General features: G+C 40.4%; 2 protein-coding genes across 5 annotated transcripts; one reads left to right on the plus strand and one right to left on the minus strand.

Annotated features, from left to right (window-relative positions):
* Nucleotides 1-1,425: 1,425 nt before the first annotated feature.
* On the plus strand, nt 1,426-42,516 carry ZC3H12C (zinc finger CCCH-type containing 12C). 4 transcript variants are annotated; one of them, XM_075082661.1, is made up of 9 exons: nt 7,509-7,662; nt 8,017-8,297; nt 10,851-11,188; nt 14,094-14,208; nt 21,887-22,653; nt 34,691-34,830; nt 38,163-38,397; nt 39,288-39,394; nt 40,060-42,516. In XM_075082661.1, exons 4-9 carry the CDS (start codon nt 14,161-14,163, stop codon nt 41,454-41,456), a joined length of 2,694 nt encoding a protein of 897 aa, XP_074938762.1. In that variant the 5' UTR covers nt 7,509-7,662; nt 8,017-8,297; nt 10,851-11,188; nt 14,094-14,160; the 3' UTR covers nt 41,457-42,516. The 4 variants fall into 4 exon arrangements, with proteins under 4 accessions (XP_074938769.1, XP_074938777.1, XP_074938753.1 ...); XM_075082668.1 differs by lacking the exons at nt 7,509-7,662; nt 8,017-8,297; nt 10,851-11,188 and adding an exon at nt 1,426-1,513; XM_075082652.1 differs by lacking the exons at nt 7,509-7,662; nt 8,017-8,297; nt 10,851-11,188 and adding an exon at nt 2,042-2,131.
* Nucleotides 42,517-61,113: 18,597 nt separating this feature from the next.
* RDX (radixin) lies at nt 61,114-103,893 on the minus strand. Its single transcript, XM_075082689.1, has 14 exons — nt 103,593-103,893; nt 95,707-95,775; nt 85,014-85,097; nt 80,396-80,491; nt 76,553-76,827; nt 72,658-72,741; nt 72,036-72,182; nt 70,472-70,568; nt 69,667-69,830; nt 68,904-69,034; nt 66,592-66,752; nt 65,553-65,645; nt 64,479-64,724; nt 61,114-63,497 (listed from the first exon to the last, which is right to left on the minus strand). Exons 2-14 carry the CDS (start codon nt 95,716-95,718, stop codon nt 63,333-63,335), a joined length of 1,755 nt encoding a protein of 584 aa, XP_074938790.1. The 5' UTR covers nt 95,719-95,775; nt 103,593-103,893; the 3' UTR covers nt 61,114-63,332.
* Between the last annotated feature and the right edge of the window lie 17,322 nt (nt 103,894-121,215).

The raw sequence follows: 121,215 nt of genomic DNA on the forward strand, positions 1-121,215 counted from the left end.
AGCAGCAAAGTACCACTGCAAGTGCCTAATTCTTTAGTCTTGCTTTCACCGATTTCCTCTACTAAATTAATATTCATAGTTGCATTTGGACACCACCCTGATATTTCGAAAACAGCATCAGCATGTCTGGGACTGAGGGGACAACCATTTTAATTTTTTTCAGTAGAGGTCTCAAACTCCTTCTGCACGGCTAAGTAACTAAGCAGAGGAGAGCACCAGCCTCCTGCACCATGAGCTGAGCCCCCCAAATTCATGCCTAAGGTGGGGATGAGATACACTGAGAAATTCAACTGACCTCATACTGAAGGAGTTCAACAGGCAAAAATCATGCCATTGCACTTACAGACTGCATCAGCTTTAAGAAAGAGGATTTATTGAAACATATGTAGGAAAGCCACATAGCCCTGTTCCTCTACAATCTTTTGTCCAAGAAAATCTGTCACATTTTATTGGAAAAATAAACCCTGCAGAGTGGCCCTTCAGGTTCATGTTTCTGTATTTCTCTAGATTAGACGCAGATGCAAAATTTTAAAAATTTAGCCCCTTTTCTGCTGGGTACCGAAAGAGTACTTCAAGAGTACTTTATACTTTTATTAAGGTCAATAGTAGAGGAGGACCGAATAACAATCATATACACGCATTTCCAGGCTGTGAGTAGCAATAGCTGTATGCCGTATCTTGTACACGATACGCTCAGTCAGCTCACAAGCCGTAATCACACCACCAGAGTTTCATTCACATCTTCTAAGCAGCCTCCTGGCGCTCAGCCGCCTCGGCAGGAGCGCCGAAGGCAGGGCGGGGTGGTGAGAGGTAGATTACTTCATCTGCATAAAGTAACGGCGGGATGGGAGGAAACACCTCGTAACTAGAACACGGGGTGGAAATTAAGGTTTCTACCAACTCCGCCACAGACTGAGTTTGTGATCTTTGGCAAAAAGCTCTCCGCCGAGCTCCATCTGCAAGGACAGGGAGTAAAGCGTGGGGAGACTCCCAACAGCAAACTCCCCCGAGCCCCTGGGATGGTCCCGGATGGCAGCAGACCGTCGCCAGGCCGGGCGGACCCGTCGCCCAGGCCGTGCCTCCCCTCTATCCCCAGCCGCAGACGGTGATGCCTCGGTATTTCGTGAGGGCGTTACTACGGCGGCCTTCGCCCCCGGGCCGGGAATCCCGGTGGCTCCCGCCCTCCCGCTGCCCAGCACCGAAGGCCGCTGCCAGGCCGCGCGGTTCCCTGCCAGGTTTCGCCGCGCCCCGGCAGCAGGTGCCGCCCGCCCGGCCCAGCCCGGCGCGGCCTCCCGCGGGAGGCGGAGAGGGGGGCCCGGCGGCGAGGGGGGCCGGTTGCAGGGCCCCGCGGAGCGCCTCTCGCAGCGCCGCGGAGCAGGAGGCGGGCGGCAGGAGGCAGCACGGCGGCGGGAGAGGTGAGGACGACCTTGCCGCTGCTCCTCCCGCCCGCAGCGGCGGGGCGGGCCGGGCTGGGCCGCCCTCCGGAGGGCATGCGGCTGCCGGCAGCCTGCAGGTGGGTGGGTAGGGGGAGGACGCGGGCGGAGCGGGCGGCCGCCGGCAGCGATGGCGGCGAGGGGAGCGCCGTGCCGTGCCGAGGCCGGCGGCGGCTGCCCCGCTCCATGCCCCCGCCCCGGCGCCGCCCATCGCCGGGGCCGAGCCGGCGCGTGTGTGTCAACACGGGGCCGTGGCGCCGGCCCTGCCCCCGGCGCCTCCCCGAGGTCGCCCGGCGGAGATTGCCCGGGCGGCGGAGGCCGCGGCGCGGCGGGGAGGAGCCGCCGCTGCCGCCGCCGCTCGGTGTATCCCGGGGAGGTAGGAAACAGCGCCGACACTCCACCCCGCAAGGCGTGGGTCTGGCGCCGGCCGGCCCGCGCCTCGGCAGGCCCCGCGGCCGGCCCCGTCCCTGCGGAAAGTTTTCCTCCACGTCGTCGCTGTCGACCCCGGCGGGAGCCACGGGCCGAGGCGGGGGGAGCGGCCGTCCCTCCCCGCAGCGCCGGGCCGCCCCCCGCCCCCCGGGCTGCCCCGGGGCCGCCCGGTCCTGCGGCGGCTCCGGCGCTGGAGCTGCGGCCGCCGCGGGGGACGCACGTACCCGCCAGCGCCGGGAGGCCGGGGAGGAATTTAAAAGTTATTCCAGGTATTCTGCCCACCCTGCCGTCCCCCTGCTTCTAACTCCTGCTTTTGCGGTTTTTTGATTTTTTTTTTTAATTTTATTTTATTTTTTTTTTTTGTAATTCCGTGAGAACAGCGGAGATGCATTCTGTGCACTTCGGGTGAGAGAACCGGCTGCGTAACTTGCCTTGCTCGGTGTAACTAAACCGTATTAGGCAGAAACCTCTAAAAGCATTGGCTGAACTGTTCTCAGATCCAACTGTGGCTTTTAAGTTGCAATTGCTCTTAAAAATTAATTTTCATTCACCTGCGTGTTTTGGACCTAATTCTGCAGGCTTGTCTGAGTAACACCGGGCATGTACGGTTGTATTTGTGGAGCGGTGACGTTATTTTATAATGTCCCCAGGGGAGGAAACTGCTGTGCTGTGCTTGTACAGCACCTTCTGCAGCCGGTCCTGGTCCTGTCTGGCTCTCCCGTGTCTGACTCTGCTTGGGTAGCCTTGGCAGGGCCAAACAGCCCTTGTGGGACTGCGTTGCTGAAAGTTGCATTAAGTAAACCCATCCCGCTGAACAGTAGACCACGCTTCGTTAACAGCAGATGAAGTGGCTCCTTCATTGTGTCTTGTCCTCTTGGTCTGTGTTTGCAAAGCAGAGACATAATTCATAATTACATCTTAGGGTTATGCAATTAACAACATATTTAAGATAGCAGTAGCATAGTCCTCTGATCTGGAAAGTAAACCATTCTAGTATGTCTGAGTTTTCAAAGTGGCGGGGTACTTCCTCTTCCACTGTCTCCTTACCACTTAGCATTTGCCCATAGAGCGAGCCAGTGAATTTATGACATCGCTTCTTCCAGTACTGTACTAGATAAATCTTTATGAACTAAATTTTCTATCTGGTGACGCTCCAGAGTGCGATTGCACTTCACATTTGCAGCTGTTTTAGGGAAACAGGGAAAGGTTTTTGTGTTTTCTCTCTCCCCCTCTTCTTTTTTTTGTTAACTAGACCAAATTAGTCTTCAGAATTCAAAACCTTCCTTTTTTTTTTTTTTCCTGATGGAGGTAGTTGAACTAATTCGAGGTTTTTAATCTCTCCACAAACCATGCCATATTCATGTTTTTAGTCCAACATGGTAATTACATGTCTGTTACTACAGTAGACTTCCACAGGGCAGCAGTCCCTCAGTGGTCTTAAAATTACCATTGCCGTTTGTGATCCTTTTAAAAAGGCAGTGATTTATGAGGTCTGATAGACAGCTCCACTAACATTGTTTTCAGGCATCTGTAAATCAAAACACTTAAAGAAAAGGTCATAATGTAAACGCAAAGAGAAGTGGAATTTATTGAAGGCATGCAACTGAAAAACAAACCCCATGCTCTCAACCTGACAGAGCATAAAGGGATTATCCAGACTTGACTCATCTGTGTAGATTGTGCATTTCAGGCTGACTGTTGAGCTGAGCAGCAGTCCACTGGAGTGATTTCACTGCCTGCTTCTCTGGATTGTACCAGCCTTAAAAACATTATTGGTGTTCCAGAGCTGGTGTTTATTTTTTTATTTATTTGAAGAAAACTAGCCTTGCAGTTGATGAGACTTGGAAAGATTGGAGAGTCAGCTTGAAATGTGTTTACTGTTCAGTTCTACATAGGTAAGTTGAAAACAGATTTTCTTCTGTGAAATCTTATACATTCTAAGTGCAGTTGAAAATACTCTTTAAGCAAGCTGGAAAAAAAGACAATTTAAAGGCAGCGTGAAGTGAAACAAGGAACTTGCTTGGCTCAGGTCAGCTTTTGTTGTAATCAGAAATGGCTATGGCTGAGCAACTCTGTCCGTCTTCAGTAGAAAGGAGATGTGTGATTTGGTTTGACTTCTTTCATTACAGAAGTCATAAAATCGTATTTGGTGTTTTCTGCATCATATCCATAACTTCTGGCTTGAACCAGTAATTAAAAAAAAAATCTGCCCTTGAACACTTAAAAGTCTGTGTAGTTTTTTCACTGGTTGCACTTTATTTTTAATTAACACACATCCCAGTCTGAATTTTCCTAGCCTCAGCTTCCAATCATGGATCTCTTCGTAGTCTGTATTTTAAATAATTCTTAAAAACTGAAATGCTTGAAAGAGAGTGACAATAGTAAGAAAAGGGGAGAGAGGGTAATAGTAACTAAGAGGAAGGTTAAGAAACGTGTGATGTGTGAGGTTGTGGTGTAAAACTCTTTTTCCTCTTCTGTAAATATTATTCTGCTGCTTTTGCTGTTCTGTGAAGTGGTGTCCCACATGTAGCTGGGAAGTCATGGATAAGGTTTTTTTTTAAGTTATTCAAGAGAGATTTCATTGTTCACTCATTTCCGTAGTGTTTGTTGCCATGGCAGCTAGCCAGCGGCCTTATTAGTGATTAAGATGGTTACACTTTGGTTTTTGTTTTGTGGTACTGGAAACTATATCTGAGTACCTTAAAGAAACAGATGTTGTACAAAGACTGCAGTGAGTTTTTTCTATGAAGAGACTGAAATGTCAGACTGAAGTTACTGTATAGTGATGCTTTTTATCTCTTGTTATGTATAGTTATGTTTAAAATGCCTCCTGTCTCCAAGCTTGCTAAATATTTACAATAAATATACTACTTCTACCATATGCTTGAGACAAGAAACCCATTAATTGAACAAGCCTGTATTTTTATGCTTGAAAGAATTGACACTTAATTTTAGCTACTAAATTCTGTGTTAAATTGCATATTACAATTATATTGTAGAATATAACAAAAACAGAGGTGAGACAGTGTAACAAGAAGCAGAGCAATTTGTGTTACCTCCTGGTCTCAAACTGTAGTCATTTCCAGTTAGCACATAGATAGAAAATCAATTGTAATCTGCTCATAATTGCCTTCCTGGTAGAGTTATGAGGCATTTCTCTTGCCCTATCTCCCACCTCCCTTTCCTCCTTCTTTTTTTAAATCTGCCCCCCCCCACCCCCTCCTCCTTTTTCCTCTGCATGCCTTGTGGAATGGGCAGCTCTACAGGTTTAGAGGAGAAAAAAACTGTATGGATATTTTTCATTGTAAAGCTCTGCATCTTTAAATGTTTTTGTGTAACAGCTTGAGGCTCTGTCAAAAACCATGTTCCTCATCACGTTGTTTAGTGATGAGCAGAAATCGAGGAAGGTTTTCATAACCTTGGGGCTTTCTGCTTAGGTGAACTAGGCATTTCTCTTACCTATCAGGATTGATTACTTCAGGTTAGATCACGTTTCCTGTGTAAAAGGCTGAGCTTGCACTACCAAAAATCCAAATTGTATTTTGCTTAGTATGAAGTGCTGGGCTTGACACTTGACGCTGACTTTCTCATATGCAAGGATATTGTATTCCCCAGTTAAGGAATTAAACTCAAGCTCTGTTCATTCTTGAATCATTGCTGCAGAATGAGAACGTTTTGAAAAGGTACTTTAATTTTAAGACTTGTACTTCTGCTGTCCCGACTGGAAAGGTCTGGACAAGACCTTTTCAAAGTTTGCCCTGGGGACTAACGAAGCTCACCCTCTGTGGCTGTGAGATCCATCGTTGTTCCAGGCTTACCTCACAGCATGTGCCAGACTATCTCTCCTGGCTGCCTGGCTGTTTTAAGGTTGTATTTGCTTGGTTTATGATACCAGTGTAACATTTTAAAATTTGGCATACATCATCCTCCTCCTTAGGAGGGGAAATGTCTATTTATGTTTCTGTGAGTGTGTATATGGGTAAATAGGTAGATATGGAATAGAATGCTAGACCATCCCAGGGCCTGCTGACCTTTAAATGTAGAAAGCTCCTGTGTGCTCACAAATATAGCTCCCAATACCTCTGTTTTAGTCCAAAGTGATTTGATTCCGAGTTCTTTCAGGATAAATATGTCCTTTGCATAAAACTTCGGCAAGATTATACAAAGTATTTAAAATTTATTCTGTGTTAAAATTATAGTTTTCTTGAGGGTGGATAATGAGGAAACTAAAGCTATGTTCAGGAGAAATGGGAATCTGATCAACTTGCTATTAAGCAAAATCCCATTTCTCAAAATAGGAATTTTGAGAAAAGAGCGGGGAGAGAGAAAGGAGAGACGAAGCAAGATATTCAGTGGTTGGGAGTTTAATGGACGTTAATAATCCTCCCAATGGAAGAAATAAAGTAATTTCTTTTGGTATGAAAGGAATGTCTTGGGAGGTGGTTGAAAGTTGCAGAGGAGTGCCAGAGATCAGGGAGGTCAGTGAAGTTGGAGGTGTTCAACAGTAGATGTGACACAGGTTATTGCAAATACCTGAAAAGTGGTCTGCTTGCTGCAGGTAGGTTAAGCTCAGGGGCTGGAAAGACTCTTAAATCCTTGTCCTTTACTAATTGACAAAAACTGTCATGGTAATACCTAAATGACCGTTTGTGTGAGCCATCCTCCCGTATGAACTGTAAAAAGTAATATGTTAAGTTGCAAAATCAATGAATCAGTCCCATCAAACTTCAAAGTTTTGCGATGAGCTGAAAATTTCTGTTGTGCTGTGACTTAGACTTTTTATCTTAGGAGTAATGAAATTTGGTGGTTTGGCAGAGGTAGGCTGGAAAAGGGACAGATTGCATTTCCTTTAACAGAAGCTACTTTCCTAGTCTCCTTTTGTTCTGCAAACTGTAAGTAGCTGGTATCTATAAATCCTCATCTCTCTGCTTTCCTAGTCACCATTGTAGTTGGTGCTCTGACTCTCAACAGGTCTCTTCTGTAAAGCTAATGTTTGAATCACTGAGTTATCTAATCTTTTCAGCATCAATGCATGGCCTCATCCTTGATGGGAGGCATTTCTCTTGTAAAAAGTACCAACAACGCTTTCATGGAGATCTCTACTTTTAACTAAGTGCAGGGTCTGAGAGCCTCATAGTTTGCAGCAACATCCCCGAAGGCCTTTCTGCCTTAAAACATTCAACTGATTTGAAAACCTCAGATGATTTCTCCTCAGCAATAATTCCAATACATACTATTTGTAATGCCAGATACATCTCTGGGAATGGTTTGTTCTGGCTAGGGAAGGGCTATGATGTACAAGTGCCCAGGGCTGTGCACCTGGGTTTACGAGTCTCCGTAGCAGCTGCTTCTGGGATTGCTGCTGCCATTCTCGCTGGGCTGCCAACTGGGCTTTTGCTGCTCTTGCCGAGCTGTGGGTTGGACTCATTAGAGTTTCTGGAGCTGTCACTGTTAGGATTACAGTCTGGATTTCTTCAAGTTGTTGCTGAGCTACAGCCCATGCTTACTGCTGAAAGATTAAAATCAGAGTTTTCTGCTTCAGCTGTTTCCCCAGCCACTTGTTTGCTTCTCTGTTAATAGCTGTTTATTGTAGCTGTTATGTGACCATAACATCTGGTATGATGCATAATTTGATGCGACTTTCATCTGGTTCCAGCAAAAGACTGTGTGGCTCATGAATGTGTTTTAGGTGGTGCCCACTATCTGGAGTTTGACCTTATTACCAAGACTCATTCAAAGTTGCAACTTTCTTTCTTGTGAGCTCTCTGCCTTCTTCTCTGAATTGGCCATCATTTATGTTGTAAGTGAAACTTTTTAAACCATCCTTGCCTGATAAATTAGGAGAAATTAAATTACAGATCTTCACAGATATTTAGCATGTGTTTGCATAGTGAAATTATGCAGCCAGTCTTTTTTAAGAATGAAAATAAGTGTTCTTTGGCTTTGGTAAGTTTAACTGTGTTGATACCATGCATGGTATCTCCATAAGGTTTTGTTCAGTATTTGATGATGATCTTCCACCTGATTTGTTTCATAAAACTGGCAGCTCCAAAGTTTCATGAGGCTGTGGTAGCAGTCTGTAGTTCACACAGAATGCCTTGCTAAATTTCAGAAGTTAGTATGTTACAAATCGGTTATCTTTTGATTTATACAGCTGTCTCGAGAGACCTCAGATTAGCAAACTCATTAGTATGAAAACAAGCATCATCATCTTAAGACTGATTTTTCTTGCTGTGCTCTACGTACTTCTGTGAGCAGTTTGAGTTGTTCATCTGCAGCTTGGACACACTCATCGGTATGCCTGTGGGAGCTCTGGAGAGAAAACATTTGTAGCAGGCAGACTGAAAACAGGTGCCTCCAGTGGACATTGTAAAAGAGTTTTAGTTCATCTGCTGACATGGAATGCTTTTGTGGAAAGTAAAGCCTGATCCCTTGGTAAGTGCAAGATGATGTTGCAAAAATAGGTAATAAGGCCAAATAGGCTGTATTAGCACGAGTGTAGCCAGCAGATCAAGTGGAGTGATCATTTGCTTCTTTTTGGCACTGATGAGATTGCGTTTAGAGGACTGTGTCCGGTTCTGGTCTCTGAAGGACAGGAGAAGACACTGACTTACTGGACCAAGTCCAGTGGATGGCTACCAGGGTGATAGGGGGCTGAAGTATAAGGAGAGGCTTATGTATAAGGAGAGACTGGGAGAGCTGAATTTGTTCAGCCTTAGTAATAGAAAACTAAGGGGGATCTTATTGCTGTCTTCAGCTGCATAATGTGAGGGTATAGAGAAGACAAAGTACTCTATTTGGAGGCACGCAACAAAAGGACAAGAGACAGCAGTTGCAGTTACAGTGAAGAAATTCTGCCTGGAGATGAAGAAAAATGTCACTGTGAGGATACTTAAACACTGGGATGGGTGCCTGGGCAGGTTTTGGAATCTCGAGGCTTGGAGGTGCTCAGAGGTTGTCTTAGAAAAGGCACTGAGTAAGCTGCTGTAGTTGACCCTGTGTTGAGTGGGGGTTGGTTGGACTAGCTGACCTCCGGACATCTCTTCCAAACTAAATTATTTAATTCTAAATGTTAATAGCATCACCAGTTCTGAATGAAGTCTTCCTATTTGCATCTGTCATTGTCAGATCTAACTTAATGACAAGGTGGGACTCTGAAAAGCAAGATGTGAGCCCTGGGGGCCAAAAAGGGCTCAGAACATTAACTTTAATGAAGGAATCTGTGCAGGTATTCACAGGACTAAAAATCTAGTTGGCTTTCCAACTTTAAAAAAAATTCATGAAGTGGTGATTAAACGTAAGGAAATTTGGTCTGCAATATTAACTTATAATTTAAAAGTTGTAAACTTCTGAGCTCAGAATGAAATGATTCTGAGACTCTGAAGACCTACAAAGATTATGTGAAAACACTAACAGATGGTTTGTCTCTTTTTGATATATTCGGTTACTAAACAAAAGTGAGCCAGCTGTTTTATTAACGTATAAAATACTAGGATTTCAAAGCCTGGCACAGGTAGTTCAGTGTGGGGATTTCCTGGTAGTGTCTCTTGAGTTCAGGGATACAGTAAATCTGAAGAAAAGCCATACCTAAATGGCAGGTAGTAAGATAGACTTCTGTGTAGCTATTTTCTTTCTGTTTATTTTTGAACTTGGATTTGCAGCTACAGCAACCCACTTTCTGTAAGATCTGGCTATTGTTGCTACTTGTCAGGTCTATTAAAAGCTTCCCCAGCAAGTAAGAAATAATTACATACTAAGTGTGTCTCAACAAACCGCATGACCATCTCTGTCTTCCCTGATTCTTAACTTACTAAATCTGGGTAAAAAAATTGGTCCTTAACGTACTCTCTGGCTCTTTCATCCTGGTAGAGAGTAAATGGCAAGGCTGAAAGTCTTGCAAAAAAATCTGCTGCTGGCAGCTTTCTCACACAAGGCTTCAGTCCAAAATGACAACTGCAGCCGTGTGGTACAGGCACAGGAATTGTCTCTCAAATAAGCGTAACCCTGTGAAGCCATTTAGGGTGACGCAGAGTCCGACCAACACCTTGAACTCTGTCCAGGAACCCTGGAGATTATGGAGCTCAGTTGCCAGCAGCACGACCTGAAACACAACCTGGCCATGTCGCTAGATAGTTTGAGAGGCCTATTTTCCTCTGACAAGCCTTTCAAACTCTTAATAATAGACTGTGGCACAGATAAAAGATGTTAGGTTGACTAGCTAAGTCTCTTAAATTTGTATTTAAATGAAGAGAATACTTTTTTTTTCACATAACCATGTTAGTTTTGTTAGAGGATTTTCTTCTGACAGAACAAATTTGAATAAAAGTACTGTGCTAAGCATGACGGCATACACTTTGTACAGTTGTAGGCATTGTCTGGCTGCCCAATATTGTCGCAGGGAAAGTTAATTAGTTCAAATTTTCGTGCTCAGAAAACATCCAGACAGGGTGAGTTAATCTAGAAGTGGGAAGAGATCAAATCTAACATGTATCACTGGAAACTTTTTTTTTTTTTTTTCCCTAGAGTGCTTTGTATCTCAGTGTCTCTGTGTCAATTCAGAATGAGAGCTGTTGCTTGACAGCCATCCTAGTGCATAGCAGGGGTTTTCAACGTTTTCTGTCTTGCAACCCCCTGAAAACTTTCTGGTAGAGCTGGAAGGCCCAGCACTGAAGTAGCTAAACTGCAGGATGGATTTTCTTGGGTTTCTTTGAAGTGTGTAAAAACAGGATAGACCCTTTGGTGCCTGTAGACTGGACTTTGAAAAGCAGTGGCAGGTGATTTCCCCTCCCCCCTGTCCTTTAAGGATTTTAAATTTGGGTAATTTTCTTAATAACTGAAGATGTTTTAGGCTCTTGCATCCCCAAAAAGGGCAGAAACAAATACAAGATATTGTATTAAGTGCAGTTTTAAAGAAAGCTAAAAAGACTAGTAGACCTACCTCTCAGTGCTAGTGGGAACTGTTGTATTTTTTCCCTTATTTTTTTTCAGGCAGGAGATGGTAACTGAGGCTTTGGTCCTGAAGGAAGACTCACAGAATGGGGTGGGTCTCACACATGGCTGTATCAGAGCAGGGAGTGAAGGGATCTCCCTCTACGAACACAGGCATAGTTGCGAAATTGAACCTTAACCAGCCAAACTGTGGAAGTGATCGCATTTTTTATGTGCCTAGTGAAGGAAAAAGTATCCCTGACACATTTGGTGGAGTTCTCATGGGTGTCTATTCCCTAAAAACCCAAGAATTTCTGGCCATGTGACATACTGCCCTTGGAAACAAGACTTCTGTGATCGTGCCGTCTGTGTGCGCAGGCCCTGGTGTACTTGTGCAGGTATGATTATAGTGACTCGTATTGTTTGTGTCAGGTTTTAACCACACTTGGGTTGGAGCATCCACTTAAAGATGGGAAAATCCTTGAGCCTGTGTCCCTGTGGCTGAGAAGGCCAGCAGTGTCCTGGGCTGCATTAGGAGGGGTGGTGCAGCAGGTCAAGGGACATGATCCTTCCCCTCTGCTCAGCACTGGTGAGACACACCTGGAGAACTGTGTCCAGTGCTGGGCTGCCCAGTACAAGAGAGACGTGGACATACCAGATTGATCCAAACAAAGGGCCACGAAGATGATTAAGGGACTGGAGCATCTCTCCTATGAGGAAAGGCTGAGAGAGCTGGGACTGTTCAGCCTGGAGAAGAGAAGGCTCAGTGGGATTTTATCAATGTGTAAAAATACTTGAAGAGAGGGTTCAAAGAAGGCAGAGCTAGGCTGTTTTCAGTGGTGCCCAGGGACAGGACCAGAGGAGTGGGCACAGACTGAAACACAGGAGGTTTCCCCTGAATGTCAGGAAATACTGTTTGACTGTGAGGGTGACCAAGCACTGGCACAGGTTTCCCAGGGAGGTTGTGGAGTCTCCATCCTTGGAGATATTCAGATGCTGACTGGACAGGGTCCTGGGCAACAGGCTCTAGGTGGTCCTGCTTGAGCAGGGGGCTTGGACCAGATGATGTCTCTTACAACCTTAATGGTTCTGTGATACTGTGGAAGGAGCATTGCTTAGCGATCCATGCCTACAGTAGATATCTGAAGTTACGGTGCTGAGGCAACTACTTTTTCATTATCCTCTTAGGTAAACATAGTGGGTTTTTATTTTGTGGTATGATCAAAACTATTTACTTTCAAAATGAAAGTCTTTGAGAAAACGTATCTCATTTCAGGAGCTGCTTCTCAGTGTGGTACTGACAGGTGATGACAGTGTTTTTGCTGTTGCAGAATGCTGCTTTATGCTTTTTGTGTGGTTGGCTGGTGTGGCTCAGGCCTGTTGGGCAGCTAATGTAGGCAGACTGTGCAGTTAGGTGCAGGTGCAGCTGCAGACAGGCACCTTGTCATCTCATGATGAACAGCTCATGGTCACGGTCTTTGTCTACTCACAGACAAGGAAAGACTGGATCTGTTTATACCCGTGTTTAGCAAAAAAGTGATCAGTACTTATGGTAAAACTCAGGGTTTTCTTCTCTTCAAAACATATTAGAAGGTGTCATGATAAATGTTGCAACAGTTTGCTCAAGTCTTGCATGTACTGATGACCTAATGGGATTGTACTAGACACTGTAGGCCTTCTAACCTTCTTTTAGGATGTGGCCTGTTGGAAAATGCATTTCTGCTTTTTTAAATTTTAAATATAACTACAGACAGCTGAGTCTTCCTTCAAAGAGTGAAAGAGCTCTGCTGCTTTCTTCTAATGCATTTGAAAGTGCTTATTTTTCTACAGAGAAATTATACTCCATTTGAAAATGCAGTTGATCCTTCTCAGATTTTTTTAAGGCTAGTTATTCTCTAGGCAAAATATTACTCATCTTTATCATAATATCAGTTGTTTTTCTGAATTCTGGGCACTTTTACTGGTCACCTAGTTCATTCCTCTGTATGGCTGTAGAGTGGTGGTGGGTTTTGTTTATTTTTATGACTCTGTATAGATACAGTCTAGAGCACCACTTACTATCTATTCCTCACTCAAAACTAAGTAAACTTCTTTCAAAGTGTTCTACTTGAGATAGTTTGCATCTCTTAACATACTAACTGGAAATGAAGAATTTCTGTTGTATTGCCATCTCATCATTTTAAAGATAAACATTTCCCTTGCAGCTTCCAAGTCCAACAGTAAACATAGGATATTTTGCAATGACACAGCAGTGAGTTTTGTTGGTAGCATACAACCTTCATTTCCATTTCATAAATGCAATGGTATGTGATTGATTTAACTTGTGCAGTGTATTCTTGTAAATGCATCATTTATTACTGAAGGCTTAGCATAAAGTTCTACAGTAAAAGGTAATGAAATACTTTAATGGGACAAGTTGTCTTTCTAATTGCTGCAATAATACCACTCAAGTTACGGAATGACTGTTTTGTATGCTTGCATAAAATAAGTACTTTTTTAAAAAGGCTTTGTTTTCAATGTGTTTGAAACAACACAAGTTGTCTGGAACTAGTAGCTTTTTTTTTTTAGGGTGTTTTTTTTCCTCTTACAGTAGTGCTTCCCTAATATCTTCAGTCTGTGCTGTCTGAATTGCCCAGCTGCTCCAGTTCTCCCTCCTCTATCTTTTTGATCTTCTCATGTATGCTTTTCCTACCAAACTGCGCAGCAGAGGGGAGGGGACTCTCTCCTTCCCACCCCTCACCCAGCTGAGAGGTTCATCCTGGTCCATGTCTCTCTGCAGCATCTCATCACCTTGCTGTGTGCTGTTCGGAAATCTGTTTCCCCTGTGGAATCCCCGAGCCCATCACCTCCAGCCAGTTCAGGATTTTGTGCTGGCCTGCTGTTTAATCAAGTGGCGTTAGGGACCTGATGAGCGCTGTAGACAACGTCCAATCTCTAGGAGACACAAAAATAGGTGTTTATAGATCACTGATCTTGTAAGACCAGAAATTTGAAAAAGCTGCTACATTTGCTGTATTTTGGTGACTGGATTTAACTTACTGACTCTTTGTATTTTAGATATGGTAATAGGAGATAGCTGAACTAGTCAGGTTATTGGATTTGGAGATTTTAGCACAAGAAGTAGAACTTGCTTTGTCCATTTGTGCTGTGTACCTTCTAGTGATGCTGTTACAGCCTCTCACAGATGCGATGGGAGAGCCACAGTGTTTCTTACTAAACGTTTCTTTGTTGAGCTCACCGTTCCCAGAAAGAGGCTTCGTATACTGATTAAACCTTAATACAAATGCTTTTCTGTCATCACAGGCATGATTTCATAGGACACCTTGTGACCCTTGGACAGTGTGACTTCTTTTAGGGAAGAGCTGAGAAGATGCTTTCAGAACAGGCAGCTGTTCGAGGAACTGACACTGTGCACAAGGTAGATTAGAAAATGTCATCTTAATTAATGCAACTACAGCTTCCTAGAATATTTTCTGTAAATTAAACACTATAATATAGTCTTCAGATTATATCAGTTTTGACTTCAGTCATAGTTCTGCAGCATGGTGTTAGCATGAACTTTAATCTGCAACTAAAGTTTAGACCTGGTTCCGTGAAGACATCCACTTGGAGTAAGAAGAGTTGTTTGGGGAGGGTGGTATTCTTATTGTTGCTGGAGAAGACATTGAGGGGGGCAGGTCTTTGCAACTAAACTTCTTACAACCTTATTTTTAAGGCAGATTTTTTTAAGCCAGATCATACACTTGCCCTAGTTGTGCTTGTAGAGCCTGATGTATGCGACTTCTGTGCTACCAAGTTCTCAATTTATTACAGATGTACATAAAGGGTATCATACATGTCCTCTGCAAAACAAGCATTTCTGGTATTGCAGAAGAAGTGCCTGGCTCTAATCAGGGAGATATTCAACTAATGACTAGCCAAGTGATCCTACTTGCATTTAAGGGCAGTTCTTGGACATAGGCAAACTGGACTAGCTTCCTGTTTTGCCTACAGGAGTTTTAATATGCTTAACATTATCCAATACCGGCAACTGAGGTAGTCTAAATACCACAGCGGGACTGATTAGCTTTTTCAGATCACTGCTTTTATTCACTGTTTGCAAAGAGGCTTAAGCCAGTGCTGGAGATCAGGCGTCCCACTGTGCTCGTGGGTAGCTTTCTCTTACTCTTTGTGTTCGCAGTGGCAGAAATTAGTGAGGAGTCTCCTCCTGCCTCCAACTTAAAAGCTCCAAAATAGTGGTGTTAGTAGTTGTTCTTAGGAGTGTTTAATGGACAGTGCAGAGAAACCATAGCTGGCATTTCTGCTTTGCAGCTTAGTATCTGGACATGTGATAAATGCATCAGTGTAATAGCATGATGGTATGGGATTTCATTTACTTTGTTGAATTGCTTTAATATCCACATAAAGCTTGGGAAATCACTCAAAACAGTTCTAACAAACCTATTCTCATTCTTTTCTTCTGTTAAATCACAGTAGATGTTTCCCAGCAGATTGCCTGTCCTCCAGAAGAGAGGAGGACAGCTGCCTGTGTGGTTCTCAGTATTGCCTTTATTCGTGTAATGGATGCTGAAGTTCAGTAAATACACTTTCCTAGTAATCATTCAGATGAACGTTTGCAAATGTAGAATGCTGTCCCTCTTGGTTCTGAGCTGTCTTCACTGAAGTTACCAGCAGCAGCAGCTTTTTATGTGAAAGTCCATGTTGATCTAGCTTTTTTTTTTTTTTAAATCAAGCATCAAACCTTGCTACTGTTACATCGCTAAATGGGTGTGTTGCAGGGCTTGGTGGTATTGGAAATGTTGGGCGGGGAGGGGAGGTGTGGACTGGGATTTGTGTTTCCATGTGGATTACTTGAATAAAAACAAAAATAATAAAAAGCTGGCTATGGCTTAGCTCATGACTTTTGTTCAAATATTTCGTCATTGCAAAGAGACAGGAAGATGTTGGCATCTAGAATGGATCTGTGAAATAAAAAGGTAAAGTTCTGTTGCAAACAAATATGAGTGATTCCAGAACAAAAGAGTGGTTTATAGTTCCTTTCCATTAGGTGCCCTAATTTTTCAGTGCCACTCCTTAAAAATATCCATTATTCCGCATATTAATATTATTTGGGTTTAATCAGTTTCACCTTCCATTGAAATTACCCCCAAGTACTCTGTTACAGTTGTGTGTAAATGAAAGTTCATTATGTTTCTTGACTGATGTACAAAAGTGTCAGAAAATTCAGAAAGCTGTTTCTGAATACATTTCAGTGTTTAGTGTGAGCTCCTTTCATACCTCCTTGCACTTTATACCAATATGATTAATTTTGCTAACAAGAAAAGGGGACTACAATAGCTACCGATAGATTTATTTCTCTTTAATATTTTTCCTTACAAAGAACTTTTTGTTTCCATAATAGAAGGGATTATATTCCTTAAGACTGATGTATTTTAATAGGAACTCACAACTTTTACTACTTAAAAATAATTCCTTTCTTTGTTTCATGAATTAGAAACAATGAGGAGAAGCTGAAGTCTGCCCAAGCCAGGTGTTTCTTGTTGGCAGCCTGCTCCCTAATGACTCTGGCTCTCATACAGCAGCTGCCTGCTAGTCTCTTTTGTATGGCCTATTGTTGCTGCACACCCCTCGTTAATACACATGCTGCCCGGGGCAGACCCTGAGAATGACATCAACTTGCTTATCTTAGAAACCCCCGAACCTGATGCAGGGTGGGGAGGTTGCCTTGCATCTGCCCGGCCAACTAATTGTGAGCTCTGCGGGTCGTGATTGGCTCCGCGTCCGCTCAGTAATAGGTTAAGCAAAGACATCGCGGGTCCATCTGTTCATCCATTCATTGTTCTGCTTGCTTGCCTGAAGTCTGCAGCTGAAATCGTGTTAAGGAGTTGCTTCTGGAACAGCTACAAGAAACCAATGTCTGTGTGCTTTCCAGCAAACGTAAGTATACGGGCTTCTCTCTGCAGAAATGGGACGTTTCACCTTGCTGGTGTTCCAGCGTATCAGTTTGCATTTGGACAACATAGCTAGCATGTGTGTTGGCTGAGATTTGCCCAGTTTGGGTGTCTCTTGGAAAAAGCAGGAAAGGAAAATGGTTATGTCTGAAGATTAAGTATGTTAAAGAGCAGTGATCTCACTCAGTGCATTCTATTAAGGAACTTTCAGAAGCATTGGTAATGGTTCCAAGAATTTGAAAGTGGTCATCACTTGCAATAGCCATCAACAGAAAAAATTTGCCTCGAGCCCCTGATGGGGAAGGGGAGTTTTCAACTTTTAGTTACAGGTATTTACCCTTTTTTTGGCAAAAAAAAGCTATTTTTTACTTTAATTTGTGACTGGTAGAACAAGCTTTTAAGAAAAAGAAAACCAAAATAGAACAACTTTTCCATTATGCCACACAATGGGTGAAATTTCCTGTGTTTGTGAAAATAGGAGCTCTGCTGTGGGCTATCTGAAGATACTGCAGTGTGAGATAGAGCATTAGGATGCTCTTAGGTGGGAACATGTTCCAGTCAAAGGTTTTGTGCTTGGAAAGCTATTCATAAGTGTGTCAGATCTAGCCTGGATATTTTTAAAAATTTTCTAATCTGTTTTGTTTTATGTTTTGAGTTCAGATGTTAGGCTGAAGAACAAACACTGTATATTCCATGAGCCTGTGTTCCAAGGATCCTGTAAAGAAAAAAACAAAACAAAGACCTTCATATATCAGCTGGGAGGGAAAGACAGCATATAAAAGGGTTAAAAAGAGGTTTGCCTTTCTACCACATGCCCCATTGTGTGAACATATGCATGAGTCTATTGAAAGTTTTCAGAAGATGGGCAGGCCACCAGTTGCTGGTCTCCTGCAGTTCCAGTAGACATCTGTTGCCCCAGAGCATTAACCAATCTGTTCAATGGGACATCCTTCCTTTGTTGGATAGAATGATGCAGACAACAGCACTCGCTGAAATACAATGGTAATTAAATACATAGAAACTACAGCAGTAGGTATTTATTACATATTCATTATTTTATTTGCATTGTTGCAGTATCTTTATCAATTGGATAACATACATTCAGGGTTTTTCTGATCAGCTCTGCACTTCTGTTTGTGACAAGTAATGCAGCATTTCAAAAACTGTGACTTCAGTATTTTCCTTTTTAAGTTTAGAAGACTTAGAAAAAGTCTGCCTATATGCAAACATGCTGAACTATTTCACTATAGAGTGTATCTTCAGAAACTTTTGGCGGTCCTTTGAGAATGCGCGATTTCTATTACACTGTGCCATATGATGCACTATTTTATTCCTTGTTATTTTCCTCTGTGAACTAAATTTGCATTAAACTACTTTTCTGTGTTCAGTTGTAAGTGGAAAATATTCTGAATGCGCATTAAAAAATTCAGTGATCTACTTGCCTGCATCTCTTTGAGAAATAGAAATATTTTTTGTGAAGGTGAATTAATGAGGTGGTTATTTTTAGTGGAAAATAGTGGTGACTTTTAAGAAATGGGGGAAGAATACAGTTCTACAATGTAGTAGCACAGTGCTCATCCAGAGTATTACCCCTATACTTGATAAATGTCTTTGACTTGGTAATACAGTATTTTAGGCCTTTAACAGCAAACTTAGTGTGAGATACTGTAGTTTTAAACAGGCTGCAGTTTAAAACTTGTGTTGCCCTAAGTGGGTCTAAGTTGTGAGTTACTTTTTCAAAAGCACAAATTCTGTTACTCAGCTCTGATGAGCATAACCAAAAGTTGAAAACTTTCTTGACAATAATTTTTTTGCTGATTTTGTTTGTTTGGCTCTCAGTTGAGTCAGAATTCATAGCAGATATTTTTCTTAGCTGTATTGCATTTTATTAGTAAGCATACTTTAAAAGAATATGTGCATAATGAGAGCTCCTTGTAAGTGAAGAGTGCAAGGAGTTCTTCTTATCTGATGTTACTTCTTGGATAAACATGACCTTTTCTGGTTTTCATAAGCTTTCCTATATATAGGTACATTAGTGTTTATTTGGAATACAAATTCATTCAAATAGGCTGGCTAGCATGTTGCTCTTCACTAACCAAATCAAGATAAAATAATTCCAGCAGTGTTCAACAGTGACATCTGGTTTTCATGGTTCTAATCAATGAATCTCATCAAGGACATCATGATGGGAGCTCCAAAGTCTAGCATTTCTAAGAGATGCTGCTGACCACAAATATGGTGTACAAAGTTCACAGATGTAAAAATTTGTCAGAAAATAAATTCAGTTTGCATGCAGGGTTTAGGCATCATTTTAACTACCCTTTTAAAGCAGTAGTATGGTGACTATATACTATCTGTGGCAGGTTTTAAAGTTGCTGCTCTTGTTACTCTCATTCTTTAGATAGTTTATGGAAAACAGTAGAGTTCTGTGCAAAAGAAGCCATTTTATATTGGAGCAAGATGGAGATTGACAGGAGACTTAAAGGAGGTAGATGTAAGGCTGATAATGTATACATTCCCAACAATGAACTAAGTTCAGTTTGTGGTCACTTTTCATATGCAGTTGATGTACAAGTCATCTGAAGTATGTTTCATATAGTGCCTGATCTTCGGACACATTCATATGCTAGTGACTTCTTTGAATCCTGCTGGAGGGTATTATGATCATAGTTGCTGTAAAACACTTAAACTTCAAGGAAGAAGTGATTGGAGAATGACTTAAGTATTATTTCAACTACCACTAAAAAAAAAAAAAAATCCTCTTTCTGATCTGTGCACTTCAAGCTTTGTTTATTCCATGCTGTTAATATGCAACCTCCTCCTCCCCCCTTCCAAAAACTCCTCTCCCTCTACTTATAGTTCAATGGTAAAATGACATTTCACAGTACACGGATTTAGGCAGTGACCCATTATCTCCCCGTATTCTGCGGCGGTGGTACATGAGCCAGCTCAACTTTTCAGTCCAGCTTAAAAGTGTTGCCTATTAACTAGACTTCCTAGAGTCAGAGCAGATTGTGGCGTTGGTGGAACAATGATGTCGGGGCTTCCAGATCGGTTTGGCAGCTGCATTGTTCTCTGAGGGGAAACCAGACGCACTTAAGTCCCGCTCTCTTTCATAGGCTTTTGTTCATACCAAATTATTCTTTCGCTGTGCTAGTATTCATGATGGTATGTTAAAGGAGCGCATCCTAGCAACTAAAGGCTGGTTGCTAAGCAGCCTCGCTTCCAATAGGGGTTTCTTGTTTGAGATTTTTTTAATTTTTTTTTGGGGGGTGTCAGTTCTGTGAAGGCCACAGTGTTGGGTTTAACTGTATCCTTTTATTCGGATATTGTTGTGATTTGTTACTAGTGCTGTGCTATCGAGTGCATTACATTAGTTAATAAATCACTGTATGAAAAGGTTCATTTCCTAAATTCTCATTGTGTTTTATCTATGGTGTTGCTTGAAATCCTAAAGCTTTGAGCGAAGAGAAAGTAATATTCCTTGATACACTGCTTGAGAGTATTACAACCCTACTGCCTTCTAGCAAGATCAGATCTAAATAAAACTTCAGAGGTGAAAATGCTAATGATAGATTTATTTATTTACTTGTTTATTTACTTTAACTAGAAATGCTTAGCTAAAGTAAGTGTTTGTTCCTCATACCCAAAAAGCTCCAGCACAAGCCTGGATGAATTCCTCTTGTGTGCACTCTCAGATCTTTTATCCCAAGAAGAGGAAAGTCCACTGTATTTTGAAAGTACTGGGTCATTCTTAAATGCTAACCTGTAAGGGGATGGGAGAGTTAATGTATTTGCTGACAGAAATTTTGGCTGTTGGTGAGACATACCTGTAACTTGTATTATTAGTATAAATCAAGAGAATCTGTTTGACATAATGTTTTTTCTCGGTATATCATCCTTGATGAAATTTGTGTTTGTGATATACCTGTCAAGTTCAAGTGAAGTCCTTTACCTCTACATTTTGCTTTTATATTCTGCTTTGTGAGATGGAAGTGTGAAAGAACTCTTTGTTTCATAGTCTTCCCATAATGTAAATTATTCTTTTTCATGGTAACCTTGCAGTACAATTGGTCCATATGGTCCATTTTTATCTGTGAGAGATAATTTATCTTTTACTTTATTGAAGCAGTTAGCAAAGATTCCTGTGTAAAAGAGCAAAATAAGGGAAAGACGTAACAATCTGCCTTTAAATGTAGATTGTGGAAGTAACCCTTGTAATGAAATGGGTAGCTAACTTCTATGTAACTACTGTTATGCAAAATTTCTCCAGAAAAACTGATGTGGCAAGTGTATGAAGTCCAGAAAACTGCAACTTTTCTTCTTCTGTTCTTCCTACGTGATGTCTATATATTTAGTTTTGATTCAGCAAAAGGCTTGCACAAGTCTAGTCCAAGAGTTGAAATCAGCTTTTAATTTTGTTGCCTTGTTGGCTTGATGAATGGTTTGTTGCGATCAGTACAAAGACTTCCATGGGCTTTATTGGCCATTAGATCAATCCATGTCTCTAAATGCTGTATGTGTTAGTAATACAGCACTCTGTTGAGAGCAATTAGTCTTTCTTTACTTAATTATCACTATAAAGTGAATTCAGGGAATTCAGAAATAGTTTGAGTGTATTCAGTTGAACTGATAGTGTCTTTTAGGGCCAATAAGTTTTTATTTAATCATGTTTTCTGTTACTAATTTTTATGTGTTACGATGTCTTGTATTTGCCTAATAAGCCAGATAATCTAGTACCATGCTAATTTCTTCCTGTTCAACAGAGAGTTTAAGGTATTTAGTTTAAAAAGCTTTTCTAGTACCTGTAGAGTTGCATTTTTTTGTTGTTGTTACAAAGCTAGAAGAAATACCAGTGTTACAGTAGGTAAACTTGCAGTGTTTGTTTTCCTGTTCTTTCATAAACCCATTTCTATAAATGTTTAAGTGAAAGCATTGGATACAATGGATACAATACAGATGATCAGTTGTTTATCCACTTAGCTATGTATGTTCCTTAGGAAAAGTTCCACCCCCCAACCCCCCCCAAAAAAAAAGTCATATTTCCCTGCTGGGAGAGAATAAATGCAGTTCTGAGGAAGCAGCAAGACAATACAAAACAAGTAATATGTATAACCAATTGCAACGTTTCTGTTCTCTCTTTAGGAATACGGAACACTTTATATTCAGGAATACAAGAAAAACAGCAAAGTGGAGTCAAGTACATGCAGCAGCTTCATGGGCTTGAAGGATCATCTGGGGCATGACTTAGGTCATCTTTATGTGGGGACCACTGGCACACAAATAAATGCAATTGTACCCTGGTCAATGGCGGAGAAGCCAACAATGGATAAGGTTAATTCTAGGAAAGAAGATGTAGACAAGGAGGCATCTGAAGAGACTTCTGGAAGCTCCAGCTGTGACTCTGAAGAAAGCACAAATTCTGATAATGATTCAGAGAGACTGAACAATTCTGCATCAGAATCACATTTATTGTCTAAGACTCACCGACAGCTGTGCCGATCTCCTTGCTTAGAGCCTCATATACTAAAAAGAAATGAAATCTTGCAAGACTTTAGGATAGAAGAAGCTCAGATAGCACCTAAGGAAGTCAAAAAGTCCCCTGATGTGGTGAAAGAATATCAAACCAAACTGGAGTTTGCACTTAAGTTGGGTTACTCTGAAGAGCAGGTTCAACTTGTACTAAATAAACTTGGTACTGATGCTTTAATAAATGATATTTTGGGAGAACTTGTCAAACTTGGGAATAAAACTGAGACTGATCAGACTGTAACTAGCGCTAACACTAGTGTAATGCGTGAAGTGTCTTCCATAGAGTCTCAGAGGTCAGAGTCTCCACTGCAGGAGGATGTGACAGAGGATGGTGACAACCTGAGGCCTATAGTTATTGATGGCAGCAATGTTGCAATGAGGTATGTGACCATGAAGCTTTTGCTTTTATATTGAAATGGAAACAGAACAACCGTGTCCCTTTCAAGCACTGTTGTTCAGTATAATTGCCTAAAACTGTGTGCTGGTTCTCTTGCAAGCATCTTCATCGACCACACAGTATACCAGTCGTGTAATCAGGCTAGAGATCTGTAACAGTTAGTGGTTTGTACGCACTGTTAGAACAACCACAGGTTAATGTCAGTCTCCCTTTGTAGGCAGCTATCAAATCTCTCCTTACCACTGCCATTCTAGTCCTTCATTAATTTTTGGTAGGCAGCATTGCTATGGGCAACTGCTGTATCCAATTACATACAGAAGGTTAAAGCAAATGTAAGATTCCTTAAGATTATAAAATAGTGATTTAGAGTTAAGTGGCTTAAGAGATGCTTCTCCTTGGTACTATTCTGTGATAAATGGTTCAGATTTGGAGTTGGTTTTTATTGCGATTAATTCCTGAGATTACTACACTTTAGACATTCACTTTCATGCCTACAGATATCACATCTATCTACAGCATTCACCCATCCTGACCCCAGTCATCTGGGTGCATAGCAAGAAACTTGTCAGTGGGGAGGCTTCACTGGTGATTAGAGAGAGAAGGAAATGGCAGCGAGATGTGCTGAGAGATGAGGGGTTTTATGGCTATATAAATGATTGACAGATTGATTAGTAACTAAGTGGGTAACTCATAAGGATTATCTGATTACTAGAACCACGGTTTAGAAGGTCAATTTTAGTCTTCTGATGACTTGATTTGATTTTCGTTAGCTTACTAATAAAAGTTTGTGCAAGACATTTCTGGGCTAAAGGCCCAGGGTTTTTATAGCTCCTAATCAAGTCAATTACCTTTAAATGAGGCTTTTTAAAATGAAATTTAAATACAGCTCTTATTCACGCCAATATGATAGGTTTTGTTTATTTAAGTAGATGTGTTAGCCCATAAAGGTAGGTTATTACTGCTTTGTAAATGTGGTATTCCTGAGAGTTCTGTCTACCTGATGTGTCATTCCTAAATGTTTTGTTCAGACTGAGCTGTAAGGAAGTATGTCTAGTTGAACAAACACTGTTCTGGTATTCAGCCAAGAAGTTATCCAGAGGCTTCTAAAAAGGGTTGGGATTGTATTTCACATAAATCCAAAACAGTTGTGTAAGTGTTAGCTAGTTAGCACAGCTCAGACTTAGTGGGTGGACCTAGGTTTAACTTCTCCCACAAACTTCACTGAACACATTCCAGAAGTAGCTCCAGATCAGTCACTTTTTCCTTAATGTTTATTCAGCTATTAGCATAAATACTTAGGTCCTGCCTTCCTATGATCAGTTTAATTTCTCGACCATCTACATAAAATGAGCCAAATGTGCATGCATGCTATGCATGCTACAGTGCTTAAACAGATTATATCTATTAATATAACAGTCTTCCTAGTTCCAAGAATCATATTAACAGGTCTTTACTTGCTTTCTATCAAATTTAATCACAGAAACATTCAGATTGGAAGGGGCCTCTGGAGATCATCTAGTCCAATTCCCTACACAAAGCAGTGTCAATTCAAGGCCATCTCAAGCTGTGTTTCGAGTGTCTCCAAGGATGGAGACTCAACGTATTCTCTGGGCCAGTGTTTGAATGCTCTCACTGTAAGAAAGTTTTCTTTTTTTAATGTTTAAACAACATTTCCTTTGTCTTGTCACTGGACAACCAGTGAGAAGTCAATTTCAGTTCTCTTTATTCCCATCCATCAGGTATTTATACACATGGATAAGTTCCTCCTGAGCCTTCTCTTCTCCAGTCCCAGCTCTCTTGGCCTCTCCTCATATGACAGGTGCTCCAGTCCCTTGATTAACTTTTTGTCCTTCACTGGACTCTCTCCAGTATTGTCCACTTCTGTTTTATACTGGGGAGCCCAGAACTGAACCCAGCACTCCAGATGCCTCACCAAGGCTGAGCAGAGGGGAAGGATCACCTTCCTTGACCTGCTGGTAACATTTTTCCTAATGCAGCCCAGGAGGCTGTTGGCCGCCTGTGCTGCAAATGCACATTGCTGGCTCATGGTCAGCTTGGTGTTCACCAGAACTCCAAGGTCCTTCTTTTCAGAGTTGCTTTCCAGTTGGTTGGCCCTCAACCTGTACTGATGCCTTGTGTTAATCCTTCCCATGTGCAGGATTGGCATTTCCTGCTGTTGAACTTGCTGAGGTACCTCTTGTCCCATTTCTCCACCCTGCCTGAGTACCTCTGAATGGCCGTACACCTCTCTGGTGTACTCCTCCTAGTTATGCATCCTCTGCAAACTTGGAGAGGGTGCACTCTGTCCCATTATCTAGGTCATTAATGAAGTTATTAAGCAATGCTTGCCCCTGTATCAATCCCTCACGTCCACCAATACCGATTAGCCTCCAGCTGGACTTGATGCCACTAATCATAATCCTTTGAGTGCAGCAGTTCACCCAGATTTTAGTCCACCTCACTGTCCCCTTATTTTGCCCATACTTGATTAGTTTGTCTGTGAGGATGTTCTAAGGGGCAGTGTCAAAAGCTTTGTTAAAGCCACAATAAACAGCATCCACTGCTCTCCTAATCCACTAAGCCAGTCATCTCATCTCACCGTAGAAGGATATAAGGTTGGTCAAGCATATTTCCCCTTCATAAATCCATGCTGACTGTTCCCAGTCACCTTCACCCAATCTACATAATTTATTAGGACAGGTCTTCCAGGAGGATTTGCTCCATCACCTTAGTAGGGAACAAGGTGAGGCTGACCAGCCTGTAGTTCCCTGAATTATCCTTGCCTGCCTTGAAGACAGAAGGGATATTTGCTCTTTTCTAGTCCTTAAGAACTTGCCCAGTCATCACAACCTTTCAAAGATTACCAAAGAGTGGCCTTGCAATGTCATCAGCCAGCTCCTTCAATACTCTAGAGCGCATCCCATCAAGGCCCCTTGGGAATGCCCCATTTCAGTGTTCCCTAACCTCTGCTGAGGGAAAGTCTCGTCCTGTCACCTTTGCCCAACTTCCTGCACATCAGGGTGGACCAGTCTTGAGCTTGGCAGAGGTAATCCTTGAAAATCAACCAGCTTGCCTGTGCCCCTCTTCTCTCCAGGGTCATATCGCATGGGATTCCCCTGAACAGGCCAAAGTATGCTCTCCTTGTAGCCTGGGGTTGTGATCCTGCTTTTTGCCTTGCTCTTCACAGGATCATGAATTCCACCACTCAGGGTCACTACAGCCAAGTCTGCCCCTGACCTTCACATCTCTGACCAGTTCTTCCTTGTTTGTAAGTATGAGGTCCAGCAGTTTCCCTTGTTGGGTCCTCAGTTACCCATTTTAAGAAGTTATCATCAATGTACTCCAGAAACTTCCTGGATTGCTCATGCCTTGCTCTGTTGGCCAGCCTACTGGCAAAGGCACTTTTGCTCTGTTTTTGGTCAGCCAGTTGGCAAAGATGCTTTTGTTCTGCTTGGCCAAGAGGATCCCACCTGTTCCTAGAAATCAGTCCTTGGTTATAAAGCTGGTCCCATGTTTGTAAAAGATGAGTCTCTGTTGCTGACACCAGCTGTGCATCCAGTTTTTCACTGGGAGGATCTGTCCTTTCCCCTTCAAGAAAATAGGTAATAGTAAATAAGAACTTTAAATACTTAAAGGGAAAGATTTCAGCTTTTACGTGTAAAAGAACAATGTTGAAAGCAATGGGGGAGATACAGGAATTCACCTGCAGTTCAGACAATCATGTTCACATTTTTGTGTCTAAATGTCCAGGGTCCTGTTACGAGCAACTAATCTGTAAATTGGCACAGTCTATTCTTTTCTTTTCTCTTTGCTTTTCCAAGCTGTGGCCAATGAGTTTGCTGTGGAGTTGCTAAAGCGGAATGGGCCTGTACCCTAAGCAAGACTGCAGTTAGTCTTTCGAGCAATATTCTTGGGAGCTCTCTTATATGTTCTCACAAAAATGGGTAGACTCTGATCTATATTCTTACTCCCATATTGTAGTAATACATGTACTTGATGATACCATTTACTATTAGAATTGTTCTACATAAGAACTGGTAATTTTCCTTTAAAGGATGTATTTGATGGGGGTGAAAGGGAGTGGAGATGAAGTTTTGTGGAGAAGGTTGAGGTGAGTAATATCCAGTAATACAAGTAGCATGAGATAGCTATCCTCTTGGGAAGGATCAAACATTGTATGCTGCCCTGTCTCTCCATTGCATGACTAATTAAGGATGCGGTTTCACAAAACATTCGATGTGTGACACAGAGTGACTTACTTTCAGCCTTGCCTCTATCTCACTGCAAGGGATGCTTTCCTATCTGCATCTCATATAGTAACTAAGCAGCTGCAAAATGAGTTGATTCAGATTCTTAATTCAGAGAAAAAGAAAATATCAGAAAGCGTTATTTTTTCATTAGACCTGTAAATGAAACCCGATGTTTTTGTGGTTGGGAGAAAGCTAGCTCTGATAGAAAGGAGGAAGAATGTGTCTGATTGTGTGACTGGATGTTCATATTTGTGTAACCGGTTGCATCTAGTCAACTGATGATGGGTGGATTTGTGAGTTTCTTGAGGACAGCACAGAACAAGGCTTGGGCCAGAATAACTTATTCTGGCCAGCCAGAGCCAGCAAGTATGCTCGTCTAGTCTGGTGGCTACTCCTGTTCTAGACAAGCTGCCTTTCGGTAATGCTTGGAAAGCTTTTCTTAAACTTTGAGATGGCATTGATTGTCATTTGTGCCTTAAACTGAAAACAGTTGATCAAATGCATCTTGTGTATTTAAAATTTAAAACTCCAATATTGTCTAAAGAATATGAATTGGTTAAAGTTTTAAAAATTAAGCAAGCCCCTCTTTCAACTGAATACCAGAAAGGTGGCTTTTGCAGGCTGTGGCTTGAAGAATTGCCATTTAGTTTCTATGGGATGCTTCAAATCTGGTCTTGTTCTTTCATTATTCTAGCTTTCATGGTGTTGACTTAATACTTTTCCAGAAGAGGAGAGGTGACTCTGTGTTTAAGCCTAACAGCCACAAGGTCTTTTGTTAAAACACTCCTGCAGATGAGACTGATTTTTCTGTGCGTGTGTGTGTGTGTAAACTTAAAATCAGAGCTGAACAGCACATTAGACAATCCCCTGGAGCAGCTATGAAGCTCTCGATAGACACTTCCCACAGCTGAAAGTGAGGCTGGACTAAGGGATAGGACCCAGGATTCATTTGTGCCATACCTGAGCAGTGACCTATGTTGGCTTTCCAGAGAACTGTGTAGCCCTAACCCTGCTTCACAAGGTGGGGTTTTTTAATGGATGTAGGTGGTGATGATGTAATGCAAAATCTTTGTTCAGAGCCTTAGTGCACATGAACAAGAAAAGCATTTGTCCATTGACATAACAATACACTCAGGACCTTATTTAGCGTAACTGTGCAACGTAGATACTAGGCAGATAACACATTTCAGTCAGTAATAGTTCTGTACCCCTGTGTGATGAGATTTAAGCTACCCTAAATTTTCCCTTTACATAATTGAAGTAGGTGAAAGAAGGTGATCTGTGCCCATATAGCAACAGCAGAATGTCAGCTCTTCAGCCCCTACCTCTGCTCTCCAGTGTGTTCCTGGACCTTCTATTCACGCATCTCCAACTTCCTCAGCCTGGAACTTCCTCCACAGTCTGGAATGAAGGGAAGAAGGTTCTGTCTGTCTGTGAGGCAGCAGAAGTGAGGTTTTGAGGTTCTCTTTTACCCCTTCATTTTAAGACTTCCCTTTACTGCTGAGGTTGAGAGAGAGTGAGTTCCTTCTGAAGTGAATATACTGCAACATGCTGCACAGCCCTTTTTCATTGTTTGTCCTTTTCACGGATAAGTTTGGGATACTGAAAATTGCCTGAAATTAGTTATTGCTGTGATTCTTCTCTTTGCTGGAATCAAAGTAAGGCTTTTGCTACCACTAAGTAAAGAATAAGGAACAGAGTTGTTACAGTGACAGTGGGAAAATTTTTAATATTCTATTAATTTGCTTCTGTTCCATATTTGTTAGTTTTCTATGGTACCCTGGGTGCCTTCAGACTTTATTCGCTAACAGCAAAAAGAATGGGTTTCAAATTTTATGTAAACGTACGTAAAACTTTGTGTTGAAAACATATAGGCAAAAAAGAAGTCTGCTGTGCCTACAGAGAGCACAACATGAAGACAACACTGATAAGCAAATAATTGGATAGTTTACTTTCTGTATTACAATTTGTAGACAACCACTTTCCAATGATACAGGCAAAAGAACTGAAGTATTTTGATCACTTGCTATCTGGGTTTGCAGGTTGAAATAAATGAATCTTATTTTGAGCAATTAGATGCTTCTGAAAACTTCAAACCTTAGGATTCCCAGGCCATGGAGGTGATGGACTTCAGTTTCCCCTTTTGGAAAACCTGGCCCGTGTATTTAAATGATGCTTGGTGGTACTTCATCGCACAAGGGAAAATACAACGTGAGATAACCATTGCATACTTCATTTTTATTTGTGAGAGGAAGATGCTGATTTGGGGGTTCTGTATTTTGGTTAAATGCACTTCCACTTAAGACAAGTATTTTACAGTTTTCTTACAGCTTTCATGCCCAGCCATCTCTCCAGCTATGAATGTTCTAGGTGCTTGGTGGCATCAGAAACATGTACCAAGGCCTGACAGATGCAACACAAACCCCAATGCCTTCAGGAGTGGCATTCAGCTGGAGGAAGTGTGAGATACCCAAAGGTGCCAAAACCAGCATTAGACATCTCTGTTTAGGCAATTGAGTCCTGTCTCCTTGTGTTAACCATGAGGCAGGTCATTTGGCCGTAGTGAAAGGTTTGCTGATACTCTGTCTACATAGAAGTTTTTCCACAACTGCAAATTACTCCCTGCAGTGTCAACCGAAGGATGATTTGATTTGTCTCATCTCTGCCAGATGTAGTTTTCATCTGGCAATTTAATTGCATATGTATTATAACAATCTAACTAACAATTTAGCTTCACTAGCCTTTTCTCAGAGTGTGTACTGCTGAGCTTGGTAGACATGATGGTACTTTGATTCAGATATTCATCTTTCAGTGATGCTGGCTGTCTAATGCAGCATTTTCCTTGTAGCCTGACTTGTTTCTTCGGTTATTTTAAGAAGTCAGGCTACAAGGAATAGATAAAATTATTTTTCCAACAAGTAACGATCATGTGGATAGGAGCTTGTCACTGGCAGCTTTGAGTATAACTTCTCTTTGCCTGTTTTGACCTCTGACAGCTGACTGCGTGACTCTTAATCAGTCAGAGACCCGCATGCGCGTCTGGCTAGTGACCGCAGTTGCCATACTCGGTAGAGTGCCCCAGTGTTGGAAGCCCTACAGATGAAAGATGGTACAGCTTCCAAGGCTTTTTTTTTTTCCTTCAAAGACCTCAAAGCATTGGAGAAAATTGTCATGGGCTAATGGGGGGGAAAAAAAAAACCCAAGATTTGGGAACTGTTTAATCCATTTTGTGTCAGCACCAGAATGTATGTATAAGGAGCAAATGCAGGACTGATACAAGGCCTAGGTTAATGAGAAGTGCTTTAGGACAGATTAATACTGTGATTAAGAAATTAGTGGAGCTTTAAAAAAAAATTAAGCAAGGGATGAGGCTAGTGACAAAACCAGGCTGCCAGGCTAATGAGCACTAATCTGATACAGGGTGGAAATTCTTATGTCTCTATGTTATGGACTGAACACTGTTTTCCTCCTATAACATGATGGAAGAAAATAGTTTGGCAACTCTCTAAATCTACTAGATTGATCTGTGTTTTAGTTTACTTGTTCCTGCTTTTCATCAGTATGCTTCTACAAGGGGAATACCTTGATGTGTCAGATTTCAGTTGTATAAAAACCTGTCTATGTATTACAACAGACAATACTGTAGACCTCAGCTCTAATGCCTCTTGTCACCAGTGTGTATGTTTTTTGTAGCTTTCAAAATCTGAGAGCTCCATGTTGGTTTGAATATTGGGGTAGGACATGCCCCAGGTCTTGCAGCTACTATAAGTAGTTGGTGTTTCAGGGTTATACTGCAACTCTTTTCAAGACTTAGTCACTTGAAAACCTTGTCTGGGGGCTAGGAAGGTAATGGAGAAAATGAAAATGTTCTCATCATATTTTACCACTTTCTACCAACTCTGCTATCGTAGAAAATGCTTGATTGATTTTTTTTTTTTTTTTGCTCAGGAAGTGTTATATTGCTTTTGTTTTGTTTTTTTTCTTTTTAAAATAAAGCGGTTGCTATCAACAGGCTAAATATAAAAGTGGTGATAAAAAGAATTTTATGCATGGTATGAAAGAGAAATAGATACATCTTAAGGAATATACTTCATCTTCCTTCAACTCAGAATAGTAGATTAAATATAGTTGGCAAGCAGAACCAAAGCAAAATACACCAATGTCTTACCCAGGGCTGCAGCTGTCATCCTGACTGCTCTGAGCTTTCACATACTTGTAATAATTGGGAAGAGATTCTTAAAAGAAAGGTTCTTGACAAAGTAGTACAAACACTTCTCTTTTTTTACCACTAATCAGAAGGAAAAAAGTCAGAGGAAGAAGCATGATTTCAGTCTTTTCACCATATGATGTATCAAAAAGCTGATGAAGCACAAAGATCACAAAAAGGAGAGCATCGAATCTGCATGACAACAAAACAGAATAAAAGAACAAATTTTAATTGCACATCTTTTTCACAGACTTTCTCACTTATCATTTAAATTTATTGGAATTTGTATCCGCTCAGATACCAGCTTACGCATGTGTCTGAAAATGAGCGGAAAAAAATGTGAAGATTTATATGAGCTATAAATCCACTTGCTCAGCAATGCAGAAAAGCTAGTATGCATTGTAATACATTTCCCATTTCTGTTTCTTAGAGTTCAAGTATATTTAAAATTTATGTTCTGCATGAAAGAATTTTAATGGTCTGTATTAGGCAAGAGAAAACTAAGGAGCTGAGCTGCCTGTTCGTCCTCCCGCCTTTAAAAGTGTGGCTTGATATCCAACCCGATAGAAAGCAATAGGCAAGAACACCCATTTCTTTCAGAGAAGCCCTGATTTCATTCCAGAAATTATTTCTCAGACTTAGGGGGAGAAACATACTGTAACTAAAATGCAGTCTAACAAAATGCTTGTTCACTGTCAGGAGTGAAAACTAGTTTTATCCATTTGAAACCATGGAGATAGTTTAGGGTAATAACAGACCAGTGATTTAACTGGAATTTAGTAGCTGGAACAAGCCCTTCCTGACAACAATTTCAAAATGGATTGCAATATGCTTGTGGTTGCACATGACCTGCTGATAGCATGAACAGTAACTTCTTGTATCTCAGGCTTTGCAAAGGAGGCCTTATGGCTGTGCACTGAGTACCGAATGCACCTGAGCGTCCTGATTTTGTGTTGTTGCAGGGAGATGTAATTAGAGTTGCCATGGCTGGAAATACTGTTGGCCATTTTTTCTATGCATGTGTGTATGTGCATTTAAAATATGTGACATATCTGTGCGTGGTTTGGTTTCCCATTCTGGGGAAGTTGTGAAATACACAAAAATACTACTCTTTCAGCTAAACAAGCAGAAGGATAATTATGTAGTATAAAATAATGTCTAGAAAAAATACTGATGTTTTGTTATTACAGTGTTATTACAATGTAATAATGTATTACATGATACTACTGTACAAAACAGGAAATGTATTATCACAGAGGACTATACCTATAGCTAAACAGGATGTTGAGATACATAGATGCCTTGCTCCTGCCAGTGTTCCTAGTATAGCCCTATAGGCATCTGAAGATGGACTTAAACTATCTTTGGAGTACCCAGTGCCAGCTAAAGTCTACAAACTTTGATTATTATAGCCAGCAACAATTGCAGTGTCTTAGTATGTGATTAGGTTTCCAGGTCCTGTGTCCAGCATCATTAGAAAAGAGAGTTGTGCAGTTGCTTGCTTAAATCCAGATAATGGTACTGGGCTCTTCCTCCCCCCACCCCCCGCCCCCCTTTTGTTTTTCCTTTCTTTCTTTCTGTGTTTTTTTTTCTGTTTGGGCCTGTGAACTTCAGCACAGCCTCTGCTAGGGACAATGCTTTTTGAGAGGTGTTAGCCATGACTCATTCTCTTGTGATACAGGTGAATGTGTACGCCACTTCCTTCACAGGCTTCTGTAATCTGAATATTGTTTTGAAATTTTTCTCACTTTTACTGTGTCACTTCATCCATTGCACAGTTGCTCAAGCTCCCTCAAAATACCAAGGAATATATAGCAGTGCTATTTTAAAAAGCTGGAAACAGTAGGTACTTTTAAACGGCCCTACCTGAAAAAAAAAAACAACACACACACAAAAAAAACCCCCACCCGAACAGTTTTAAAATAACTTTCTGGTGGTTTTATTTACCTCAAAACATGCAAGTAGGAGGAACTTTTAGGATCCCTATGAGAGTGAGACTATGGCTGCGGCTTGGTACCCACCCAGTTGGGTGCTTGTTCCTGCCACCAGCAAAACAGGAGAAAACGGGAGGAACAAGAGCAAGAAAACTCACGGGTCAAAATAATGACAGGGAAATCACTTACCAAGTACTGTTGCGTGTCAAACAGACTCAACTTGGGGAACAGAATAGACTAAGTTGGAAGGTTAACAGAAATATTTCATTACTGATTCAGACAATGAGAAGCAAGAGACAAACATTAAAATACTTAGGGGGGAAAAGTCTATCCTCTCCTTTTCACTCCAGACATCTCTCTTCCCCCTTGTCGTGGCCACAGGTGGCTGCAGAGAGGCAGTGAATGGTGCTGGGGGTTGGGGTCAGGACATGGCGGTTTCTCTCTGCTGCTCCTTTTTCTCATGCTTTTTCTCCTGTTCACCACAGGCTGCAGTGCCTCTGGGGGTGTATCTGCTCCCCATGGAGCACCTCCTCCTCTGGCCTTGGTGTTCCCTCATTCCCCTCTCCTCTGCTGTGTAGCTGGCTGGAGCTAGGTGTGCCTGGCACGGGGCAGACCCTGACTTCTCAGAGGCCCCCCTGCAGCCCTCTGGTACCAGAATTTTTCCATGGACACCCAGTAGTTGATTGCTGACCTCTAGTTTAATTACCTCCTATGTATCAAAGATTGTTTTGTTCCTCTACAGGCTGCCTTTTTTCTCCAGATAAACTAAATGCACTTCCTTCAGCCTTTTGCCATAGATCTTGTTTCACTTTCTTTTGGATTCTTTCCAGTTCCTCTATGTCTTTTGTAATATGTCATGCCCAAAACTGGATGTAGAAGTTGGCTGAGGAGTCATCTGCCTTTAGAAAATTACATAATTGTGTCTCATGCCTTACCTCACACAGTTATTACACAACAGATGCACATCTTTTGTTTTGCTTGTGTCTGATTGGTTTCTGCTGAACTGTCTCTCTGTGGCTTTTTTAATACAAAATTAATTTCTCCTTCTGAAGTGCAGTACTAAGCAAATTCTTAGCTTTGTCATGTTGATTTTGGACAGTCTCTCCAGTTTGCCTAACTTGTCCCGCAGAGTGCCTGCCACCCCCTTGGGCTTGGAGTTCAGATGCAACATCACGCAGCTCCTGCAGTGGGGATCTGCCGTCTCCTCCCCTGCCACCATGCATGCTGGTGCTCCGTACTCATCTGCTGGCATTTCCTAAACATGTTACACTCTTTCATGTTGGTATTTCCAGGCCTCCTGCTTTCTTTCACCAAGTCTCTGTGGTGCCTGTTATACCCCATACTTCTGGTTGGGCTATGAGAATTTTTAACACTCTCTACTTATATTTTTCTTTGCTTGTCAAATCTGTGTACAGATGCTAAAAACGTTTGGCAGATTTAGTATCCCTCTCCCACACTATTTTGCAAGTGATGGCAATGTTTGGGCAAGGCTCAGACTGACTCCCCGCTGCCTCTAGAAACCACGGCACAAGTATAGAGTGTGGCTTTGAGATATGTGTTTCGCTGTGCTCTGTTTACAGTCATAGAAAAGCGAAGTCACATAATAAGGAATTTTAATGTGTTTTTCAGCCATGGGAACAAAGAAGTATTTTCTTGTCGAGGAATCAAATTGGCAGTAGACTGGTTTTTGGAAAGAGGCCACAAGGATGTCACAGTGTTTGTGCCAGCGTGGAGAAAAGAACAGTCGAGACCTGATGCTCTCATCACAGGTAGGCTCTGTTCCATCTTTGCTGGTTTGTTGGATGCTTTGCACAGCATGAATGCTACTGCTCAAAGGAACAAATCTTTAGAAATTAAAGACTGTAATAGAAAATAGTGTATTAACTTCACAGCAGTCTTTAGGAAGGAAAAAGACAAAATAATGCCCTCTCCAAGTTCTCCCTCTCTGAATTTTCCGTTAACGTTGCTACTTATTTCTTGAAGAATGTAACTGCCATTTTTTTAAATCTGTTACACCCATGTAGCATTGGCAGCGAAGAGGTTTGAAGTTAGTGATTCACTAGGTGATCTTCCTTGTGGTGAGCAGATTCTGCCAGGCTGGCCTGTCTGCCAGTCATCTGCGGTGAGTCACTGCCTGTGTTTGGGGTTACAGGAATTATCCTGACAGAAAGGGAATGGTTCTCCTTTTCATCATTACTATTAACAAGTGAGATAGCGTTTGAAAATATTAATTTTTTAACCTGTTTATCTAGAAAAAAATAATTGGTGGAGTTATTTATTGATCAAACTAATTGATTCTGTGTGAAGGCTAGAAAGTCATCCTCCCTCTGCCCTGAAGTTGAAGCAGAGGAGAATTTGGGGTTAAAATGAAAACCTAGAATTTAGGAGGGAAGGGGGATTGGGGGTTTGGGTGGGGTTTGTTGGGTTTTTTTAAACATGGATATCTTTAATGGGAGGGAGGCTCTTGAAAAGAATATGGAAGCATGTTCTGATTATCATGTGCATTCCCAAATATCTGGAAAGATTTTTATACACTTCATTTAATTTGCTTGTTTGCTACTAGAATATATCATGTTAATGCAAGAAAATTCTTGGAAAGCTGCTGTTCTCCTCTCATCATGGGCAGCGTGGAGCCTTTCTCTTGAAACCTTTCGTTTTCACTATGCTAGTGTTTGAGGTATGAGAAGAGCATTGGCTAGGTAATAAAGATTTGGCAGTTTAGAAATAAATTGTGACATCTTCTAGTGCTGTGGATATGGCTAGAAGCCCCATAAGGAGTTTAAAGCAAGTAGCAAGGCTTAGAATGGACCAGTTGTCTAGCAATGAAAAAATCATAGAATCATAGAATAGTTTGGGTTGGAAGGGACCTTTAGAGATCACCTAGTCCAACCCCCCTGCAGTGAGCAGGGACATCTTCAACTAGATCAGGTTGCTCAGAGCTCTGTCCAACCTGACCTTGAATGTTTCCAGGGATGGGGCATCTACCACCTCTCTGGGCAGCCTGTGCCAGTGTTTCACCAGCCTCACAGTAAAAAACTTTTTCCTTATATCCAGTCTAAGTCTACCCTCCTTTAGTTTAAAACCATTACCCCTTGTCCTGTCACAACAGGCCTTGATAAAGAGGTTGCCCCCATCTTTCCTATAGTCCCCTTTTAAGTATTGGAAGGCCGCAGTAAGGTCTCCCTGGAAACTTCTCCAGGCTGAACAACCCCAACTCTCTCAGCCTTTCTTCATGGGGAGAGGTGTTCCATCCCTCAGATCATTTTTGTGGCCCTCCTCTGGACCCGCTCCACAGTTGCATGTCCTTGTGCTGAGGGTTCCAGAGCTGGATACAGTACTCCAGGTGGGGTCTCACCAGAGCAGAGCAGTTTGCCATGTGTCATCATGGACCCTCCAAATGGGAGGAAGATCAAATAAAGTTACTCTATCTTCTGTAAAACAGAAGTTCTTCAGTTTTCTTATCAGGACGCAGGGAGCCTGTTTGTTACCAGTCTTGTGGAATACATTGTGCTGTCACTCCGTTTCCAGAGACATGCACCTGAAATATGCAGCCACCTGGAATTTTGAAAAAGTCTTAGACAACTAACATGAGGATGGTTCTAGACTGTCAGTATTTCTGAGAAGCTTCTTGGATTAAACAACAGCTGCATCTTTCTTACTGTTACCTGCCAATCGTCACATGGCAAACTTTTTTTATTCTTTCTTAGTGAGGAGAAAAATCACCTTCTGCCACACTCTTATTCATTGTTTACCACATGGTGAAGGGGGGGATGAACACAAAAAGCTTGGATTTCATGTAGAACCTTGTTTTTTCTACTAAGCAGATAAATGCTTGTATCAAATATATTGCTTATATGTAATATTAATGCTGTATTTTTTCCCAATGGAGTCTTTTTTTTGCTAGATGGAACATGTTCCCTGTCAAGTTTCTTGTACTACAAAAGTTGAGTTATTTGAGATCTAAAGCATTATTAAGAGCCATGACTCATATTCACTGCACAAGCATCTTCTGCCATTTTAGGTGTTGCCTAGCTTTTTGTTTATTTTTCTTTCATACCTTGTCTGCTCTAGGGAGAGCATTAACTAGAAGAATTGACACAAGGGATATGTGCTTCAGTGTTAGGTGCACTGGCGCTCCTATCTTAGTTCAGACCAACCTCCTTAGGCCACCTTCCAAAGCAACTCGGGATTTCCAGGTCCCACACAGAGAAAGAGAAAATGCTTTTGGACAGGTGATTCGTGGACTGTGTAGGACAAGAAGGAATTAGGTGAATCTTAAACACGCTTATTTAGAAGGGTTAAAGAGAAATCTGTTTGGATTTACTAAGGCTTCGTATATAAAACCGTAAACCCTTTAGGGAAAGATATGTTCTGAACTTTTACTGAAGGTAAAATAAAACAAACAAAAAGGACCCCCACATTTGCTTTTGGTTACAAGATGACATTCAGTGTCTTTTTAGGGGATACTGTTAACATTTGTGAAGAGCCTGAGTGCTTGCTTATACAGAATGTGGGTTTTCTAGCCCTTGTGGGTACTAGTAGTAACCCCTTCTTTTGATGGGCAGAAATTTTTATGAGGCAATCCCATTAGTGTGAGCTACTGGAATTATTTCAAAATCTCTTTCTTGCTGGGTGCCACAAAGGGTCTGTCTTTACCAAGGAGCTCAGTTATGGGAAACCCTTGGCTGTGCTTGAGTGTAGCCCTCCTACTCACCGAAACATTCAGTAAGATTTAAGATTCCCCCCAACACACACCTCAACTGGAGCAGTTTTTCACATGCATTTTGATAAGCAGTGTTTCTTTTAACCACAGCAATATGAACAAGGTCCCTTGTGTTGGTCTTAGAGAAATTGTGTGGGCCAGGAGGTTTCAATTTGTTTTGGGATTTTTTTGAAAGTATTGCCAGTTGACTGCTGACTGTAACTTCAAATATCATATATCAGACACCTTCTGCTGGACTATAACCATTTAAGACATGGTTAGTCTGAAATGCTTGGATTTTCTTCCTCAAATCTAATGTCTTTGGAGTAATATTAAACAAACATCTTTTTTTTGTTCGTTTCTTTTTCTTTTTAAACTTTTGATTCTTATTCCTTGTAGATCAAGAAATCTTGCGTAAATTAGAAAAGGAGAAGATTCTTGTGTTCACACCATCCCGACGAGTGCAAGGCAGAAGGGTGGTATGCTACGATGACCGATTTATAGTGAAGCTGGCCTTTGAGTCAGATGGCATCATTGTTTCTAATGATAACTACAGGGATCTAGCTAATGAAAAGCCTGAATGGAAGAAGTTCATAGACGAACGCCTGCTGATGTATTCATTTGTTAATGACAAGTAAGTCATTCTGTCTTTATACATGCCACTAAAATATTTGAGGAACGGCCAATTTGAAGACTTGTATGAATTTCTTATCTTACACCCAAATCATTAGGTACATGTAGGAGCTGATCATAGATTTCGTTTTCTGATTAAAAGTACTCAAACTCTGTTTTTTCCTAGAGCTTTTTTATAACAATATCTTTATATCTTTTTATGCTGTGTTTCCCCCTTTTGATGAATGCCAATGTATATGCTGTATTCAGTGTGTGCTGTGGTATAATATTCCAATTCCATTTTCAAGTGCCTGTGTTAGTCTCCTAAATCCTAGAGTCATAGAAAAACCCATGTTGGAATGAACCTCAGGAGGTCTCTAGTTCAACTGTCTGCTTCGATCCATCTATGGTATCTTCATACCCCAGCATGCAGATCAACTGCAGTCACTACTGGTGGCTTCTTATGGCTTCCTATAGCGGAAGGGGTTCAGTACTCTGCTAAACAGACACTTGTATTTGGGTGCCTGAATACTGATGCGAGAGTCCTAGACAATGAGCACAGTTTTGCAAAGTTGTGGCATTTCAAGAAACCGCTGTCTGTACTGCTGTCCTTACTTTGGTTTAGGAATGGGTTGTGTGCAGCCCTGCTCTGCTGCAGGCCGGTCAGCTGATCTAGACTGAAGGTGTCTGAAGCAGACTAGGGGTGTCCACAGAGTCTATTTCTATGAGTTATCTCTGAGTTATCTCTCAGGCAAAAAGGTGGCGTTTCAAAATAGCTCTCAAAGTACCCAGGGTTAAAAATGTCAGCGTGGCAGGTTATGGTGTAGGACACGGTCATGAGGTTCCTGTTATTGCATGAGGAATATAAAGAGGCTTGTTTGCTTCCATAATACTTTTTTTTTTCCTTCATAGATTTATGCCTCCTGATGATCCTCTTGGCCGTCATGGTCCAAGTCTGGACAATTTTCTTAGGAAGAAGCCTATTGTGCCAGAACATAAGAAGCAACCGTGTCCATATGGTAATTTGATTTAACTCATCGTTTTTCTTACTGCTGGGGCTGGGAACCAAGCTCCTGCTTTATTTTAACACTGCCAAAAATAAAAGCTTTTTAACAGAGGTTTTTACATTGTTGTCTTAGCCTGAGAATGGTTGAAATGCTGAGCTGATGGCAGAAACTGAAGGGATGTTTTTCATATGCTAGTTAGAGAACATTTCTATCTACTAGTTGAAATAAAGGAGCAACTTTATTAATCATTCACAGGAATAGATCCAAAACAGCAACTAAATTCTGCAGGCTCCAGAAAGCTCTTTTCTAATGTCATTCCTTCATAAGACATCAAAGTTTTCTTCCAGAAAATTGATTAAGCTAAGTTTAGCTACTGAGCATCCCTACAGCCACACCACCATCTTGACTGAGCTGAGAATGAGCTGCACATGACACTGCTCAAAATGTGGGTGGTAATGTTGGTCTGCATTCCTAGAGCGCTAGCTGCAGCACACTACCACTGCCTTTTTTTATCCCACAATACAAGAGAGGAGATCTTAGGTCTCACCCTGTGTCACAGAAAACCATTTGCAAGATCTTTCAAATCATAAGTAAAATCTAAATGCGGGGCATTTGTTGTTTGATGATTAACAGATTTTGGTTGGAGTTTTTTTATCCGATTATGTTTGTATTAATAGGGAAGAAATGTACCTATGGACACAAGTGCAAATACTATCATCCAGAAAGAGGAAATCAGCCTCAGCGATCTGTAGCTGATGAACTTCGTGCCATGTCTAGAAGCACAGCTGCCAAAACTACAAGTGAAGGAGGACTGGTAAAAAGCAATAGTGTTCCCTGTACCACTAAAAGTGATGGCACTTCTGAGCTGAAGCGTGCTGCTCCAAAGAGGCAATCGGATCCTAGTATAAGGACTCAAGTCTATCAAGACTTGGAGGAAAAGCTTCCCACCAAAAACAAATTGGAAACCAGGTCTGTACCTTCTTTAGTTAGTATACCAAGTTCCTCTGCTGCAAAACCCCAAAGTACTGCACCTTTAACTAACGGCCTTCCATCTGGAGTTCACTTCCCACCTCAGGATCAAAGACCACAGGGACAGTACCCTACAGTGATGATGGCAACCAAAAATCACGGAACACCAATGCCTTATGACCAGTATCCAAAATGTGAGTCTCCTGTGGATGTAGGGTATTACTCTATGCTGAGTGCATATTCAAATCTTAGTATGTCTGGTCCACGTAGTCCTGAAAGGCGCTTCTCCTTGGACACAGATTATAGGATTAGCTCTGTAGCTTCTGACTGCAGCAGCGAAGGGAGCGTTAGCTGTGGCAGTAGTGATTCCTATGTGGGTTACAGCGATCGCTCTTACATGAGTTCACCTGACCCTCAGCTAGAGGAGAGCTTGAAGTGCCAACATATGCACCCCCATGGCCGCCTTAACACTCAGCCCTTCCTACAGAGCTACCACGAGCCTCTTACACGAATGCAAAGCTATAGTCACGAAGAACCAAAGCATCACCACAAACCTCCAATTCCATACATGGCTGTGCATCTACAGCATCCAACAGTCGGTGCTCGTTCTAGTTGTCCGAACGATTACTCTACATCTCAGAGTTCATCACATTCAAAGACCATGCATCTGGGGAGAGCCCTCGTGTCCACAAGAATAGACAGCATTTCAGACTCGCGTTTGTATGATAATTCTCCTTTAAGACACAGAAAGCCTTATTCTGGTCAAGATGGGCTTGGAAGTTGGGATAGGCAGAGTTACGGGATGGATGCATATGGCTACCGCCAGACCTACTCCTTGCCAAGTAACCCCACACAGCCGTGTTATGAGCAGTTTGCCTTCCAAAGCTTACCTGAACAGCAGGACCAGACCTGGCGCGTACCTTACTGTGGAATCCCTCAAGACCCTCCAAGGCACCAAGACACCAGGGAGAAGGTTTACATTAACCTCTGTAACATCTTCCCCCCTGATCTTGTGAGGATCGTTATGAAGAAGAACCCTCATGTGACGGACGCTCAGCAGCTTGCTGCAGCCATCTTAGTGGAAAAATCTCAGCTAGGTTATTGAGAGGTGATGCATCTTTGTGGTGTCTAGTAGTTTTCAACTCAGCTCTAATGCTGAGGGAGGTTTGCTACAATAGCATTTGGGATCTCCTTCTCAGCAAGGAGGTTATATAGTAATCCATTTATGTGAAATACTGTATCATGGAGTCTGTATGTATAGCCCCATGCATCAGAAGTACCAGATATGTTTTGTGTTCTAGTTTGAAAATTTTCAAATGGCTATTTTCACAGCTGGAGAATGTTCCAGTTTAAGTTAATATATATATATGTATGTATAAAAAAAAAATTCTGTGGTCTCTGGATATAACCTTAGGTGCATCAGGGGTTTATATGCAGCACTTTCTATCCTTGTTACGTGTTGTTGGGATTTTTGTTTTTGTTTTTCAACTTGCTGGATAATTGTCCTTGGGCTGCGTGGTATTAAAACAACCTGCAGAAAGAGGATTTTGCTACTTCTGGCAGGCAATTTTCAAGCCAAGTTTTTGAACTTTTTACAACACCCTAAGTATGTATGTATGTATGTTTGGTTTTGTGAGCTTTTTTTGTGCTATAATCATCTATTTATAGGAAACAAAGATTTACTACAGCACTGACTTCGGTTTTTTTAAACAAATAATTAAGTTACCACTTAACGGTGAAATGGGTAACAATATATTGGTAATTTATAGTATGGCACTTTTCATTGCTTGCTTTGTTTTGTTTAAATAGTTACATGTTTTCTTGATGCAGCCAATTAGTAAAATCAGATGCAATCAGAGGAGGGTAAAATATTCTTTTTTTTTTTTTAACTAATTTATGGATAAGGTAAAAGCCTTACTGCTTGATTTTCAAATCAAGCTGAGAGTTTGCAGCCCCATTTGAACCTAACAGAAGCTGCAAATGCTCAGAACCTCCCCAAACCTGGCCACCCTATTTCAGTTCCTGTGTGTTGTTACCTAGCTCTGTGTACTTCTGGTCAGTAGAAGGGGGCCTGAAATCATAGGGTCCCATTTAGTTGTTTTATGTGATTTTTTCTTTGTATTGCTGCACAAGTGTACTGGATAAAATATGCTTTTCATAAAATATTTACCTGTTTTTAAATGAATTTAATTATCTCAATGCAAGTTTTGTATTTAAGATACTGTTTGATTTTTCTTAGTATTTATCAAGGCTGGCCTGAAAAGGTTTTGTGTGTTGATGATATGCAACATTTATTAACTGCACTATGGTAATGATATTGTAGCTCAAAATAATAACTTAAACTTTTTTTTTTTTTTTCCCTTTCTGTTTCGGTTGGGGAGGGGAGGGTTGCGGGGAGAGAAGATACTGTGTGTGTTCCTGGAGTTAGTTTTCGGCCTGTTGCATCGAGTAGGCCTGATTCTTCCCATAAATTGTGTAGTTTTAGAAACAGACAAACCAAGTCTGTTTTAGTATTAGTAAGGGATATTTCTGGTTTTAAGTCATGGGTTTTACTAGCACCTCATAAGCTCTTTTATATATATATATATATATAATAGAAATAGATTTTGCAATTGATGTCAGATGTACTTCTGTGACATAGTCAGTTGCCGACAGTTTTAGGTTTCCATCCATTGTAACGATGTTCAGTGTTAAAAAAAAAAAATCATTAGTTTACACTGTTACTGCTGATAATTTTGGTACGCTTGCTGGTATTTAAAGTAAGGCCCTGAAGAACCAGGAAGTACCTTTTACTGTTGATACAAATTGTATCTTTTTAACTGAGAACTATTTTGATTTGTAGATTTAGTAGAAACACAAGCATATAACTATAACTAGTCTTTTGGGCAACATTTTATCCCTTATTTAAAAATTAGAGATTTCAGACATAGAATAGACTTAGGCAAGTAAAGGTAGATATGTATTTAGGTGTCTGTCTCAATTTCACATACTAAGAAGAAAAAAGAAACTATTGGCATCTTCTTCCTTCTAAAATCTTTGTAGTGGGAACTGACTAAAATAAAGGTAAAATGCTGCCTGAAAATGATGTCCAAGCACCTTTGAATACGAAGACGTTTTCACTACTTGTGCGACACTGTGTGTTGCAGTGAGTAGGGTTTGGGTATACAGTAAATGCTTCTAAAGAGCATTGTGCTTATAGACATATCCAATAATCTGAACCGTGTTCAGCAAACCAATTCAGGACGTAGTGCTCATTCAGCTTCCACTGCTAATGTGCTCCAGGGTCTGCCGTCGCCTGTCCCTGCGGCGATACCAGAGGGGCTCTACGCCATCTGTCCTGCGTTGTCTGTTTAGGGAGAGGACCTCTTCGCCTGCGGCAACAGTTTTTCCCTGGATTTGGTTGGTCGCCCTCCGTAGAGCATGTTTTAATGTAGAGATTGATGCAGTGCTGACGATGAGGTTTGGACTGGGAAATGGGTCTCATCTTAGTTGTACACTAAGATTTTTTAAAATTGAATTACACTTAAGTACTACACCATAGTGTAGATGCAGCTGTTCTAATAATGCAATTATTATATTTGTGTTTTTAATGAGTTTCTACATTTATTTTTTATGTAGGAATTTACTTCTGCCAAAAGTTGAATTCCTTTAAGCATGAACAGAAACGTGTATGTAATAAAGGCGTTTCATCTTTTTTCCCTATCACGTGAGCATCAGAATGCTTCCTACTACCTACATGTAGCAATCTGGCTTAGAGTATTGTAGCAGCAGGCTTAGCCACGTTGTTAAAGTGGTATGAGGAGACACATGAGACTCTGTGCTGCAGCACCCAGACCTGGGTTATCGGTACTGGTTGCCTCCATGTACGTTTAATGCAGTGTTGAATCCCTGAAAGTGTGTTGATCGCTAGAGAATTCTTGTAATAGGTTTTGTGCTTTGTACTCAAGCACTGAAAATGCTTTAAAAGTATTAGAACAGGAGTAACTTGGTGGTTTTTAATATTGTGCAATGATGTGCTAGTTCCCCTTAGACTCTCTTATGTTGGGTAAAGCAAATTTACTGTGGACAAAATATTGGCCTTGATGTTTCCTTTGGTTTTGCTGTGATAATAGAGACAATGAGGAGTTGCACGTGAATTCCTCCACAATGAAGAGATCGGTCTATATATTTAACAGCCTTCAGAGAGGACACCAGTAATAAACATGAATGCAGTGGTACTGGTCAAATACTACATTTGTCAATGTAATTGCGTTGGTGCAAAAAAACTGACTGTAACATCCTGTGCTACTTAAACAGTGAAGGTGGTTCAGTGATACTGTCTTTGCCCCAGCTGAGTGCTAGAACTGCAGTGAAGGTCTAAGTACCTTCAAGTTAGGCCTGTCCTACCGATGCGAAGAGGGCAACACTTTCCCTTGTCTTCAGTACTTGGTAGTTTTTTTGATACTTAGCAGAAACTACATATTTTTAGATACAATCCCAAGCTATTATAACTACATCAGTAATAGTAGATACACAGTATTTTGAATGCACATTTACATTAGACATCTGCCCTAAACTGTTTTGTTGACAAAAATGTGTAGCCAATATTTAGAGTTTTTAAATATGTCCCATGAATACCTAACTGTGAGCTAAATGTGTCCAGGCTATGACAGTATTAATTGCTTTGTTGTCTCTCTCTTTTTTTAAAAAATATGTGTGTGTGTCCATATATATATATACACACACGTACACTCACATATACTTGGCAAGTGGGTTTAAGACTCCTGCTAATAGTCTGAGGTAAGATCATATCTTTTCAGGTGTCCTATTTTCTTTGGTATGTCTGAATTGTGGCTTGATCTCCCACTGCAAAATAGCTCTGGGGAGAGCCAAAAGCCCGATGTGTTCGTGTGACACCCCAAAAAGAAGGCGTGCCAGTCTGGTGAAGCCCTCAAAGGGGACTTTTGCAGCCTTGGAGTATGCGGACTGTTGTTGAGCTGTTGATGATCTTCTGCTGTGAAAGTCATAGTTAATGATGAACACTTTTCCAAAAATGTCAAAGCTATCGGTATAAACCAGAGTACCTCACTTGGAACGGAAAGCTGGGGTCATTTGCCCCAGCAAGGTGAGCGCTGGAGGACTAAATGCCTTGGGTGAGAGATACCACAGCATCTTGCTGCAGTAAGAGACTACCCTACCCTACCAAAACATTTATTAGTTTTATCAGTTGGTGGTTTGACCAAGGTATTCTTGATGTGTAAAACTTGAAAAATGAGACACAATGCTTTTCTACTCTCTGGAGCATTTAGAAAAATACCCAACTGACTTTTGATTGCTACTGAAAATTTAAAATACTGTGCAATTGAAGAGACCATTTTTAAAATAAAAATAATTTAGAAATTATTTATTTTGATTTACAGCGTGACTCTTGCTAATTTATTCCTTGCATTATAAGGCCGTGGTGGAGTGCCGTTTGTATTTTTTATTTATCATAGGAACTAAAACTGCTGAGAAGAGAAAACAATAGATTTAAACTTCAAACAAAACTCTATGGCCTTGTTTTGTTTTTTATAAAAGGGCTGAGGTTTTATAAATGTTAAATCATGCATTTTATATACTTTGTAAGTTTTAGAGAAGTGTAGTTTAAGAATTTTGTTCAAATTCAATATGTATGTGCACATTGTTTAGACTAACCATGTAACTAATCCTAAAATCACCTGTGTTAAATGATTGTTCCAGCTAACCTTTTGCTAGGTAACGTGAGAGACATTCAGACTTCATCTTTAGATGTTCTCGAATACATTTCATATGTCTTAAGGTTTCATCAGAAACTGGTGATCTAGGCACCTGAACACATGCGAAATGTCTGTTTGCATGTGAATCACCCTACTGTATGCTGGGTTTTCCTTGCAGTGCGTTACAAGGTAATACACTGGTACATGTGAAGTAGGTGTATATCAAGTACAGTGTGTTGTTCATAGTTATGAGTATGCTTTAAATAATTTTCCAGCTTCCATTTTCAGGTCATAAAGGGTTGTCATAACTTGTGCTGGAAGTGTTTATTACTCTGTCTACCCTTGAACCTAAATGATTGTAATAGTTCTCCTCCCCTTTCTTAGACTGAATAGCCATTTGGGAGCCCAGTCTCATGAACACTTACACATATGTCCAACTTGAGCACAAGTACTCACCTGGGCTGATTTTAGTGGCATTAGAGAAGACTTGTGTAAAACTGGCACTTGTGTAAGTGCAGGAGGACTGGGGGCCTTGAGGAGCACATCTGGGGAACTGCCTGCTCTCAGAAAGCGGTGAGATCTCAGTGGTGCTGGCAGGTCATTCAGCCAGGATTGTACTCTGTGGTCCCTGGGAACACATGCAAACCAAATCTACTTAGATGTGTAAGCACATCCAACCTCAGTGTTTCAAAGATGTAACAATCTACTCTTCACCTTGTAAAACAAAACCTCTCTGCTTTTCTAAGCCAACTTTTTCTTCTGGTCTCAGATGAAGTCCAATTTACCAAGTTAGGTTGGCTGGTTGGTTACTTTTTGTTTATCTGAATGACATTCTTAATTAAACTGATATTTAAAAACTGCCTCACAAGCATATTAGAGAACATCCTGCAAGGAAACAGAAATGCAGATACAGCAGCAATAATTGTGTTTTGTAGTTCTTTTCCCCCTCATTATCTCTGTACTTGTGTTGAGTAGGTGAGATTTTAATATTGTCTTGAAGTCCACTCCAGCAAAAACATTAGTTAAAAATAATGTTTGGACTACTTGATAAAGCAATTGTCAAACTGACTCTTCGTTCCTTCACTGGTTGTTGTGTATTCTTTTGTGATGTGACTATTCACATCTTAAAACCACCTTCTAAACCATACAAAAAGCCATGTACATGGATTCTGCTTTTAGAGAAAAAAAAATAAAGATTCATTTTCCTCATTGATGGGTTGTTTTTGTTTCATAAGAAAAAAAATAGCTTTGTGTTCCTACCTGCACAACAAAACTGCTCACGGATCAACGGATCGTTTCAAACATAAAAAATTTGTCGATTATCACTTCATTTTTAATGCCGTAATTCATATCTAATGGGTGCTTTCCCCTCATTTCACTTACCGAACAGACTAAAACTCCAGGTTAAATACCAACATCAGTAGCAGAATTTGGCTGGAGACTTTGTGCAAGTGGATGTGGTCTCCTTTCAAGTACCGCTACACATCTATTCATCTTTCATTGCATAATTATTAGTGGCCTAGCTCAGAATTTTGTGGGGCAAATAGAATAGAATTCAAAATTTATTAGAATTTAGACTAGAATTCATGATTTGGAAGTTAGACACACTAGATGTTAGTTAGACTAGAAGTTAGACTCGTTATCTGATGAATGCAAAGATAAAGCAGAAGCTGCTATAAGCTGTGATGACTATTCAAAATACCTGGAGCTGTTGATTGGTGTGTTTTGCCAAATTGCACTGCCTGGCTAGGTTCCGCATGCCGGACTTGCTGGGATCCCTTTTCTTTCCCTCTCCTGCCCTACGAGTGAGCACAGGAGCAGCCTGCCAGCCCTGCAACGAGGAGTGAAGCAGGGCGGCACGCACGCAAACGGAATGAGCAGTTGGCCAAAAAAAAAAAAACCTGACGTAGTGTTGCCCTTCATCAGTTGCGACCACTGGTAATTTGCTTAATGCAAATGTTTTGCACAGCTGTGAACATCTGCTGTTTTACAGTATCCAGCCTGAGCATATGAGATGAATAAGCCTCCTTTAAGGGCAAACAGAGGCACTGGAGCGAAACGTAAAGGTCCCTCCCCAGCAGCTGTGTGGAAATACTACAGTGATGTACATCCGGGGATGCTGATCTCAAAACTCATCCTCATGTGCATGAACCATGACTGATCACATTGGTGGCAGAGCAGAGGAGTGATAGGAAACCGTGTGTAACGTGAGGGGCGGGAAGCACTTCCCCAGCTCACAAGGCGAGGTGGTCCCATCCCAGAACCAGCTGTGCTGCCACTGCTGATACGCTGATGGGCTTCAGGTTCTTGTTCCTTTGCAAGCTCTGGCAGGAGGCTGCTTGGTCTCTAGCATACCTTTTTTGTTCTTGTGTTGCATTTCTGATCTGCTGCTGGAGTCTGAGCATCACCATTGCCTTTTTGTCAGCAGTCAGGCTGGGGTATGCTGGGGCATCCCTGGCCCAGGTGCTCCCATCGCCTTCTGCTCAGCTGAGCCTTCCCGCTCACTGTGTGGAAATATGTCATTTTTTTCTGACATGCTTTTTGAATTGCTATAGCTACTTTTCAGTAAATCAATGCTTGGAGCTTGAGCAAAGAGCATTTACATAAACATAGAGAGGGCTCAGGGCGGATGGTCACGTCTCCAGCAAGAAGAGATGGATCAATGACCTGGGGTGAGGTTTCCTTTGCTGCTGATCTGCACAGCACAGCACTGTTGGTTTCTTTGGCCAGCTGCTTGAAGGCTCTCTCTAAAGCATTTGGAGTATGTCTTTGCATGATAGAGCCAGAAATATTATCTTTGCAGTAGATGAGGAAATTAAATAGCATCCTCTGTACACTTTCCCTTATGCTTTTTAAAATACTGTTATGTTATTCACCTGGCAAGAAAACGCAACTTTGGAGGGCAGAGGCTCCATCCCCTAAAGCACAAGTAAACGACAGACCTGCTTTATGGCCTCAGCAGTGCAAATAGTTTCTGCTGTATTTATCAGACTGTTCAGAGGCATCTGAAGACCCCACCGACATGTCACTGAGGGCCCCATCCTGCTCTGCTTGACCTGAGGTAAGGAGAAGGCAGGTTGCTTTTCCTGCAAGTCACTCTTCCCTCAAAGGCATTGCTTCAGGCAAGGGAAGAGAAAAACCCATTTCAGATGCAAAAGCAAATCACAGGTGGGAGATATGTTGAAACTGAGCAGCTCCAAAGCTGAAAGCTGTAAATCCAGAGAGCTGAGGAGCAAAAGGTAGGGTTGGGTCGGTACCCACAGCCCAACTGTAACCATCAGCTTGTTGGTCCTGTGAAGAGCAAGAGGTAACAGGGCCTAGAGCATGTCCTGAGCTGTCACCAGGCTTGGGCTGTAACCCAAGGACATGATCTAATGAGCAGGTTGTAACTTTTCTGTTATGAAGTTGTTTATGACACTGAAGTTATTTTCTAAAAAATAATTGCCGTTTCGCTGACTGCACTGCTCGCTCCCCTGTTTGAGTTACAACTGTAGGATGCGTGAGCTCTTGCTCTTGAGCTGCCAGCTGTGTGTGGTGGGGGATGCCGGGTAAGCATTGCAGTCTCCTCTCCTGCGAGGGGGCCAAGTATCCCCAGAGTGCAGTTTCCAGCCACCTTTCAGCTGCAAGTGCCCTAAAATTTGCTTAATTGCGAAACTCATTGCTTATTTTTATGGTTGTGATGCTTCATTCAGCACACTGCAGTATGCAGAAGTAAAGATCCACCCACTCTGTTCCATACAGTACGCTCATCAGTGGTGGTGCTAAAACACTGAGGGAAGTGCAGTAGGTGTGCTGCAGCGGATGTGGACTGAGGGATTGCTTTAAACTATCAGTATTCCCAGCTTTAACTCTACTCTTCAGTGAGACCTCACAGCCACTACCAGAGTTGTGTTCATTCTTCATTTTTTGAGGAAACCAGTATACTGGCTAATTCAGAGGAGTTGCAAAGCTATGTGATGTGGCATGTCTCTGGACATGGTCTTGTCGTCATAGGTTGTTTGCTGGCACAGGCTGGATTTAATTTTTTCATTTTATGAAATTGCTTCAGCAATACCAAATACAGCTTTTTTTTTTTTTTTTTTTTTGTCTCAAGACACTGAGCTGCTGGTGCGTGTATAAATCTGTTTGGTCTCACACCACTGTCTGAGGCCTCTCTTCCGTAGCTCTGATTTCTCCCTTGGGCTGGTCAAGGAAAGCGAATTTCCCCAGTTCAGTCAAGTCTTTAAGCCCCATGGGGCTCTGCTTGCCTTTCTGGCATGATGATCCTGTAAGGCTGTCTTGGAGCAGCTGTTATCAGGTTACAAAATTCTCTTGCAGTAGCTTTAGCAAGAACCCATGTGAGCCTGACAGGCATCAGAGCGGCTCCTGATGCAGGGTGAAGTGTTGTTACATTGGAGATGAAGGGACTCTGTCAGTCATCCTGGAGCTGAAACCTGAACTAGACAGCCTGTATGACCTGTCCAGAGGAGCTACAAGGGAAGCTGTTGTACAACCACACAGGGATGGTCCCTGCGAGGCTATTTCCAAGCAGGAGAAAGCATCGTTCTGGCTGCTCCGAGCAGCATCCTCCAGCCTCACGGGATCTTTGAGCTTATTCTGTATTGAAGACATGTTTGAGGGATTTTCTGCTCCAGTGCACAAAAAACTGTCCCCTTTGCTCCAAAAGTTTGCTGTGACTGTAAAGAAAAGCTCTGGGATGAGCCACATGTTTGCAGACTGGCTGTAACCACCAGCCTGCTGGGCTTTGGCCCCAGTTAAATGGGCTTGGGAGAGTGCAGACCACAGCCACGCTCAGCCCTAACCTGCCCCCAGCATTCAGGGGCTGTGGCTCTGCCCGTCTTGTCACGATCACTATGGCTGAAGAGACGCAGAAGCTCCGGGAACTGCAGAGAGGGATGATGTTATGTTTGTTTATTGATTTATTTTATACAAGAAGAAATTAGTTTCTCTTGGCTTCTTCTGGGATGAAGTGATTTAATTAATGCTGAAACTCCGTGCACACAGGAAGCAGCAGAGCTGCTCGTGGTTGGCATGGGCTACGTCTAGAGAATTATTTCAGAGAAAGGAAAATGTCAGCATGATAAAAATGGAAAGTATTAGCGTGCCACATGCTGCCAGGAAATGGGCTGCTACCCTATTCTAAACCTGGATCAGACTTTTAATGACGTTTTTGTTCACCCCACCCTTTTCTTTTGACACATAAAATTAATATAGTGGGATACCACCCCCCACTCTGAGGGCCAGCAAGTGCTGCCATGGGAGGCTGCCAGGGTTGGGGAGGAATGCAGGCTTTCATTCACTAACTTGCCAGTGCACATCGGCTATGGAAAGCAAAGCAACAGCAGAACTTCAGTCACGCCATCACAGAAACTGGAAGAAAAACCTAAAGCATATGCAGGTTTACAATATTATGATATTACGCAGTCGAGGTGGCCGAGCCCTGAGACCCAGGGTGTCTGCCCCAGCAATGTGTGCCCACCTGGCCAGCTGCAGTTCAGCTGCTTTGAAATCCAGACCCTGCTGCGGCCACAAATGCAAAGACCACTCATGAAATCAGAGGAAAGACCCATGATGAACCTTGGCAAGGACCAGCAAAGCCGCTGGCCTGCCACCAAGTGTGGAAATAGAACAGAGGCAAGAGGTGAGGGGGACAAGGAAAACACCACTTCAAGTGGTGGTCAACTTGCTTTCTGCCCTACAGACCAGGCACCGCTCTTCCATGCCGGGTATTCACAGGCATGACTGAATTCACACTTTCCTTCCCTGAAGGACAGCATCTTCCATCGTACAACTCTGCTACAATACTTCAGACAGACCTTTACCTCAGGTAAATACCAATCTGCTATTTCAACAACAACATCCTCTAGGACAAAATCCTGACCACCCAAGGTGACTGCGAAACATCCTGTGGTCTTCCCACAGGCATAATTGTCACCCAGCGTGAAAGACGGTGACAATTTTCAGCCATCAAGGCTTACACAAAGCAGCAGCTGCTGCAGTGGAGGAGGCGATGTCGCCGGGCTAAGTCCTCCAGCAGCTGCCAGCAGGGAGCTGCCACCCCTTCCCAGAGCAGCTCCGGCTGGCCACCAGCAGCGGGTGTGAACCTGCACACGCCAGCTAACGAGTGGCCCATCTGATGAGTTACAGCTATGTCAGAGCAGCTACATTTTGAACAAAGCTACCATCAGTAGTGAGAAAAAGCCCAAAGCTTTCACAAAATCAAAATCACTTTCGTTCGGTTTTCTGTTTTAAATCTGGCTGCTAAGGTACAACACCCTTCATCTCACGCAATTCCCCCTCTGCAGGACATCCACCAGAGAACTTCAGCGCTGGCAACAGCTGAAAAGCTCCATAGGCAAACATTGGCAAAGGCAGCACAGGAGTAAATAAAATCCTTGGAAATATTTTGTAGTTGGTACTGAAGATGTATCTCCATGAAAGGGTCTTATTACCTTTTACTGTTAGAAACCTGAAGTAAACCCCATCTTGGAGAAGGCGGCTTCAAGTTGGGTGAAGCAACCCTACCTTTTGCTCCTCAGCTCTCTGGATTTACAGCTTTCAGCTTTAAATTCATGGAGGCCACCATGCCTTGGTTCCCCTGAGCGCCAGGAACATCTCTAACACCCCACATGGGTCACGCAGGGAGAGAGAGGCTGCAGAAACAATTTTAAAAGAGTCACCTGCCTGCTGAGCAAGCCGGTCCTGAGGCACCGGTACTGGATGAGGTGTGCAAAGCAGCCCCTGAAATCCCACAGCTCTGGATTTTATGTTCCTCTCAGGGTCCTGAAGCCAAACCTTGTCCTCCAAGAGCTGAGCCAGGGTCTTGCTTCAACTGGTAGCACCCTGGTGTAACCCACCACCCATTAAAGGTGGGGTAGGCTTCCTTCTGCACAGCCCCCCAGCTCTGCAGGGGTTTCAGCAGGAGGCTCGCCATGACCCGCAGCCCACCCTGCCCACCCGCAGTCCTGAGGGGTGGGGGGCACGGCCCCAAACCCTGCCAGGACGGAGAGCCCACTGCACACAGCCCCCGCCACCACCAACCAAGTCGGAGGGCTGCTCCCTGCAGGCAGTGGTGGCTGCCAGGAGGCACCGCAGCGAGCACAGAGGCAGTGTCCTGGTTCAACGGGAGGCTTGCAGAGCACTGAGGCAGTTCCCTTGTTGGGCAGTGGTCAGCTAAGTATTTCAGACACGTGCTGTAAGGCTTTGACAGCCACCGTTGCAAATCTAAGTCCTCTGATGGATTTACCTGCACAGCTCCTGATGCAGGAGGCCATTGCGCAGGAAGGCACCGTGAGGGGCACAAATGTTTCCAAGGTTTGGTATATTCCCGGGGCATGATAGCTGAATTTGGGAATAATTCGGGTGCCCATCTACCCAATTACCAGCTGCCTTCTTTTTTTCCTTCAAGACCAATCCATTCTTTGCAAATCCAGCCTCCCATGGCCTATCTGATCACAGGACAAGACATACACCTGGAAACTCCACTTAGGATTGGTGCCACAAAATGAATTAAACCTCTCAGAGAAAAGAAAAAACAAAATGGTGCAGTCTAGCAATAAGAAACACTGATCATTAAATGAATAGTGATTCTTTGGATTAACATTAAAACCCATTTATTTAGGCTTTTGTGCAGGGTGCACAATTCAATGCAGTTACGTATACACAGTATGCACATCCTAATAGCGTACAAAAAGGAAAGTAGCAACGGGTGCTTACACTGGAAATGTATGTACAGGCATATTAAATTGGGAGCTTTACATTAGAAAATTATCTGACGCTGTTCATGTATCATCAAGGCTATTAGAAATCGTGTAGGAAACCAATAAAACTTGGAAAGTATCTACTCTTACTTCACTTGAACCAGGCTGGGTAGAGTCAGGCCTCCCACACTACCCCATTTTGTGGGCAAAACCTACAAGATCCCCAAGCACTTTCAAGGGTCTCATCACCATTCACTCTAACACGCCCCATTACATGTTAAAGATTAACATATTAGTATTATTTCCTGTTTTTCTGGGAAGAACAGCAGCTTAAGTACTTCAAAAAGCTAATTTTCTCCTGGGAAAAGACAACAAAAGGAAGGACTTAGAGAGGCCATGAGAGAACCAAACATTAACAAAATGTCATAACAGCACTTCCTGGTCCTTCCAGAAAACTCTTCATGGACCAGGCAGCACCTAATTTAAAGCGCTGTAAACTGTCCAGATTTACAGAAGCACAATGGCAGGCCTTGGGAGACCCCAGGTCTTCTGCTGATCTTTACCTTGCTCCTATCCTAAGGGCTGCAAGAGATCGTACTTTTGTAACCTGCACAAAAAGACACAGAGAGATCAAGCAGATTTAGCAAAAGGATACTAAACAAAAACAATAAATAGAATTATGCAGCAACATCATAAGAGCAATACTCTACTCCCTCTAACTATTCTGAAAAGTATCAAACTCCTGAATTTGATTTCCAACTGATTTTTTTTTCCAAGATGTCAGCAGTATGAGGGAGCACCAGAAAAGAATGCTTAAGAAATGTGGTTCTTGTGGCCAAGGACCCCAAGGACACCCAGAACCTGTCTTCATTGACTTTCAGCTTAAGAGCAGGTCCAACTCTTTAACTACTCACCTATGTCAGAGTCAGATTCTCACACATACCAGTACAGTTTTGGTGGCAAATTTTAGCATTATAAAGAACTTAACCTAAAATCCACCCAGTGAGCAGTTTTAAAGGACTCATTTGCTAACGCAGATGACACAAACCACAGTGGAGTGCAACATAGGTAAGACTGTGTTAAAATTGCTCCCAAAGGTGGCTGAAATAAGATGCCTTGTGCATAAATACACCAAATATAGGACATATTTGTAGAACATTCAATCACAGCCAATATGATTTCAGATATCTCTTCTTTTTAGTGCAGCACACGTGCCGTTTGCTTTATAAGGTCTGGAGTTTAGTTTACTCAGTTTGTCGCCTTGCACGAGCCTTTTGGAAAAAAGGTGAGGACAGCATAAAGATTCTCTTTCAAATTTCTCTCCTGAAGTTCTCTGGTGGAAATCTTTCTAATGAGTCAAAATTTACTTGAATGAAGATACATTAAAAAAAAAAAGTATGTTTTCCAAGTTGAAAATTAATGAAAATTCATTATTGAAGGGGCTTGAAAAAATGTTTTCCTTTTAGAGAATGACTTCCTTAAATTGCTATTCAAGAGTAAGAAGCCGTCAATCGCAGTTTTTTACATTTACAAGTGCAGCTACAGCATGTGACACATAGGAACATCACGTCAAATTTTATACCACAGCCTGTTTCCCACACAAATAATTTTCTGGCACAGAAAGTCAGTGGGAATTTCCAGGGCTTGAGCATAAGCAAATAAGATGTGTGGTTAAGATTTAGAAGTACTATAACCACTCTGGTGTTTTAAAAGTCTGACAGCAAATCCTGGCCAGGGGCCGGGAGGAGAAACAGGCTTCTGGCAGTGAGTGAAACTGTAGACTGGGGAAGGTACCACTGAAACTAGTGAAGTGTTTCCTGGTACTAAGAGATCCCCAGAAAAAACCAGCTTTTGCAGGAGGATAAAAACAAACATGCAGGTAAATAGAACTGATTTTGATATCAAGGACGAAACTGAATCATACTCAGCTGCATGCTGTAATCATTAAAATAATTTCTTAAACACAGCTTTAAAAAGCTTGATTTCTAAAACTATTCAAGATCAAAGTTTAGATGAAAATAAGTAGCAACTGATTTCACTTTAATGCAGCCATTACAAGGCCTGATGCCACATACTGTATTAGAAATCTCCAGTTTAACCATGCTATATATATATATGTATTTTTTATAACTGAAGTATGACTGAAGAAAGAAATATACAGTAATCTCCAGGGCTCTCTAAAGAATCCAGAAAATGTCAATAAATAAATAGAAAGCCTGGTGAATTTTACCAAAGTATTTTGCTACCATAAATTTAGTTTGTGAAAAAGTCTACCTTGCCATATGTAGCTGCAAGCCTCTTGTTTTCACCCTGTAGCCTAAGTAGTCAGCTAATGCAACCTATTTCTTTTGCTAAGTCTTAGGGCTTAAACTTTTTTCCCCACAATGTTTTAACTCTAATAATTATGCAACACCTTCATTCCCTGTCTTAATTTGCATTTTCATACTGAAAGTTGTTTAATTGCATTAAAGCTCTCAGTGATCTAAACTGAAATCTATGCTTCAGATGAAATAAATGGCATGACACACTAGCAAGGACAAAAAAAAAAACAACCCAAAACAAAACCAACAGCAGTAAAGCAATGCGAGAAGTAAGAACCAGTTCAAAGACTGGGAGACGCATATATGAAAAGGGCCGCACAAAACATATAGAAGCTACTGGTAGGAAGAAGGTTCTCCAGACTTTATTTTCATGGCCCCATATAAAAATGAGCAGAGACAGGTAAGAGACCTTTTCCCCCCACACCTGCCACTGCTTCTTAAAGTCAGTACAGATGGACGCGTAACTCCTCAGAGATATCTGCGCTTACACTATAGAGGGCTTCAGCTTTTACCAGGGTGAGCTGCAGACCAGGTTCGAAGCCAGGCAGGAATATAACCATAACTCTTGTAAATAAGGATCCACAGGAAGAAGTAAAATATTTCATGTTGCTTTCTTTTTAGTATTTTTACATCCAGGACAGCTGTTGTGCAGAAAAGCAAAGCCACAGCACCATGCGATTGTGCCCAACTGCTTTGCTCTTTGAGCAGGCATAACCTCCCTGTTCCAGCACTTTCGCTTGCCTAGTCCAGGCAGACAGATAAGCTACACAATGAGAGCACAGAATTTCTCTCCCTTGTGCTCCCTTGTATGCGTGACTAGGACTAGGCTCGAAGATGGACCTTGTGGGTATAAAACACCATAATTCAGACCTTCCCAAGTTTTCTGCATGCATTAGTGTATTTGTTTTCTGACATCTTCTGGTTTCCAGAATGCTACTAGCAATTATTAACCAGTCAACACAGTTATTCCTTCCATAAGGTGGCATATACCATGCATGCCTGGTAAGAGAATGTGTAGCCAAAATTGATCCAAAGATTTTTCCAGGAGTAGCAGTAATAGTTCTAAATTTAAATATGACGAGTTAGCCAGCTTTGTTGAAAACCACATTATAAGATCCCAAACGCAAAAGAAGAAAGAGGAAGAGCCATGTTTTCAAGTGGTACAGAGACGTACAACAACTGGCACTGAGCAGCGAGACGGATCCCTGAAACACTCTTCACAAGAAATCCAAGAATTCAAAATGTGAATTAAACTGAAGAAAAGCTATCAAGTACAGGAAACATACACCAGAAATGCAGATCAGTGGTATGAAGTTTTATCAGTTTTAGAAATTTTTCTGATGTGTGAATGAGCTCACTGTCCTGTCCCAAATCCCTGAACACTGAATCTGCTCACTCAAACGTAAATTAATTTGTTCCCAGTAATAACAGCGACAGCAGGATCAACTGGTCTGTGGATTCTAGATGTTACCTACACATTCTCAGCTTACTTTGTTGAAGATCGAAGTGCAGTTGGCAGAAGTTTTCACCTTCAGCCCCAATGCAAATGAATGTCTCTGGCAGTACGACTGCAATTACCATATTCATAGAGATTATTAATTAATCAGAAGTGCTGCTTAAATAAAAGTAGAGCTAGACTATTTCAACTCATCAGGACAACGTATTTTAAGAAACATTTGACAGAGTAGTCAACCATTTACTGGAAGCTCAGTTTAGTAGAATGTTACTGAAGTTATAGATGAAGAAGTTAAATACTGTATCAAGTTTAATGAAGAAATCAAGGGTGATTAAGAAGCGTGAAAGCTGAGGCCACAGGGAGCCGTAGACTTGATATGAGATCCCGCTGAGTTCAGCATATGTGCTCACAGAGCCTGTCATGCGATTACTGTTTCACATGGGTGCACATGGGTTTCACGTTGCCGGAACAAGCAACGGAGCAGCTAGAACCGTGCATGTACACTACTCTTATCTTGTGAAGGCAGAAATGCTCCAAGGTAAAATTATCAGACTGCAGAAGGTGTCTTCTGCTGAAAGTTAGCAAGCTGTAATGCAGAGGCCAGTCTGAGTACACATGGCCTTAAGACCTCCAAGACCTTTTAGTGGTGGGCGCCAAGCTTTCTAAAAGCATTCAGTTAAATACTCAGATAATGGCAACTCCTCTTGTGTAAATAAGGCAGTTTAAAAGCGAACAAAAAAACCCCACCCCAAACAAGCAACAAGCAGCAAAGCAATTGTCCTACCTCTGAGCTTGATCTCTTTTCACCTGATCCACTTAATCAGAGGACAGGTAACATTAACTCTTACACATGCATTAGCAATATTTGCACCAACCAGACCACCTCCTGTGATGTGCATTTCCATCTCCCCTCATTTATTCTGCTGCCTAACACCTACTGCTGCGAACAGAAAAACTCCAACACATTATTTACAAAAGCCAGTATAAACACCTAATGGAATCTCAGCAATTCCAAATGCTCCATTTCCCCTTGCTAACTTTGTCTTTCCCTAAAATATATGAGCGACATGGGCATAATCTACCTCTTCCTGGATATCTAGAATATTGCAGGCACTGCTGCAGATATTGTGGTCTCTTCTTTTGAAAAAAATTGATGGTTTGGGATTGGAGTTTTGGGGAGAGGTTTTCTGGGCTTTGGTGAGTCCATTGCATTCACATTAAATGAAACATTTACATTTGGTATGTCAGCAATCTCTGTGCAGCGAAGGGAAAAAAAACCAAAACAAGTCAAAGTTTCACTAACTGTACACCAAAGGAGTCATTTATCAACTCAGAATCTAAAAACAGTGAAGTGACCACAAATGATAGACTCTACAAATCAAAATGAAACCAGGTAACTGGCCTACGCCTACAGATCTGGGCTCAGCTCTGTGACATGAAAAGTGCAACTCCCTCCAACAAATTGGCCGCTGAATTTGCTACACAAATTATTGGTCACACATAGTAAATTTATGGATGCCATAATAGTACACTGAAAAGGAGTCCTCAACGCAAGCGAACAAATGGGCCAGTGAAGGATGCTAGCTTACCACAAGGTTTTGGGTTTGGTGTGGTTTTTTTTCCTTATAGCCCTCTACCATTAGTCCTCACTGTTATACCATCCCTACCAGTCCTAAGCTGCTCCTTGCTGCTGACTGGGTCCCCAAACTGGGTAAAGGACCAGTCATACACTTACAGACCAGTTGGTTGGGGTGGAAAGAGATGCTGCACAGCCTGCTCGGGAGCCAAGCAGAGGGACGCACCACCTGGCCAGCACCCACCCAGGCCACCAGACCACCCCGCTGACCAGCCAGTACAGCATTTCAGGTGGGAGGCAGGTACTCTCCATCTCTAAGCACAACCAACAGAATATGCTCCGAGGGAGTCAAAGAAATTACCACAGTTTGTATGCTGATCCATTGACACTTCCTGCACTTCCCAGGAAAATCTTATCACCTAGCCAAGATACGTGTATGAGAACTTCCATTAACAAATGAACTCTGCTCTTTTGTAAAGAGGCTTTCAACTTTATGTTGATATTTTTATGCAGAAAGTATCTTCATGAACACTAGCATCAACCACCTCATCCCACTAGGATACATCATCTTTGTTAAAATCTCCAATTCTTGAAACTTCAGTCTTGGGGAGAACAAGATTTTTTTTAGATGATCCACGTGTGAACAGACATGGAAAATACTGGCATAAAAATTCTTTTTCGAAAGCAAAAAGTTTTAACTAATAATTTAAATATCTATTCTTTCTTTTTAAGAAAATATACATGAGGTACCTTCTCATTTAGAACAAACCTCCTTTTTCCTCAGAGGTGCTTAAGCAGGTTACTTGAACAGCCCTAGAGAAGATGTTTTAAGAAAGAGGCAAAAGCACAATAATGCTTTCCAAACTAGGTTTAAAGCAGCACACGTGGATTATGTTCTGTTTTGGACAAAATAAGCAGAGTATACAAGAAACACGTACTCAAAGAGTACAACCAACAGAAAATGTAGGTTTTGAGGAGCAGAGGGTACTGCTTCCAGAAGATACAGTATCTGCTTTCACATTGAGGCATCCTGGGTGAGTGTATTTGTCTGGCCTGTAAGTAGTGGCACTATTTTGTATCCTTTTCTCTCCACCTCAAGAACATATTTAAAACAAATAAAAACCTTTCAAAGCACTTACCTCCCCTTTAAAGCACAGTATTGTGTAGTTACACAGCCATGCAGAAGCTCTCTAACAAATGAGAAACCTCAAACCTAATGCTTCAGCAGGAGGGGCTCCAAGAAGAGAGAAGCATAAAACTACAAATGCGCACAGTAAGAAGTATCAAGTACGCACATTTTAATTCATCATAGCAATTCTGCCACATGGAGTAACCAAAAGGGTCATGCGCCTGTATTGAGTGCAAGGCCAAACAAACACAAGATCGAACGGAATGTCAGCCGAGAGGAGGTCTAATTTTTGCAAGAGCTGCTTAGCAGATTAATTTACATACCTATTTATATGGGACTGTTCCTGCTGTCTCCAAGTGTATCAGACAGGTGAAAAAGCCCATAAACTTGTCATTATCTAAAGCATATGGCCATGCATATATTTGACAGCACTGTCCACTGTAATGTGTAGTATCAAAAAAACACATCAAGGTTCCTCAGTGCTTAAGACGTTGACCTATTAAATTAAATTTCACTTAACCTGGGGCTACGCAATATGTAGGCAGTGATTGAAAGTTCTTACATTACCCCATAGCGCTCTTATGTGGCCAAATTACCCCATGGTCCCAAGAAAGCCAATTTGCTCTGATGATTCACATCCTGTTTTGAACTGACAATCACAGTGCTTCCTCCCAGATGTACGTGGTAATTTTTCAAACAGAGTACTATTCTCTAGGGTTAAAATTTGAAATTTTTAAAATTATTTTATTTTGACCAGAGCGTGAAACAAAAGATGACCAAAATTTGCACACTGCTCTGGAAAAAGCCTACTGCAGTGCATTTGCAAAGCTGTCAGAAAAAAGTGCGTTAAATAACAACAATGGACCTCAGAGAAATTAACTGTATCTTTTTATTGTTAACCAATGAATGTTATCCAAAATAGTAGATGTAATTGTAGCTTAATTGTACAACACAAAACATGATGCTAAAGGAAAAGCATGTGGAAAATTACCTCACCAAGTAATCATTAGATGTATTCTTAGTATTTCCACACCAGTAAGTGTTCCCAACTGCTGATGACAGCAGCTATTACCACTTTGTTTGTTGTGAAAATCCATATAACAAATGGTTGTTCTTGGTTGTTTAGACAAAAAAAAAAAAATCACACAGCTTTATAAATGGATCTAATCCATTTCGCCCTACTCTATATATCGTAGATTTATGAACAGCAAACTTCACTGGTATTTTTTCCCAACACTGAAACTGATGTATCAGCGTTAGTGCACACTTTCCAGGGAAAAAAATGAAAACTCACTGGAAGCACGGTATTTCAGCTGCTATGGCAAACTGTTCAAGTACTTCACAAACTTGCTTAAGCTTCAGTATACGAAGCCCATGAAACAAAAACTGTTCTTATAATACACTGCAAGTAGAAACACCAACTTCCACCAAGCAGCATTTTGAAGCATGTGCACACCATCTGCACATCAGCCTTCACAGGCAACCAGATATGTTTAGCCCCACAACCAAAAATATATTAATGTGTCTTTATTTTATTTTCATGATGTCACCCCACAGAGCCAACCTTTAACTCAGCAAAATAATTAAAAAAAAAACAACTTAGTTGGACTGTTCATAAGAAATTTAAACCTATTGTGCATGAAAAAATGTTTAATAAAATGGCAAATTTTAATAGATAAGTGTAAATTTATGAGTGCATAATATCAAACAGAAAAGAGCTGAACCATCCTCAGAGAAAGCAGGGTTCTTCCACTGTAGATATTTACTAGGGTACTACAACAGCAGTCCACATTAACTGTAAAGTTATTTCTTAAGTTCAATTTTTAAGCAAATTTCTCAATAAAGCAGATCTCCTTTGCAAGAGGGAAAGGACTTAATAACAATGATCTGACATCAGATATGACAATTACAATATTAGCTTCGTTGAAAACTGAAGCTACAAACATTTTTACTCCAATTCTGGGAACTTTAATTTTGTATTTGGAAACTCAAAAACAAACTCACGTGCACATTCTACACCCCTCCCAGGAGATAGTATACCAGTGACAGCTTACAGCTTTAAAACACACAAGATGCTTTTACAATTTAAACTCAACAAAAGGCAGTTAGACAGTATTTAGCACTATAAATCCACCTTGAAGTAAAACAAAGTCCTAGGAGTAAAGGCTCCTAGCATTCTATGACATCACTATGCAGTGACAGTTAATTTAAACAGGGTTTTTTTCATGGCGTTTGAAGGACCAGTCATCATGTATATAGTAGTGAGGTAGGATACTGTCCCCTCCCTGGGACTGATGTTTTCATATGCTCCCTTGCCAGAAAGGTCCAGGTCTCCCTACTGCAAATGAAATAATTACAAGCAAATAGCACATGAAGCTTTGTTTTTTTTTTTTTCTTTTCCTTTGCTGCATTAGAATGTTTTGCAAACCTAGAAGAATCATCTATGAAAAGCAATACTTATTCAAGCCTATCAGCAGCCACGTGCTGCCCACAGGTGGTGTTCCATTTAAAAATATTACCTGGAACTACCACCTGCCCTCCAGACCTTTGTGAACAGGCAGGCAAAGAAAACCATCAATGATGACAGGACCTGAAACACCAAAGAATTTCACTTGGGAGGAAAAAAAAAAAAAAGAAACTGAAAGTCAGCAATATCAAACTCTTAATAGTGTAGCTACTTTGAAAAATGTAATTTCAAACTTCATACTGAAATAGTACCTATCCAGTTTAAGTTCAGGTCCATTCTTCTATATCTTAATGTTTAAGCAATACATACAATTGTCAGTCATTATACACTTCACATCAGTTTCCCAAGAAAAAAATATGAAACAATGAAACGGAAAACATGATGGGGAAAAAACTGCTATCGTTCTCCACACCCTCCCCCCCACTGCAAAAAGCTAGGGATGACAGACTGCCTTACTGTTGAATAGCTTCCCCTAAATTTGTCTTCTAGCCACTGTAGTCAAACTGGTATTAAGTGCTTTGGCAAAGTGGGGTGCAATCCATCAAATCTGCAAAGGCCTGCTTTTTTCTCTGTTGGTGGTTCAGCTTTACGGGGAACATATATGCAAAGTTACAGCTCTCACATTGCTTCAAACTCATCAATACGCTGCTTTGTATTGCCTTGTCGGATTTGTCGAAGAGTCTTGTACTTATCACGGCCTGCTTTAACATTCTCAGCATGAAGGACATCATTTTGTGTTTTCTTGGTTTCATCTCTGGCTTGAGCCAACTCAGAACTTAAAGCCTGTTGAATAAAATATTTGCATTTAAGTTCTTTGACTAATATTTTAATGATTCTGGAATTTCTAATAACAGCTATTCTTCAACTCCGATAAGGATTTCTTGAACACCAACCTATGCTTGTTATGCTATTCAGTAATTCAAGATGTGAGACCTATCAGAAAGACTGCAGAGGGAAAGAAGAAGAACATAGGATTCTTTCCTTACATAGGTGTGGGCAAACTAAAAAAATAAAAAAGTCTCATACCATAACATCCAAGAAGAAAGGGAACAGCAGAATAAAGCAGGCGAATGACCTTATTTTTCCAATTTCTGCTTGACTAAAGGCAGCTCTTGTTTATCTCCCTGATCCTGTTCAGTGATTGGCCAAGCAGAAAGGATATTACACACACACACTACTAAGGTATTGCTGCCAGAAAAAGCAGCAGCTTTCCATTTCTTTTATTTTCTTCCCAAATAGATGTTTCATAACAAGGCGAAGGGCAACCACTAACATAGATTTTACTTTGATGCGTAAGACTAGTCTAGGAGGAAATACTCCATTTCAGGGCAGTAAGATTAATTCAAAATGGGCATAATTCAGTTTTTGCATTTGCAACGTCTGTGAAAGACTGCAAATAAACACAAATATTATTAAGCAAGCATCTGTTCATACCACTTAATGAATTTTGGTATTGAGAAAAGGAAAGCATTACGTTTAACTTTCAGTATCCTGGTCATTAAATAATCATTAGAAATGTTTACTGGCCAATGTGACAACATACTAATACTTTTAAGCTATGAAGCACAATCTTACATCCAGTCTTTCTACCTGTTCTGCTTCTAGAACGTTATGAATGATATTGGTTGGTAAATTAGTAATAAACCTAGTAAATGATAAAAAGACTGTTTCCTTGCACACCATAATTTCAGTGAGATTTTTGACAAATAAAAAACGAAAACCCAAAGCCCGAATTATGTTGATACAACTATGAATCTTCATTACCTGGAGCTGTTTCTTAACACGTTCATTTTTCTGTGTTTCTGTTACCCGTTCTTCCTCACTCCTGTGATTCATGACACCGTCAGAAGACAGCTCTGCACTGGCTTCAGCATTGTTCTCATCATGTTCATCATGTTCATTCTCTGTTGGAGGAATAACTGGGGGGGGAGGAGGAGGAGGAGGAGGAGCAGACATCACAGATTTCAGTTCTTCTTTGGTCTTTTCCAAGTCCTCTTGGGCTGCAAAAGCCTAAATACAGTAAACAGTACTTAGCATCTTTTAAAATGATTTACGAATAGTCAGAAAAATGAACAGTTGAGACATGGACACTGTCCTTTATAAATGACATGGCTAGCTTATGCACTGAAAATTGTCAAACAGGAATACAGCATGAAAAAAAGATATGTCTCAAGACCAGCTGTACCAGAGTCTAGCTATTTCCAGCAGTACACATGAGAAGAGTGAGAGATTAGGGCAGTCATACTGATTGCTTTCCAACTTTCCTAGCCTCCTGAAATTCAAGGCTCAGGGACTTCCTAAATCAAAGGTGATGTCTTCAAATTTCATATTCAACCAGAACTTATAAGAATTTGTTCAATCACTTTTTGAACCTGTGCACACGATTAGGATTCACATCCCACAGCTAATTGCAGATTTTGTGAAAAAATACTATTTTGCTTTGAACTATTGTCCAGTTGCATTTGATGTGCCTTTGTTATTGTTCTGGTTCATCTTTTCACTACCACTCATTATTTCATACATCTCCCTCCTGAGGTGTTTTCTTTTCCAACAGGAAGCTCCAATCTGTTTCATCGCCATATGTAAGGAAGCCATTTCAAATCTTTGACCATACCTTTGTAATGAGAATTTTCCCCCCTTCATGACTATTTAATATTAAGAAACATCTTAAAGTATACACTGGCTTCAGTAGACTGGAGAACAAAAACCTTTAAGAAAGGCTTCTCTGAAGCTTAAGGGAAGAGAGAGATTCAGTCCCACGGACTTCCAGTGGGATTTATGCACTCATCTCCCTTAGTTTCTTTGAAGTTCTGACTTCACACAGCATGAGCTCATTACTTTGTGCTGCCACTCTGAGGCTTCCTCTTCTTTCTTTTTCTTGGCCTCCTCTAGAAGTGCTATCTTGGCAGTGAATTCAGCAAGTTCTGCTGCCTGAAACAAACAAAAAAAATTAAGTAGAAGCTTTAATTTGGTGTCATTTTGGCTCTGCAGTAGAAGAAAGCAGAGCGTTTGCTGTGATCTGACTTGAAAAGTTAGTTACCATCCATCACTTCTCTGCTAAAAATAGAAATTTTTTAGCATACATGACAGAGTGAATGAATCGGTACTCTTGCCTGATGGAAATAAGTCCAGGAAAACAAAATATTTATCTTCTGCAATTCCAAAGCTTGCTGGAGAAGAACAAGCTGTAGTTACAAATTAGCATTTGGGGCTGTTTCAGTTTAATACAACTTTAATGGTTCCACCAATAAGGTTATGATCCTGCATCATAATCTCAGTTCTATGAAGCTAAATCTTCCCTTCAGAATTCTGTGCAAAGTTTACAGAAGATCAAAAGCTGTTTTATAGTTTTACAGAAATAATTTCTTCTACTGCTTTCATGCCTTTCTCAGTTATTATGCATAGACCTTGAATTAGAAGTAGTCTAGCACAGAATGTGAGAAGATACTGTAAATGCTGGAAACGGGGAAAAAAACAACAAAAAAAGCGAAGAACAAAAACCCACAGTGTCACCAACTCTGCACCACCACCCATCAAGCTCCAGAACAGACCCACTTCAGAGAACAGGCTTCCCAGTGTACTGCAGAAGGAAGCTATTCTTGTTCTCAGCTAGGCAAGCCTGACACTATTAGAAAGAGATCACAGTGGGTGCTGTCAGTCTGAAATATCTACTTCATCATCTAACTTCCTACAGCCCATAGTTTTATTTTTTTCTTGCAAGTAGTGGCAAATCTAATGTAGTTTTCTAAAAAAGTTCCCACAACTATCTGTATGGTATTTCACATACTTTTATCTGTGTTTGATATAACCAAGAATAAAGGCTAAATTTTGAAGTATCTTTTTCAATTTGTTTGAAAATACGGTTAAAGAGCCTTACTAGCTGCTCCTGATTCTTCATTTGATCAGCTGCCTGCTTAGCTAGAGCAGCTTTAGCTTCTTCAGCTGCTCGACGCTCTTTTTCCAGGCGCTCTGCTTCTTCTTTTGCACGCTTTCGTTCTTGATCCAGTTCTAGAGCTCTTCTAGTTTGTTCCTCTAGCTCTGCCAAAAGGGAAGTTTGCAGATAAGACATCACTACGTAGCTCTTCCTCACATGTAACACAGCTAAAAGCTGTAACATGCTCAAAATAAACTAAAAAGCTGACAAAGATTTACAAGGCTGCTTCAAGCTACGAAGAGCCATTGAGCATGTTACCTGAAGCTATACTCCATGTCTGATTTTTCTCCCCCTCTTTTTATCATTCCTTGGAGGTACTTCATCTCACCTGACAGTTCTGACAGCCCAGTGTTTCAGAAAATTATTAACCTCACTGATAAAACTAAACACTCAAATGTATGTATGTATATATGCACATACACCGTCACTCTTACTACTGAAGAGATTTTTATATACTGTAAGAGAGTATGATTTAATGTAAAAAAAAAAAAACCCAACCTCTTCCACTCTATTGAAATGCCTGACGAAGATTACTTAATTGCAACACACAATTTAGGCATGTGCCTCCAGCAGTGTGACCTAAGACCCACTGGAAGGGTCAGAAAAATTCTCCATAGAACAGAGCCAAAAAGGTGCTAACAGGAAAATTTTAAATCAAGGGAGGCCTAATAGTTGTCTAGCTGCCTGGTTAGCAAAATATTGATATCTAAGGGCAGAACTCTGAGTGAAATAGGAAGAAGTAATGATCTACCAGTACTGCAAGGTAAAATTTGCACAGGCAAAATATACTTCCCTGATGTGTGAAATGAAGCAACTATGAAAAAAGTCTTTCTGAAGCTCCTTGCTGACTCTAATGATAAATTTTCCACTATGTTTTGTCTAGGCATAGCTGCCACAGATTCCTTCACCAGAAAACCTAAACAACCGCTCAGTTATTGGCACAATCAATTTGCCTTTCACCATATGCTTCAATACTAAAAAAGCATCTCCCCAGGTATGCTGACACATGCTTAATCTTTGCACTTGTAGTTTTAAGTAGGTCTCATGTAATCAATATTCTTGAGTTGGTTTCCCAGGCCTACTGCTTCAGTTACGAAATGAAATGAACAGCATTACAAGTATGTGGAGTTGTACAAATACAGTACTTAGAAAATTAAATAGATACGTATAAATATTTAAACACACTACTCAAACAAAATCTTCCCTTGAAGATGGAAAACACTTAACTACCAAGTCAACTATAGAACGCAGACACCATTTATATAAACACTTTTCCATATGTGAATAGAAGGCTAAGAAGGCCAGCAACACACAAACATTATGTATTGCATCAGAAGTTAGGCTATATTGCTTACGAAAGTCACAAGAAATCTACATTGCTAAACCTTTAGAATCACCCTGACACTGTTTTGTCCTGGGCTAGATAGCTCACCCTTAAACAATTCCAAGGCACAGTTTGTGTGTTACCTGTCTGAATGTGTCCAACTTGTTCTGCATTGAAAGACTGAAAAATACAGGGGTAGAGCTAGAGAACAGTGCCAGGCATAGGTAATTTATTTGGATAGATTTAGTCAGTGATTCTATCTATTGTGCCTGAAGCCGACAGTTACGTAGAGAAGAGAGGAACAGAACTTTTATGAATGTGAACCAAACCTGAAGCAAAAAGATAGCAAGGAGAGGAGGGACTGGGTAGTAGTAGAGGCAGGGACTCTACAGGGTGGTTCAACACAAAGGACTGACTGGTGAAACTACATTTATTCACTAAAACCTGACAAGATTTTAATTTTGAAATTCTCAAATCTTATAAGGAAATAGGAAAATGAAGGAACAAAGAATTTCCATGTGAAAAGCTAAATTCAACAATACCCTACGGAAGTACTTTGAATCTTCTCTAATTTCCCTGCTCACCACAAATCTAGGTTTTCAGCACTTCAAGCATTTCATAATTCTGAGTTGCACTGTGTACACATTAATGTCCTTTTTATTAAAGAAAATTGAAACTAATATTAGGAATTGGTTTTAGATTTAAAAATATACACATACACACACCCACACCCACCATTTTTTAACTCTTAAAATTGAAAAGGATCTGTCTTCAATTAAATAATACATCATTAAATTCTTGTTATTATTTATTAATATAATAAATTTTAAAAATCAAAACAAACCCCCCCCCCCATACACACCAAGAGAATTGTGGAACTGAATGAACACTGTCATCAGACATAAGAAATCCAGGACCAGTAACAGCTCACCTTTCTGAGCTTTCATTGTTTGTTCCTCAATTTGTCTTAAGCGTTCCATTAATTCTTCCTTTTCACGCTCTATTCTTTCCTTTTCCTTTTCTGCTATCTCCCTTTTCTTCTTCTCATTTTCTAATTGTGCCCTGAGAAAAGTAGTAAGAGGGTTTTTTTTAATCTCAAACAGATAAAGTTCTACTTTACGGATGTTGGTAGCCTATTTTTCAGTTTACTCAGCTAGTGGAGAAGCACATAATTTTAAATGTTTCAGTTTACAGAGCAAGAGACAAGTTTGTTTCAAAATACCGTACAGAAAAACAATTTACGAACAGAACTGATTAGCAACCTTGGTATGATTCAACCAGGTAAACCCACAATTATACTTGCATTTTAGACATGGCTGATGTTTCACCTGGGCTAGAAATGGTGTTTTTTAAATATAGAAAAGGTAAGTCATTACATTCTTCACAGAACTTGCTTTAAAGGCTCACCTGTAGAGTATAAAAGTTCCTAGAATCAAGCAAAAGAGAGTGAAGACTGTTCCACAAAAATATAATGAGAAACAATGGTACAGCTACTATTACTATGCTGAAAGCTCAAAAGAGATACGGCTTTCTGTTAGGACAGGTGAGCCATGCCAATCCACGAGCCTGCTTACATGTATTACAGAAAGAAAAGCAGCTCCCTTTTCTAGAATGCTAAGTCTGATATTCTATGACTTAGTTTTCTTGAAAGGGTAGAAGAATTTTTTTCTGTTTCATAGAAGTTTGTTAATTACCTTTCCAACTGTTTCTGATGTTTCTCCTCTCTAGCTTGGGCCTTCATCTGTTGCACTTCAATTGTATCAGGTTTCCTCCTCCTCATGTACAATTCATGATTTCCCATACACAGTGCCAAAATTCGCTTGTTAATTCTCAGGCGGGGAGCATAAAAAACAAAATCCTAGCAAAAATAATTGCACCATATCCATTAATCTAAAAATATAGTTGTGACAAGACTCAAAGTATCACTGCATGCTTGCATTTGTTAAAATTAAACTTGCAAATATTTTTACATTTATCCCCTGAGCAATCCAACACTATAATCTATAAATCTATTTACTGTAAGGAACTTGCAAGATAAATTCAAAATTACACCTGGATTCCTCCATGTAGAGGTTAGCTATTTTACACAAAGTTAGTTATTTAAGCTCCTGAAGAAGTGAGACTATTCTCTACTCTATTTCAATAAGTTGGTTAACTGAGGAGTTTTGACCTATCAAGTCTCATGAAATGTGCTGCTGTACAAAAAAAGAGAAAAACAGAGGCAGAGGCCAGAGAATTTAGCATCTTACACTGTGGCTTTTCAGCACTTTAAGGAAAGGGGGGGGGGGGGGGGGGGGGGAAGAGTATCAACCAGAGTGGAAAGAAAGAAAATAAGCATACCATACTTCAAAATAAAAATTTCCTTTTGATTACTGACTATTCTACCAATAAGAATAATAGATGCCACAAAATATTTACTCATGCCATAATGCCAGAGCAAGTCCCTGCAGGCTTAAATCGTTTCATATACAAAGACACACTATTCTACACACTACTTACAGGGGCCTTTTTGTCAATTGGCTTTATGACAAATTTTTTGTCATTAAAAGAGATGTTTCTTATTTCACTCCAGGGAAAACCAATCTTGGGTGTCAGCCTTCAAAAAGAAAAAGTTCTCATTAGAAGCAGCAAAGATGTGTACTTTATTTATGTCCACGAAGTCTAAATTCTGTACCATTTTCACTATCATAATTATATTTACAAAACATAACAGTTCAAGCGTATTTTGGTAGACAATTTTTTCACACATTATTCCATCAAGTGAATAAATTACATAAGTTACATGGCACTGTAACAAAAGGATTTTAGAAATTTCAATTTGTGACTTATGCTACTGTCATTAAATAGATGCTAAACATCGTAATCACATACCGATTCTTTATGAACTATTGATAATTTTATTTTCAGTGAAAAGAATAACTATTTGAGGAAAGTCTGACATTCCAAAGACTGAAATTAAATTAGCCTTCAGCAATGCTGTACTTCAGTTTAGCTCAGATGTAAAATATGTGTTCTTACATTTCCAAAGTTCGAGTTAATTTATTTCCCTTGCATCTTAAGTAAAATAAATTCAGTTCAGAAACTGTTAAAATGTTATGCACCAAGCATAACTGTAAATATTTTTCTCCATGAGCACAGAAAGTTTTTTCAATTTATATTATCTTAATTACAAGCATTAGAAAAATGTTTAAGTGTTTGATTGCTAACTATCGGGAGCTAAAAGAATACCAAAAATTGGTTAATCGTTCAATCTGATCTAAACATTTTCTGAATATTTCCTTCTTTCAGGAGTTATATTGCCATCTAATGGCAATTAAGGATTACAGAATTTTCTTACAGAGCATATACATCGAAGAGCATTAAGTTTCAGTTCAGCTGATAGCTGTTATTGGTGTCTGACACATCACATTTAATTTCAAATCACTGTGAAAGGACTGTTGACATCAGATACTACTAACAAGTGTTTAAAGAATCTGAAAAGAGAACAGGCTTATTCTTTTGTTTCTTTCTAAATTTTCTACATCTCAGCTTCACTTCCCTTCAAGTAGGACAGAATCTTTGATATCTCTATCAGGACACACAATTCATCTATTTTCTTTGATGTCTAAAAGGTTTCACTTTTAGATACCAAAGTTGTTCATGCTCTAACAGCTATAATCCTAGCCACTACTCTTACAAAATGTGTCTCTTTCAATATGTTGCTCAGCTTCTCAGTGTCCTTTTCATCCTGACTGAAAAAGGAAGACTTGAGGGAGTGAAAAAACACAGAAAGAAACCGTATAAAGATGGTCTAGCTATCATAAATTTACATGGCTTAACATGAATTATGTTTACACAGAACTGCTCTTCCTTTCCCTTCTTTTGCATCTCTATTTAATCTTAAAAATTCAAATATTCCAGCAGTTAACGTCTATCTCTTTTTTTTTTTTGATATTTTACATAGATTAGAAGGTCTTTGAGAACCTGTTTCGCTAGATGGTATTGAACACACAAGGAGGTGAGGTTTATAATCTCAGACCAGATCTCCTAGGACAGAATAGCAAAATGAGTATTAGCCACTTACTTGTCATCATGCTCATAAATATTCAGACCCAAAGCATCAACTCCTAGCCACAATTCAGTTCCTTTTTTATTCTTTATTTCAAAATAGTTGACTCCATACATTTCCAAGTCTTGTGCTATCTTAAGGTATTCCATCATAGAATCTTCCCTGATGAAAGAAGAAAAAAATGATGTATTGAGACAAATCAAAAGTACACTGTAATAGTAAGGGAACTACAGAATAACTAATCAGTGTAAAATCTAGTGAGAAATTAAATCTGTCTTTGAAATTCATGTGTACATTGATTCAGATACTTATAGAGCTCTATACTCCAATGCCCAAGTATAGTTCAATCCCTGCTCTTTGTCTTTTTACCCTGTGAGCTAAGGAAATAATAAGTATATTTTAGAGGCAGGCAACTGTGGACAGAGACAGCTGACAACCTCACCAGAAACCACGTAGGTAAACTAACTGGAAACTCAACCCTCACTGCAGCTTTCATGGAAAATTTTGGTAGCTGCCCACCTTGGTCGGAATAAAAGAAAGCAGTTTCCAAACAAATATCATTTCTCCTAAAATACATCCTAATAATAACAACAAAAACACACCCTTAAAGGTCTTGGAACATTTTTTAAGTAATTACCTTAACATTCCTCTGTGCTCTTCATGCCAGTTCTGTATTCTTTCTTCCCACTGTTCTTTTGTCAGTTTGTGCTGTTCTAACACACTGTGAATAGAAGTTGTTGCTATTCAATGACACTGACAACCAACTTAATCTCTTAAAGATATAAAAATAAGTCTGGTTACACAGCATAACATATACCTTAATTAGATAAACTTAAACATGACTTCCTGTATACTGTTCATCTTTTTAAACCAAATGGACATAGAAACTTAGTATTTCAACAATACACTTTTAAAATAGCATGAAATTGCTTCTTTTTTCATAGTATTTTATACTTTTTGTGATATAAAAGTCACCCCATGGCAAGCTCACCTTTCAGTAAAGTCATAAAATGTAATGTTTGGAACAGCTGAAAATGCAGGCCTATAAAATCTTCATACAACAATGCTGCAAATTAACCTCTAGGTATGCACAGATACACTCAAGCTTTCTGCTGTCATTTGAAAGAAAAAGCAACACATTCAGGCTAGTTTGTTGGGGTTTTGGTTTGGTTTTTATAAATAAAATCAGTAGTGAAACAGTTCGAGGAATCTATTTGAGGTTTATCTATAGCAGACTGCTAAGATGGAATTATGTTTTGACCTACTAGAACTTTCAAAGTAGCACTGCAGTAAGAAGTCAAATGCATATGACAACTTTATTATGCTTTTATCCCATGCACCTAGCATTTCAAGCATTCCTAGAAGTTATTTTAAAGGAAAATTAAAAAAAAAAAAAGACTGCAAAATAATCTTACTAAAGAAGTCAGAGCAGTTGTTTTCCTTCCTTTTTCTTTACTCAGGAAAAGTAAGGATTCACTACTTTTCCCTATGTTTTTACTGAAGTAAAATAAGGAATAGACTGAGTGATGCAGAAGATACTAATGCAGTGTTTCTTCTGTTATAGGATCTCTGTCACTCTATTTGATAATCTGCCCTATATCTAGTGAAGCGCACTTTTCAGTGGGAGCCATATCCCATTTTGTTTTGCTTAGTGTGCATCCCTGTCAACAGGCTTTCTTCCTCAAAACTGAGGCAGAGGTTTTCCTTTGTGCACCTGCAGAAAACTAAAGTGTTCACATCCATATGATACAAGAACATGCAATGACAAGACATCTTTTCTGGGTTCCCCACCCAATCTTTAGCCTTGAATATAAGCCCTAGATGTAATACTTACAGAAGCCTGTTACAGAACACACAAAGTAGAACGGCCTGATTTGGCTGTAATAATCTAAAAGCATCCTGGCCCTCATTTACAAGTTTCTATTGCATTAAAAAAAAAAAAAGAATTCCAAGTCTTCTAGGACCATGTTAATTTCTTGAAGTTCTGTAATTAAATCAACCCTGATTTTTACATTGTGATATTTACATTGAGCTGCTTTTCACCATTATTTCTTCTACTCCTCCAATAGATATTCAGAAATTATTCAAAAGCTTTCATAGCAGTATAATATAAAGATAACAATAAAAACATAAAGGACAGAACAGGATATTGTAAAATACATGATCCCAGGATTATGTCATACAAGTGCCCATCTGAAAATAAAAGCCCTGCTCCCAAAGCCCTTCAGAATCACAGAGTGGTTGAGGTTAGAAGGGACCTCTGAAGATCATCATCTTCACCCCCCTCCTCAAACAGGGTTACCTACAGCCAGTCACGCCCAGCACCGTGTCTAGACAGCTTCTGAATATCCCTAAGGAGGGGGACTTCATAAGCTCTCCAGGCAACCTGTGCCAGTGCTCAGTCACCCTCACGGTGACTTGGGCTTTCCAAATTAAGTTAAATTTCTACTCCTACAGAAATTCTTTGCACTTTCCTCTTTTTGAATTGAATTTGAATTGAAAGCCACAAGGCAATGGGCATAAGTGAAATATGCTTGAACACAATTTTTTTGTTCCTTTACTATGAAGGTGGTCAAACACTAGAACACATTCCCCAGAGAGGTTGCAGAGTCCATCCTTGCAAATATTCAACACCCAACTAGAAAAGGCTGTGAGCAACCTGCTGTAATTGGAATAGAATATTTCCATTGGAAGGGACCTATAATGATCATCTAGTCCAACTGCCTGACCACTTCAAGGCTGACTAAAAGTTAAGGAATGTTAAGGGCATTGTCCAAATGACTCAAACACTGACCAGCAAGGGGCATCAACCACCCCTCTAGCTGACTATTTTGAGTAGGGGGACTGGACTAAATGATCTTCAGAGCTCCCCTTCCAACCTCAAGTGATTCTGTGTTTCTATGATATCCTCAAATCAGCTGGCAATGTCTTTGGTGATAGCCATCTTGGCATTTGGTCCCCTCCATTCTCTCTTCACATGCTGCTGATGAAACATCAATAGCAGATATGCAAGGACTGTTGAAACAGAGAAACTCAGCAAGGACTTGATGCCTTGTTGCTACCCAGCTCATAGTTTTGAGCCAAGAAATATGCAGGAGTTTTGACAGGTGAACATTAAGACTCTATATAAAAACAGGAACTGCAAATCTCTTCTCACCTTTCTCAGTAAAATTTTGCCAAGCTAGTCTACTCTGGGAAACAACTAAGTATTTTTGATGTTACATTTTATATTGTTCTGAAGTATTTTTATGAGGTACTTGTTAGTTTTCTAGCAATTCTCCTGGCAACAGGAGGCAAAACAGGAATAATTGTGTCAGAATGAATACAAAACCTGTGCTCACTCAGTGCAGACTGGCACACGACTGCTTGAAAGCATACGCTGGAAAATGATTTGAACATTTGTCTACTGAAAACGAGCATCGTAAGTATTTGAGTTTGTGTCATACACAAGCACTCCAGTGTTCACAGGCTGTCATCATAACTGAGCAAAACCCAAGATTTGTGAACTAACATATTCAGTAATGACAGTTTTACTGGCTCTACATCTCCCTGCTTTCCAAACAAAGGGCATTTTTAAGAAAGAGGTATAGACTTCACTGTCACAAGGAAGCAGTAAACAGCCAGAATCAAGCTCTTAGCCAAGATTTTTAAAAATCTGAAACATTTTCAGAAATATTTCTTTCAAAACTTCACCACAATCCTTTGAAATGCTTTTTTGCTTGCCAGAAAATTCTCAAGCTCTCAGTTACACTAATAAGTGAGTTTCCACTTTTAGTTTTTAAACCAAGAGACAAAGGATATGACTTCTGAAGAAACCTCAAATTATTCCATGGCTCTCATTTCTTTGATGATGCATTAATGTTGCATGTTTAGTAAGCACACATTTGTCCATGATACATCAGTATAGATTAATCTACACCTACAAAATTGTCTAACATTGTACATTCATGTTGCAATAGATGCCAGGAGCATGGCTTCAGTTGCATAAAGAAACAGAACTATAATCTTGGTGTTTCCTTTTCCTAACCACTTAGCTGAGTGACCGATACAAAAGAGTTTATACTCAACAGCAACAATTTAGTTTCCAAATTTTCTGTCCTGACTGGCATTTTTCTGCAAAATACTTTATTTGCAGTATACTTTGTAACTATTTTCACTAAATTATCATCATTTAAGTGTACAAAACAATCAAGAACTGAAGAAAATGAGTATCAAATGAATCTTAGTGACTTCTATACTAGAGTATTTTGATTAGATTATTAACATTAGATCATTTTGGAAAACTTTGGAAATTTGTTCAACTAAGTCTGTGCAGATGGTTGTGGATCAGAGAGGACACAGATCTCAAGAAACCCATGCTTGACACGCTTTGTTATTTAGAGTCTAAATTAGGATCTAAATTTTACTAGCAAAACATGCACTCTTAAGAAAGCTACCATTAAATACACATTATGACTTAATATTTTTTGTAATTAAAATGTGCTGTAATCAAGGTTCTATGCAGCAGATGATGCAGAAACAGTCTCACTCACCGCTGAGGGAGAAGTCTGTCATTGGCTAGGTAGCCCAGTTTATGTATCTCCTTACTGTAATCTCCATACTTGGACTGGACAGCATAAGAAGCCAGAAGAACTGCAGTTTCTGGTGGGCAATATATTTCATCATTTAAGATTGCTTCTTTGACTTGCAAGAAGAAAAGTCTCTGAGTTATTTCCTGAATTAATTCTTCAGATACATCCTCTGGAAAAAACTTGGCCCTGAACTTAAACTGCATAGGATTTTCTTTCCTTACATCTTGCTGTGTTACCTGAGAAAGAAGAATAAAGGAAAAAAATAAAAAGAGCACTAAATGATATATTAAATATAATTAACTCAGTAGTAATGAACTCCTTAGCTCCTCTACACTGAAATCCAGTGCTTCCTGACAAGCTCACTGTGGCCCACTAAATATTCATGTGGCACCGAATCAAGAACATCAGTTTGGATAAATCAGACAATTTTGAAATACTACTCAAAGAGTAAGAGTTTTTTTGTAGGTTTGTGTGAATTTCTATTTATCACAACAAAGATCTGGAAAAAAAAAAGTTGTAATACATATGAAAAAAAAAATCAAAACTATATCCAAGGATGAATTGCAGGAAGTAAAAATTAGGATCCAACAAGGTTTCTTCAGCAAGAACTACAGCACATTTTCTTCCATGTAAGTGTAAAGTTGGATTATTTTAAAAGTCTTTGAGCTATTGAATTAAATATATGTGCTTTGTTCCTGTGCAAAAAACATATTTCTATTAATCAGATTTTTTCTAGAATGGGTAAGCCTTATAATCATGATTTCTGTGAAGAGATCAGATGTGGTCATCTTAAGTGTCTACTTCAAATTTCAACAAAAGTTCATTTTTATGTATAATTTTCCATTTCATTTGGCCGCAGCTTTCAGCGCTGATTATGACTGCAGCAAAAACATTCAAAATTAAACTCATTCTAACATCAAATAATACAATGATTGTTAAAAGGTACATTCATAATGAAGTAAATCTCATACATCCCAATTCCTCAAGCTCTTTATTACACATTTAATTTTATGTGCATTAGTATTCCCTCTAGAACTTCTTCACTGTGCATGAAATGATGCATTTGTTTGCTTGACTTGTATGAAGTATCAAAAACTGTAAATATAATGCAATCATTTAATCACATATGTTAGGGAGTGTAAGTACTATATTCAACATTTCAGATGTCAATTTTAAAAGCTTTCCTCACTTTTCACAGGATCACAGAATGGCAGGGGTTGGAAGAGACCTCTGCAGATCATCTCATCCAACCCCCCTGCTTGAGCAGGCACACCCAGAGCAGGGGGCACAAGAACATGTCCAGGCAGGTTTTGAATGTCTCCAGGGAAGGAGACTCCACAGCCTCCCTGGGCAGCCTGTTCCACTGCTCTGGCACCCGCACAGGAAAGAAAATTTTTCTCATGTTAAAGTGGAACTTCCTGTGTTCCGACTTGTGCCCATTGCCCCTTGTCCTGTCATTGGCCACTACTGCAAGGAGTCTATGACACCCACACTTTAGATATTTATAGGTATTCATTAAATCCCACACACAGAGTCTTCTCTTCTCCAGGCTGAACAAATGCAAGTCTCTCAGCCTTTCCTCATAAGGGAGATGCTCCAGTCCCCTGATCATCTTGGTAGCTCTCTGCTGGACTTGCTCAAGCAGTTCCACATCCTTCTTAAACTGGGGGGCCCAAAACTGGACACAGTACTCCAGATGTAGTCTCACTAGGGCAGAGTAGAGGGGGAGGATAACCTCCCTCCACCTGCTGGCCACATTCCTTTTAATGCATCCCGGGATATTGTTGGCCTTCTTGGCCACAAGGGCACAGTGCTGGCTCAGGGTTAACTTCTTGTCCACCAGCACTCCCAGGTCCTTCTCTACAGAGACGCTTTCCAGTAGTTCAGCCCCAGCCTGTACTGGTGCCTGGGGTTGTTCCTCCCCAGGTGCAGGACCTTGCACTTGCTCTTGCTGAATGTCATGAGGTTCCCCTCGGCCCAGCTCTCCAGCCTGTCCAGGTCTCGCTGGATGGCAGCACAACCTTCTGGTGTATCAGCCACTCCTCCCAGCTTGGTATCATCAGCAAACTTGCTGAGGTTACACTCTATCCCATCATCCAGGTCACTGATGAATATGTTGAACAGGACTGGACCCAGCACAGACCCCTGGGGAACACCGCTAGTGACAGGCCTCCATCCAGACTCTGCTCCATTGATCATGACCCTCTGAGCTCTGTTGTTGAGCCAGTTCTCTGTCCACCTCACTGTCCACTCGTCCAACCCACGCTTCCTTAGCTTGCCTACAAGGGTGCTATGGAAGACAGTGTCAAACACCTTACTGAAGTCAAGATAGACAACATCCACTGCTCTCCCTTCATCAACCCAGCCAGTCACGCCATCATAGAAGGCTATCAGGTTGGTCAAGCGCGGTCTTCCCTCGGTGAATCCACGTTGACTGTTTCTGATAACCTTCTTGTCCTCTACATGCCTGGAGATGACCTCCAGGATGAACTGCTCCATCACCTTCCCAGGGATGGAGGTGACACTGGCCTCTAGTTTCCCAGGTCCTCCTTCTTGCCCTTTTGGAAGACTGGACTGACAATTCATTAGTGTTTATCTGCTTCTGATTTACATACACATTATTTCACTTGAGTCTCACCATGGAACGATCTGTTGTGCTCTTGCCAACATTATTTGCACACCTATTCTGTGATTTATCAGATCTTATCTGTATTTACTGCAAATATTTAAATAGTAACTTATAAGTTAGTGCCAGTTTATGATAATGCATTTAAGAATCAAATGTTATAAGCTTTTAAGAAAAAAAAAAAAAGATAGATAACTGCCTTAGTCAAAGTTAAGGAAGTTACCACACCCTTGCTGCTCCTGAACTGTACCAGCAGCTTGACATGCTAAAGAAAGTCTGCAAGACTTTCACAGAGCAATGTCTCCTATATTTTTTGCAAATGATGCACCAAATCCTCTAGTCTCCAACCACTGGAGGCAAGCCATTAAGGCTAACAAAATATTTGTAGCACTACAACATTTATCACGCATGAAACAAGACATGTATGAAATTCTAGGAGACAGCTTTGGTGGTTAGCAGGTTTAACTCACTGGATCTACCACAGAGGAGAAGATTATGTAAATGCAGACAATGGGTCTTGCTCCTAAAAACCTCCCAATTTACCTCCTAATACCGAAAATAAAAAAGGTATTAAGTTGAACTCAAAACACTTTCTTTATTCTATACAGTGCCATTAATAACCTGACAGACAATATTAAAATAAAAAGTGACCATTCAAATTCATAAATAGAATGTAAAGTAAAATGTCCTGGTTCCCAATAGCTGGGAGATACAAGTTGCTTAGTACTGCTGGGGAAAAACAAAACAAAAATTATCTTACAATCTACCTATTAGGCACCTAAACAGAAGTTTAGGAACCTATTACTGGTAGCTCATTTAAAGATCTATAGCTATATACATGCAAATTCCTGAAGCTCAAACACTTCACACACACAGTCCCAACTATAAAACATTTATTCTATTCTATTTTGCTCCATGAAAGCAGGACAATCACATGCATCACCATGGTACTGGAAATACAGGAAGTGGTGTCTCCTTCTCAAATCAAATGTTGATGCAGCTTTGCATATTCTTTTATAACTAACCAAACTTAACACTGTAGTTTGTCATTTAAATCAAATGAAAAGCAACTTTTCTACTAAATTTGAAGCCAGCTGTATCTCACAACATTAAAGCAGCAAGCCTTGTAAAAGTATATTTCAAACTACACACTTGCCTAAATATCAGGGAATTGTTACCTTTTTATTTAGCTTCAGCCAAGTTGAGTAACCCTTGCTGTCCACATACTGTAGTCCAAAAAACCAGACTTCACGAAGACCAACAGTTTTCACCACCTAAAGATAAATGATCCATAATCATCAGTAATCACTACAACATGAATTTTTTTTAATGGTAATCAAGCTACAGAAACCACCTCAAACTGAAATGTAATCAAGTTTTAGAAGAACAAAAAGAATTAAAATAGTAGCAAAACATCAGGTTCAGGAAAGCATTCACCTCAGAGTTCTAAATAAACTCAAGCACCGTGTTGCCAAACTACCAACTGGAGTCCACAGCTTACTGCAAACATCAGACTCAGCACCTGAGGGATACAAGAGAGCAAACAGGACCCTGATATTTGAAAGCATGTCTGGGAAGTGATCTGCAGACCTACAGACAAGTAAGTCCACTTCAACAAAAGGTAACTGGTGAAACTATAATAAAGAATAATACTTGTGGACAAGCATGAAGTAATGAGGACAAATCACCTCCTTCAAATATTTTTGAGATCTTCTAAGAGTTAATTATGAAAGGGATAAAGATGATCTAGCTGATAAACTATACAAGGATTTCCTGGAAGATTTCTGCTCAGGTCTATAACCAAAGGCTACTAAAGGAACAAAACTGTCCTTAAACAGAAGGAAGGACTTTTTATGGATATACTAGTTAGAAGGAAAGAAAAAACCAAGCTGTTCTCACAACAGACTTAGTGTAACCACTAGGGAAGCCACCCAGGACTTCATAAGTGATCTGCAAAAAAGGATGAAATTGATGTGACAAAATCTGCTGTGGGAAACCTTCCATAAAGATCTGTAAATGAACAGTAAAAAGGAAGATGAACCTCAATAAAAGGTGATATTTAACAAAATACTGTACCTAAAAGACAAATTTTAATTATGCAAAGTTCTCATTGTAAAGGAGAAAGCAATAAGGCTGTTATATTACTATACATGTCTATGGTATTCCCAAATCTCTAACACTACATCTGGACTGGTCACATCAACTTAAAAAACAGATGTTGCAGCACTGGAAATGCTTCAGAAACATTGAAGAGAACGATCAGTGAAATGGGACATTTTCTACATAACTAAGACGAGAACTAAAGCTACTTACAGAGATATGAGGAAAAGAAAAAATACGATATAAGTCTATAAAACTTGCATGGCATGTAGAAGGAAAATAGAGAATTATTATTCATTATTTCTCATAATGTAAGAATTAAGAGAATCGACAGAAATCATTAGATAGCAGGTTCAAAGCAAACAAAAAGAAGCACTTCTACCACACAGAGTATAATGAAACGGTGGAACTATCTTACAGGTCTTTTGCATAGTAAAAGTACACATGGATTCAATAAGCAATTAATCAGAGAGGTCCAGCAAAGATTATTAAATAACTGTAAACTCTGGCTCCAAAAGATCCAGTATGGCAGTACTTACGTATGTTCTCAGGTTGGACCATGCTGGCAAGCTGGTTTACTGAAGGCTGTTTTATGGAAGTATTCAGATGCATGTGAAGTAAATAGAATTTTACACATAGATCCTCCTCCATTTTAAAGTAGTACTATCGGGTTGCAAAATTAAGATTTTGAAAATTAGAAAATGTCACAAGATAGCTGTGCAAACTTACTTTTGAGGCCTTGCATATTTGTATTATTACTTAACAAACATTCAAGAGCACCTTTTCTCCTCCTCTACCATTTCACCTTCAAGCTCCAAAGCATAGAATGGACAATGTTCATGGATCCAACCTGATTCCTTTAGTGAGCAGTTATTTTCTCTAGAATTCCTATATAATTTACTTTAGAACATAAGGAATGTTAAGAACAAGTTTATGTTACCAGTATGGTCCTGAATAACATTAAATTTGGTGTCCCAACACAAAAATTTCAGACCTGCTGCTTCTTTTGGCACAGATCTATATGATGCTGGGCAAACTGCTTATGGCTTTAGCAGATGACTCAGAGTGCTCTTTAATTTGCAGCTGTTCAAGTGGAGCCTTTGTATCTGATCAGCTCTGAGCCACACAAGTCAGCAAGAACTGCAGATGCTCAACAGCTCTGTCCATAAGGCATAAGGAGACAAGTGCTTATGATCATGTCAAAACATTTTGCTCTCACCTGCTAACTGCAGCCCTTCAACTGAGATGCACATTGCACATTACTTAAATACAGGCAACTTCTCTACTGCAAATCAGAGTTACACATGCTTGCAAACACCACTAAGAACAGCTTACACATTAGCCTGGTTTCCTTCAGACTATACAAAAAAGGAAAGAGCATTGTCTATCACTGCCTCTTAGCTCAAAGGAAAGAGGAAAAAAAAAATTCTGAAACTTTATACCAAGATAATATAAGTGCTTATGCACTGCAGTAGGTGATATGAAAAATAAACACAGAATGAGAAACTTAGGAGTTTGACTCTGGCTGAAAAGATTCATTAAGTGGCTTCAGAGAAGTCTTCATTACAACTGTAAAACAGATATATCTACCATGACATCCTATAACTTGACTACTAATGGGCAATAAAAACATTTTAGAGAGAAGAAAAGCAACCAGAACAATAGACATGTTTTGGCAAATCAAAACATACACATAAAGACGACCTAGCAGGAATTTCATTGAGTCAGCTTCCAAAAGTTCATAAGGGAGGCTTCTGAAATCTGGAAAGGACAGCGGGGTATAACTTGAAATAAAGGAGGCAACCCTCCCATTATTTCTGAACAGCAACAGTAAACCAGAGGTGCTGACACTCAGTGCTAGCACCTTATTGAAAACAACAAAACAAAACAACCCCCATTATTACCAACAGTGTGTGGAAACTTACCCAGCACAGGGTTCTTCCTCTCCTAGGAAAGTTACAAATGCTAAATCGGTTCACTAAAGGAGGACAGATCCCCTCTTGCCCATTCTGACCACTGACAGGATAGACAGAAGGACTAGCAATAAATGTTAAGACACCTTCTGAAATATGAGCAATTAATTAAAAAGGAGTTGTGAAATAAATAAGAACTATGTTGAGTTTCACAATGGAAGAGAAAAGAGAAAGCCACAGATGCCAAATGCTGAATTCTTGTCTGCTAGCAGATGAAGATGATGAACACAGACACGGAATAGGAAACAAATCAACAACTCCAGAAAACACCAATTAAAAGCTCAAAAGAACCATTGACTGAAAAAAGGACAAGTTGTTCACAAAAAAAAGTAGAGGAGCACTAGACAACAGCTAAATTTATGGAGAGGTTATTTTCTGCAAATAATAACTAACAATTCTACTGCCACATCCACCATTCTGCATAAACCTTGAAGACCTATCCTCTCACTAACAGTGCTATTCAATTATCTTTCTATTGAGAAAGAGCATAACTTTTATCTGAAAATTTCATGCTGGTTTTGCAATACAGTTCCGCTCTTGATGTTACTCTGTGGAACTCACATATGAATTTAAGATCAGGCTGAAAATGCTTCTCTCCTCACACACAACTATGCTGGTTCATTTTGCTTGACCTAACAATTTTTCAGTTTAAACTTCTAGAAGATGGTTGTAAGAGCCGGTGAGATGTTAAAAGCGCCACAATGAACTGAAGAACAAAGCTGAAGAGAGCACGAGGAAGAATTCAGAGCTCTATCTTTGTTCCCTGTTTGTGAATGCCCCAATTTGGATGAACCTGATTACCTGGGCATAAGACGTTACACAGCAGAATGTCACCCCACCCAATACTGCATGGCAGAAGATAGCAAAGGTTGGCAGAAGACAAGCAACAACTTGAAGCTTCTGTGCCACAGAACACCATGCTTTTTCTTTGATGGTGGTGTTGGACAAAAAGCAGGACAGCCCCTTTCTTCAAGAAGTCTTTAAGAGTCACAAAATCTATGCCTACATAGAGGCTGAAGACATACTGCTTACTAATGTTAGAGAAAGGGGCATGGGTAGAAATGTTAAGAGTCAGACAGTCATTTCAAACAAGAATTGCAAATAAAATTTCTCTCCTCTAAAAGAAACAGCTCAGTGTTACAAAACAAACATTCTCCTTTCGACTTATATACTAAGACTTTTAATTGACTCTTATAGGTCAATTGAAAGTTTAAGAGCTCTTAAAGAACTCTTTCCATGTGTTACTTTCTCTTAATACCCGTCCTTACATATTTGAAGCACCTATAGTGAAGTGGACAGAAATGACAGTTCTACTAGACATAATTCTTGATATAGTTAAACTGTTTTTGTAAAGTAATTTCAAATATTTCTGCATTTTTAACTAAATGCATACATCTTGGATCTAGATAATACGCATTTATTGGTTTCTCAAGGAAAAAGGAAATTACATGCTGACATGCTTCTGTTCTTTACATTTTCTAGAATGCTCCACAATCTAGGTCAAAAAAATTGTTTCAAGATTCTGATGGCTAACATCACATGAAATTAATGTGAGAACAACCCTTTTTAAGAAATCATTCATTTAGCCCATTTGACTGGTGTATGACAGACACACTATCAAGTAAGAATGTGAATGAATGATTCAGCTGAAGCCTCACTGTTATTACCCGCAATAGCTTTATGTGTTTGTACACATACATACACAGACACACACATAAGTTACCTGATCAAAGAGTTGCTTGCCTGTTGTATTGGGCTGGATGGCAAATTCCAATTCTGCATCCATTGTGGTTACTCTGACATTGATCTACAGAAAATAAAGAAATATTTTAATGATACTGTAACAGTGTAATTCTTCTATATACTGTGATTAGCCTGTAAGAAACAATATATGGTAAGTAAAATCAACAATTTTAATGGTCTTGTATACACACAGAATACAGTAGATATAAAAATGGAAAATTTGAATCTGAAAACATCTCATCTTTTTTTAGTATAAAAGCATATTCAGGATAATATTTAACGCTAGGTTTGAAGGTCAAGCCAGGAAGCAAAGTTCAAAATCAATTTAATGGGATAGCTGATGTGACTACTGAACACTCAAAGGACACCAGGACACGCAGCTACTGGGCACTATCTCTCAGTGGGCTTCCCAAACATGTGCAAAAGAAAAAGTTCCTCATCATATACATTATCATTTTAAGGTATTTATACTTGGCAATATAAAAAGAAAGCAGCCTCCTGCCCTGCCATTTCTAAAATTAAGAGGTTCAGTGGTCTTAAAGTTTATAGGACTAGCAACTGTAGGTCTAAGGACAAATAGCAGATTTTTCAATGGAAGGAGGAACTACATTAGTTAGTTCCCCTTAATACTGATCCCATTCAATTCCCTTACTACAAGACTGAAAAACCACCACTATTCAATGAGCTACTACTTTCTCCTGAAATAGAGGACCATTTTCCTGATGATTCCTGGCAGTCACTGGTTTTATTTGTTCTAAAACAGGCAGTCAAATATTCCAGGAGACATCTGGATGCCTAGCTTACTTGGAAGTACAACAGCCTGTTCCAATTTTTCTTCAACTGGTACACACAGAAATAAGAATTTTCATTAAACAGAACAATACACTAAATGTACAGTACTGTCTTCTCACTGTTAAAATGATCCTCCATTCCTACTTCCAGGGTATCACATTGTATTAATCCTTAGTGAATATGAATATAAAGTGTTAAAGCTCAAATCTGCTTTGCTATAAATGCAAAAACCAGAAACATGAAACTTACATTTAAGGTACACAGATATATTCTAATTTCTCTCTCTACTATAAAATATGGAACAGGAATAAATTATTACTTGTATTACAGGTTCTTAAACTACTTGATCTATGCCTGTGTAAACAATTTCCATTAACCATTTCCCTAATTTTGCCACCAGGTGGAATACTTTGAAAAGTGAAAGTCCAGAGAAGTCTCCCCAAGGCAGAACACAGAAGTGAGATCTAAGGCGCAAAAAAGAAAACTGGATAGAGGGTTAGTTCCTGTACAACAGATTAAGCTTGTTTACTCCTTTCTTTAGTGTTGACGTAAACAACTTTGGGCATGAGCTGGATACACAAGACAGAGCAGAGAGAGTCTGAGGACCTCTAGGTTATAGACCTGCAAATAAGGAAGACAGCAGGGGGTTGGTAAACTTTTTTGTGTGTGAACACTGATAAAGAACAAGAGTTGAAGGCTTTGGAATAAAAGGTAGTAAACTTTTATTGCAAAAAGAAGAAAAAAAATTAGAGGGTGTGTGTCAGGAGGAGGGAAAAGAGGTGTTTTCTGTAGATTCTCTCACTCTGTCCATTTCAAAAGAAAAAAATGTGCTTATTCTCTAACAGAACAACCCATTTTAAATGGTCAGTCTAACTCACTGCCTGTTGTACTGTTTTAAGTGTGGAGGGCTGCCCTTAATTACAGTAAGTTATTTTTTTAAAGCAGTTTTTCAATTTTAAAAGTGAAGCCAGCTTTAAGGCAGCTACAAGTACGCAAGTTAGAAGGGATAAGGCTAAAATGTAACTTTATTAAATGCCAAAGCAGTCTGTTATGTAACCGCAGCATTGCCAAATCAAGGAGCATCACAGAATATCTAGGAAGCACAGCAAGTTCAGCTAATTGCAGCAGACTTTTTAGACTGGCAGCAGAAACTTCTTACGTAAATACCCTTGTGACAAATATAATCATCTACAAATGCAAGAATTACTACCTGTAAGTCTATATCCCTCATGAGGACCAAAACACTCAAACAGTAAAATAATAGATGTGATGCAGAGGCAAACCCAACACACAGCCTGTAAATTCTGTTCGCTTCTGGATGTTACTGCCTCAAATAAAAGCAGAGTGCTGTAACAGAACACAGCTGCTAGATCTGCGATAGAGGTACAAGTACACATTAGGAGTGATCTGGTCACTTATATGCACTACAGTAACTGCTTAAGCCTACAGCGATTTTCTTTTACTTTGTACTTCTGCTTAACAGATCACCCAACTGCTAATGAATATTTACACTTTCAGTTCTACTAAGAAAGTTGCAAATTAAATGATAGCAATATTAAAGTGTTACCTTTTATGATATGGGTTATTTAAGAAGACACTTACAAAGGTATCACTACACTTATTCTTCTTCCTGGTGAAGATATTTGGACTGACTTAGATTTTTGGCATACAAACACTGAACTTTTACAACCTTAAAACATTGTTTCACAGCTTCAGTTATTTCTGGGCATGGAAAATGAGAAGGCTACTTTTGGAAAAACCTAAGATTGAGTGCAGAAGGCTTACTTATCTAATCCAAACCTCGATCACACAGCACGCTCTCAACAAAATCAAACCTCTGGTATCACTTGCATGGTCTGTAAAATAAAGCTAACCAACTACATTAGGAATAGTCATGGGGAGGTTTCCACATTATAAATAAGGCAGGGAAATGAGAAAACGTGGGCAGAGAAAGAAGGCCCAGGAAATTCAGCAGTGGACTGTCACACGTAACCTGCTGTTGGGTATCCAGCTACTTTGAAGCAACTCTCCTAATGCGACATTGGTGACGGGGAAATTATCTAAACCACAAATTACGAAGACACACACTAATCTGAACATAATTACTCTGAACCGACTTTACCACATGAATAGGGAAACAGGAAGGAGCTCTTGCAACAGTGACAAGGGAAATGGATTAAGGTTTCCTGTAGCAAGTGTCGGAAGGTTACCACTACTCATACCACAAGACCCATTTAACGCCTGCTTTGCAATCTTGCTCTCACCACGATTACACATCTTCCTTCACGATTCAGAAACTATGACAAAGCACTAGACAAGACTTAGCCATTTATGTCAGCTGCTCAGTCGTGAGACAAACCCTGTTCCGCTGTGCGCAGGCCCAGGGTAAGAGCTGCAACAAGTCTCTTTGGGTATATTGATATATAATTTTGACTGAACTCTAAGTAGATGCCTTAAGGATCCTACTCGGGTAAAGTAATCAAGAAATTCTCTAGGTGGTTCTGCAATTCACAGAAGTATGCCTGAGCAAACTTTTTTTTTTTTAAAGGTTAAAAAGTGGCTATATGCAAATGTTATTTTTGGTGCCATGATTTAATAATTTGTATCACTTATTACTGACCTAGAGATCTCTATGAAAATACTAAATACTAAAATATCATGCTGATCATGTCTGGGAAATACTTAAAAATACTACTGTAGGCTTAGTAACTGGGTAACTTAGACTTTAGGAATCCTCTGGCAAGGTCCACGTGGCGCGAAATCCTCCCAGTCTCCTCCACAGATCAGGCGACGTCTTACCTGAATGGCAGCTCCGTTATGACAGACAGAATTGACACCTGGCAATACAGCACTCCTAGACCAGCCCTCTTATATCCAGACCCAGAAATCACTGATTTACACTACTACAATGTACACATTGTACAAAAGAACCCCAAACAACCAAAAAACTCCAACGCTTCCAACACTCAACCCATGGAGCTATATGCAGTTTCAATGCAGAGGATATATGACAGCTTCTCAGCTCCCGCTTTAGATATATGACTATATTGATGTTCATCCTGTAAAGCTAGGACAAGAGTGTACTCTCATCCTGCGAAGAAGGTGGCATTTAAAAAAAAAAGAAAGAAAAAAAATACCACACACAAAAAAACCCACAACCCATAGGCAAAATGTGAACACCTTTAGGGTTTGCCTCTTTCTGGCAATATATCCTGAATATATTGCCTTTATGCAACTACATGTTAAGTTACACAAGCCAAGCATCTAGACAAGCACAGGCTGTATTTAAAAGGCCATAATGGAAGAGACAACAGGGCAGGTTAATGAGTTATTTTAATTAAAAAAAAAACACCTCTAAGACAGAGAAGAGTCTTCTTCACCTGACTACCTTTAAGAGTGCATTTTATAAATAAAGTTGCTGTAAGAGGGAATAAAGAATAAAGAACACAATGAGGTTTAGCATAGCATAGAAAAAAGTCTGCTGGACATCTAGGAAAACACTACTGCAAAGCTGTATTTTAGAGCACCAAATCTCTGTTTTGAATACCAATACCTACCTCACAGCTTTTAAAGTGATTATTTAGCTATGCTTATTTGTCTATACTGAACAATATAAACAAGTAGTGAGTGACAGAAACCTTTCACCATAAGAGGATCACCAGACATTTGGAAAAAAATGGCTACAGAAAGTATAGTTTTTCCTTATTTCTGACAAAACTGCTTTGTCTCAATATCTCAATATCTGGTACACATGCATATTGTTTTAATCTATATGTAATAAACTTTCCCAAATAATAATGCTTTAAAACACTTGCATTATGACAGTTGCCTTCACCTTATAGAATCATAAAATGGTTTGGGTTGGAAGGGACCTTTAGAGGTCATCTAGTCCAACCCTCCCGCAATGAACAGGGACATCAACTACTAGATCAGGTTGCTCAGAGCCCCTCCAACCTGGCCTTCAATGTTTCCAGGGATGGGGCATCTACCACCTCTCTGGGCAGCCTGTGCCAGTGTTTTACCACCATCATTGTAAAAAATGCCTTCCTTCTACCTAGTCTAAATCTAGCCTCCTGTAGTTTAAAACCATCACCCCTTGTCCTATCACAACAGGCCTTACTAAAAATTCTGTCCCCATCTTTCTTATAAGCCCCCTTTACATACTGAAAGGCCACAATAAGGTCTCCCTGGAGCCTTCTCTCCTCCAGGCTGAACAACCCCAACTCTCTCAGCCTTTCTTTGTAGGAGAGGTGTCCTATCCCCCTGATCATTTCTGTGGCCCTCCTCTGCACCCACTCTAACAGGTCCATGCCATTCCTGTGCTGAGGGCTCCAGAGCTGGATGCAGCACTCCAGGTGGGGTCTCACCAGAGCAGAGTAGAGGGGCAGAATCACCTCCCTCGACCTGCTGGCCACGCTTCTTTCAATATGGTTGGCTTTCTCGGCTGAGAGCGCACATTGCTGGCCCATGTCCAGGTTTTCATCCACCAGTACCCCCAAGTCCTTCTCTGCAGGGCTGCTCTCAATCCCTTCATCCCCCAGCCTGTATTGACACAAAGGGCTGCCACAACCCAGCGTCAGGACTTCGCACTCGGTCTTGTTGAACCTCATGACGTTCACACGGGTCCACTTTTCAAGTTTGTCCTTGGCATCAGAACTAGCAGTTTGATTTTATCTATATTTTAACAGACTTCACAGAATGGTTTGGGTTGGAAGTAACCTTAAATATCATCTAGTTCCAACCCCCCTGCCGTGGGCAGGGGCAACTTCCACTAGACCAGGTTACTCAAAGCCCCATCCAACCTGGTCTTGAACACTTCCAGGAATGAGGCATCTACAGCTTCTCCAGGCAACCTGTTCCAGTGCCTCACCACCCTCATAGTGAAGAGATTGACTTGCTTCAGAATGTTTAAACACAGTCAAGGGAAAGGGAGGAACACATACATACATATTGATTATTCTTTGTGAAGGGATCAACCAATGTTTTGATAACAAATGTTGCTCACGGGTTACAAGGACATTTGCCACAGCTCAAAGTAGTGCGGCAAATATACCTAAAAAAAAAAACCAACCCAAAAACCCCCACAAAATCCACAATCACAAGCAATTTATCTATGAAAGAATTTATCCAAACCAATAAAGAGTATAGTCAATTAACATACCTAGAATAATAAACATCCATGTGCACACTTTTGCTATGGGAATTATATTTTTGTTGTATTCTTTCACTGCTTTAAGGACTTAAAAAAATATTTCTACACTTCCCTGCAGGATCTAACTTCAACACACCACAATTTAATGGGCCATTACACAGTCACACATTAACCTCTGGATCTCTCCTCAAACACAGATACACTCCCTAGAATATGCACAAAATCTGATTGTTAGCTTAATAGCCTAATACTTCCTATTACTGTACTTCAGCCATTATTCACAGATATTAGTGATGGCACTCCAGCTTTCATGAGGAAGCCCAAAACTGAGTAGGTACCAATGTTTAGTAAGAAAGCCATTTAAAATTACATTAAAAAGGTTTCTAGTGGTTTTGCTTTGTTTTAATAATGCAATATGAATTAGGCATATGTAAAAGCCACAGAAACCAGTACTATTCTTACTTATAAGAAAATTGCATATAGCAAAAAGGTTTCTTCACACTAGTTCATCCAAGTACTATATCAAGCTGGCATATTAAATTATTTGTGTTAAGGAACAGCAGTATATTGGTCTCACTGCTTTACACACTGTACAAATACACACAGCACACTCTCCACGCCAACCTCAAAGCAGACATCGGAAGAGATGTAAGAGAAAAATTAATTAAGATAAGGCAAAAAGGGAAGGATTAAACAGCATTAGGAACAGAAGGCTAGACAATAATGGCAGATAGATTTCACTAATAGACAAATCAAGAGAAAGCAGTCCTCCAGACTGACATCAGTTGTCTATTTATGCTGCAGAAATAAATCATATATTCAAACCATAATTCAAATACCGCACTACACATCTCAAAGATTTTCCTGTAAAACAACACTCTAGTCAAAAAATAATTCATACACTGTTTCATTCAACCATTTTACAGAAATTAACTTGATCTTGTAAATATTAATTCAAATTTTCAACATACATATTATTCCAGACTCTGATATCTAACCCACTCCGAATACATATCATAAAATGCTGATATGTAAAAAAAGAATTATTTTTTAATCTTAAGCTTTGACATCTACCCGTTATTACCAGCGTAATGCTCTCTTTCATGCCTTGTGGTCTTGTACAAAAATGCTGCAAACTATCAGTAAAACCAGCTGATAATTTTAACTCCTCTTACACCCTATAAATGCAACTAATATTTCAGTCAATTAAACCTAATCTTCTTCGCCTATGAGATGATTAAGTTATGTAAATAATAATGCCTAATTTTAGTTTCCATGTTTCTATTTTGGGTAAAGATCTGGAAGAATGGCATACAGCTGAGAAACATTTTGTTCTTTTAGGAAGAAAGCACTGAAAATAACATTCAACAAATATTCTGTTCTTCAGTAAGCACAGAACTAAACATACTGAAAACAGTCCTATTAAGAGCTCCAATTTTTATTTCAGCAGCAAAGACCTAATTAAACAAAGTCGCCACCAATTTTTTTACATGATGACAACAGAAGCTAAATGAAACTTAATTTTGCACTGCTATGCAGAAATTAGAATATTGAGTGCCAGAACTATTCTGTTTTAAAAGTAGAGGAGATGCTGAGTGAACTGCTTGAAAGAATGCGAAGCCAATTTGTTACAAACACAGCCAAAGTGAACAGACTTTTCTATTGCAGCAATCTGACACAAAAATGTTTCAATAATGTATATTTTCCAGGCACATACTACCTTAATATCTCAGGGCCATATATTAAAGGCACTTTTTCAAAACAGCCTTTTCACTCAAGCTATTTAACCTAGTAGTGTCCAAGAGATAAAATCCCAAACATAACAACAATGACCTTTTACTACCATGTACAAGAAGATCATTCACAGGGACATGCACCTTATTTCAGACTGACGCTTCCAGGAAAAGTGAAAGATCTTTGCTTAAAATTTATCTGTGCCAAGACCCAAGATTTTAAGTTTCTTAATTTTGTCTGGAATACTACATAACTTTTCAATGTGAAAGCAAAAAGTGAAACCAAAATCTATTCCATTAGTTCTTCTGTGATGCAGTGTTTACTGATTTAGTTCAAACCACTTAATTATTTGTTATGCATAACAAAAAAACCCACCACCTTATTCCAAAAACGTGAAGGGAATTTACTTATAGTTGTACCGCACTGGCTCACGTATTTACAAGACAACCAGATTTTCTGAAAACTATCTATTGGATCATTACAGCAGAATCTGGGGGGGAAAAATATGTGTGTGTATGTATATATATATATACACACACCTGAAGAGCTCGCAGTAATACAGTGAAGAGAGCTATAAAATAACACTGTTAAAATTCTCACCAGTATGTTAACTGGGTTTCCTTATTTCATTAGTTTTCAGATTAAAAGACCTCCAATAATGAAACTACAGAACACTGGCAGTCTTACTGCAACAGCTGTCAAAAATAAAAAACAAGGAGTTGAAGCATAAATAGTTTCCTGACTTGAAGTACTTTTGGTTATTGTGCATTGTCTTTAAAGACAACTGGTAATAGCTGCAGTGAATGTCCAGAGCAAGAGACCTTCTACAGACCAGTACTATCAAACTGCAGCAGAACAGCAAGACTCTTCAAAGAACAATGTCAGATTCATTAAACATAACTAATGATGAGGCTCTTACAGTCTCCAAAGAAGGGGGGGGAGGGGACACGACACCCAAACAAAGCAGGGGGAAAAGCTCCAAAGCTATCTACCATTTAAGAAGCAACCAGAGCAAAATCTGAGGTTTCATTTTTATTAAGAAAATTACTTTATCTTCAGCATGTGTGTTACTTCTCGATTCACTGATTGCCAATTATAATCATAGCAAACCTGTAGTTTACAGGAAGAAATCCATATGACATTTTTTGAGAAAAGCAATCAATTTAATTTCATTTCTTAATGGCTCCTTTCACTTGGCTTCCTTCTAAGATCTCACACACTCCTACGTAGTCAGGAGATATACAAGAACATCCCAGCATACGAGTCGTCTTTATATAAAAAGTCCCTCATAGAAGGAAAAAAAATTACCTCATCTTTGGCATAAGTCCAGCTTCTTTCCTAAGATCTGGTAGCTGATTTCCATTCCTAGGGTGGATTGTGAGCTCTTCCAACACCTCTGCAATCTCTGTTCTAAGGATATTGCTTTTCTTGTGAACAACCCTAAAACAGTATTTCCTATGATTTTCTCAGGTCCTTAAAATAAAGGAAACCCTGCCTGCCCAAATTCAATGGTTCCAATCCCAGAATTTAAAAAGAAGTAGCTTTACTAACGCTGTCTTTTTTTCTAGTCATCACTTCTGCAACTTCATTGCTCTGTAGCTGCATGAAGTCAGGGGCCTCAGGAACCACATGGGCTCACAGTGACTTTTTGTCTTATTCTTAAAATACAGTTTTCCAGCTGAGCAGCTCTATCAAAGGCACTACTCGATTATTATAGCCAGGACTCAAAAAGGTCAGAAAACAGCATGCTTCTAATTCATTTTCCTGCCCTTAGTAGTACAGCTTTCTGTAAGAAGGGGGCAGGATATGAATAACTACTTCCAACTTCAGAAAGTGCTAAGATATTGCCCCAATCCACATCTGGGGGAAAAAAGGAATTACAGAAGCAATATGGTATGGCCAGCTGGTCAGTAGACCAACAGCAAAGCTCAGAACAGAACTACTAGCACTTGAACAGTCCCAAGGTCACATTATTCATTAAACTGTACCAGTTCCGAATACTGGTGTGTAATACAGGCTGTTTATACTGGTAATTCCTGATTAATAGCGAAAACCTTTTGTACATCTATGTATAGGTATGCATATGTGTACACACATGCACACCAACGTATTTATTCTTAGCAATAGATCTGCCCTGCTCCTTATCTACTACCTAAATGAAACATCAGTAAACAAAGAAAGCCTAAGGCTACTACATAAACCAATTAAGTTAAATACAAATAATTTCCCCTGACAATTCAGTTCCCTTTCTGAACACTGCTCACTGGATACAAGGGGAAGAGAGAACCAGAAGTCATTTAACACATGCAAGAGGAAATCCTAAGCAACCAATATTATATCAACAGAAAAAGAATCAAGCTGCTGAAAAATTATCTCCTCAAAGAACTGTAGAGCTATTATTGAAACAAAAGATGGATTTTTTTTTTTTATCCCCTCCATAGAAAGTGGATGAACCCTTATCTCAGCTGAAGTGAGACAAACATTGCTTACTTCCTCCTTTCAACACTCCCCTTCCAGGTTATACCCTCTACCATGGTAAAACTGCCACCTAACTTGCAGGCACTTTACACGTGTTCTGTCTTCCCCTGCCAAATCCTGCAGCAAATCCTTCCACTGATGCTCACAGGTGTCAAGTCAGGCTCAAATTATGCCTCCATTAACCACCGTATGTCATCTCATCTCAAAGTCAACAATTCCTGAAAAGTCATTCCTCCTGCCTGCCAAATGGGCAGTAAGTTCATTGTAGTTTATATGTAATGCCCCCATCTCCAAGTCTGCTCCATGCAACCTGCAGTACCAAGCTTTCTTTATCTTTTTCCACATACTGGTATTAAATTATCTCAACACCAACTGTACATTATCAGATCTTATGAAGTCTAGAAACAGCAGTCAAAACAACTAGAGCTGTTACAAGATCACCACTATAAAATGTGAAAGCACTGTTATATTTTAGATGAGCAAGCTCATCTAAAGTAAGATGACAACAGCTACTTACTGGCTTCGGCATTTTTCTTGTTTTCTTCAGTCCCTTGTCCACTTATGTCTTTACAAACTTTGTCCCCTTCTGTCAAAAACAAAATTAAAAGGGTTATTTTAAAATAAATCATAAACAGAGTTAATTTAGATCACAGCAAATAGTACAAATTCCAAAGCAGATGAACAGATGCTTTACATGTACAAAATACACTTTTCAGTAGATAACAAATAAAAAGCAACTAAGTTAGCCAGTACCAAAATCTACAGCTCTCCAAGCAGTAACCTCCTTTCAAGCTTTTGTGCAATAATAATCCACTAATGTCAGAATAAAGAGACAACAGTTCCCCAAGTGCTACAAATTCTTTTTCAAAATTTTGGTATCAGACATCATCTAGTATTAAAAACCTTTAAAATTATTTGTGAGGAGATAAAATTTGTACAAGGGACTCCAAAGCTGTAGGTTAATCTGTCAGCTCTAGTCAAACTTAAAACATCATGAAAACAAAGGAAAAAAACTAACAATTTTAAAGCATCAAAATTGTATTTCATGTCTATAAAAGCTTCCATTTCTCTCAGTGAAGGAACAATACTGTCATTTTTTCCCAAATGAAGAAAAATGCAAGTACACCATCACAGTACAAAAAGGAAGAAAATCTGCTCTGCTTCAAGCAGGAAGGCTGCTAGTTATGTCTACACAGCAATGAAAGTATTCACTGCTGCGCTCTCTTCCAAAAAAGATTTTATGCTTTCAAACAAATACCCTTGCGATGTTATTGGTAGATAGCATCCTGCCTCCTTCTAACTCATTCTAACTCAGAAGTGTGCAAGAAGGTGACTAGCTGCTTATTCTTTCTAAAGTAATTCATGAATCAGTCCTGCTGCTGGTCTGCAAAGAGCAGCAAAGGTGGCATTGCCTTCAAAAATAATATTAACTGGAATTACTGTTATACTAACAAAAGTGACATACTACTCCAAATAATCCAAGACTCCAGTATTATAACTCCATGACTGCATCAGATGAATAAAATTTTCAGAAGCGCTTTGAAAAAAATATATGAGAAAACCAAAATGTTTACTAAAGGTTTGCTTTTGTATAAATGATTTCTCATCCATAAACAAAAATGCAAATATAAAGTATTGTATATATTTACAAAAGAAGTTATTTGTCCTTGCTTCTTGGCAATGAAAAAGACAACAAATATTAGAAACATTTGCACAGCAGCCTAAGGTACACTAGTATTTCCATTTTATTTTTTTCTAATCTGTAGAGATAAGTTTGAAAAGAGGGAATGGAAAAAGAGATAAAAGAAGAAAACAGAATTTAAGCAGCCTCACTTCTGTGTGCTGGTAAAGAAAAATGAACATTAAGACTAAAGATTACAGAAAGAGAGATCTAATGGTACAATGCAGATATGGAGCAAATTTTGTTTAATGAAAAATCAGCCTGAAAAAATTAAAACAGTATCTTTAAGTTGTATTTATTATGACATGATTAATGTAGTACAACTATAAAGGTATAATACTACATTTGCCCAGCATAAGACAATTACATTCCAGTAGATTTTTTTTTTAATTACAGAAGATCATCTAAAGTATTGGATGGTATCAGACAGACTACTACTCTAAGATATCGTTCAATCTATTCTTGAAAAATACAGTTTTCTGAAATTACACCTTCCTTTTTTCGTTTAAACCAAAAAAGGTTGCTGGGAGAGGAACACAGGAAAGGGCAGGAAGGTTTGTTTGGGTCCTCACAACACTGACTTCTGATAAAATTCAACAGCACATTTCCAGTTCACAAAAGAGATTGCCCCTTCTTCTCCCCTCCTTTCCCTAATGTACTCCTCAGAAAAATTCAGGAGAGCGGTAAAAAGCAAAACAAGCTTGGCTGTAATATCTGCTAACAGTAAGCAGGATTCTAAGCTGTAGTAGCCCCTGTGTTCACCTTTTTGACAGTAGAGGCTCATTGCTCGCAAAACTGAAGACAGATCTAGGCCCTAGAGTTAAACTCAGTTAATTAAGGATGCAAAAGCTAAATTAGATTCTCACCACCATTTTATAAGCGTGACAACTCAACAGTACAAAAAGGAATAGAAACCAGCACAACTACTTTTATGTGCCTACAGTTATATTAGCATTGAAAAGAAGGCGTATGGGAAGATGACTGATAAGTCCAGCCCTCTAGCAGACAAATGAGAGCTTATGGCACAAGAGATCTCTCATCAACTGCCTACTTTCTGAGGTCTTATAAGAGAGACCATGCCTATCTCTTTCTAAAATGACTGTCATGCCCTCACATGTTTTATCATTGCAAATTCTTCCATAAATATGTCCTAACTTTTTGCTTTGGGTTTTACACAAAGAATTTTGTTAAAGTACCACCAACCAATCCTAAATTACTTATCTGAAAAAATATTTTAAAACCTTAAGGTAATTTTTTACATGAGAAATGTGACTTTTAAGTTTTATAAGATAGTTCTATGTCATTAAATCACAACTGGTAGACATGTAATTTAAATGAGTGTAGAGAATTAACATTTATTGTTCGCATACAATAAAACAAAGCTATCAGCTAAAAGTAAGAATCCTCTTGTGCAAAAACTCAACAAAAGTGAAATCTCACTGTCAGTGCCACAGATCTCATGGGCCTGATAAATTATCACAGTACACAAGGAACAAGAAAAAAAAAATCTATGCAAGACAAGTAATAGCCCAGGTATTTTTTGTTGAAGTGTTTGCTGTAAGATCTTTTATTGGAGAAAAAAAAAATATCTATAATTTCTAAAAAAAAGGAAATTTAATAAATTTAGACCCAACTATGGTGAACTTGTTTCTATTTCAGATCATAAAGACCTTGTGCCATATTATAAGGAAAAAAAAAATAAAATCACACTCATCTGATAGGGACTACAGTTTAAATTCATGGATCATGGTTTCCACTGTATACATAATGCAAACACGAGGTTTCATATGCTTTTATACTCAAAGCGTTACACAATTTCAAAATAGTATATTCACACAAAAGCATTACAACTAAGTACTATAGGTATATAAAAATAAAGTTCATAGATATTAAAACTGTGCAAAACCTGAAATCAAATAAGCACTGAATAGAAAAATAACACCCTATCTTTCCCAGTTGTTGACACCAGCTAACATTAAAAACAAAATAAATATAAAGAAACTATTTGTCCAAACGAAAAAAAAATTCACTTCCAGGCAAAAGATTGTGCACCTCCACTATTATTACTGGCATGGGAGTTCACTTCTGCTGCTTATGCATTTCCAATAAATTTATATTTAGTGAATGCAACCATATCAGTTTTACTAAATTTTTTATCCTTGAAACAATTACTTATACTTACTTTTATCTTAACACCCATGTGAAATGGCATTGCAAATAGAGGGGGGAGGGGGAAACCCAGCTAACTGGGACTGGGAACGATATCCCTGTCACTTCCTGCATCCTGAACCCAGCTTGTGACGTACTAGATATAAAGGCTCATCACTTTGGCATTTCAACTCTCAAAGGTGCCTCTTCCAAGTCAGTATTAGCAGGGTTGTGACTTTGCAGAGCTCCTACTGCTACAGCACCCCAGCCCTCGAGACCTTCACAACATATACAGTAATCTAGACCCTGGACCAAACCACCAAAATATCAGCAGGCTCCACATCACAAACAAACAAACAAAAAATCATCCAACTTCAAGAATTCTCTTGACATGAAGAACTGTGATTTCAACTCATTTCACTACAAGGCAGTTTGGATTTTTACATCAGTATCATCCATGTTTCCAGTTATGCCACAGAATCCAACAAATAAACCAATTGTTGAAAGATGACAAAGAAAGCTTTCTTCAGAAAATGATGGTGCATAAAAATGCTTGATGCCAAGATTCTGTCAAATAATTTATGCAGCAGCTGTTTTCAAAAGAAACATTCACACACACAGCCATGGGTCTGAGGTCAGGTGAGGATGGGATAGGAGGCAGAAGGCTTAAGCAGGACGCCTGGCTGGCAGAGAACCAACCCTCAAAAGCAGGATCCCTCTCTGACAGCTTAGGACCTTCTCTCAGAGGCAGTCTCTTCAGAAATGTGTCTCCTAAGCTCTAGCAAGAGGTTCATCATCTATAGTCCTAGATACACATGGCAGAGACCACATTGCTTTAGCCACAGCAATACAACTAACTCATTTATTTACAGGAACTTATTTAAAATTAATATACTTTTTCATTCCAAAGTCTTATACCATTCCATTTTTTGTGATACCTAAAACTTTTAGATCTTTGGGGAGGCAGCAACAGGCAACTTGCAGCCACTGTACCAGACTAACAGGTCTCAGTTTTCTACAAAAGCGCCTCTCTACTCCAAAGCAGCCTGTGAATGCCTGCAGGGCAATCATCTTTTACACTAGCAGCTCCCTAATGACACACTTGCTGCAGTCCAATAAAGAAGTTCATTCGCCACAGACTTCTGCATACATCTCTTTCAGACAGACAGAGAGGTGGTCTGCAATATAAGCAAACAAAGAAGGGAACCAAAACAAGACATCTAGCTCACAAAAAAATGAAAAAAAGAAAAATAAAGAACTGAATTCTATAACTAACACATAATAATTGAGATTTGACCAGTGCTAGAGTATTACATACCAACTTTTTTTTTTTTCTTTCATCCTTCCCTGGAAACATGGAAAAACCGCCTGGACACGTTCCTGTGCCCGCTGCTCCAGGTGTCCCTGCTCAAGCAGGGGGGTTGGAGAAGATGATCTCCAGCGGTCCCTTCCAACCCCTGCCATTCTGTGATTTTGTGATCTTTACCTTCTTAAAGCCACTGCTTCCCCAATCCTCCCTTCCCCGAAATACTTGATAGGCTTTCTGTCTCTCTGAAAAATAACTGCAATACAACCGTACAATTGTTATGCATTAAATGGATTTATAGTGAAACTTATTTTGAAGTGAAAAATGAAGTGTTTCCTCCAAACTGGAGCTCCTGAAAGCTTAAAAAGTACAAACAAAAATGTGGCAGTTGCCAATGCAGTAGTTAAATGAAAAGCAACACAGACCAGCCAAAGAATATTCAGGCAATGAAGTTTTACCAGTTAATAAACTGGTATGCTATAGATGTGCTATAGAATTTACATACAGGTTACATTTGTTAAGTTTAGTAACGTTACTTTAACTTTGAGCTTCAAAGTACCCACAACTGCACTACTTGGAATAACTCCAAGATTTTGAAGAGTCCTACAATGACAGGATGACCGCTCTTCCGATTCATGTACATCTGATATACAAGCAAAAATGGAAATTAAGTAGTGTGTCTGATGCAGGTACTCTGTTGTTTCAAGGTGAAAAGATCTTTATTTAAAAATATAGTTATCAAAGAACTATAATGTAACCAAAATTCTGGGTACATCCCATTTCAAAACCAGGTACTGTATTTTCTGAATAATGCTGTTAAGTCTTAGAACTAGTTCCATAAAATAAAGAAAACTTATGATCTGGCCACTCGCATCAGCTGAAGTTCTTAAATTGAAACGTTCTAGTGTAAAGATTATTAACTCTTTTTGGGCCAATGTAATATTTGTTTTTCCTTCTACTACATGACTTGACGGTTTCATTTCAGAGTGATTAATGAACGTCTAAAGCAGAAAGGAAAAAAGTTTTAAAATTCAAAGCACAGCTAAGAATTAGCCTACTGGTAAAGTTAACCCACAGATGCAGCTCTTCAGTGTTGAATTTACCTAGGCCCCTTCTGCCTGGAGTAAACTCGCTGAGCATGCAAGATACACCAAGTGCTACTTTAATGGATCCGTATTCAACAACCAGGACTTTCTTCAGAAGTTTGTAAAAAGCTTTGTTTACATTTACAGACTTGAAAATCTTCCCTTTCCTCTACTCCCACTGCCACCTAACGTAACACAAAGTGAAAGGACAGCTTTGATGTATTTAACATCCAATAGAATGAAGTAATACCTTAAACAGCTTCCCTCTTCACCTCTGCCAACAGAAGTACCCCTTCTCAAAAAACTAAGCAAGATCATTGAAGAAGAAAGGCCATATACCTATCCTGGAGCGGCTAAAGTAACCTTCTTTACCAGGAACTGCCTTGTAATAGAATAACCTCTACACTTCTTACCCCACCTAATTTTACATCTTGTAGATGGATCCATATTCTCACTCTCTTTACAACTTTACCTAATTTTCTGTGAACCAACTATTTTTCCAGCAGCTCTATTATCATCAACACCTGCAATGCTCTCTACTGCAGTGGCAGAAATAGTCAGACCAGAACTCTTTTTGTCATCTCTGCAAATACTTTTACACTGTTTCTTTCAATCAACATGCAAGGAAAACTCTCTGGACAGCTCCTGACGTGTCACACCGTGTGGTTTTCTGTGTGTTTTCTAAAGCTGTTTGTCATACTTTTGCTCTCTAGTCTCCCAGTCTGATGGAAGAGCTGTGTCACTTCAGCACACAGCCTGGAAATGTGCCACTGCCTTGCAATTGCCATTTGCTGGGAGGTTGCTTATCTGGGAACATTGCACTGACTTGCAGTTTATTTTTCTCACAGCCCCTCTTATACTAAATCAATAGACGCAAGTCTTATAATTCAATAAACAGTTAGGACTTGTCTCTTATCTTTAACGATCACAACGCAACCTCATCGCAGTAGCCATAACGTAACTGTATATCAACTCCACATCCACCCTTGCAACACACATTGCTCAGCAGCGTTGTGCCAACGCACGATATAAGACCTGACAGCAACGATGGTATGCCTACAGTCTTCTGAATACGTGAAGCGCTGTGCAGGCTGACGCATCGTCAAAACGCTTCTGTGATATAAACAAAATGACAAGCAGCTCTGTTGAAAACAAAACAGAGTAAGATGTAGGGACACCTCTGAGGCCTGACACAAACCAGTCGCAAAGACAGAATTAATTAAAACTCAGAACTGCAACTCCCACAACTCACTTAAACAAACTGAATCTTTTTAAAAGGCTGTACCAGAAAGAGGAACATGAAATACTTGTCTAGGGTGTTACACAGACTGGAAGAGACAGCTTAATAGCACCTTATAACTGATGTGATTAGTTGTGTTGGCACGGAGTCCAAAGAGTTATTTTTTTCGTGTTTGAAGTAAGAAAACTGACAAAAGAGAAACGAATTCCACAAAGTTGAAACTAAAAACCCCTTATCTGCACTAGACTTTAAGCGCAAGGTTAATTACAAATGCCCACGACTCGTACAAAACATTAATCCATTCAAAAAGAAAAACAAAGCACAAAGGCTCATTCAGGGCCGCTGCGCCCATTACGTCGGTCAGTATTTAAGGACTCTAAAAATGTGCGTTTGTTGAAAACAATAGACAGCAACAGATGCTTCACAGAACTTGTTTATGAAGTAATTCCTTATTATTCTTCCTCACCGCCTCAGTCAGCTGGCCGACCCGGCTGCCACATGGCTACGGTAACCCCGAGAGCCGCAACGCTCGGGGGCATGAATAATGCAGAGGGGGCTGCGCGGCGCGGGCACGACCCGGGCGCGCTCCCGGGGCTCCCCCGACAAAGCGCCCGCCGCCCACTCCCCGGCGGGGGTGGGCGTTGCGCCCCGCAGACAAGCAGCGTGGTGACAACGCGGCGTTGCCGCCGCAACAAGTCTCCCCGCTGCGCGCCGGTCCCCCCCCCATCCCCCGCCCGCCGAGGGCTGCGGGCGGGCTCCCGCTCCCGCCTCAGGCTGCCGCCAGCGCGGCGGGGGAGCGGGCACACCCCCCCGCCGCCGCCTGCCGCCCCCGCGCCGCCCTCCGGGGCGCCCCCCGCCCCCGCTGACAACCGCCCGCGCTCCCCTCGTCCCAGCGCCCCGCGGGTCCGGCGCGGCCGCTCCCCGCCGCCCCACCTCAACTCACCAGGGGCTCCGCTCCCCCGCCAGCGGGGCGGGCGCTCCGCGGCGCCGGGCGGAAGGGGGACACGAGACCCCGGTGTAGGGGCGCTGGGCGCAGCGCTCTCCGCTCCGCCGTGGTACGGCAGCGTGTGTCCCCGTCCCGCCCGTCCCGCCCCCCCCGCCTCGCAGCGGGACAGGAGGCGCTGCGGGGCCGCCCCGCGCTGCTCGCCGCGCCGCTGGGGACGAGGCGCCGAGCGCGGCGGCCGCTGACAGCTCCGCAATATGGCGGCAGCCGCCGCCGTTCAGATTTCTCCCCCCTCCCCACTATCAGATGTTGCTCCTGCGCCCGCACTGGGCATGCGCGGCGCGGTCGGGCATGCGCTTCAGGTGGCACGAAGCTGCTGCCCGTACTGTTGGCGCTGGCGGAGGGGCGCGAGTGGCTGGGGGCGCGGAAGGAGCTGTTCGTGGTCGCGGGGAGGTGGCGGCGCTGCTGGGCTGAGGGGCCGGCCGTGGTCGGGGCTGCTGTTGGGGTCACGGAGGGTGAGGGACCGGGCCTCGCACGGAGGGGCAGCGGGGGTGAGAGATGGAGCTCTTGTGAGGGGACGGCGGCAAGTGTCCAGCCTGCGAGGCGTCGTCCGGGGCCCGGCAGCTCCGAGGCCCGCCGGAGGCGGCACCGCGCTGCGGCCCCGCGGCACGGAGGTTCGCAGCGTCCCGCGCACTTCGGCTGCGCGGGTGCCCCGCGGAAATCAGCCCAGCCCGGTCGGCCCGCGTCTGTTTGCTTGCAATAGCTGCTCAGCGGCAAAGCTGCGCTCCAGAAACTCTGCTCATGTAGGTGAGGAGAAGATGAGGAAAGAGAGCTGTGATGGCCCTGAGAAAAGGGCAGCCTTCAGAGAAAGAGTGCGGAATGCAGTCTGAGTGGTGAGCGCTGACCCTGATCCCTTCTTCCATCTCACCGTAGTTATGGGACCCTCGTTCCTTTTTCATCATTCAGGTGGGGGAAAGAGTCACACTGAGGGATGGGATCACACTTTTCTTTTTTCACATACATATTTTGATTTTTTCATATCCTATCCCAATGAGGACGGAGCAGAAAACAGCAGTAAGAAGAATCCTTCTTAAGGACAGAGAGGCTGAGGCAGTGCCAGCCCCCTCTGTGCTTTTGCAGTTTATTTTTGTTTGCAAGAAAGTGAAGGTGCTCCTTTGGTGGCAACATAGCCAGGGAGGCCAAACAGCAAAGCTCAGTGCAAAGGGATCCACTTGAGCTACCAACTCTGAGTCATGCAGCTGCTATTAATACACTTCGCCCTCTGGCTGCCTGATAAAGAAAGGTTGGGGGAAGAATTAAGAGGAATTTTCAATTAAAGCTGCTTCAAAAAGAATAAGAACAATATTTTAGGAAGAATCTGAGGTGGGGAGAAAGGGAAGAAGAGAACAGCCTGCCAAACAACAAGGAATAATCTCCCAGAGAATCTGTGGGAGCCTGACTAAATTTTTATAAAGTTGTTTGGAGAAAATTTAAAGAACATTCCTATAAACTAGATGACTATGTAATACAAACTATGATGAAATTTAATTGAATTATATAAGCTTGAGTTTAGTTGCTTCTAGAGGCATTTAATGAGTTTAATCTGTGATGATTTTGTGCATTTTATTGCGTATTTCAAACAGTCATTACCACAGAACCTGAACTCAGTGTATTAAAGATATGTCCAGTTTCCTCCCGTGGGCTAAAATTCCAGATCCAGCTTTGTTTATGCCATTTTGCTCCAAGGCAAAAGTGCCAGTGGCTAATTCCTCCTTCTCGATGTTGTTGCTCATCGCGAAGAACATCCTGGCTTGAAACAGAGTATTTTGCAGTACCTCAAGCTTCTGAAGCGTCTTGCAGCCTCTGCGGACACACAGTTCTGCTGACCAGCTGCCATTAGTATGTGACATACTCTTCCCTGCAGGTCAGAGTAAGATCAAAGGGAAATCTTAAAAAAAAAAAAAAAAAAAAAAAAAAAAGGAAAACTAAACCCTATTTCATTCAGTCACCTAAAGAAATTGTCTCTGTTCAGTGCAATCCATTTTGGACTGGCTCAAATATAGGATTATTGCATTAGGGCATGTGGAAGAAAGTTCCTTTCAATTTCTGCATTATCACCACAGGATATGCTTTATCTCTTATCCTGTTACATGAAGAATATTATTGCTCAAAAATGTCAAGGTAAATAATAGCCTTATCTTCCTTGTCAACAGTATAATACAGTTTTCTTCTCGCCTCACTTCCTTAACAAGGTATAAAATTGCAGTTTGTCTGATAAAACAGGGCAGTAAAAACAAAAGTGTAGTTAGAGTTTGTATTCTTTTCAGCCATGAAACTGAAACTACAGAAAGAACTACAGGTGATAAAGAGAGCTTTCAGATACCCATATCAACTTAAATTACACAGTTCTTTAAGAGGTAGGTTATAAAGTTAATGATAAGTAAAGATTTCTGAGAGTAAAGATTTCTGGGCCAATGCTTCTCTTCTTTTTCAATGCACCTTCAGAGGCATTAAGTGTCAGTGAAGACCCAGTTACAATCTACTTTATTAAAGCTAAATGTACAATCCAAGGGGCATTTACTGGACAAAGGGAACTAAGAAAAAAAAATCACCTTGAGGAATTTCTGAATTTTTCTGAGTGTTAAATGGTATTCAACACACCTTTATCCTCTGATTCAGTCAGGATGTATGCCATCAGCTAGGACACAAACGTAGTTCTGCCCATGCAGTGCCCCTAACAGGAAAACTTACACATGGACTTGGTCTGTAAGCCTGGAAGCTAGCCACTCTGTCTGGGAATATTTATGCATATGACTCAACACACGCATACTCATCTATTAATACGTTTACAGAAGCAGACCTTAGATAGTCTGAAATTATTGCAGGGTAATTTTACTAGTACTAATTTTACGGCCTAAAACCAAATTGTTTATTCTTTCGTTAGTATTTGAATCACAATAACAGGATATGCTACCTTAATGGACATTAATCTTATTTCTTTTTCCAACAAGTATGTTAGATTGCCTTTTAAAGTCTTTGCTAGAAACAAATGGAATTGAAAGAATTTTGTGGTCATTAGATGAATCCACGGATATTTTAAATATTTGGTGAAATTTCAATAAATGTCTGAAGTAATAGTTTTTATGTCTGTTGTTAAATTTGTCTGTCATTTAGAATTAGATGTACCTAACTCAAAAAAGTATTTTTCATGCATTATTAAAATACCAGACTTCAATAAAAATATAAGGGTTCCAGTAGCAACATTGGGCATTCCAAGCTGCTGTTATTGCATGCATATATATATATATATATTTATATAGTCCCAGCTTTGATCAAGTTCAAAAGACAAAATATGGTATGACTCTGGAAGGGTTTGTCCTTTGCCTTTCTGAAACACCCCAGCTGAGCGATGCTCCCCTAGGTGTCCTGCGATGCCATGTTCCTGCCATTGACAGCACTTCCACAAGCCTTGGTGCTAGGGGTGATGGTGGGGGGTCTGGTCTGGGACTCCTCAGCTGGATATTCACTGGCACGAGTGGCATGGTGAGGGACGACAGCCCCAGCATGCCAAAAGCTATGTGGAAGGGAGATTCTCCCTCCTCTCCAGGGACACACAGGAAACAGAAAGGATAAACCAGCACCCGAAAGCCTGATCAAAGCATCTGTAAAACAGCAGTCAGGATAATCTACTCCTGACCTGCTGCGTTGGCAGCTGGCGGGGTGTCAGATCACCCCACCTTTTGCTTTAATGATGTAGCTGAAGGGGCTTATATGCTAACATTGTCACTGATACTTGCCTGGCCAGCAGTCACCTTTATGGCTCAAAATCTGTAAGGGTGGTTGCAAAAGTTTTGTTCTGCAGCCCAATTAAAGTCTTTCCTGCTGGTGAAAGACTTCAGGAGGATGTTGCTTCTCATGATGACTGTTCCCACTGGAAGCAGGCACATGACATGGGCTGGGGCCTGGGTGAGTGAGGAGCCCAAAAGCTGTACCACCGACTGCCTCCCACATGTGATGACCTCTTCCAATGACACGTCTTTTTTTTTCCTCTTAGGTGTTGCATCTCTGGTACCACAGCAAAGACGCCACAGTGGTGTCAGCCTACCTCAGGGCCAAGCCTTAATGCCTTTCCTACTCAAGACCGGAAGTAGTAAAATCACTTGTAGAGGAGTGCATTTATTTAACAGTGTCAAATATGGATCTTAACAGTTCATTCTAAGTGAATCAGTATTTGCATCTCTGTGGCAATAATTTGCTAATTTAATTTTTGCGCACAAAGTACTTATTATGCAGACCTTACGTTCCATCTATTATTTCAACCACCATTATCACTTTATGATTTATTTTTGTAACTGTTGGTAATTGCACAAGAGGCAAATTAACAAAGTAAGCTGTTTTGCAGTTAAGGTTGGGGCAAGCTGTCCAATCTCCTGTATCCCAGATGGGACATATCTGCTCATATCACCCAAACATGCCTTCACTGATACCTCAGGTTGTCGTCTAACAGCTGACACTTCACTGCAGTTCCTGCTTCTGGCCACCTTGTGGTTTTATCTAATTCATAGTTATAATTATTATGACAAGTGCAAGTTGTTCCACAGTGACAGCATTGGTTTTTTAGTGACAGTGTTTATTTTAGTTGTACTGTGGCTGTAGCTGGGTCATGCCCATAGCACTGGAAATCAAAGCCATTGATAACCATGGAGGTATTCACTTCAGCGTAGTAATGCTAAGTTCTTATCATGAAATAAAGTAGGAGGTGAGGTACTAGGGAGAGTTAAAGGCACCAATCCAGGCAACAACTTTTTTGATGAAACTATTTCTGCAGGCAAAAAAAAAAAGACTATGGTTACCAAGGAATTGGATGCAAGTGTTTGAAAGCTTGAAAAATATATATAACTGTTAGAGCCAAAGAAAATGCTTTGGGTTGGCAAAATCATATTAAAAAGTGAAGCTTTTTGCTAGGAATCAGTCACTGAAGTATATTTAGGTCCTGACCCCTTCTAATTTTACTGCATTTACTTGCTTCCTTATTAACAAGCAGAAATGAGCAAGTCTGTGGAAGCAGAGTTACAACTTCTTAGCCAAAATATGTTCTCAAAACTTTGTGTCGCCTCCCTGATCTACCAAAATGGACATGTCAAAACCTCAAAATAGAAGTCCACCTTTCCCCTCAACTCTTTCCAAATGGAGTGGCTAAGACTCCTTTTTTAAGATGGGAGTTTCCTGGAATATTTATAAATATTCAGGAAAAAAAGAGTGAAAATTGAAGTAGACCACTCAGTTTTGTGTTTTCCAGATACAGGACATTTTTGATAGTATGCCAGTAGCATCACAAAAGATGAAAAAATAAATGCCTGCAGAACCAAGGGAAACACCCTGCCACCTCTTTATAGGGGATATTCTACAACAGTCTCCCCAAACCACTTTTATTGAGAAAATGTTTTAGTTAGAAGAAAACAGATGGCAATTTTTGCCAAAGTTGTTTTCAGCTAAATCCTGTGTAGCCCTTAATGATGAAACTGCTGAAAAAAAACCACAATAGCAAAACCAAAAGCAGTCCCAGTGTGAACATTATGTAAAGACATAGAGACTGAATACAATTCCTTTCTTATTTTAAATGTTATGCCTCCACTGAAGTCACTAGCTTATTTCAGAGTTAATCTACTAGTCCTGGGTACAACATCGTAAGTCCACAGACATCTGGGCTTCTGAAGGCATTTAGGAACAAAAAGGCTGAGCTGATGTTAGCAAAAGCATGTGTCATTAAAACCTGCTACAGCTCTGTTGCTGAAGGGGATACCGCCCCGATTCTTTTTTTTTCCCCTCAGAAGCATAGTGAGTGAGGAATATATCAAGGCACTTCATTTGCAGAACTAGACTAATCTCAAGGCTTTATCATCAGCACACCTACAAAGATGCAATTTTGAGTCTGGAAGGTGATTTAGCCTTCCGAGGGCACGTGCTCTTGCAGCAGTTATTAGGTTGCAATTGAACCTTATCAGAACAAACCACCCTCGGCAAAGAGAAACTTAAGCAATAAGGAGAGAAAGGCAAGATAATTCTAGAATGCTAAGAATTCAGTGTGCTATTTCTCCAAGTATATTTTTAAAGGCTGCTCCTTTTTCATTTCACCGTGTATGAAGAAGGTCTGAAAGATTTAAGAGTGTTTATTTGCCTTTAGAAAAAAATATTAAAAGACAGTGTCTTTGGCTATCCCTAAGGATACCTCAAAGCCAGTCGAAGAACCAGGTGGACTAGAATATCACAAGACTACCAAAACAATGAAATATGACTAAATTGAAACGGGAAATTAGCTTGACTTAGTCGCCTTAAACATCTGAATTCTGCTAATGATTTTCTGTTGCACATTATTCATGAAGTTTGGTGGTGAACAGCGATTGAAAGGATGGCACATAAGGACAGATTTGATATCTCAGATGCTGCTGAAGTTGAAGTTACAAAATAGATAAGTTGCTCCATGAAACTAGATTGACTGAGGTTGTGTGAACTTGGAAGCAGAGCCGTATAACTGACTGACTTGGTGTTGCTGTAATTCTTTCCTGTGGCTGAGGCAAGCTTGAGAGCTCTGCCTGGTGTGGATTCCCTGCTGACTGAGAAGTTATGAGATCACTCAGTCCATCCTTCCCAGTTGGGGACACCTCAGTTCTCTTTTTCTTCCTCCTGATGGCCATTTATATGAAATTTGTAGGATATTAATTTCTTCCAAGGCATTTGTTGCATTTGGTTGAAGTTGGCTAATAGGTTTTAATTACAAGGAAACTTGCAGAGGAACCCAAACCTAGTTTGATGACAAAAGCTGGGCTGAAAAGAGTTACAAAACTGAGATCCACTGTGAAGGCAGAAGAAGTACTAGTCCAAGTCAGTTATCTTGTTAAACAATGAACAATTTTTTCCTATATCCTGAACTAATACTCAGACTAGACTGTAAATAACACATTTTTATGTTCAGCATTTGGCATTACATGCTACTCGCAGCCTACATTGAATCCAGCAGGTTTGGTTACTACTTTTTCCATCTGAAAGTTCAAAATCTTGTTACATCCTGGAGTTGACGAATTCTGGGAGTAGTTTGAACATCTGTTTGCCGCATGCATCTCTATAGCTCAGATGTTCACCTTTTGAGTTTAATTGGATGAGATTAAGCATTCCTCCTGCTAAGAAGGTTTGGGGGTTTTTTTTTGTTTGTTTCATTGAAACAAAATATGTTCCTTGCTGCCACTTAACAGATCAAGAGGAGAGTTACTCTGGTTGCCCTGCTGATTGCTCATCATCTTTTACAAAGAGTTTCTTCTACATGGAGCCAGTCAAACCCACTAAGGCTTTGCATGAAAATGGAGGTTTGGTAGCTTGAAGATCTGCGCTTTCTTGCTTCTTTATATCCTTTCGTATCATGTAAGTACAGTTGAGAATTTTTTTCCTCATTGCTTCAGCTGAGCCCTGCAAATTTCATTTCTATTGTCAATCTACAAAAGACCGGGGGAATGTCCTCAGTGTTGGTGTACAGGGAACACAATAGCAAATGAAGTTTGCACAAGGTAGAGAAGGTAAAAATATAATCTTGCACATTATGTGTTAACAATAGTGTTTCCAGAAAAAGACCGAGCTATCAATGTAGACAGTACAGTATGTGGCTATGATCAACAAAATGTTTAAGATTCATATATGTACAGATTATACAACCTCAGGTGAAATCTGTCTACAGCTCTGACTGTTGCAGCCTAAAAGACTACAGAATTAGGAGACATTTGGAGACGCTGAAGGGGCATGAAAAACAAGGCCTCTAACTGAATTAGAACATTTTGCCTAAGAAATGAAATAAATAAGAAGAGATTCAAATATTCAAGCCTGAGGCTTAGGAGGAAAAAAAAAGAAAAACATCAGCCCTTTCCTGAGCACTGTAGAGGAATGGAAAACCAAGAGGGGGTGAGCGCTCCACTGGCATCTTGTGCATAGAAAAGGAGCTGAATAGAAACAGGCAGGCTTGAAACCTTCTGTTGGAAGTTTATGCCATGTTGTATTTCTGTTAACAAGTCAGCCACTGAGAAAAAGCATGGTATAAATTTGAAACAGTGATGTAATTACAGTAATGTGTGAAAAGCCTGGGCAAACTATCTCAGCATAAATGTGCTCGGGGCTAGCAGTCATCCTAATCTAAAACCTCTCTTTCAACTTGGGGATGCAACAGCTCCTGGGAGGGGAGTGGAAAGCTCTGTAAAAAACAATCTTCCTGGGGCAACAAGGATTATTTGTGTCTTTATATGTGATTTACTATGAAAAAGCACAAAATCACTAGCAAGTGACTGACAAAAAGGCACAGCCAGCAGGATGGTCAGCAGGAAGGGACAGCAGGTGACTGGGAGCAACTAACCAAAATTACATGGTGACTTTTCAGCATGCAGCAGCCTAAACAGAGGCAGGTGGTCAATCTACTGGACTTGACCCTAAGTACCAGTGAATAAATTACTCCCTAAGCAGGTAAGTAGCTGTCGCCTGCACTAAGAAATCACAGGACCACTCTAAATTATAACTACTGTCCTTTAGGGAAAATGTAGTTGCTGTCTTATTTCCTTTCCTTTCCTCCTTTCTAAGTTCTCTTTTGTTAAGCGGTTTGTAAATGGGAAGTACAGTATTATTTAGGTCACCTTTTAGTAAATATTCCCTAGAAATTCTGGGTCAAGATCTAGCAAAAGGCTTGAAAGGTTTGTGAGCTTTCATTTTCTTAGTTTTGTAGTACAAGAGGGGGCAGACTGGGTAGCTGACAACTCCTATATTTGAAACCAAGTGTTATCCTTTCATCAAAGAACAAACTAGACTGTGAAACTGCCTGCTCCGGGATGATACTGAAGTCAAAACTCACAGCAAGAGTCTAAGAGGGAGGGCAATATTCTCTTGTCCTGAATTACTGTATTTCTGGATATGCTTGTTATTTTTATAAGAGGTATTAAAATTTAAAAACAGCCTTAAACACAAAGTTTAAACAAGTTAGTAATTAGGATGAAGTCTCCATCACCCCAATTCTGTCGAAAATATGTTTGGGTTTGGGTTGGGTTTGCATCTTTTCAGAAGCATTGGGAATTAACAGTTAGTGATACACAAGTGGGCTAAATGAATATAATGCAGTATGGCAAGTTATACACTCCAGTGAGCTCAAAATTTTCTTAGAAATAAAACTAGGTTTTAGCCCACAGAGAGAGCATGTCAGTGATCAAACTATACATGCCTTGAGGAAAAACAAAGGAAGGAATCTCTAAGGTTTAATTCTGTAAAGCAAAGTTTCAAAGAGGCTACTGAAGAGCAAGTAATTGTGCCAAACTCCCTCTTTCTGAAAGGTCAATTTTTAGTTCCCTTTAGGAGAATGTAAGAAATACATGTTACACAAGGGTTCAGAAAATCCTTTGTTTCTGTAGGAAGTCAGTTCTTCTAGGCAACTTAGGCTTTGGGAAATTCATTTATGCAGAGATCCCTTTCAGGTGTTACTATACAACTATTTGGGCTCAGAAAACCTTGTTCACAAATGCAACAGACCATGAAAATGGTGAGTTAGATTCCTGTTTATAGCTCTGCTTAGCAATTAAAATTTCTAACTTAAAATGCAATCGCCAACTATTAAGATCCTCGAAAGTGCTACCATTCCTTGTGGAAGAGTCTGTCATGGTTCCATCCAAGATTCTTTAAAGGTCACTGTATTTGCAAAGGTTTGTTTTGATATTCATTTTCCCACATATACAAAGTCTGACGACAGTAGTCCCACTGTACAACTCTGTATGGAAGAAGAGTCCACCTCGTACTGTAACCTCCTTATTTTTCAGTAGTAGTGTAGTCACATTATTCCTGCTAATGGTAGCAGAGCAGAATACAACATTTTTGCTCACGTGTCTTTTTCATTAGTAGTTTTATGATAACACTGAAACACCACATCCTGGAAAATACAGCAAGGGAGGCTGTATTGTTAAGGTGGTTTTACAAGCGAGATGAAAATATGCCCAAAGTCTGCATACGGACTTTTAATCCAGATATTGTGGGTAAAACTGGCAGCTGCATTGTCACCTGCACTGAGATGTAGGCATGCTCTGTGTTCACTTCTTCACCTTGCCACATGAGAACTGCTGCTGAAATTTCTTCATCAAGACAAGAGCCTTCAGAGCAATGCTATATAAAAGCTGTTAGTATAACCAGATGTCATTTGCTTCTCATCACATTTTCAAAACCCCTGGAAGAGATTTTTCATTGCTAACATTTGTATTCATTAGTTTAAGATACTCAGCCTGGTGATCTGTATCTTAATATAATCAGAAATCAGTTACAAAAATATTTGAGTGGTACCTAATCTGATCTATTACTCAAAGGCTTGTTACATTCTATGAAAGCAAGTTAAAACACAGAGTAAAGTTAGTCTTACAAGACCTATGAGTCCCATGAGTAGTCCTGATCATTTTAGTCAAAGAATTGCTCATATGCATTTTGGTTTGCAGAACTGGTGACCTAAATTTTTGCAGATTCAGTGAAATCTAAACCACTGGACTGGTATTTTTCCTATACAGTTGGCAAAGCCATTAACAAATCTGTGGGACAAGAAAGATAATTCAGCAAACAAGCAAAGATGAATTACAAGATACTGTTTACACCAAATTAAGCTGGGACTATCGTACTTCTTTACATAAGGTGTCAGAGCTCTAGCAAAAATCTAGGAAGAGAACATAGAATTTCCCCCATATCTTTTTTTCTTGTGAAGCAGAGGAAGGTGCACTGGAGACGTTGATACTGCAGAGAAGGATGTGGGTAACTCTGGTTTTGCTTTAGCTGTTGTGTGATGACATCTTGGTCTTTCATTCAGTCAGGCTTGTCTTTTGAATAAAACTATCCATACATTTGGAGTGCCAGGGACTTCAGTCTTTCATTCACACCCTCTAAATATTAACCCAGGATGGGTAGATACAAAAGGAAACAAGTTCAGTCTAATCAATTGGATGTTCCAGCTAGCAAAGGGCAAAGGCACAGGCAGGTCTGCAATGGGTGCAGCGATGCTGGCTTAGGAAACAGCCCCCGCACACCCACCCTCCCTCGACAAACAAATAGTAATTTCTGGAAAAGCATTTGCTTCTCCATTATATAACTGAATAGTTCAAGTTTCTTCCACCTTAGTAAGACACAGCTCTACAGATAAAATCTGTGAAGCGCAACAAACATCAGTTCCGAAATGCCAACTGCAGGCAAGTCAGTGAGACCAGGATGTTACAATGAAACTTTTAAAAGACATTTGCTTATAAGGAGGTTACTAAAAGAAGTATCATGGTTAATCACATAGGGCATAAACACAGGAGTTAGATATTAATTTTTTTGACGACTTTGCACAGGCTTCTGCATCGTGACGGCTAGCCCAGCTCTGTGCTGGTGTAACGCAGCAGGACTCTGCTAACTTCACGGCTGTGCCAGTTTAGAACAAAGATTTTGGCCTGTTTTAAGACTTGAGAGCTATCCTTGCTTCTATATAGAAAACAGAAGTGTATAAAAAAGTAATAGGGTAGAGTGCTACCTCAGCAGTTTGGAACAACGGTGGTACTGCTATGGGTTACAAACTCCAAGCATTTGCCAGCAGTTTGGCTACAAGCCCCAGGAGGAGTGCAAGAAAAACCTACTGTATGATATATATATGCCAGCAGAGTGCTCTGCCTTGAAATAAGAGCTGACAGGCAAAGCCAGTGCAATACATTAGAAGCATTGTTTTATTGCTGCCTTACTGCTGAGACTGCTGAACGATCACGAAAATGCCTGGCGCTGCCGCTGCGCTGTTCCAGCAGGACGTGACCTGATGCAGGAGATGGCTGCACACGGTGTCTGTTTGGTGTGTAGCAGCAGCTCACACAAACGCTGAAGAACTGGAAATATCAAACGCGTTTTCTCTATGCAATGAGTTTCCAACAGCTGGATTATTGCCAGCTAAACCAGTGCAATTTAAAAGTAAATCAGAATTTCTACACCAGTTGGAGTGTGTCAGCTGCACTAAACCCACGTAGGAGCTGGTCATGGGGAGCAAAGCAGGCCCATGGCTCCTCTCCCCAGCCCCACAGCCTGCACTGCCAGCCGGGCCCACAGCTCTGGGTCACTTTGTACATTTTCTGTGCTTAAGGGTTCTTGACTGCACACAGCAATCTTGGATTGCAAAGGAGCATAGGCTACATCTCAACCATTTAAAGTGCTGCCAAGAAAAAAGGGGACTTGGGTCAAGCCCGAACTAGCCAAGCACAGAATTGCCAAACCAAGGCTTTCAATAAATCAGTTCCCAGAAAGTCATGTGACTGGCATTAAAAAAAAAACAAATCTCATGAAGCCTTAATAATAGTTTGGGGTTCTCTCTATTTCCTTTCTGTGCTCTTAATATTCAGGTTTATTCTTCAAGCCTGGGAAGAGAACTTTTTGTTTGCTTGGTTTTAGATTTTCAATTCCTAGCTGATTACCTGATTTTGAAATGACGGAAAAAGAGGCTTTGATTACAATACTTCAAAAATTACAAAATTTAGCAGCTTTGAAAATGCCACTGTTCACATTCCCAATGTGATGTACATGCCCCTAGGGTGTCAGAGAGAAGGACCAAAGCTTCTAACTCCATTGACAATGTTGGAAGACGTGTAACTGACAAGCTTATTCCAACCTGGATTCCCATGGAGTCCCTAATGTGCAAGTACTTACTGGTAAGCCTCTGGCTGGTTTTGTAATCCCTTTTATATTTTTAAGATATAACAGATATGATCATTCATAGGTGTAGATGTTTGCGGCATCAAAACTTTGTCCTTCTCCACATGTACATGGAGGTGTCTAATTTGGCCTCTTACACAACTGCCAATGGGCACCTTAAGAAGCTGCGCCCCAGTACTGCTTTATACAGTGATTGGCATTTTTATTTTCAGTCATATCAATTATGACTTCCAATGACTGTGGACAGCAGCAACAACATTTATTTGAAATTATAGCCTTTGACCAAAGAACATTTTGACATATATGCATTTTATTACTTCAGCTTCTTGCCAGTTCTCCACATTCTCATTTTTATTCTAGAATACTCTCAATTTCCTACTTCCGGATGTAAAAATCTGATGAAAACTTTTGCTTCCTCTCACTGCTGGTACGTGCAGCACGTTCAGTGCTGTGAGCAAGATGGAGCCCTAGCTTGCTGTGCCTCCTGGTGGACACACAAACCTCCCGCCTGAGTACCCTACCTTTGTGCATCTCACTTTCTCTAAGAATCTCATACTAAAGACTTTCTCCTGTGTAATTGGGCTGCTTCTCATTACAAAGCAATAGGCTACCATCAAAAGTAAATGCAGTCCTTCTTCATGGGCTATACAAAGATGTATTTTTCAAAGGTAGTAAAGACCAGCATGCAGGACCTCAAACATCCCTCACTTCACTTGCTACTGACAGGACAGCAGGACTTGCAGCATCTACTGCAATCAACCTCCTTACTTAATGAAGGGATTTTGCTTATACTTTGTTGCATATGTTCTTACCAAACAACTGTAAGGACTCCTGGAAAGAGTGTAAAAATATGTTACTGATAATTCATTATAGCTTTATCCAGAGAAGTGGGCACCAGCAGGCAACAGGATTGGATATCTGGCTGTAATTCATTGCCAACACAAATCTTGGGCAGTTGGAAAGTGGCTTTTTTGTTTAATTGCAGGCTCTAATTACTGTCGCGATCAAGTGTTGGGACACTGGTAGTAGTGGAAAAGATTGTCCCAGCCCAAATTCACTAGGGAACGTGTGGTGAATTTTGGTCCTCGACTCTTGTCCTCCAGTAAGAACTCTACAACTTCAACTTAAGGGTGTTATTATATGCAGGAAAATTAGGAAGGAGTTACACCAAAGAAGAGTCCACTTAATGTTTTACCAAAGGTCCCTCAAGCCCAATATTTTGTCTCCAGCAATGGTGAAAGTCAATACCTAGGAAAGAATGTGAGAATGGAGCAAGCACTGACTGCCCCAGAATACCTTCCCATCTTCCAACACCTCGCACATCAAGGGATTCAGACATGAGCTGGACATGGTGTTTTTGTATTTAATAGACTGCAGTGGATTTCCCTTTCATGACCTTGTACGGTTGTATTTTGAACACACTTTAAGATCCCCTATTGATGGAGACAAATATTCACAATGGAAATCTGGCTCTAATTCAGCAATGACAAATTATGCTTTGTTTTGAAAATTCCACATTAAACTGTCCACATGGTTTTTTCAACTTATCATAGGAAGGAGCTGTTGCTATGAAATGTTATGTATAACATAAAGTAAAAGAATTTCAGAAATTCAGAAGAGTCAGGGAAGTTTTCCTGTGGAAAAGCTCACACATCTTTCTATTAAAGAGTATAAAGACTTTGAGACAACTAACTTTAAAATCCCTTACTTAGAGATGCAAATTCTCACACAGATTTCACAGTCTTTTATGTATGACAGCACCATGGCTTTGAAGCAACTAATTATTTACAGTTTAGCAGGATTCCATGGCAATAATTCACCTCCCTGTCATAAGACAGACCCACCTCCTCAGCTTTCCTCTCTGAATGGGTAACACCAGGCTCTGGCTTGTTCCCAGAGCTCCACCTCTTTGAATTACAAAACTCCAAACATTTCTATCTGTTTTCCACTGTATTTCGGGTGCTATAGTGAAACCAGCAAAGACAAAGCAACTGCAGAAAAAACACTCTCCTGCCCTGCTGCACTGCTGTTACCAGATCCTCACCAACAAAGTGCCAAAGTTCCTAAATATCCCCTTAGCTGCAGAATTGCTTGGCAGCTACACACACACTTTGATGGTACTCAGACTACCTGCCTTTTACAGAAAGATTTACAAACCACTTTAATTCCCAATATGAAAACAACCACCACGTGAACATTTTGCCTATCCATTAATCCTTTATTGGTTGATGCATTGGGATTGTGTGGCAAGATTTTGTTAGTGGAGGGGCTACAGGGGTGGCTTCTGTGACAAGCTGCTGGAAGCTTCTGCTATGTCTGATAGAGCCAGTGCTAGCTGGCTCCAAGACGGACCCACCACTGGCCAAGGCCGAGCCCATCAGTGATGGTGGTAGCACCTCTGGGAAAACAGATTTAAGAAGGGGGAAACAAAAAAAACCTGCACAATTGCAGCCAGAGAAGAGGAGTGAGAATATGTGAGAGAAACAGCCCTGCAGACAGAAGGGTCAATGAAAAAGGAGGGGGAGAAGATGCTCCAGGCACTGGAGCAGGGATTCCCCTGCAGCCTGTAGTGAAGACCACGGTGAGGCACGCTGTCCCCCTGCAGCCCATGGAGGTTTACAGTGGAGCAGATATCCACCTGCAGCCCGTGGAGGACCCCACGCTGGAGCAGGTGGATACCCGAAGGAGGCTGTGACCCCGTTGGAAGCCCCCAGTGGAACAGGCTCCTGGCAGGAGCTGTGGCCCTGTGGAGAGAGGAGCCCACGTTGGAGCAGGTTTGCTGGCAGGGCTTGTGACCCCGTGGGGGACCCACGCTGGAGCAGCCTGTTCCTGAAGGATGGTGCCCCATGGAAGGGACCCTCATTGGAGAATTTCATGGAGGGCTGTCTGCAAAGGGAAGGACCCCACACTGGAGCGGGGGAAGAGTGTGAGGAGTCCTCCCCCTGAAGAGGAAGGAGCAGCAGAGACAATGTGTGATGAACTGGCCACAACCCCCATTCCCCGTCCCCCTGCACTGCTGAGGGAAGGAGGTAGAGAAAATTGGGAGTGAAGTTAAGCCCAGGAAGAAGGGAGGGATGGGGGAAAGGTGTTTTAAGATTTAGGTTTTATTTCTCATTTTCCTACTCTGATTTGATTGGTAATAAATTAAGCTATTTTTTTCCTAAGTTGTGTCTGTTTTGCCCATGATGGTAATTGCTGAGTGAATTCCCTATTCTTGTCTTGACCCATGAGCCTTTCATTATATTTTCTCTCCCCTGTCCAGCTGAGGAGGGGGAGTGATAGAGTGGCTTTGGTGGGCACCTGGTCTCCAGCCAGGGTCAACTCAGCACAGGTGATGACCTCTCCTTCACATTCCTGCCTCCTTTCAAGCACAGGTTACTTCAGACCTCACCACCCTCAAGTCCTATGCTCCTCGGCTGAAGGTAGCAACAAAGTGTCCAGCCTGTGTGTCCCACTCACTCAGGTACAAACTGAATCTCTGATAGTTTCTGACTGGTTGGAGCTGTCTATGATCAATTACTACATTTTATTTATGTTTGATTGCTTAAAATGAGATCAAGGTCTGCGTTACTGAACCATCAGGGGCAGCTAGAGAGAAAGACCATTTCATTTACACGGTCTCAGAACTAGAAAAACCATGTTGAAGAGATGCCGTAGTTTGGAGGAACAAACATGTAGAAAATGTTCTGTGTCAGCAGCTCACATGACCACTCCTGTCCCCAGTCACACAAAGGTTGCCGAGATGAAATAATGTGGCCCGCTGCTCTCCTGTCTCTTTTTGTGAGGGCTTAGTCACACTCTTGTAATGAAAGAGAAACTGTAGCCAGAGGACTGAACTGAAAGAGTCATGCCAAAACCCAAAGTGGAGAAGCCAGGATATCACAAATTGCACTACCTTATAGAAGAGACTTTGGATGAGATGGTTCTGCTCTGATGCTGGTTAACAGGAGATGATCACAAAAGGAGAGCTCCACATGGACCACAGAACCTTTCCTTACTCTGAATCTCCTCATGTGTTTCAGGTGAAAGGGATAATTTTACACAATTTGGCTTCCAAAATCCAAAACCAGGTTAAAACACATGTTCAGAGAGAACTTTGATAATGAACAGAAAAGCTAATTGTATACAGAAGTCTGATTACTTGGTGGACTAGATGATCCCTGAAGTCCCTTCCAACCTGTGATTCTGTGATTTGTTATTTTAAAAATCTCTTTTAAATAGCAGGATTTGCATTTTGTAAATATGCATTCATGCCATGTCTCTTGTAGGTAGAAAACCAAGACTCAAGACAGATCATCTGTAGTAAACTATAGAATTTATCTGCTGAGCATTGGTATGCATATGCAATGTTTTTGTCATCCTGAACCCTGGAATTTTATGCCAAATAGAAGTATATGTTATACCTTTACTCAGCAGCATAAACCAATCCAATCTGGGACTGCTGTTTCCCCAAATACATCCTCTTGTTTTGCACAGGGGGCCTGTAAGCTGGTTGATGAACTGAAATGACTGGAAACTACTTTCTTCTTTTCCCTTTCCTTTTCTTCTTTTCCTTGTTTGTCTTTTCCTAGGTGAGCTTTTGTACAGATCACTTTTATGAATCCACTCACACCTGGCTCATGAACACTAGAACAGCAGAAGGGAGGGAGAGGCAGAGGGTAGCAGGACCATATCAGCTTCACCCCGGATTTCTACAAATTGCCATGGGACTACACTCCATGGCCTCAGCAGTGAAGCTGAGGACAGAAGACTCTGAATAATTGTGTATTATCTTGCTGAAGTTGTTTGCCATCTAGTGGTTTGTTGGCCTCCTACAGATATAAACTTAATAAAGCATCGGAGGACATAATTATAAAAAAATGTTAGTATTACATCTATTCCCGAATGTGCAAGAACCTGTACAAAT

This window comes from Phalacrocorax aristotelis, chromosome 1, assembly GCF_949628215.1.
Source record: "Phalacrocorax aristotelis chromosome 1, bGulAri2.1, whole genome shotgun sequence".
Classification (NCBI taxonomy): Eukaryota; Metazoa; Chordata; class Aves; order Suliformes; family Phalacrocoracidae; genus Phalacrocorax; species Phalacrocorax aristotelis.

What these genes read in the sequence shown, in the direction of transcription:
- ZC3H12C (XM_075082668.1), top strand. Translation starts at nt 14,161, where the DNA reads ATGCTTTCAGAACAGGCAGCTGTTCGAGGAACTGACACTGTGCACAAG. An exon ending in GAACTGACACTGTGCACAAG is followed by an intron (nt 14,209 to 21,886) that starts GTAGATTAGAAA and finishes TTCTCTCTTTAG; the next exon opens with GAATACGGAACACTTTATAT. An exon ending in ACCTGATGCTCTCATCACAG is followed by an intron (nt 34,831 to 38,162) that starts GTAGGCTCTGTT and finishes TATTCCTTGTAG; the next exon opens with ATCAAGAAATCTTGCGTAAA.
- RDX (XM_075082689.1), bottom strand. An exon ending in ATTTATGAGCATGATGACAA is followed by an intron (nt 70,569 to 72,035) that starts GTAAGTGGCTAA and finishes TTCTTTTTGAAG; the next exon opens with GCTGACACCCAAGATTGGTT. An exon ending in CATCAGAAACAGTTGGAAAG is followed by an intron (nt 69,035 to 69,666) that starts GTAATTAACAAA and finishes TACTTTTCTCAG; the next exon opens with GGCACAATTAGAAAATGAGA.